The following is a 117,690-nucleotide window of genomic DNA, read 5'->3' as shown; positions in this document are numbered from 1 at the left end:
GATGACCGTTTGTCTAATGTGTTACATCAAGTCACTATGAATCAGAAGCATTGAGAGAAGTGAATAGTAGCAATGATCTGAACAAATAGTGATCAGTCCTTTTCAAAGAGCATAGCGTGATGAATGACACGAAGGAGGGGGTAAAGCGAGAGAGAGATGCTGCTTTCCTGACACAGTAGATCTATGTGTCAGAATGTTTGTGAGGAAGTGAAAGAGTCACTGAAGTTATTCTGTAATCAAAACCTATATGCTTTATTTTTCACAATTGTAGGGGCCCGTGGAAAACCGTTGAACAGATAAAAGAAGGTTGGGTAAAGTACGAAAGAAAAGCGAGATAAATGCAGGGTAGAGATTTAAATATGAGCACAGCATAGCAGAAGTGCACAGAGCCAGAGGTATGACAGAGGAGAGGTGCTTTGTGTGTTTGTGTGTGTGTATGTGGGGGTGCAGTGTGTGGGTGGAAGAGAATGGAGAGCGTTCAGTGACACCACTTACTAACACACATACACACACACACAGTGTACACAATACACAACACCGGGAACATACAGTGCTAACACCAAACGTAGAGACTGCAACACATGCAGACAGTATGCTGGCTCATGAAATGCACTTTTTACAGGTATAAAAAATGCGTATAGTCCTCCGAAAGAGTGAGTATACAAAATCTGTCGTCGCAGATCAACAAGTTAATGCCATAAGAGACAACAAAACAGCACGTCTTTGATGTAATGAGGCACAGATACCGCTAAGGAAAACTGCACAGAGAGGAGCCACACAAAAACCTGCAGGAAATACAGCGTTGGTCAGGAAAATAATACTTGTGTCTCTGCTGCAGGCTGCGCTCTCATCTGAGGCATAGCGGCTATACATCACGTCTACAGTGGCGTCGTGGCATCAAGCTGGTTCTGTACATCAGCTAAAGTAGTGAACTATGGAATATTGACTGATTTTAGAAATGAAAAAATATATACTTTTAAATACTTAGGGTTAGAAATACAATGAAAACACCGTTTACAAAAATACAAAATAATTTAAATGCTAAATAAACATAAAAATATGGGCTATTTATTCTTTAAAATATTCTGAAAGTCATGACCATAATAAGAAAACCATAAATGTGTGTACAGTGTTAAGACGACACACTGTAAAAAAAAAAAAAAAGATATTTTAAGTTGTAAATAAAGCATTTGAGTATGTTTTACAAGAATATACTAGGAATGCAGGTATAATTTCAAAATACATAGGCACAGGAATACACAGAAAATACTGGTAGGCTCAAATTAACAAAAGTATGAAAAAGAAAAACTATTAAATTGTTATATGTAATATAAAAATATTAGCTAAATGTTCTCTGAAATATTTTTAAAGTAATGCACATAATATTAACATCATAAATCTAGGAGCAAGCACTGCTTGTTTTAAAGTTCAAGCAAATAATGTATAAAATATATTATATTGTATTATTATATTATATTATATACACTATAAATGTTTTTTGAAGTTGTAAATAACAATGATTGAGTATGTTTTCAAAGAAAATACTATTAATATTATATATTGATTCAGTAATGTAAACAATTATATATTTTTCTACTTCAAAATTTCACATTTAATTCAATGTGTTACTTGCCATTTCTTTGAAATTGTTTATTAAATTTACAGGCAGTTTCTGAGAGAAAACAGTTTTTCAGTATTATATTATATTTATTAAGATGTAATAAAGATGTGGCAAATGTTTAAAATTGCCATGACTGAATTTGATTATATATTCCACAATAAAAGTAATGATATTATACAACATTTCAGTATATTACTAAATAATTATTTGAATGGTCAGGCTATGTTCACTTATGTAATGCTGGGAACTTGATGAATACTGCAAAACGACTTCAACACTGCTGCTAATAATGCTTTTATAATTAGCAGAACATAACCTGGTTGTGGTTTTGCCCCCATTTTGTGCAAAATTAATATGGAAGCATTAAATAGCCAAAGTGCTTTTAGAAAGGACTCTGCATTGCCAGATGCAATTACGGACACAGCACAACAAGCAACCTACGTGGGAAGAATGTTTTTCCTTTTTTCACCATTGTATTTTGCGCACACCTGTGAGAAGTTCGGCTGCTAGCACTAAGCAGCCTAGAGAAGACATTTTAGTCATGGAACGCCGATCTGAACAGGTGTGTCTGAGTGATTCATGTGGGCCAATTACAGTTTTCACAGGAGAAAACCTAAGAACAGCCCATAACATTAAAAACAGTAACCTCCCATTTGCACATCTATAATAAAGCATAGGCCATTTCGACACCTTCTCGTCTATGTGATACAGTATGCACCTCTACAAACTGGATTAGCTTTTCCTGAACACGGCACCCAATCAGCAAGGCACTGTGGGCGACTTCTAAGAGATGTGACACTGAAGATGTGGCGCATTCACAAACAGTTTCTAGAACGTGAGTTCACAAAGGAATCACGGCCGATTCATCCGCTTTTAATCTGATTTTAGGAAATCGTGCTATTCTCCTTCTATTTCATTGTATTTCTGTTGCAAAACATGTCTGTTTTGGATGTTTTCTTGACTTTTCTTTATCTCCCTCCCTCCATTTCCCTCTCTCTCTTTCGCTCTGTGAAATTCAGTGCGTGGGTTGAGGCAGCTCACTCTCTCTCAGAATAGCACTGCAGTAGTTCAGACTTGTATAGAAGGAGAGAAGGAGAAAGAGAATGATAGGATGAATAGACCTTCTCGCCTCTAAAACTGCTGTTCTCGTGAAAGACAAATAGTTTGCCCTTTTCCTTCTTATAACCCCCTTCCCCCCCGTGACACTCCAGGCTATTCGTGGACTTGACTATAGCAGTCCATCACGTCCTAAAGCCTATGCATCTATAACATACACTCACATTAAAAATGCATATTTATAAATGCATTGTCTTGCTCTGGAAAGGGCTGGTCTGTCAAATGAATGCAATGAGAAGTGAACGCCAAAAAGCGTCATTATATCGAAAGGAAAGAGATGAGTAATTTTCACATAGGCCAGAATGAGAGAGACTAAGGCTTCTGTCATATGTGCAGCCCCCAAAAAATCATTACAATGTGTTGCAAAGCAGCAAAATGTGCCATTTGGCAAGAACAGATTCTGCTTGGTGCCTCTTGCCAGGGAATTTTACTTGCAAAAAAAACAGCTTTATTCATGAGCTGGGATAATGAAACCAGTTCAAATAAATCAACAAATGAACATACAGTCATTTAAATGATCAACATTGGATCTCAGGACTTCTTTACTTTTTACGTTTCACCTGATTACTGATCTCTATTTGGCAGGGCCTTGGCCTTTTTGTTTTCTTTTAAACTAAACAAACCAGAAGGTGTTGTTTATAAAATAATTCACAAGCATAAACCTTAGATTTGTCATAATTTCCTATAGTGATGCCATCTTTGCTTTTCACCTGCAGTTATCAAGTACAAAAAATAAAAAAAATAAAAAAAAATAAAAAAAATCACCCACAATTATATTTTAGAAGTTGGTACTAATGTGTAGGCACCAAAAAAAAAAAAAAGCCACAAGGGTGTGTTCTGTTAATTCTGTCAACTTATCAGAACATAAGATAACATAAAAAAATATTTAAAAAAAATCACCGAACGTCATACCTGTAGAGAGACACCATGAAAAGTCCTCTGCGCAACCCACCTAACAAATACTTTTGTTGCTCTCGCTACAGTCATATTCCCCAATAATAACAGGGTTTGATACATTTGTTATAGCTGAAGGTGAAACTATCGTATTGTCTCTTGCGGATTGTGGACCTGTAATTCGCACGCGGGTGAGTAGGTGGACATGACAAGCAGCGCGAGAGCAATGAATGGCCGTCTGCGTGGGCGTGAATGCATGTTTTGCACGAAGGATGATGTGGAGACACCTTACGCTTACATATGTGTGAACATCTTCCTCCGGTCGCGTGCAATTGACTAAAAACATAATGTGTGACATGAGCATATCTAACTAACTTACTCTAACATTCGTTTTTTTTTTTTTTGTTGCGCAAATCACTAAACTTAGAGAATCAATCATAGACATCTGATCAGTCAATTAGATGACTTGCAGAAATCTAGTTCAACTTGAGAGACTTACCTGTGCTGATTGTGCCGCTCCTCACGCCAGCGCCAGTCTCACATCTTATTCAACCCTGAGCGACGATGATGGCTGGGAAATTATCTTATTTCCACAAACTGTTGCAGCACTTCCCTACTGCTGGTAGTCTCGTCTTTTGGTAACAAAACACGAGTTATAATCACTAATTGCTTTCCAGGATTTCCTCTCACCTACCCCAGTTGTTTCCATGTTCGTACTACAGATAAAGCATCGATTTTTAGATCGTGCACAACTTATTTGCGTGTTAATGTTATGTACTGTGAAAGTATTCCAGGTGAGATCACCTTTTCCTAAGTCCCTCCTATGTGTTTAATAATGCTCAGAATAACGGACTGCACCGAAGCCATGCGTTTTTTCTCTCGGTGTTGCTCCTTAACGATGCCGTTAATCGACGCCGCCTGCAAAGTGTGCACAGAAGAACATTCCGACCCCGTCACGAAACACCGGTGGAATGAGGCGGGTGTTCTCACAGAGGTCCGCTGCGCTGAATAGTGCGTTTATTGGTTTCGCGAGACGGTGTTGATGAGGGTTTGATGCGCTGATTCCCGACCGCTTCAAGTGTTTCGTTTCTCAAACTACTTCTCATCCTTGCCACGATTATGGCTTGCTAAGCAATATGGTGTGTGTGTGTGTGCTGAAGGGAGACACACTGATCGGTTGCCATGGCAACGATGTCATTTTGGTTGTGACTCTAATAATCTTGAACAAGAATGGGTTGCAGAAAAACAGCAAGGCATCGAAATAAAGACGTATAGGGGTTGCTAAATGTGGCAGCGAGGGGTTTAGCAAACAAAAGAATGCAAAACAACAACAACCCTGCATGACACAGCCATTGCCTATTATACACATAAAAGACTTACATTCACATAAGTACTTAAAAATAAACACGTGTAATGAATTAGGTACTGCATGATGTACATTTACGTAGAGATTTTCATTGATTTAATCTGCATAAAATACTCTTCTTTGCAATAAATACAACTTGCATTACAAGAAGTCCTTGGTTTTCTAAGATTAATCATCTAGGCAATTGCATGCTTGATTAAATTGGTGATAAACATTTTGTTTAATTAATCTGCACCTAACATAATACCAAACAAATGAGCTCGGGTTAATAATCACATATCCTCTGCGACGATAGAGACACATGCAGCTGAACGAAGAGCCTCTGGTTATTCGACAGCTGTCAATCACCATTTCAGTACCATGGAGAGCGATGCAATCAGCACATAATCCACCGCGGGCATGAAATATTAACCACTCTGTGCTAGTAGAGCAATTCATTTGTTTTTCGTGATACTGTGAACTGGCGGGCCGTTTTTGCCGACTAGTTTAGGCCTATTGTGCAACCTAATGAAATTTGAAACCTCATTGTTTGAAATAAACGCAGATTTTTTTTTTTTTTGATTATTGTATATGTACTTCAGGCTCATATCTTCCCCCTCATCGGCTTTCCTTCCTACAGACAGCAATTAGCCGGTGTGCACTTAGCTATTCCTATACAGGTGGGTGGGCCGCTGTTTAGGCCGCTCAGGAAACCTGAGACGAGACCCGATCATCCGTTCATAACCCGCACAAATTACAGCCCGCAATGTGATCTCTGAACATGGGGGAAAACCGAATATGACATAAAATGTTTCAAGGGGCGAAATACACTGAACAGCTTGTTTTTAACCATCTGCACGTCTCCATTATACAATGTTACAAAAACAAATATTGCTGAGTGAAAGCAGCGTGAACGGTGACCAATGAAACACTGGGCAGATGTAAATACAGACCTGGAGAATACTTTATGGAATAGCTTACCCATACATGAAAATTTGCTGAAAATGTAGGCTACTTACCTTCAGGCCATCCTAGATTTTATTTAAATCGGAACAGATTTGGAGGAATGTAGCATTTTAGCATCTTTTGCTCCCTAATGGATCATCTGCAGTGAATACGTGCCATCAGAATGAGTCAAAACAGCTGATAAAAGCATCACAATCCGCACAACTCCAGTCTAACAATTAACATCTTGTGAAGCAATGAAACAAATCTATCATTGGGGTTTTGTTTTGTTTACCTTTAAACCATCACTTCTGGCCATAATCTATATTTAAAAACCCTACCAAAAACCACCAGCATACTTGTTTACAACCATTTTCACTTGTAAACAGAGCTTGATCAGTGCATATTTCTCTCCTGATACAGACAAGACAACTTTAACTGGAGAAAGCCATGTTATGGATAAAGAACACATTTTAGCAAGAAACAATGATTTTAAAGGGTTACTCCACCCCAAAAGGAAAATTGTGTCATTACTCACCCTCATGTTGCTCCAACCCCATAAAACCTCATCTTCGGAACACGAATTAAGATATTTTTGATGCATTCTGAAAGCTCTGACACAATCAACATCTAGAAACGTAGCAAGGAGACCGGTAAAATAATCCATTTGACATCCTGTGTTCAACCGTAATTTTATGAACCTACGAGAATACATTTTTTATGCAAAAAAAAAAACAACAACTTTATTCTACAATTAGTCTCCTTCGCGTCACTGTAGTGACATTTTGGAGAGTATCCACTGAACACAAACTGCGTATGCTGTTCTGTATCAGCCACACCACACGGATACGTTTTCTACGTTAATTTACGCTTTGATTTGAATTAAACCGTGTATCCGTGTGGTGCGACTGACACAGAACACCGTACGCAGTATGCGTTCAGTGGATACTCTCCAAAATGGCGCTACAGTGACTAATTGTAGAATAAAATCGTTATTTTTGTTTTCTTTGCATACAAAAAGTATTCTCGTAGCTTCGTAAAATTATGGTTGAACCCCGGGTGTCACATGGATTATTTTACCGATCTCCTCACTACATTTCTGGACGTTGATCGTGTTAGTTACATTGCTATCTATGGGGGGATCAGAGAGCTCTCAGAATGCATCAAAAATATCTTGATTAGTGTTCTGAAGATGAACGGAGGTCTTACGGGTTTGAAACGACATGAGTAATTTATGACAATTACCATTTTGGGGTGGAGTAACCCTTTAAGTTAAAATCTTTTTCTTTTTTTAACCACAAACACAGCTTTTCATCGTTTTGGAATAATTTAGTTTTGTCTTTATTACTATTTGGAATCTCCTTCTGATGGCACACATTCACTCCACTGGAATCATTGGTGAACAAGTGATGTAAAATTCCCAAAATCTGTTCTGAAGAAATAAAATAATCTATATCTGGGATGACCTGAGGCTGAGTAAGTTTTCATTTCTGTGCAAACTACTCTCTTAACTGGCAAGTTAATTTAAAAAGAAAAACCCAACACAAGTCAAAGATAAACTAATTTCCTTCCCCAATTTCAATTGTCCAACACAAACAGACAAGAATAGAACAAATATAGACTAACACAGCTTTTCTTTAATAAATAAAAAGGAAGAATCAAATTGCTCCCTAAAATTCCTTTATTTCTTATTAATTTAAATAACTTAAATAATGGCCACAAAATGCCCTATTGTTTATCCACAAACTTTTAAATATGGGCAAACTGTTTCTGCAAACACATCTTGTCCAAAGTTCATATCACTTTGTTAGAGAGGATCTTTGGGAACTGAAGGCCCCATATAAATGTAACAACGGGCAACAACAGACTACCCGAGGAAATTCCTTAACAGCCTTTTGATTGAGAGACCAGTAGAGCCAGAGAAAATTGCAGCTGTAGTCATATAAAAAGGGATTAATGTTCTTATTGAAAAATATAACCAAACTACTTAATTTAAAAGATGAGACTGAACACTGCTTCTGGCTCATATTTCACAATTAACTATTAGCCCCATTGCTCTACCCTGACTGGCCTAAAGGCTTTAAGGACTCAACCTCAAGCATCAGTGTCAGGAAATATAGCTGTTCACTTAAAAATGGAAAAAAGGCCTTTTGAAAAGTGAACTACAAAATAGAAACGAACAGACAAATTTAGTAAAAACTGGAAACAATTAAAATAATACCACACATATAAAAATTAAACGTAATATTCTAATGACTAATATTCAGACCACATTTTAACTCCCTCTCTGTTATTCCCAATCCTGCATCTCTTTCACCACAAACAACGGTCATATTCTGTGCAATGTATTATACTTCATTAAACCCCTGAAAAAAAGAAAGAAAAAAAAACACTTAATGGGTTCAGTCCAACTACAACAGGACACAATTACAGTAAGTGTCCCATCACACCTGCAATCTAAATATATTATAAATTCTGTGCTGACAGTACACACCAAAATCCTGCTTATGGTCATGATAACTCTAGAGGCCACAAATGAACTTCATCAAAACTTTTACTAGTGTTTTCACACTCTAAACAATTGTAAAACTTCTGAAACAGACAAAAACCCCTTTTGTGAACAAAAAGAGAGAATTGTCAAAGACAGTTCAAGTCCTGAGAGCAAGTTGAAAGAGACAAGGGAACAAAAACGAAAGGAGTGATCTGGTAGGAGCAAGACAAAATGAATGTGTTATCCTAAAAATGGTAAGACAGATTAAGGAGGAGAAAACGTGGTCTGCACACTTCAATATTTATATGTACACAAAAAGCACAGATTAATTCTCTCTTATAGCCGCCTCAGAGCTCGTTTTTTATCCGTTTTCTTCTTTGCAACTATATTAGTATTGTTACTGCTCATGCCGCTGGAGCTGCTGTTACTTAAATTGTTGGCGGCAAAACCATTTGTTACCAGACCAGCCCCAGCTACACGTTTGTTTGGGTCTCCTGCATGCTTTTTGGGTTGGGGTCCATCAGCAGGCTCTTGAGGGATCCCTGACGTGCCTCCCATAGCATGGATCTCTGTTAGAAGGTGAGCACGGGATGCATACTCCTTATAGTCCTCCAAAAGTAACCTCCCAGCCTCTTCGTTCAAGGCCGACTCTGGGTTAGGATGGATCAGAAGACACTTGATAGTCTGTCAAAGAAAGAATTAGAAGGACGTGGATGATAAATATGAGTTACATTCAGAAAAAGGTACCATTTTGGAATTTTTTAACAAAATATCTGATGGCCGCACCACACGGATACGCTTTCTACGTTTCTTTACGCTTTGATTTGATCAAAAATGCTGTTTTCGATCAAAGCGTAAACAAATGTAGAAAGCGTATCCGGTGGTGTGCGTGTATGTGTGTGTGTGTATATATATATATATATAGTTAAGTTTTGTGTGTCTGTTTGTTAGTGCAAACTAGAAATTTGTGGCTACAATGTTTTCAGATTTTCTGAGAAAAAAATTGGTTTTAAAATAAATTTTACATAGAAATTTACTTATATACACACACACACACACACACATATACATACATATATATATATATATATATACACACACACACAGGGGGGGGGGGGGGGGGGGGGGAAGGAAGTAGACCCTTTGGGTGAGATGCTCCATCAGAATTGGCACAGAACACAATTTTTATTTTTGTTGTCTTGTTGCATATTGTTACTATTATTTTTTTTTTATTATTTAAACCCTTATTGTAATTCATGGGATTATCATTCAGTAATTTCATCAATTAAATGCACAGTTCAGATACTGTTGCCTGTTTAAAACCTATAGACTAACGGAGTGAAATCAGTGTTACCTTATAAAAAAAACTAAAATAAGGGCAATTAAATATGATATGACAGGCATATTTGCATACATAATAGAATAACTTTGCCTTTCAGATGATTATCTTTTACTAAATTTTAAACAAAATGGGTAATTTAGTGTTTTACAGTAATGACAAAAAAAGAAACGTGTACATATATGGCACTTTTTCCAGCATTTAAATCTAGGTTTACCAGGTCAGTAAAAAGAGTTAAAATGCTACTTACTAGCAATACATGTCTCAGGCCCAGCTCTGCCTTCCAGTCTCTTTTCAGCACATTAACACAGATTTCACCCTTGTGCCCGACATTAGGATGGAAAATCTTTGTGAGGAAATAGCCTCTGGGAGGTGCGGCAGGAAAATCCTTCCCAAGGACCAAACGCATCCGGAACACCCCTCCCGCATATGGAGTTCCTTCTGTTGTGAAACAGGGGAAAAGGTAAATTGTTAAGTTATGCTATGGTCCTTAAAAAGGAAAACTAACAAAACACACTACTAACCTGGGCCCTCAATGGCAGTATGCAGCTCTGTAATATCCTCTTCACTGGGGTAGATTTTGATCCCCTCTGGAGGGTCTGCTGCCAAGGCAGAAACCTCTTTATAGACGAGTCTCAACACTTGAGGCGGCAAGTTCTCCACGTTTGAATTCTACCAAAAAAGAAAAAAGTGTCACAAGCATGTACAGCGACAAATAGACATTTGCTGGTAAATCTGCGCACGTTCATGACAAAAAAAGACTACTAAAATCAATATATCTGTCTAGTTTTATGGCAGGTTTAGGAACGCAACAATCCTGAAAATACACTTATTTTCAGCAACAAAGTTAATAAATGATCTGATACCAAGTAGCGTTACTTCAACGAATGGCACATGACATTTAGTTCAACATCAGAAGCATAATCTGGTCTATTAGCTCAAGACAGTGAAAAGGTACAAATCAAAGTGAAAACTGGACGAAAAAATGAAATCAACTATGTGAATATGATAAAGTTTTTGTCGTAAATTAATAAGTTACTGCTTGTACCTTCTGAAGATATACGACCTAAACTGCTAAAAAGTAATGAGAAAAAAACTATTTTCCTATATTAATCTAACAGTTTGAAGCACCATTCATCGATTTTGAAATTAAACGTACCATTTCCAGCTTTGTGGGGTTTTATAATAGCCAGCAAATTTGTCTCGAATGAGAAAACTTCTACCCGACCGGCCGACGAGACTGATCCGGTGATCCACAACGACACCGACGGAAACCACCGATAACGAACCTCAATCAAGACTGCAAAATATACTAAGGCGTTTAAAGAAATTACAAGTTATCAAAACCAGTTTCTCACTATAATGTCGGTAGGCTTGCTAGTGTTGATACCAAACCAGGCTAAGCTAACGATGGGCTTGCTGAGTAATGAAGATAACTAGCAATTCTCCAGAGCTTTCCTTTGTGAAACTGCTATCCGATATTGTCCTCGGATGAAATGTGCCGTCTAAAACTTTTAAAGTCCAATGTGTTGTCAATTTCGTCTGATAGAGTTGGTTTGCTCGGCGGCTACCGTAGCCTGTTATCGGCTAGCAGTCTTTTTTGACACAGGAACAAAAATACAATTCGTCTAAGAAGCAGTTCGAAAGAGGTTTAACCAATCAGAGTCTGAGAAGCATTGCACGTGCGCAACAATTAAATCCCTCTAGCCAATCAGAAGCTTGGGTTGCGCTGACGTTGTAGACCTGGGAACCCTCACGGACCAGAGAAAGTTCAGAATGCGAAAAATGCTCTTTGGTAATAGGTGCGTTTGAATAACTCATGCCCTCCCAAAGGCAGGGACAAATGTTGTTTCAATTCATGATCCAATGAAAGACTTAGAAATAACATCAACAAGGGGATTTAATCTTTGTGGAAGCACAGAAATTGAAACAACAACAGCAGCAGCAATAATAATAATAATAATAATAATTATTATTATTATTATTATATAATAATAATAATAATAATGCTGTTGTTGTTTCAATTTCCGTTTTATGACAATTTTACATTTATATTGCCAAAGCCTTTGCGGTGTTGCTGTGTAGAAAACAAATGAAAATAGTGCAAAGCAACATAAAAACAGCCGTGCTTTATTGTTTTACTGACAATTTTATTTATCATTAAATATTTATTATTATTAATGATAATAATAATTCAAATATTTTCATAAAACACATTGTCAAGAAAATAGGTAATTTATCATATAAAATATTAAAAGTCATACATGCTTGATACTGATCATTTACATTATCAGTTAGATATAGGCCTATGGACCCCCCCAAACTCACTATAAATGAGTTAAAACTAGTTGTTTTATCCGTCATTTAGGTCGTCATTACAATTGATTTAATTAAGGCAAGCCCTCTAAATGAAGGTCAATGAAAATAAACTATTTTCTGACATTGAACCCACAAATAAATCTGATAATAAAAGTGTTTGTGCCTCTAGAGGGCACTCCAACCCTAAAGATACGCTTCGTTTAGTACTACTTATTTTGGCAGTATATATTTTAGTTTTTATATTTTTTCAGTAGTAAAAAAGCTTGCAGATTGTGTTCAGAATATATAATGTTCAATATTTGAAAGTAACCTGGTTAAATTATAAGACACAAGAGAACATGTAAAGTAATGCAAGTGTAATAATAATAAAACAAGTGTCTGTTTTAACAACAAACCACCAACAACAACAATAATAATAAAACATGTTAAATAATCTTTTACATATTATTACATATTTAATATTATTACAATACTGTTTACAGCCAGGAATCAAATTTTGGTCTCTACAGAACTACCTAAAATTATAAAATTTTGAATAATATATGAATTTCCTTGTCCCTGGAAAGGCTGCTGAAATGATTAGACTTTTCCACAAGAGGGTTTTGATGATTAGCGCCCCCTGTGGAGCTCACGTGTACTGCTAGATAACCGCGAGGGGCGTTTCCTCAACCCAACAACAGCACAACTTCCGGGCAGATCCTTACAGACGAGAAGCAGGTAGCCTTCTCCTTTCACAGATCCTTGTAGGTTTAGTTGTTAACAGTGTGGCGGAACAATAAAGATTAGTGTCACGGTACGTCTCAGCAGCGGTTGTTTCTTACTGTGGATAAATCATTGCTCCGCGGATTCTGTCTTCCAGAAGGTATGGTGATGATTTTGATGGTGTATCAGTCATGTGCTGGCATTATGTGTTCTTGGGCGTAACATTACTTGAATGTTAATCGACGAGCTGAATGTACTTGTGATGGCAGGGTGAGTATGAGCGAGGGAGAGGTGTTTCATGAGAAACAGAGACTGGAGCTGTGCGCTATCCATGCCTTGAACAACGTGCTTCAAGAGAGAGTTTTTACCAAGGAGACCGCAGATGACATCTGCAAGCGGTGCGTGACACACACACACACACATATATATATATATATATATATATACATATATACACTGCCGCACAAAAGTTTGGGATCAGTAAGGTTTTTAATGTTTTTAAGGGAGTATCTTCTGCTCATCAAGGCTGTATTTATTCGATCAAAAATATAGAAAAAACTGTAATATTGTGAAATCTTATTGCAATTTCTAATATTGGTTTTCTATTTTAATATACTTTAAAATATAATTTATTTCTGTGATGCAGCACTGAATTTTCAGCATCATTGCTCCAGTCTTCAGTGTCACATGATCCTTCAGAAATCATTCTAATATGCTGATTTGTTATGAGTGTTGAAACTGTTGTGATACTTTTTTCTTTGATTCTTTTATTAATACAAAGAAGAGCATTTGTTCAAAATAGAAATCTTTTCTAACAATACAAGTCTTTACTATGACATTTATTCATTTAACGCATCCCTTCCTGAATAAGTTTTAATTTCTTAAGAAAAAAAAAATAGAAAGAAAAAATACTGACCCCGATTGTGTATATTGTAACACAAAATTTCTTTTTTTAATAAATGCTGTTCTTTTGAACTTTTTATTAATCAAAGAATCCTAAAAAATATATCACAGGTCCCCAAAACAATATGAACCAGCAAAACGGTTTCCAACATCGATTATAAATCAGCATATTAGAATGATTTCTGAAGGATCATGTGACACTGAAGACTGTGGTAATGATGCTGAAAATTCAGCTTTGATCACAGAAATAAATCATATTTGAAAGTATATCAAAATAGAAAACTGTTATTTTAAATTGAAATAATATTTCACAAAATATTTGTTTTTTCTGTATTTTTGATCAAATAGATACAGCTTAATAAGCAGAAGAAATGCCCTTAAAAAACATTAAAAATCTTACTGATCCCAAACTTTTGAGCGACAGTGCATGCATACAGGCCACAATTTAATTCCCCTTTGTCTTGTTCTGTATTCTCAAATCCAAAATTGTATTTTGTGTTTCTTTGCAGACTTGCCCCACAGTGTGTGATGAATCCACACCGCTCAGTGTTGGGCACGGGAAACTATGATGTCAATGTCATCATGGCAGCTTTGCAGAGTCGGGGGCTCGCTGCTGTTTGGTGGGACAAACGCAGGTGAGTGTGACAACGACTCAGTGTCACTTTATAAATCATGTGATGATCATAAAAGGTGAGTTCATTTTTCTCCACATCTCTCGTATGCTGTAGGTCAGTTCAGAATTTGTGCCTGGACAAAATTCAGGGCTTCATTTTGAATGTCCCATCAAGGGTGTCACTGGGAATTGTGTCTCTCCCGCTGAGACGCCGACACTGGCTGGCGGTACGGGACGTCAAAGGACAGTTTTATAACCTAGACTCGAAATTAAAAGGGCCTGCCTGTATCGGTGGAGAAACACAACTCAGGTGAGACTTACTATGAATTACTTATACATATTTTTAAAAATTACTTTAAATGTGCAAGCTTATACATTGAAAACTTTGGTGCAGATGTTTTACATTTTCCAGGTGTGTACACAGTAAAATGAATAAATGAGACCCACATATATCCAAATGTCACTGATAATCAGTGCAATGTTGCCCAGACACAATTATAATGGTGCAGAACAGGTAATTCAGTCAGAAAAAGAGCAGGACTATAATGGCAGATGGTTGGTAATATCACAGGAAACAACAGTCAAGATGGATCGTTTGATCTCCTGGACCTCATTTGCATTTGTATTTATTGTAACGTGATCATATCATATAAGACAGGGCCTATCAACACACATCTCCCAATTCAATACCAATTCATTTTAATTGGATTCATTTACACACTCTGTTTTTAGTATGGGAAAGAAATTATATAAAGAGAGCCTTTTAACCTTCAATGAAACTCACGAAAAGAAAGCTTTAGTAGGTTTTAAAGTGACCTTTTTTTGTTGTTGTATTGTTGTTATTCTTAACTAAACCTGAACTGAAATAAAGATAAAATCAAATATAAAAATTAGATAAGTTAAACGGAATAAAATTAGTAAAATAAGTTCAAACAATTAAATTACTAACTGAAATAAAATTTAATTATTAAAAAATTAATATGAGTGACAAAAGTACATAAAATTATTAAAAAGCTTTACTAACGTAAGCTAAAATGATTTTAACATGAGAAATTCAATAACTGGTTTTGAGAACTTGTTTGCAATTATTAGTGAATGAAACCCAATAAATCATGATCTTTGTTTTTATTGATTCTTCATTCTTCCTCCTCCCAGGTCGTTTCTCACTGAGCAGCTTTCTCAGGATGTTGCAGAAATGCTCCTTGTCGTCCAAAAGGAAGTAGACGACGATGGGACGTGGCTGAAAGCAGACGACACCAGGAAGTGAAACTGAACATTCTCTCTCTCTTTCTCTCTCAATGTGGAGTAATGGCAGAGAAAAAGAGAAACACTGGAGCGCCGAGAAGCTTTATGGAGAGCAGCACTACAGGAAGATGCTCACTTTCATCCACACGAAGGGAAGTCCGAGAGAATGATCTAGTGTTGCCTCATATGAAGGAGCCGTTTATCTGAAGTCACACTGGCTGTGCTTGTGGGAGACACTACTATAGCTGTGCCAGCCGTCGCTCTCCACTTTTCTCTCTTTCTCTCCTCTCAGGAACTACCATCTCTCACTTTATCTCTATTTATGCACTCCACTGCTGAAGTAGATCAAAGATTTGTGTGTCTTTGTTACAACTATGCACAGAAATGGTACTTTAGAGTTCAAGTATGTATGGTTCATTGCCTTTTTGACGTCAGTGTATATCTTACTATGCATAAACAAAGGAGATAAGAGATTGTAGCTCTGTCTCATGCTCACGTCCTTTACTCTTTCAAGCCCTCTTGCAAACTGCCTCATTTACATTGATTCAGTGAAAACCATCAAATGGAGGGAAACTGAATAAATTTGATTTGTTATTTATTTAAATTTCTACTTGGACTGTTTTTGCTCACGATGCTTGTGGAAGAGCTGTTTGAAATTGTCATTATGACTACAAACGGTGTTTTGTTTTTGTCTGATTACTAATGTTTGTTGATTAATGTTCTGTTGTCAGAGCTGGATTTTAATATCATATAAATTATATTTAATCAAGTCATTTGAATTTGCAAAAAGGATCCTGTTAAATGCAGAGCAGGGTCTGAAATTAACCATGACTTTGGGCAAGTATGCTACAAAAAGTGCCCAAAATTAATAAAATAAATATAAATAAATGTGGGATTTAATTAAATTCTTTTAATTCAGTTTTCCCCCCTAGGTGCCCCTGAAGGCACTATACTGCACTATAGCTGTCAGATATCTGTTGTTAAATTTGTGGGAAAATTAAGTGTTTAGTGGGGAATATATATATATATATATATATTTTTTTTAGTGCTGTCAAACGATTAATCGTGATTAATCGCATCCAAAATAAGTTTTTGTTTACATACAAATGTTATGTTTATATATTAAATATATTTTTAATATAAATTCTATGAATATAAATATTTTCAAAATATATACTGTATGTGTGTGTATTTATATATACATAATATATACACACACACACATATATATATAAACACACTATATGACACACACTAGCGGTGTCAAAATTAGCGCGTTAACGCAGGCGATTATTTTTTTCAGTTTAACATTAAAAATATTTAACGCAGGGGCGGAGCAAGGGTTAGCCACCCCACTCATAACTGCTGTTTCTGTCACTTTTTCTCTTGACAAGAAGTGCATTTATTCAGTCGCAGAACGTGTTTACGAGCACATCAAACGGGAGACATTTCAGACGCGCTCCACTTCACTTCAGCAGCAGGCGCGAGTCAAACGAGCGTGGAAACTGTACTGTGCTCGCAATGCGTGCTCAATTTCACGCATAAAGGTGCCGGCGCGCGCTGTAGCCTGTATCAGTTCATATCAGAGCACGAAATAAACTACGTGCATGCAATGTCGTGGTCAGTTAAGTCATGATGTTACCAAAAAGGCGATTAAAGCTGCCATAAAACTGCGTGCATGTATTTTATATGAGTAACATTTAAGAACATGTCTCTGAAATGGTTTTCAAAACTGTCCTGGAGCATCCTAGCACTGTCTCCCTCATCTAACACACCGATTCAACTCGTCAGCTCGTTTGAAGAGACTTTATGACCTGAAGGGTGTGTGTCAGATATGGCAAAAAGAGTTGAGAGAAAATATGATGAGTGTCAGATCCGCGTCACGTTCAGCAGGTCATTTCTTAAAGAAATAACAGCCAAAATAACCTAATAACTCGTTTTAAGTTCACTTAAATTAGAAGTTATTTTTTAAAAGTTATTGGGGGGGGGGGGGGGGGTATAGAGAAATCAGTATTGTATCAGTGATACTGTCCTATAGTCATTAAAAAAGATGCCATTAAACAACTATTAAAGAATATATTGTCTTTATGTTGTTTGTACATTAATTTGAAGATTGAATGTGAAATTATTGCAATATAAAAGTATATTTAAAAACTTTAATGTTAGGTGGGATTCATTTCAGAAAAATATGCGATTTTTATATTCAGATTTCAGTTTGGGTTTTAGTAATTATTTCAATATTATTTAATCTTTCTATATAGATTTATTTTTCGTTTTTTTATCTTTTAGTTTTAATAATTTTAGAACTTAAACATTTTTTCTTTCAGTTGCCAAGTCAACATTTCGTAATATTTATTTTTTTTGTCAGATTTATGCCGATTAATAACAGTTTTACTTAACAATAACAACACTCTTTATAGGTAAAAGCTGTAATTGTGAAAATTAATTTTGCATTTATTGATTCGGTACTGGGCATAAATAGAATAACATGCTGTGCTTAATATGGTTAGACAGGTCAAATAGTTTAAATAATATTTAATGTATAACTTAATATCATTTAATATAATAAGTAATAAAAACAACATTTTATATGAGAAATCATTCTCACCTATTGCAGGTAATAGCCAAGTATATGTTTATTTAGCAGGATGCTTGTATGCTTTGCATCAGCAGCTGTAAAGACATAAAAACTTTTTCAGACATTCTGCTTTTGTTACTGTATTTTTATTTCATTTATATTAGACTCTGTAGTGAAAAAGGATGCCATTCAAAAGGAGCATTAAACCATAGAAACTCATTTTTAAGGATTAACAACAGGTTGATAGCCAAGAGAAGGGACCAATGCAATTTCAAATGTATATATATCTATATACGGTATATACTGAACATGTCACCTCTGACACACACAGACACAGATGGTGTTTGCAAGATATCCTGATGATTATTGCTGCTTTCATTGTGGCCATTGCATTGCAAATGGCAAAACGCATTTGTATTGCTCAGAGCCAGCAGAGGAAACGGACACTAGCCCTCAACAATATTTTACAGATTTTTTTTTTTCTTTGATCATCAAAATGCATTAACAATCAAACGTTTATACAGTGAATATATATATTCATATATTTATATTATATAAATAAATAATTAGATAGTATCAGAGGGTATACAAGGTAATACAGAATTGTCACTTATAAAATAGGGTCCTGTCAAATATTAAAAAAAAAAGAAAGAAAGGTGAAGAAAAAAACTGCATAATCATACAAAGAAATTGTGCCATCGCCACTATGTATCTGTGACTACATGTAACAATATAAAAACTCCAAAATAAAGTGGTTATACATTTAAAAATAGACCACTACTGTAACGTCAATACCATCTTGTTTCCACGAGCTATGTACAGCATGACACTAGAGGGAGAGGAAGTGATAGGATCAGACGACTGAATGAAGCACACGGCTTTTTCTGTCCGTCACACCCAAATGACTCAATGGTACTGACGTTACACACAGATATTTAACATCTAGAGTTTTAAATTAGTCTCTCGTCTCATAAAGTGTCCATCCATATGAAAACTAAACCTTGCTCTATATCTTTCTTTTCTACTATACAGAAAAATAATTAGTGTGAGTACAGGTTTCTTGAATGGGATGGGTTGGAGTGTGATTGACTGCTGCCGTAGCCAGTCAGCATGCTGGGAGAGTACTGTACTTTCAGAAAACCGCACGGAAGAGGAGTCCGAAGAGGAGCCGGATCCGCGAGTGGAAGAGAGAATAAAGGGAAAAAAAGTATATATTCATTTAAAAATTCAATCATAAGTGCATACATTTAAGAAAACAAACTTATTTATCCTACCGTTGTTTTCTCACAATTTAAACCCTTCACTAAGCTCCACCCCCTTAGTTACTGTCGCTAACCCAAGCAAGCTTTTCAGAATGTCCCATTGGAATGAACTGGAGACTTTTTTTAGGTAAAATGTGTTAAAGTGATTAAAATGAAATATGACAATGCTAATTTTTTTGTAAATTTTTTTTTATAAAATATAAAAAGATATTATGTCCTAACATATACTATTGTTGAAAAGTTTAGGGTCAATACTCTTTTTTTTTTTTTAAATAATACTTTTATATGAAGGATGCATTAAATTTATTAAAAAATGACAGTAGACATATGAAAAATATATGTTATTAAATAATAAATATTTAAAATAAATGAAGTTCTCTTGAAGTTTTTTAGCCATCAAAGAATCCTGAAAAGATGTATTATGATTTTGACAAAGTAGCACATCTGTTTTTAACATAGTTAATAATAAGAAATGTCATCATATTAGAATGATTTCTGAAGGATCATGTGACACCGAAGACTGGAGTAATGATGCTGAAAATTCAGCTTTGCATCACAGGAATACATTTCATTTTAAATTATATTAAAATTGATAATTGTAATAATATTTCAACATATTACAGTTTTACTGTATTTTTAGATTAAACAAATGTAGCCTTGGTGAGACTTCTTAAAAAAAATAAGAAAAATAAAAAAATTGAACCAACCCAAAACTTTTGAACCGTAGTGAACGCATTCCACTAAACATCATCTAAACAAATAGGACTTCTATAGGATTAAATTGAAAAACAGCAAAAGTTTGTCTGATAACATGGTGGATTGCGATTGGTCAGTAACGTTTTAAGGCGGGGCTTAGCGAATGGTCATTTAGTCTGATCCGTGTGTCAGTCTGTGTGAATCTTAACACAATGAATCATGAGAATGCCACAGATCGCAGTGATGTGACAAAGACAAGGGAACTCACAGAGGGGGGTGGGGACTGCCTGTCACTCAAAGGCAGGTTCTCATAACCAGGGTTGCCATTGGAGGAAACGTTTGGAGTCCTGCATAGAGAGAGAGAGAGAGAGAGACGCAGAGAGGAACCAGGAGAAGGGGACAATGGAGAGATAGAAGAATTACATGCCACACCAAAGGGACACAGGGAAGGATAAGAGCCAGGATCCGGGGTGGAAACAGGAAGAGAAAAGGTGGAAGAGAGTTAGAGAGATGTGACATTTTGACTTTCACAATCTTTAGATCTTTTTTCGAAAAAGGACACAAAAAGATATTTAAATTGAGGAACGAATTCCAGGAATTTGTAATATATATAAATTTAAAATATAGAATTTATTTTTAAAGACATTCATTCTAAAGAACATGGAAATGTGAATGAAGTGAGAAGAAGTGTTGATGTCTAATTTTAGGAAAACAGAAAATATGTTCTTTCAAAACAGAATAATTGAAAGAGAGAGAAACAGTGAATGTTAAAAAGCAGGGAGAAAGAAAAAAGATTTGAAAGAGTGATGTAGTTTGGACAGTATGAATTTTGACAGCGGACAGAAATATCGGAGGGGGCGGGACTTTACCTATATCGTGCATCGTCTCTGATTGGAGGGTCTATGTCTGTCTTGCAATGACGGACAGACCGATAGACAGACACACAGACAGACAGACCTCTGGACTCATGTCTGTTTTTTGACTAGACTGTGCTTGACATGTAGACCTGTCTGTGTGTCTGTCTGTGTGTGCATGTGTTTGTGTTTGTCTGTCTGTCTGTCTGTGTGTGACTGGAGCTTTATGTGTTTGCCTGCTTACGCATGACACTTGCTTCTGTATTTTTATGTATATGAGTCTATAAATGTGTTTTATAGTCAAAGGTCATTCATAGCGCAACCTTGATGCAGAGCTGCTCAAGAGAAGAACAAGAATCTGTGAATTTTAACTTATATGGAAGACTTATATGGCACTTTATATGGCACTTAAAATGTTTTTTTACAAAACTGACAAATAAACACCTATTTTATATTATTGTTTATTTAATGTTTTAAAATGTACACTACTGTTCGAAAATGACTTTAGTCATAAAAATGACAATGTAAATGTAAAAATGTTTTTGAAAGAAGATGCTGCATTTATTTGACCAAACATACAGTAAAAACAGTAATATTGTGAATTATTACACTTTTTCTATTTTAAAATATATTTGAAAATGTGATTTATTACAAGGCTGAATATTCAGCATCCTTACTCCAGTCTTCAGTGTCACATGATCTTTCAGAAATAATTATAATATGCTGATATGCTGCTCAGGAAACATTTCTTATTATGATCAATGTTGAACAGTTGTACTGGTTCATATTTTTGTGGAAAGCATGATATATATTTGTTTCAGGATTCTTTAATGAATAGAACAAAACAAAAGAAACACATTTAACTGAAATAGAAATCTTTTGTAACATTATAAATGTCTTTGCTTTTACTTTTGATCACTTTAAATCCTTGCTGAATAGACATATTAATTAAAAAACAAAAAGTACTGACCGAAAATTCTGAACCATATTGTAGTAACAAATAATAAATAGATAAATAATTTTTAAGAGTTTAAATGTATTTTTTAACCCAGCTGAGGAGCACTTGTAAAATTTAATTGGAAAAATAATACAATTTATTTTTTAATTGTATTATTATTTTATTGTTACTTCTAACTATTAATCAAATAAATTAAATAAACAGTTCCGAATGTGTATGTATTTGTCAGTTTAAAAACATTAATAACATTTTAATTTTCAATTAATAAACTGATATATGATTCCTTCATTTGATTTTAAAGTGGCACTCCTGGTACACCAGACTATTAATAAATAATTCAGGCAAGAAAAATTGAGGTTCTGCTGTTCATCTCTGTGTGGGTGATCTACACAAGCTCATGGTGGTGAATGGGTAGGGTCATTCTGTCTGTCTGTCTGTGTGTCTGTGTATGTGTTACTCACGGTAGCGGAGGCGCGCTAGAAAAGGGGGGAGTCCAGCCGGCTCCCTGGTAACTATAGAAGGGGGGCAAGGCCCCTCGCTGGGAGCCCGTGGCCGTCTGTCTACGTGCCTGATGAGAAGTGAAGGGATCCTCGCTTTCACTGTCGGAGTCCTCGTATTCCTCTGAATCGCTATGCCGTCCAATGAGAATTATGCAACAAAGAAAGTGAAAAATACGTCATGAAATAAGTATACGTTTTATCTGCTATATGTTATGTGCAAAACAAAGGCTTTAAAAGACATTCATTGAAAAATCTCTCTTAACTATATACATGTAGATATTGTCATGAAGTCAAATAATCCCAGTCTGTCCCATCAAGTAATCCTTCAATCTGCCTCCCTCCTCTTTGCCATTTCAGTAATCTATGCATCTGCCATCTAAATGGAGTTTGTGCTCTGAACACAATTTTACTACAATTAAACATTGCAGCCACCTCTGATACTTAAAAAAAATTGGATTTGCCAACATCAGGCACTTGGAGGGAGTGTACCAAGTCGGGCTGAATCAATAGTAAGTGACTGAGCTTTCTGAACTAATGGTTATAGTGAGATTAATACCATATCCAGATAAAAGGAGTGAAGTGCATTTAAGCACTAATGCCCTAAAGTTGAGATCATATTTCTCTCATGCATTGCTGATGAGTACAGTTGTCAGTGTTTACTCTGTTACCACAGGCCCATTTATGACAAACTATAGTGGAGTTGAGTCGACCCAGACCGAGCAGCCCACCTCCATTAACATCCGGCTGCTTTTGTTGTTTGAGGATGGAATTATGTAACTTCTTTTGCATTAAAAATCAGAAATGTTCAGGTTCCCAGTGAGCATCTTATTATTCATGTTACAGATACATCCTAGATAGGAATTTGACACATTAAGATGATATTCCTCTGTCTTGGGTATTTCCCTGTGTATAAAAAAATAAGCATTTAAAGCAATATGCACCTTTTTCCTTCATAAATGCAGTGGCATGCAAAAGTCTGAGACCACATTAAAAATGAGCTCTTAAAAAAAATGTATTTATTTGTTTACCTGCATGTCATGTGACCAATAACTGACATCGGAGAACCGGGTACATGTAAATGTGTGTAAAATATTAATTTAAAATCTCATCCCAAGTAATCCCTGCATTAAGGAAAAAAGTTGGAAATACCAAATACTGAGAATTTGCTTCTGAAAAATAATTTTTACACCACTGTAAATGATGTAAATATAGTTTTCTTTCATTTTTATATTTCTATATATATTTTTAATAATACATAAATACATAATTACCACATTATATAAAAATTATATAATATGATATAATAATATTTAAATAAAAATAAACTACTTTTTATGCACCTCATCCATCTTAACAAATCAGAATAATTGACAGCGTGAATATTATGCCATTTCTGAAAACAACATCAGATGGGATGTTGGACGTGGTGGAGGGATGAAGTTCACCTCACCTGTGGAAACTCCTCCAGGCTCCAGGGAGGGAGCAAAGAATAGCTGTGAATGCTAAAGCCGAGAGAAACGAGTACAGCGAAAGATAGAGCAACCCCTCCATCCCGTCATAGCACAGGCCTTTCAGAGAGTCCACATAATCCTGAGAGAGTGATGTGAAAACAGTAGTAGATTGAGACACTTTGCTCATCAAGCTCAACTGCAGAGTATTAATCTCACTTGCAGTCAGGCTGAGCTTGAAAAACGGTTGCTATGGTTACCTTGTTCAGCCCTCGACAGTTGAGAAGTGCGACCAGCTGGTGGAAGTTGCCCTCAGTGGTGTTGAGGATCTGCTGCACCTCCCTGAGTGATTTCTAAAAGGGAAAATAACACAGTAGCTAAGCAGCATGTTGCATCCACTGTACTGTACGGCTGCTATTGATCTTTCCTGTCAGTGACGGACATACTGTGGTATTGATGGCAATGGAAGCAGTGTTAACATACCTCTCCCTTTGGAAAGCGTGGGAGGGCGTCTCTCTCCAGACTGGAAAGGTGAGAGTGGATGCTGGAAAGCGCTCTCTGGGACTGGGTCAGTATCTTATGCCAGTTCAACAAACAGAATTTTGCTGATTTAACTGAATTTCACAAGCTAAAATCTGTAATTGCATTTTTTAATTCCCCTCAAGACCTGTTTCCCTCCAAGGGTATTATTGTTCACTAAAACTATAAAAAAAACATTACTTCATTACTTTCGTTACTTGATTATTTGAAATACAATAAATGTTAATTATACTACTAATATATATATATATATATATATATATATATATATATATATATATATATATATATATATATATATATATATATATTTCATTTCAGCTAACTGGCAAGGCAACATTTTCTATTTTCATTTAGTTTCACTTTACGTACTAAAATATCTAACAAATGAGAAATTAATCAAAATGACATATTTCATAGACTCATAGAAAAAAATGAAAACGGCAAAAGTATTTTAAAATAATAATATTAAAATATTAATAATATATAAAATCATATAAAAATATTAAATAATAATATAAAAATCGAATTCAAAATATTAACCACAGTATATAAATGATACTAAAATAACATTGTTTCACACCTCATGCATTTAAGCACTGATCTTATTTTTTTAAGAAGAAAATAGAGTGAAATTGAGATTGCTTTTATGAAGCAATATAATAACTCTCAATGGCTCAATAAAAGTATTATTTATGGGCGTTATTAAAGGAAATATTCAATACACTTTCTTTTCTCTATAGAGCAGCAGTTCTATTATGCATCAGAAATGCTGTCAGTGTGAAACTCACAGTTTGAAACAGGCCTGTCTTATTTCACTGTCCTTATAAAATTCCATTCTTCATTCATCAGCTCCCCTTGTAAAATCTTAATTTTAATGTCATAATCCTCTTTATTCTGTTCATCCCCATCGTGACATAAATGGCATTGCTTTTTAATCTTAATCTGTGCTTTGTGACATTATTATAATTCCTTAAATTTGGGGAATTCTGCCTTGTGATATCATTAACACTCTATTTTTTACTCCTTTAGTAATCTCTATGACATCACTGTCTGCAGCGTCATGTAAAAAGATAGCGCACCTGCTGAAAAGGGCTGCTCATTTTCCTGCTGCAGGTTAGGTAATAATCCAGGATTTCTATTTAGAGAGAAGAGAGAGAAAGCGAGAATAAAATAAGATTGAAGACGTGGGTAAGACTGCGTATGCATCAGAGATGAAGGCAGATGGACAGTTCCAAAACTTAGTGAGCCTACATAGACAGCTGCCTTCCGAGGGCCATTCATACAGAACACGGTTTTGTATTCCACTGTTCTACTTCTCAATTTTTTCAAGGTAAACCATGTTTTGTGCATGACAGTGTTTTTAAAAAATGTGGCACTCAAGTTTTTTACATTCCATTTCCCTGTGTGTTGCGCTTGCAAAAATGCGCTGTGTGAACGACCCCTAACTGTCAGGGAACCTATTAAGGTATTTAAATGTCACTATTTTCAAATAAAACAAAACGAAAAAAGCTTTAAATGCGTTTGGCCATTTATTTAAACGACAATGGCGTTTTTGGGTCTGAAAATGCAAATTTTTGAAAAGGATTTCAAAGTGTACATTTTTCAAAATGATACCATTATTGTCTTTTCGTAAATTTGTGAAAACGGTGATATCATGGATATGCGTGAAATTGCCAACTGCTGGCCTGGCATGCGTAATGCAGCATTTTTGTAGATTTTTGTAAATGGGGATCATTTGTCGTCTGTATGCAAAACTTTTCAAAAACGCGAAGAAAAAGCTTTCCCAGTTTTATTACATTGTTGTCATGTAAACGTACCCAAAGTGACTGATTTGGAACAATGCATATGAGAAACACAAATTATGTTTCCCATAGGAGACTCAATTTGCCAATGCAACTTAAGCATTGTTGCTAAGCTAACATTGCTACATTATGCATAAGAATAGCACAAAAACTGGGCAAATTAACCCATTTTATTTATATGAAACTACTTTATTGGTCATTTTTAAATTAGCAACATTTATTTCACCTCGTCCGCCATCTTTAATTTGTTCTTTAATGGAACTTGATACAATGCATTCTGGGAATGCCTTCCCCACAAAGAATGCTGTGATGTTGCATTATAATTTGTCTAAAAATAGGTATGTACCGCACTTAATTAACCTGCCTTTTTGTACAGCCTTCACATTGGGAGTATAACTGATGCCTTAAAATGCTGACTACGTAGGCAGCTCAATAGGTTTTGAAACAGAGCAATTGTGTATGAAAGAGCTCTACTGCACCTGTACTTGTCCTAGAGTTGAAGTGAGTGGAGTTAAGCACAAAAGTGTTCGGGTCAAAGCAAAAATCACTCAGGGCCTGAAAGAGAAAAAGAGCATGAAAAGGAATTGAGCAAAAGCAGATACAGAAGAGAGATGTTAACAGTGTGACACAGTGACCAAGTGACATACTTCCCTCAGTCTCTCTGTCCCACGGCTCTGACTGCTATTGATCTACAGTATTCACTCACACACATGCAAACTGCCCCTATAATCTCATCAATCAACCAGTTTTCCACCTTTCCTCTTGTCCACTCTGCACGGTCTGTCTCTTTAACACACACTTGCTTTCCTTTATGGAATGTGGGTGATTAATCAAAGTGAATAGGACTCAATATTACCAAGAGCTTCACAAGAGGACTAAAGAGGGTCAGGAGAAAGAGAGTGACAAAAGAGGATAGAAAATGTGAGTATGTGTGTGTGTATGTATTATAAAGAGGGAGCACAAGGCAATTGTTACTGCTGGCTAGATTTGGACAATGAAACACTTGTTTTGAGGGCCAGCAACTGCCATCTCTTCCTGTCACTTTCTTTCTTTCCCATTAAGATTTTGGGTTGGGTTTATATTGGTGATGCTTAACATTTATCCTTCATATATACACTAACATTCAAAAGTAAGGACTCACCAAGGTTGCATTTATTTGACCAAAAATACAGTAATGTTCTGAAATATTATTACAATTTAAAATATATCTTTTCTATTTTAATATATTTTGAAATGTATTCCTATGATGGCAAAGTTGAATTTTCAGTAGCCATTACTCCAGCCTTCAGAAATCATTTTAATTCTTCAGAAAGCACTAATTTGCATATTTGGTGCACAAGAAACATTTCTTATAACCAAGGCTTAATATTTTTGCATAAATAGAAATATAAATGTCTTTACTGCCACTTTTGATCATTTTAATGCATCTCTGCTGAATAAAATAATTAATTTCTTTAAAAAAAATTCCTGACTCTATTGAACGGTTGTTTATTTGCAAATGTAATTTTACACTTGTATATTTTTTCTTTCCTGTTTAAGTCCATTACTGCTGTATTCCTCTCTGAAACACTCAGCATCACTCTCTCACTCTCTTCTTTTCTTTTTGTGTTGCTTCTAAGACCTCTTATGCTCATCTTCAATGCAGAATCCATTTTCTCTTTTTTACAAAGAAACACACACACACACACACACATTGAATCTTTAATCTCTGCCCTATTTTCCTGCCTTTTTGGGATTGTGCCATGACTGCTGAGTTCCCAGAGTGGAAAACCTTTTTCAATATAACATACACAAACACACTCTATTCCTCTCTCCCTCTTTCATGAGCACACAATAAGTGACTGCATCTTGGCGGGTGTGACCTTTTAAAACATAAAAAGTCACATTCACAGAGTTTTGGCTGGATTTTTCATTGAACACAAATGTCTCCACAAAGCGTGCTGACACACTGTCACACACACTCATTCGCACACATATGGCGTTATTCTGTGCTGGATGTCCGCTTGTGGAGAGCTGTTGTTTTTCTGTCGGGATAGACGTTGCCTGAATACTCACCACCACTGTGGCCGTCTCCAGGCCGAGAGAACCCCAACTCAGAAACAGAGCCAACCAGGCCAGCACTGTCATCCTGCAAATGAGTGTGCACACACACACACACAGACACACACACACAGACACACACACACAGACACACACACACACAGACACACAGACACACACACACACACACAGTTTTACCATCTGCCTCTCTGTGCTAGAGTGGGTGTCAGTAAGCAAAAATAAAACCCATTTTCTGCAAGCATTTTCTATCTTGGGGATTTCACATACATAATATACACTACTGTGAACGTTTATGTTTGATTTACATTACGCAAGAATACTGTGTACATGTCAAAACTACTAAACACTTAAAGCAGGTCAGCAGTGGTTGTTACTCACAGAATAAGTAGCCAGCGGGCCCGTTTGGCTAAACCCAGAAGAATAAAGAAACACACCACCAGATCCAGTAAAAGCAGCAGCACGTACGACAGCCACCTAAACAACAAACAGACATCTCAAAACCTACACCCAGAGTCCAAAATACATTTTCGTCACACCTGCAAAAGGCAGATAGATTGAGAAAATGTACTACTGCAGAACCCCAATTAATTTTGCATTATTTTCTTATTTTTCCCTCTCATTCATCAATTATTCATATTTTCATTTGCATAATGCAAGGAATGTGCTGCCACATTAAGTTGTTTTTTACAATCTCAGAAAAAAAAGTGTAAAATTTGTACTTTGTCACTGGGACAGTACCCTCAAAGTGACACGTTTGTACTTTTACCCTGAAAGGGTTCATAATAGTACATATTACTACCTTAAAATACATATTAATACTCCAAGGTATTAATATGACAGCTTTATGAGTAAAGGTGTCCCTTTGAAGGTACTGCCCCAGTGACAAGCTGTTGTACCCCTCAAGTTAAATTTTTTGCACATTTCTTTTTCTGAGAGTGTATACCGAAGAGAGTTTTCACAAAAATATTAGGCAGCACAACTGTTTTCAACATTGATAATAAGAGGAAATGTTGCTTGTGCCAGTCTGGCTTTGCCATCATAGGAATAAATTACATTTTATCATTAAGGGATGGTTCACCCAAAAATGAAAATTCTGTCACTAATTACTCACCCTCATGTAGTTCCAAACATGTAAGACCTTTTCTGAACTCAAATCAAGATATTTCTGTTGAAATCCAAGAGCTTTCTGACCCTCCATAGTAAGGACATCGTTAAAATAGTCCATGTGACATCCGGGGGTTCAACCGTTTTTGCTACGAGAATACATTTTGTGTGCAAAGAAAACCCGGATGCACTACACCTTGTTTGCAAACAGAGGAATGCACACACATGCGTTGTGGTACTGTCATTAATGCACGTTGAAGACTGACACGGAAGAGAAGAAATTGTTGAATAAAGTCGCTATTTTTGTTTCTTTGCACACAAAAAGTATTCAAAACTTTATGGTAGCTTCATAACAATACGGATGAACCACTGATGTCACATGGACTATTTTAATGATGTCCTTACTACCTTTCTGGGCCTTCGACATTTCAGTTGCATTGCTGTCTATGCAGGGTTAGAAAGCTCTCAGATTTCATCAAAAATATCTTAATTTGTGTTCTGAAGATGAACGAAGGTTTGGAACGACATGAGAGTGAGTGATTAATGACAGAATTTATGACCATCTAAATATATATTTAAACATAAAAACTAAGCTTCAAAAATCTTGAATAAAAAATCATATTAAGGCATAGAATATGGCCCTTTAAGCATATTGTGATATATATTTTTTTATCAGTTGAATATCAACATTTATAAGCACTGAACTCACAAATCTGGATATTTTACTTCCCAAATGTTCTGTTTTTAAATTAGCACTCATGTCTTTGACGTCTCCTCACCTGTAGTCTTCATTCACCATGAGTGTGTTTGCTGCCCAGCCGGGGGAAAAGGGAGCAGGAATGCTGTTGGCAGATGGACTGAGAGTTGGGGCTACAGAAGGAGGTGCTGGGGTGAGCGCTCCCACTATGCTTTCGCTTCCATTTGCCCTGTAAAATCCATCTGCAATGGGGATCAGACCTCTTCCCAGTGTCAGGTTGGAGAGGAGAGACACGACCCGCTCTGACAGACGCCTGCAGGAGCGTGTGGGCACAAGTGCTGGCTTATGCCCACCGAACACTTCCTCCATGGAGGTCAAGGGCCCTGAGACTGACTGCTGCAGCCCGACTACGGTGTCTGAAATCTGGGTATGCAAGAGGAGAAGATCCTTTGCTTTGAATGAACCCAATGCATTTGTACCCAGAACTGACATATAAACAGACTAGCTTGGAATACAAAAGAAAAGAGTAGTGGAAAAGATCTGTGGGAGATAAAGGACAATGGAATTGAATGGAAAAGGTAGGAATGGAGGGAGAGGGTATTATAAGAGTACAGTAGAAGTAGGCCATTAATCAGATTGACATGCATTCATTGATTGACCATATGAGCAACCAAATCAATACCCAGAGAGGATTTTATCTCACTCGTTCACACACAAACGCATTCAAACACTCTCTTACTCGGAATTCCCCCGATCGCTTACTTGCAATCACAGTGCAATAAAACCATTTAGTGTGTTTTCTGAACATCCTGCATTTCTTTTGGTCCCCTGGTGCTTAAGGAGATTGATGGAATAAACTTTTGTGTATGTATGAGCGTGTGTGTGTGCATTTATTTTCTCACCAGAAGATCGATGGAAGCCAGTGTGTAATTGGCAGTTAGCAAGGATGAGGTCAACTGATACATCCCATCATTCGCCTCACTGTTGCCGTAGAAACCAATGCCTATGGCAACACTACAAAAAGCAGAAATATTAACAAGGAAACAAGGAGAGAAGACAAAGAAAGAGAAAGTGAGAGGGAGGAAAGAGAACATAAACAGGGAATCAAAAAAGGGAGAGAGGAAAGCAAAATGACATATTTAAGATAGTTAATGTACTTTTACACTTATTAAAGTTTGGGGTCGGTGAGATCTTTTTTGGAAGAAGTCTCTTATGCTCAACAAGGCTGCATTTATTTGATCAAAAATACAGTAAAAACTGTAATACTGAGAAATTATACTTTAAAGAAACTGTGTTCTATTTTAATATATTTTAAAATGTAACTTATTTCCATCTTGGCAAAGCTGAATTTTCAGCAATCATTTCTCCAGTCTTCAGTATCACATGATCCTTCAGGAATCATTCTAATATGCTGATTTGGTCCTCATTTTTTTATTAAAAATGTTGATAAAAGTTGTGCTGCTCAATATTTATGTGAAACATTTTCTTTCTGATTCTTTGTTAGATAGAAATTTCAAAACAACAGCATTTCCTCAAAATATACATTTTTTAACAATATTTAAATATCTTTAACTGTCACATTTGATCAATGTAATGCATCCTTGCTGAATAAAAGTATACGCTTCTTAAAAAAGAAAATCTGATACCAAAATTTTAAATGGTAGTATCAAAATTAAATGGTTTCAACGCAAACACACTAAAGAGCACTGGAATCCAAATCAACAACACTGAAAATCCACTCATTTGCATATCTATTTCACATTCAAATATTCAGATTAATGCTTGGGCCAGATGCTTGTCCAATCCTTTCCAACCTGCTAAAAATAGCAAATCTCAGTCTCTTGCTAACTGTTTGACCCAGATTAAGCCAAAGAAAGAATTTCGAAATTATAATCGCAATGTAAGCAGTAAAGGTGTGCATATTTGCAGTCATCTGTAAATCAGCTTCTAGCCTTTGAATCCTTCAGAAAAAGAGGTCAACGTGGATGGGAAGGGGGTGAAGTCATGAGGGTGGAACACGTGCCGCATTAGAACGTTTGCATCATGCACAGAGCAAACCAAACCAGTTCTCACAGAAACAATGCTAATTTACACAAACAATTTATGTGTGACTTCAATAACATTAATACATCATGCTGATGGTTCAGATCAATGAGGCATGAAAAAGCATTGGGTTTCATATTCATAGCCCTGAATATATTAAATGGGTTGGTGTTCTGCCAATATATGTGCACTGAGAAAACCTAATTGAAGGAAACCATCCTTTGCAAATGTGCAAATAGAACAAAGCATGATATCTTGATAACGTATACAGATACGGGCAGTAAGTTTAAGGTTGTTGCTAATAAGAGAAGCCCTGAATAGTTTTCTTATTCTGCACTCTGATGTGTGAAAGCACAATATGGCGCGAGTTAAATACAGTAGGGAACATTTCAAATATTTTATTTTATTCACTAAACTTTTCTCTGGTATTCTGCTCTGTAATTCACATGTCTAAATGGAACTGAATCGAGCACAAAGTCTATTGTGACCACACCTTTACACAAAAAATATAGAATATAATTTTTGCCTCGTATGACTATCGTGCCAGAAGGGAGAGCCATAAAAGCATTACAAATCTTAAAGATGTGTTTTGCAGTACTGCTTGTTCATGAGCTTCTATTATATTTTGAATTAAAAATGTCTGCTCAACAGAGAATAATCACTGGCATCTGAAAATGACTGTCATTAACAGGCATTACCAACACAGTGTGACGGCTGCAACCGATACCCATGTGACACAGCAGATGCCCCGCCCCTTTCTGCCGCTGTATCCATGGCCACCGCTGGCATCATCATCTTCCTCTTCTTCCTCTGCATCCTGGGCCCCTTCACCACGATGGCAGCAGCAGTAGTGGATGAGGAAGGAGAGAACTACAAGTAACGAGAGGACGAGAGCAATGGCAGAGAAGCTGGAGAGGACCAGGAGAGTCTGTGGAAAGAGAGGATGGAAAAGGAGTAAGAAGAAAAGACAACCAAGGACTCAAGACTTTATTATTATTACATATACATTTTTACTGAGTATTAGCCGGTCTAGCACATGACATTAACTTTTAGATGGCGTCATTGGTCTAAAAAAACAATGAGCAATGGATATGAAATCAAGTATTGAATCTGATCATCGTCGTTAAACTCATTAAATATGAATTACTTTTTTAATTTTAGATAAATAATAAATATTTTTCAAAGTTGTAAATTATACAAAAATTATTGGAGTTTGTAATTATTTGTGAAATTTAACAGCAACCCAAACAGAAATACGATACATATGATATTGGAGCTCGGTCTCATTAAAATGTATATAAATAGTACGTCAAATAAAAACCCAAACTTGTGGTATTGATTCGCAAAAATGGACTTTGGCGTGCATATGATACGCACATGTTTGCCATGCATATAATACGCAGTTTTCATGTACATGTAATATACATCTACCCCACAACCCTAATCCTACCCATTGTGTAGCATATACACGCCAAAGTCAATTTTTGCGAATCATATCACAAGTTTTTGTTTTTATTTGGCATACTATTTATACGCACTTTCATGAGATCCGGCTGGATATTCCCATAAGTATTACCTATAAGGGAATATATAAAATACACACATTCTCTGGGTAGATGGAGATATAATATATATAAAATCCCGACAGTAAAATTTGTATATGTCCATATGGTAATAATATCTATATGATGATTTTTATATTGTATTTTATTCTATGTAGCAACTATATGTCAACATTATTTATCCTACATCTTTAAAACAACACATGTACAAAAAAATCTTTTTGTAATTTTTTAAATATATGTATATCTTTTATAGTTACCTAAATAATATCAACATGTATTGTCAGTTTTCACATACATAAACATACATTGTATGGGCTAGATATATATGTTAATAAATAGGTTTTATATGTGTGACAGCATATTTCATATATGGAAAAATAATATATGTACATACACTCACCTAAAGGATTATTAGGAACACCATACTAATACTGTGTTTGACCCCCTTTCGCCTTCAGAACTGCCTTAATTCTACGTGGCATTGATTCAACAAGGTGCTGAAAGCATTCTTTAGAACTGTTGGCCCATATTGATAGGATAGCATCTTGCAGTTGATGGAGATTTGTGGGATGCACATCCAGGGCACGAAGCTCCCGTTACACCACATCCCAAAGATGCTCTATTGGGTTGAGATCTGGTGACTGTGGGGGCCATTTTAGTACAGTGAACTCATTGTCATGTTCAAGAAACCAATTTGAAATGATTCGAGCTTTGTGACATGGTGCATTATCCTGCTGGAAGTAGCCATCAGAGGATGGGTACATGGTGGTCATAAAGGGATGGGCATGGTCAGAAACAATGCTCAGGTAGGCCGTGGCATTTAAACGATGCCCAATTGGCACTAAGGGGCCTAAAGTGTGCCAAGAAAACATCCCCCACACCATTACACCACCACCACCAGCCTGCACAGTGGTAACAAGGCATGATGGATCCATGTTCTCATTCTGTTTACGCCAAATTCTGACTCTACCATCTGAATGTCTCAACAGAAATCGAGACTCATCAGACCAGGCAACATTTTTCCAGTCTTCAACCGTCCAATTTTGGTGAGCTCGTGCAAATTGTAGCCTCTTTTTCCTATTTGTAGTGGAGATGAGTGGTACCCGGTGGGGTCTTCTGCTGTTGTAGCCCATCCGCCTCAAGGTTGTGCGTGTTGTGGCTTCACAAATGCTTTGCTGCATACCTCGGTTGTAACGAGTGGTTATTTCAGTCAAAGTTGCTCTTCTATCAGCTTGAATCAGTCGGCCCATTCTCCTCTGACCTCTAGCATCAACAAGGCATTTTCGCCCACAGGACTGCCGCATACTGGATGTTTTTCCCTTTTCACACCATTCTTTGTAAACCCTAGAAATGGTTGTGCGTGAAAATCCCAGTAACTGAGCAGATTGTGAAATACTCAGACCGGCCCGTCTGGCACCAACAACCATGCCACGCTCAAAATTGCTTAAATCACCTTTCTTTCCCATTCTGACATTCAGTTTGGAGTTCAGGAGATTGTCTTGACCAGGACCACACCCCTAAATGCATTGAAGCAACTGCCATGTGATTGGTTGATTAGATAATTGCATTAATGAGAAATTGAACAGGTGTTCCTAATAATCCTTTAGGTGAGTGTATATTACATTTGCATATGGGAATGTCTGAGTGAAAATGAGAAAATCCAATAACAAATTGTTTTCATTGTAAAAAGAGAGCACAGAATAAACATACTGCATAGCTGCATACCATTCAAGCACATGCATGTATTGTATAGAAAGCAGTGTGACATCAAATGGAGGATGTCTCTTTAATCTTATTGGCTAATACAGCATGGATGCTCCACTCAAAGAGAGAGAAAGTCGAGGTGTAATTAAAGCTTTCCGTTGGATTCAAACACATATTGTGTATTCATGTTTCATATACTATTCATCTTTAGTCTGTTCCCAATCCATCTTCCTCAGTTTCTCTCTCTATCGCTCTCTCCCCACTCTCTCTTTTCCCCGTGGTTTCTCTCCATGCTTTCTCTTCTGCTCACTCATCCCTCACTGTTCTCCCCCTTTCTTTCTTTTTATCCACGCCACTGGATCTCTATTAATAATCTGTGACCTACTTAAACACATTCACTGCTTTTCCCTCTGATTCTCTCTTGTTTTTCATCTCTTGCTCCCTCTCCTCTTCGTTGATTTTCCCTCTCTTCCCAATTCCCACTAATATTACGCTCTCTCGTTTCTCCTCTCTTCCATCTCTTCCTCTCTCACAGTCTGTTATTTCCCAGCACATCTTTCTCTTATTATCTGTGTTTTATCTTGTAAACCCATTCAGGCATCCAGCATAATCTGGCTTTGTCTGTTCCAACTTTATCAATTTGTGGTAAAGCTATTTCTTTCTCGAAGAGTAACCTCACAATGGCTGTTTAATTTCTGTTTGCTAGCATTATCAAATGGAATTGAACAAAATAGAGTGCAACAGCTGGATTCCAGAAGTAAAAATCCCATTCGTTTTCTCCATAGAGGCATTCGTTTCTACATACTATTATATTAAAATATTCTAAATCAATAACCTAAATCAATAATCTTTGCCATGTGGAATTCCTTCATTAAAGATATTAAGTCTTGTAACTTTTTTGCTTCAAATGCTTCACACATCTCTGAGGTCAATCACAGCATTACAAATGCAAACTTTTATTTTAATGGCCTATAACTCTTTAACAGACTTTTTTTTCTATGGGTAGAAGAATGGGAAGTATACTTCTGGAATCAAAGCCACTGAAAATGACAGGTTTGTTCCTCATTGGTCAGACAAACATATAGCAGACATATGCATTATAATAGTTGATGTTGTACTGTCAGGCTGGTTGTGATGTTTTGATACATATACATTGTTTGCATCTTTTTTATATAGAAAATAACGCTTACGCTTTCTTGTAGCTCAAAACATACGCTTTCCTGTAGCTCAAATAGTAGAGCATGGCGCTAGCAACACCAAGGTCATGGGTTCGATTCCCAGGGAAAGCAAGAGCTGATAAAATGTAAAAACTGTAACTTGAATGCAATGTAAGTTGCTTTGGATAAAAGCGTCTGCCAAATGCATGAATGTAAATGTAAGAAAATTGATCTGCAATTTAGGTGAGGCGTACTTTTCATTGTCTTTGCAAGTCTGCAAACTTAGGTTGGGATAGGAGAAAGTACTTGATTAAAGGGGCATGTAGTTACTGTTACTACATGTAGTTACATGTAGCCACAGTCACTGCATCATAGTTCCTGTCCTAATGTGCTGGACATTTATACTCATATCTTTTATCAATATCTTACTGATGTGGAAACATACACTTATGTAAGTAAATGTGTCTCTGTCATAACGGAGTTATCATTTTTACATCAGTCCATCAAGCTTTTAGTCTCTGATATTGCTATAGTTCTTTAGCCACTACTAAACATTAGAGAATGTGAGATACAAACTCAATTTTTAAGACAATATATCTTTAAACTGCAGACAGAAAAGTGCCTTTAATGGTTTTGACTATAAAATTTCAGCTTAGTCTCTCTAAGAGTCTGTGTTAGAGTATAACAGTGCTGTTAGTGAGGGTACATTGTGCGAGTCAACGTAAAAATACTCCTGACAGCAAGAAAAAAGACATTTCTGAGTGTTCATACACTATATTGCATATATGTGATATAATTTAGACAAAATGAGAGGGTGTACACAAAGGAGAGAAAATAGAGGGAGAGACAGAAATAAATGCGTCGCTCCAAATGATGAGCGCACCCACCACCAGCTGTCAGGTGTGAAAATTGTTTCTGAGAGTGAGAAACAAGGAGAGGGCAGGGGAGAAGTGAGCGGGAATGAGAGAGAGGGTTACCTGCTGATACTCCCAACTGTCTGGAGTGAACATGCTGTCTCGGGTCTGCAGGGTCAAGTCCAGGCGAGGAATGGCATGGCATAATCGTACCCATATTGATGGGGTGTAGTTAGGGACAGTTGCTATGGCTGCCATGACTGCTGTAAACCACCTCTGTCTTTCTCAAGTATCTGAAATGATTGAGAAACATGTAATTATAAAGAGAACAGACCAAGATTGGACTGAGCCAGCTATATAATATTCAATACATCACTTATATTTTTTATAATATAGATATTTTATTTCATTATTGTTGTTTGTTCATTTATATACATATATACATACATACATACAGCTGTGTATATATATATATATATATATATATATATATATATATATATATATATATATATATAGCCATGGTAAAACCATCTCGTAAAAGAGTTGTACTTTTATGTACAGATTACCTTTAAAGCCATTTCAATATTTATTGTCTGAAACAAATTTAAATTAATTACATGTGACCCTGGACCACAAAACCTTAAGTAGCATGGGTATATTTGTAGCAATAGCCAAAAATACATTGTATGGGTCAAAATTATAGATTTTTCTTTTATACCAAAAAGCATTTGGAAATTAAGTAAAGGTCATGTTCCATGAAGATATTTTGTAAATTTCTTACTGTAAATATATCAAAACTTATTTTTTGATTAGTAATATGCATTGCTAAGAACTTCATTTGGACAACTTTAAAGTCAAGTCACCTTTATTTATATAGCGCTTTTAACAATACAGATTGTGTCAAAGCACGTAACAGTATTAAATTGGAGGATAGAGTGTCAGTAATGTATAATAATAAGATTAAACACTCAATTTTCAGTTAAAGGCATTTCATTATTGAATTCAGAGATGTCATTCTAGCTCAGTTTAGTTTAAATAGTATCTGCGAAATCAAATTGACGATAATCACTAGACATCGTTAAAGGCGATTTTCTCAGTTTTTTTATTAATTAATTAATTTTTTGCACCCTCAGATTCCAGATTTTCAAATAGTTGTATCTATCATAACAAATCATACATCAATGGAAAGCTTACTTATTCAGCTTTCAGATGATATATAAATCTCAATTTCAAAAAATTGACCTTTATGACTGGTTTTGTGGTCCAGGGTCACATATTATATTATATTATACCGATTAATTTTATGGTACATTTGAATGTTTTTAATGTGTGTATATTATGTATATTCTTTATTCTGTACAATATGTTATTTGTGTATCTGTAGCGTGTGGGCTACACTTTTTTCACTTATCATTACATTAAAATAAGGTTGAATAAAATGGTTTGAATCTATTTGATTATCATCACACATCAACATGTATGAAATCTTTTGATGTGAAAAAAGGAGGAAAAAATGTCACCCCCAAAGAATCCAAACAAACAAGAGCAAGAAAGAGGAGAATGTAGAAACAAGGAATAGGTTTAAAGTAGGTTAAGTAGAGACACACACACAAACATTTTCATTACCAGGACTGAGGTCCACTGGGAACACAACATGGATTAAGTGATTAGATCATCAATGTTAAGAGAAGAGGTTTCTAAGATAGCCAGACACTGAGCAACCATTAGATCTCATAAGAACTCAATACATTTAAAAAATCATTATGGGGTTTTGAGGGACTATGCACTCTAAAATTATACAAGGGTGGCATGCACCTTCTAATATCATTATTTTTTCATGAAACATACTTCACAAAATAATTATGACCTCATTGGGGGATATACATTCTGAAATCATCATGATGGGACACATTATGACATCATCAGGCCATACATTCTATTTTAATTATGAGCTCATGATCCTATATCAAATATATCAGTATTAACTCATCATGGACCCAGTGTTCCTTAATTACTTCATGGGATCTATATGATCCATTTAATTAACTTTATAACCTGATTTGGATTTATAATCAGATGCAATACACACTATTAAACTTCTGTAAACTTATATACTGCACATTCCAAAGTTATTATGACCTGATTAGGGTTTTACAGATTTCAACATCGCTATAAATAAAGATGGGCCTATTGAAATGTATTAACTACCATACTCTTTGTGCAATTTCTGCACCACTATCTGCATAAAACAGAAAAAATATATAAAAATAACTATTGTTCCAAATCAGGTCTACCAAAAAAAAAACTAAACAAAAAACACACTCACTGTCTTGCACTGTTTGGACAAACAGGTAATCCTTCCCTGCCTCAAACTCCCCTCATTGCCAGAAGTTAGTAGATCATTTGATTAACAGAAACCTTGCAAAAAGAGAATGGTGTAAGCACTGGCTCAAGTTTTATCCCTAAGGTCTGGATATGTCATCTGTCATCCACTTCATCCTCCCAAAACAGTTAACATCTCACATCACTAAATTAACAAGAAACTGCAGGCTCCATCACAAATAACCCTTAAACTAGTGTCTGATGTGTTTTGTTCATAATGATGTCTGAAGGCTATTCATTTGCTGTTTGAGAATATTACCAGCATGCAGTGGGTCAAGACAATAAGCTGGTGAATTGTGGTGTAGTTGGTGCAGCATTACTATTAGTGTCCTCTTTTCAAATGCAAATGGGAATAAAAGCCAAATTAATGTAAAGCAGTGTTATGGAATAGTTAAACATGCAGACCGTGACTCAGACTGGAACACTACAGCACATCTGAACATGATGCATTCTGTCAGCTTGTTATAAGGATGGCTCGCATTGCATAACGGAAAGGCAATAATGCAAGTTTGGAAATGGAGCAAGGAAGGAAAATGTTGTGCAGAACAATAGAGAGACAAAACATTTTCCTTTTTTTCTTTCTTTTCTGTTCAGGACTGAATAATGCTTAGCATCATCTATCCAATTCCTTAGCTTCACTATAATTATCTGCAACAGAAGTATGCAAAATAAAATAAAAAATGGTTTCCAGGATTACTAATGATGGCATCAAGAGGGTTTGTCATCCAAATTAAGCCATTTTAAGCAACAACAAAAAAAATTGGGGGAATTGCCACTTTATGATACTATGAGGAAACATTAATCTGTGGCTAAACTCATTTCATGTGCAATAAACTACAACAAATGAAATTTTCACAGTGCCATGAGTATAATAATGATATATTATTATGTGTATCTTAAAATGGTGCCATTTCCTTGTAACATATTTTACTATAATTTTAAAAAACATCTGAAGAGGGTTTCCAAATTCAGAATATATGGACTTCTCTGCATCAGTGTTGTTAATTCACCAGATAATATAATAAAGAAAATGAACTGATCATTGGTTACTAGGACTGGACCATGCAAAAATAAATAATTAATTACTGCAATAAATAAATAAAAAATCTCAAAATATAATGACTAATAACCTCTAAGAATATTCAAAGCCTGAAATGCCTCTTGAAAGTAATAAAGCTGAAATCATTGTCCAATAAATGACCAAAGTTGAGGGTTAGTCATACAGCATTAACAATTAAAAGGGCTATTATAAATTATAATAATCTGACTAAATAAATAAACTGACTGTTCCCAAACAACTGACTAAAACTTGCTCTTGTGTTTTATACATATATGAGAATTACATAATACAACATGTAGGCTACACCAAACTGTCATTGTCAAAATCACACCATCGATAGAGTCATATATACATGTATGCTTGAGTGAGGGCATTTTTCAGTGCTGCTGTTGTTCTGAACAGATAGATGGTCCAAACAAGTTCATAAAGGTCACTGGGGGGCATTGTTTGCATTTGCATTTAGTTGTGTGTAGTGTCAGTGACTAAAGGAGCTCATTATGAAGGTATTTATAAATATACAATCATCCACACAACAGGACTGGTGTTAATGTAATAGATATCGATGAAACCTTCAGAATGACTAGAAACAAAATAGGACAGAATTGGTTGCTGTTTGCACTTGTGTGAGTTGACCCGGCGCGAGACCAATCGATCTCATTCTCTCTGGCTGACTTACATACTTGTTTATGGCAATCATATCCAGTCATACTCACAGCTCTTTGTCTTGGCGTTAGGATGCACACTGTGAGAATCTCGCGTAATAAATGAACTGTCATATGTTTAGCACACAGACCAATTGACACGGTAAATGAAGCGCAAAATAGGCTATCAAATTTTTTATGGCACATTTTAAAACGGTTGCCCACCTTAATTTGCAGCAGCCTAATGTGGGTGCTTCCACTTCTGTCACGCTCGTGTGAATTAGTTTGCGATTAGATGCGTTTATTATTATCCTGAGTGCTGAGATCTGTTGTATAGGGCTTCAGGGGAAAGCTACACTATTTCCAGTTCCAGTACGCGCCCGGTCTTTGTGCTCGCTGATGGATGATGGGAAACCGGTCTTCGGAGAGAGGCGAGAATCCTTGAGGGATGTTTTAAGAGAGGAACGACGCCTATCCGTCAGTTTCACTCTTGATTTGAAATCCGTGGAGAACTTGAATCATCGTCCACAGTCGCGCGAAAGGACGCCTAGAGTCATCGAAATGAAAAACTTCCGAAATGAATTGTTCTCAGTCAGAATTCGTGTAAAAAAATCCACAACTATGTCGTCGATGTTCAGTCTGCTGAAATTGCAAATCCATAACATCCAGGGGTTCCTTCCAAAGCTTCCAGTGAAGGGTATTTGTTTCAAATACTAACAACTATGGCTAATAAAAAAGCTATTTATATTGTAGGGATTAAAATGGTATTTTAATTGCACCATATTCAAACACATTTGAGTCTAATTTAAGTGAGTGAATGGCAGATTTAAATTGGTGTGGTCCTGAGGGTCCCAATGATCAGGAATGAAGTTGGCTCTTTCTCCCTCTCTCTCTCTCCCCCCCTCTCTCTCTCACTCTGGGTGTTTGTGTGCAAGAGACAAAAAGGGATGGAGGGATTTACACATGTACTGTATTTAGACAGAATGCATGACAACACATAATAACAGAGATTGAAAGAAAGGTGATTAATTGTCAGAAAACCACGTACAAGAGGCTATTTTGTCAAATTAAAGAATAAAAGACAATAACGACACGTCACAAGGTTTTCCAAATGTAATCCGTGTAGTTTGGCGTAAATTCTCAGGGAATTCCCATAAATGTTTATTTGATGCACTCTTTAACCACAAATGAAGCAGGTGATGGGTGGCGAGAGAAAGGGATGCTAGACTCTCGGTGGCCCGGGAGGTTTAACGGAGATAGGGGGATTAATAAAAAAATACAATGAAAACAGCAGAACGAGCGAGGGATGGAGAGATGGGTATTTGTGTGCCAAGGGAGTATGGGGTGGGGGGTATGAATGCATGAGAGAGGGAGGGTGGTGTTGGTTTTTCTGTGTCACTGAAAGAGAAAGCGAGTGAGGATGGGGGAGGGGTGCTGGATGGAGAAGCACAGGAGGGAGGGATGGAGAGAAAGAGACTGCACAAGCATTCATATATGTGTAGTGTGCATGAGGAAAGAGAAAATGATGTTATGTATGCAAGACTTCCTTGCTCACATCTCAGACAGAGCTGCTACTGTAACACGCGTGCCAGAAAAATAAAATCATAAAACATGTCATTTAGTTTGATTTACTTTGATAGTCTCAAGACATTCCTGGGGCTAAATGTACAGCTGTTCAGAGTTGCTTGTTTGATGTTGAATAATTGAGAGCTTGTGCTATTAAACAAAGTTGAAATACATGGTAAATTACTTATTTATATCCAGTCCACTTTCAATAAAAAATTACACTCACCCTCACATTCAATTCGATAAGTGATCCAAAAATACTGCCTTGCACTGAGTCACTTGGCAACATCTTACAATGAATGACTGAACAGGAAGTGAAGAAATTACCAGGTACATTTAAGGTGAACGGGTGAACGTTGTGTGTCTGTACCTAAGAGAGGGTAAGCAAATACACAAACCTAAAGTAAGAGAAGGCCTTGTTATATTTATTAAAATAAATTAAAATTAACCTGAAAATATATGAAACCAAAATAAAATATAACTAAAATAAATTTAAATAATATCAAATAAAGCTGTTCAGTTATTTGGACATTCATTTTAATTTTGCTTTCGCACTGAAATATGACTACTGTACATTTAAGATGACTAAACATAAAGAACTTTCATTTAAGCAAATCCTTTTGTTATCCAAAATTTGAGTTTGTGAAGAGAGAATATAAAGATATAAATTAGAAAAGTGTTTTTCACTGCAAAAGAGATGATATAGAAATGATTGCAAACATTTTTGAAATGCTTAAATTCCTTGCTTTTGCAACTATTACATTTCAAATAAGCAGTCATTCACTGGGAAACCTGTGTGTCTAAACATCTGGGATTGGAAAGGAGTAATTTTAGGAGTACATGATTAAAATTGTTTATTTAAATATATATAAAGTATTCAACGTAGTAATTAACCAACAACCCTGAGTTCAGATGATACATAACCAGGCACTTTTACACATTGGGCAGCTGCACAACACATACTACCTGATAGAAACCATTCTCTGTGTTTGAATGACCGTTCACACAAAGATAGAGTTTATTTACTTCTAGCTTGCCGAAGTTGATATCTTTGGTGAGTTTAACAGTCCCTATCCCTTCAAACATTTTCTCTGTCCTGGGCTCCTGCGATTTGGCCAGGGTAAGATGGTACGTTGGGCATCGGGAATGGCGGTGTAGCCAACCCTTCTCCTTGAAGACTTCTTGGAGAGGGGAATTCAGATTCTGGATATCTGAAAGGAGTTTTGGGGCCACATGGAGAACAGTCCCATTAAAGTGCTTTAGTTTGGTATTGAAAGACACAGAAATAGGGGGTTTGTGGGAGCTTCTGATTGTGGTACGCAGGAGCTCAGCAGCAGCACTGACTTCCTCTGGGCCCTTCAAGACGAGTAAGGAAAGAGTGACGTGTAAAGTTGCAGGGTCCACCCACAGCGGCTCTGACTGAGGAAGCTGGGAGAGAACCTTTTTCTGAATGCGCTGGAAGGCCTGGAGAGCAGCGGGAGAGTCCACGCGGAAGCAGATGAAGTGGGTGGCTTTGCGTGGAGGAGGACGGTTGGACCGACGTTCTTGTGGTAAGGATGATACTGGCTCTGCTTCTGTACCCCTCTCTCCGTCCCAGCTGTCCTTCCATTCTTCCACTATTTCAGTCTCCTCTTTCAACTGATTCAAATCTTCAGTAGCTGATGTGTTTTGGTCTTTGTGTGCAGATTCTTTTTGCAAAAGTAAAATATCGTCTTCAGCATTTTCGGTAAATGAGTGATCTACAACATCTCCCAGCTCTTGTTTGTTTGTTGTAACTGTAGATGCATCATCTTCAGAAAATTCAGTCGCATGCTCTTGGTCATCTGTTGTGTTGGTGGTCTCTTCGTGTTGTTCAGTGTCAGCTAAATTGTCTGAGAATTGAATTAATTCCAATATATTAAATTATTACTGTAAAATTATTATATAAAATAATGTTATGTAATATAAAATAAATAATATAATATTAAATTAAAGATACAACTCATTAACTCTAAAACATCTTTTCTATCATGAGCGTGTTATTTAATTTAATTTAAATTAAATTAATTTCATTTAAAAAAATGTAATTAAATTTTAATTTAAAATTCATTAGGATATATACTTTTGGGACATAAAGTCTTAATATAATATTGAAGAAAAGGCTTCATTAAAATAATGAAATTCTTAAAAAAAACTGATTAATTACTTCATTATAATCTTTTATTATTTTACTCAAGTATTTTATTTGTCATATGGTGAGAGCAAAAAAAAATCCACACTGTTCAACCAACATACCCCCCCCTAGTTTTTTTAGTTCAAATATTTGTCCTTTTCTTTATTGTGGGCACTCTTTTATGGCATTGCCGCAATAACCAATTTCCAATAAACAACCTGTTTCCCAGCCAAAATAATACCCAAATAATACAAATAATAAAAACAAATAATACTCACCTTGTTGCTGATTCGCACCACCAAAAGGGGGCAAAATAGTCTGCCCTGTAGAACCGAACACCCTGTCAGTGCGACTGTCTCTATCCCACACCCGCTGGCCTTTGTAGCTGAAGTACAGGATCCTATGACGAGGGAGAGCCAGTTCCTCAGAGAAGTCACAGTCACATACCTAATGAAGAACAGTGTTATAGCTTTTGACCATATAAGATAAGGTAATGAACCATATTAGTGCTGAAGTAACATACCTGAGTGTCCCAAGAGAAGTCAGAGAATGGGCGTTCCAGCACCCCAAGGAAACGGTCCAGGTGACCGACTATAAAATCAGCTGGGTCCACTGAGGAGTCCCATATAATTCTGGAGATGACATCATCGGCTGTACGCATGCGTGGCTTCTTCTTACACCCTGAGACAGAAAGGCATCTATTTGTAAACCTGAAGTATGAATTTGGAAGGTAAAGTACCTCTGCACTTATTTCTATAAACACACCTTCCTTCTCATTCCTTATATGCTGCTTTTCTGCGTTGATGTTTTTTCTGTTTTTCTTGCTCTGCTTTTCTGTGACGGCTGTATCATCTTCCTCTGAGTGTGTGGTTTGAGGGACGTCAAGCACACTGTGAAGTCAGGAAAGAGCTATACATTATTTATCCACTAAGCTTCAATGAACATTCCCAAGATCTAACAAATTTCACATCTTTTACGGCAACTACAAGACACTGTGCCAACTGCTGTTGAAATGAAAATATCCAGATAATAAATCATGTCTAGCATGAGGTTAGTTCGCCTGTTGAGTTTCTACCATCCAGAGTGATTGACAGACCTGTGAGACAGTCGACATCGGTCTCCAAAATGACATCTGCCCAAGAGGAAGTGCTGGCAAATGCTTTGGGTAGTTTCTTGTTTCATCTCATCTGGTACGAAGGGAAAGGGAGGAAAAAGTTATATAAATACATTCATGCACTGACTGATAACACAAGACAAAGTTAATCTATAACTACTGGGACAATACAAATGAAGCTCTCCCAGATTAGTTAAGGTAGACGAGATGTAGCATAGTGTGAAGATGTAAATGGTGGTATTCAAGTTTACGATGGACAAAATATAAGTCTGAGGCAAATTTCTGTTTCAGTGCAGCATGTTTCAACAAATGTCTTCAACTCCACCCACCACCCACACATTTACACACCTGTTGTGGCATAATAAACAAACCTATGCTAACATTCAAAAGTTTGGGGTAGACGGGATAAAAAAAAAAAAGAAATTAATACTTTTATAAAGCAAAAACACATTATAACTTTTACACACTTTTATAATGTTACAAAGGATTTCAATATTGAATAAATACTGATCTTTTGAAATAAGAAAGAACTAAGAACTGAAAATAAGAAATGTTTCCTGAGCAGCAAATCAGCAAACTAGAATGATTTCTGAAGGACACTGAAGACTGGAGTAATGATGCTTAAAATTTGGCTTTGCCATCACAGAAATAAATGACATTTTAAAATATATTAAAAATAGAAAGTAGCCTACATGTAATCTGCACAAAGGGATACCTTCCTTGAAAGGTAGGCACATACTATATCCTAAATCTCCCCATGTAACAACAAATGACAATTTGGGGGCTTCAACACAGCACAAATGTCCCTTTAGAAAGCTTTTGGACCAGGAGGTTTTAACTGAAAATAGCACTATAATGGCTTGTAAGTGCTCTTACTAGGACTAGTGGTGTGGAAGCAGACCTCTCTTTGTGAATTTTATATTCTCTACCCTGCACTTACAGTAAGCCTACAGCAATTTTGTACAAAACGAACCTATACTTGGCTAGAAATTATAGATAATTATATGAAAAGGCTTTTCACTGCCAGCTTCAAGTCATTTGCATTATAGCCTCCACCTCTACGGTATTTGTTAAAGGCGGTGACCAAAAAGTTATCAAATTAGATAACACTACATTTCAGCTCATTTGTTTTACTTAAAATGACTAAATGGCGTAAAAGACCAATGATTTACTAGCACTACAACTCATAAGCTGTGAAGAATTTACAACCTTTAAAATTAAAATACAGCTTTTTGTATTTAAACCTTAATTGATCGATGACAATGTAACTCATTTAAGTGTAAATAAATGTCATATATGTCTTACCTATGTGGATTTGTCTGTCCGAATCCTCTGTCAGGTTTTCCTCAGTTCTCGTTTCCTCACATGCCATATTTGACAGCTTCAACAGAGCTAACAAACAAGTTACATTTAGTGTCATTTAGAAGGCAACCTAAGCATAATCGTAAAGTTGACTGCTTAGTGTTAATATTAACATATACAAGATGACATCGTCTGGTTCAAATGACTAATTTTTAGCCTACAAGCTGCGCGAAAGACTCATAAACATAAATACATAACACACACACACACACTAATGAAACGATGTAAGTCAACAAAGTACATACTGTTTATATTGGATGTAACATTTACTGTATATATTATAATATAGGTGTTTATTATTGTCAAACATACTTGCTGTGTTGCTAGAGCAATGTTCACAAAGGCCACTTCCGGTGTTTAGTCCGGAGGTTCTATTGGCCAAAGCATTATAAATATCCGAGTCATTTCGTTTGAACAGTTCGGTTCAATATCTTCATGTGGTTCTTTGTCACGCTCTATTTTCCCAGTGAAGACATGTAAGCGCAAACTGCTGTGTATTACTAGATTTAAGATTTTTTATTTGTCACATACACAATTATACAGAGTATAACCAGCAGTGAAATTTATTACTGTGAGATGTTTCATTAATCATGCATTTTATTGTGATTTAATATGTAAATCATATTAAAAAACATTTTACATTCATAAAACATTAAGTGCCATTTGCGTTTACAATGAACTAAAATTCATTTCAATATTTCGCCTGAGAAATGCTTTTTTTGCATATCTTGGAGTGAGCTGTTCATTTGAGAACCGCTCGGACCAATTCATTATATTTTGTGAGCGATTCAGACCGATTCGCTTGAATCATCGAAATGATTCAATTCTACAGAAGATTCATTCATGGATCAGGGAGCGCTGTAAAGCATTCAGCGGATTACGGAAGAGCCTAAATAATTTACATTACACGAAATAGCAAATATATACGTGGTGCCACCATGTAATTACAACAGAAAAACATATTAATGGATTATTTGGACTGTACCGTTGAGAGACGAGAGCAGCTGTGTGAGTCACGCACAAGTTGTTGTGATCTAAGCGCGTGACTTCCCCATCACGTGACGCATTAGAAAGGATGGTCTTAACAATGTAAACTAAATAAAAATAACAATTACAGTTACCATCGTATTTCAGCGACGATTTTAGTAAACCACATCGGTGAGGATAATGTACCATTTATGCTGACTAGAAATAAATTACATTGTCAACCACGCAGAACCTGTAGAGAGTTGATATTGTCGATAATGTCTCGTTCTTGTTAGTTTACTGGTAAGTTACCAGTCGGCGCTATAGCTGTACCCAGCTGATAAAGGTAAGGCTATTGTATTTCCCTATGTCTAATTTCTTTTGCATTTAAATTTTAGGCAAGACGCCACTTGTGAACAGAGTAACAATTTATATCACCATACTTCCCCAGTTAATTAATCGCAGTACATTGTGTCTACATGTTGTATTACTTTAAACGTTATGTTCAAATGCGCAGATGTATTATGTAGTATGCTCATATTTGTATACATTTCTAGAAGAGAAATCTGAACATACGATAAAGCCAGTTTCTAAAATAGTTTCATTTTGTAGACGCACTAGAGTTTAAAGATTTTACTGAGGGGATTTTGGATATTTCCTCTTTTTAGTATTTATATTTATATGAGATTTTTTTTTTTTTTACTCCATAAATTACAGAATACTGTAAGCCTTTAGGAAAAAAACTATCTGAATTTGTAGGAATACAATTTTATCTAACGCATATTCTCATATGACCTTTTAATTCCCTCCAGATGAACGCTTTAGTTGCTCTTTGCCACTTCTGTGAACTCCATGGCCCGCGCACGCTATTCTGTACAGAGGCCGTCCACCCTCCATCCCCGTCCCCTCCGCAGCCTGGTCCAGCCATTCCTGGGGACAGGGACCGAGAGGCGGACAGAGAGGGCGAAGGGCTCACCATGAGAGCCAACAGCTCTGCCACACAGAGAGCTGACATGTGTGAAGTAAGTGAGAAAGTAACATTGTCATATCCCAAATTTATTTTTAACCCCAAAATCAGAAAAAAGTTTTTCCATAATGTCTCATCTAATATCTGTCTTTCTCTCTTCAGGGTTGTCGCTCCCTACCTGCCTCTCACCCAGGTTTTGTGAGTGTGGACAGTGAGACGGGAATCCGCTATCTGAGCCACCAACATCCACGCCAGCCACAGCTCTTCAGTGTCGTGCGACAAGCATGTGTGCGCAGCCTGAGCTGCGAGGTATGTATACATTTATGTTTGCATCAATGAATTAATCTAAACTTGATTAAAAAAATATGCATCTATGTGATAATTGTATATTATCTGCTCTTGCAGGTTTGTCCTGGTCGAGAGGGGCCCATCTTCTTTGGAGATGAACAGCACGGATTCGTTTTCTCTCATACGTTTTTCATCAAAGACAACCTGGCACGGGGCTTCCAGCGCTGGTACAGCATTGTCGTGGTAGCCATGGACAGGATCTACCTCATCAACTCCTGGCCATTCCTGTTGCGCCACCTGCGGCTAACCATTCAGAGTCTACAGAACACAGCACTCAAGGTACTGCAGCACCACTTTAGGACCAAGATTGACTGAGTACCTCTTGGAGTGATGAGCTCCTTGTAGTGTTGAAAATACAATGGTTTGCCCTGTTTGTCACCTTGCAGGTGTTTGACAGTGAGCAGTGTGTGTGTCCTCAGAGGGCTGTGCGTATGAACAGCGCCTTCTCTCCAGCAGTGTTCCCTCACCAGCGCAGCGGCAATGCAGCCCGCTCACTCACATCCCTAACCCAGCACCCCAACCTGTGGGCTAGTCTGCACTCCTCATTCAGCTGGTATGTAAAACACAGTAAAAAATTTTGACTTTAAAACCCATATTGTGACTTTATCCCCTGGTTTCACAGCTAGTCCCAGACTAAAATGCATGTTTGAGCTGTCTCAACTGAAAATATCTTCCTCTGACATATCTTAAAATATGTCAGTGTCATTGCTCTGTGCCAGGATGCACACCTTAATGTTTTCTTCTAAGGCATTTTTGTAAAAGTTGCTTAAATATCTTAATTTAACTAAGTTAAATTAAATCCTGGCTTAAGCTAAGCACTGTTTGTGAAACCGGGCCTATATCTCACAGTGGGACTTTATTTCTTATAACTGTGACTTATCTCACAGTTGTGACTTTTTGTTTGTCATAATTGTGACTTTATATCTCAAAATTACAACTTAATTTCTCCTAAATGTGACTTTATAATGTATATTATAATTTTATAACTTATTCTGTGTCTTTATCTCACAATTGCAACTTTATATCCCACAATGGAGGCTTATTTCTCACAGTGGTGACTTTATTTCACATAATTTCAACTTTGTCTCAGATGCAACTTCATATCTCACAAATGCGACCTTGTGCATTGTGACTTTGAGACAATTGTTCCTTTATTTCTCATAATTGCATCTCTGTTTCTCATTAATATAATTGTATAACTCCTAATACTTTGTAACTTATATTCTCGCAATATATATCACAGTTGTGACTTTATATCTCACAGCTGCAACTTTATTTACTAAATTGTGACTATTTCTTATAATTGAGATTTATATCTTACAATTACAAACTGTGTATCTCACAATTGCAAACATTATATTTCATAATTGTGACTCATTGGAGCAAAAGTAATAGCGAGACTTTTCTTGGCAAACACTAGCGCAAACACACATGCAGTATATCTGCTTTTTTTTTTTAAATCACCATACTTCCAATTACTTTGTTAATTATCTTTATTTTAGGTTGCTGAAAGCTTGTGGCAGTCGGTTGACAGAGAAGCTTTTAGAGGGGGCACCCACAGAAGACACACTCGTTCTCATTGAAAGACAAACTGGTAAAATGATTGCATTGAGTATATTATGTCTGCTAACAAATTGATTTTTCAAATGTTAAACCGGTTATCTGACCCACATTTTCCTTTCCCAGCATTCTGCTTCTGACACTGACAAACAAACAGCTCTCCAGTGATTTTTCAGCTTTGTTCATCATTTATAATCAGAATTATAAAAGTTAAAGTTAATTAAAAGGACTAGCCATAATTTGAGGTTATACTGTAACGTTAAACTGTATATTTCAGCATTAAAAATTTGAACAGCAACATTATGTATAATTCTTTCTCAGATCAAGAGGAAGAGATGAGTGGCTGGGATGGGGCTGAAGGGGGCGGGTCTAACCCACAGCCCAGCCAATCAGAGAGTGTGCAGGCCAAAGATTTTCAATTTGATGATGGAGGACAAGAGGACCTTTTTGGGCCAAAGTTTAAATCACTGAGACATTTAAGACAGGTAAATAAATGTTTACTCTGTGACAAACATCAGATTTTATTTAAAGATACATAAATTTAAATGGATAGTACATAAATAGATGTCACGTGTTCTACAGTGAATGCCCCCCCCCCCCCTTATTTATTTTTTATTTATTTAATTTTTCCCCCCTCCATATATGTGAAGTATTTACTTAATGGAAATGCACTGAATGGACTGAACTTTAAGGACTTAAAATGACTGAAACTTACGGACTTCAATTAACCTTTGTTTTTTAAGTATTATTATACCTGTTTCCTTTGTGTGTGTATGGGGGGGGGGGGTATTATTGGGAAAGTAGCCCCTATTATAAAAATAGCTGTATAAAGGCCTTTCCATACTGAGCGACCGAGCGCGAAACGAATGTTAAATAGCTTGTTTCTTCATCAGAAACACAAAATATGCATAATGCTTACAAGAATACATCTGAAATAACTAGAGGTACAATCATCATCGAGTGCTTGTAATAACTTCCCATTGTGATCTAAAATGGATTTTGATTCTATAATAGGCAGACATGCACTCTTTGCACATTTTATAATGGACGTTCACAGAATGATTCGTGTATATGCTCTGGAACAGAGTAATATCGCGTCCACATAGCAGGCTTTGCGATTAGCAAATCACAACGTCTCAAATCGTGATTGCGATTCGATTTCGATTAATCGCACAGCTCTACCAGGTAGTTCTCTCTTCAAAAAGTTATCAGGCAGAGGGGGACATCACAGGGTTATCCGTTGTGCCAGTTGAATGGCAATCTGCTTGCCGCACGAGGCAGCATCACGTGTTGCTTGCAGACGCGCCTGTATATTAATCGGCCTAATTTGCAGCACAATCGGTCGATGCCGATTAATAAAAAAATTGGTCGATCAATCGGTCGACCTCTAGTGAGAATAATAATCTGTTCTTAAATGCCAACAAGAACTCGGCATTCACTCTTCTCTCTTGCGGAAAAAGTCCTCTACTTCTGTGTTTTTTTACACTCGTGCTCTATATAGAGAATGAGAATGTGATGTAACTCCTCATTCTCTATACAGTACTCTGAGCTTTTAGCGACACCGTGTCGACCTTTTGAGTAACAGCATCTTTTTGGACGGCCCGTGTTTTCGCTTTGCGAAACTCAAAAGATTCGTTGGACTGGACGAAAAAAAAAACATTCGCTTTTTCGGAGCGTGAATGTTCGCGGTCTGTGTGGAAAGGCCTTTAAGAAGGATGTAAGAACTATATATAATGCCTCTGGTGACCTGTATGTTCAATTATTATATTTATTTTGTTTTCTTTTCCCCTTTTTTCTGTGTGTTCTGTATTTCCGAGTTATATAAGAAATAAAACAAATAAAAAAGAAGAGAGAATCATAAATTTGACAATGCTATATCTGATTAATGACAGGTCCTGGGTGCCAGTGATTTCCGACAGCTGTCATGGCACGTTCTCATGGGAAATCAAGTCATATGGAGAGGTGCAGACCCTGGTCTTATCCAGTCAGCTTTCAATGTGCTGAAGGTCAGCTAAATACCTATGCCCATTGCCTACAATATTTTCATCATGCTTATCAAGTGATGCAACATCTATGTTAGATGTTATAAACTGCTAGTCAAAAGTTTAGACAAACTCAGAAGATGCACAAAAGAGGATTTGCAGTGAAATAAAAGATACCTGAAGAGCTAACATGGGCTGATTCTTCAAAATCAGAAGAATTTTCATAGCCTGTACTTAAATGCTTGGGCAAAAAAATGTTTTGTGGACAAAGTATTCATTAAAAAGTTGTGTATATTTATTTATATAATTCAAATTTTGAAAATATATTTCAAAAATCTTTTAATGAATTTGTTTTGTATTAAAATGTACTTTTATTTATGTTTAAGAAAATGCTACACACGTGTGCTTTTTTAATAATAAATATAATATAATATAATAGTACATAATACATTTTTAATGGTTAAGCTGGACCAGGATCCATCTTGAGTGCAGAGGTGCATTTTAGAAGAAAACAAAATTAGGTTATTTCAATTTATTTTTGATGATGCTTTTATTTCAAAATGTGAAAAATAGTAGTAATAAAGAATGATTATGTGTCTGATCTTATGACTGGTAGTGTATGTTTTCAGTAGATGCTGAAAGTCTTGCTATTTCAGTTGTGACACTCATTTCTGTCTGTTTCACAGGCTTTGCTTCCAGTTGGCTGTGTCCGAGCAGTTCCGTATAGTCCTCACTATGAGGAAGCATATCGATGTAACTTCCTTGGCCTTAGCCCAGATGTACCAATCCCAGCCCATGTTAGCTCTTCAGGTATCTTTTTTTCACTGCAAATCCACTTTTGTGCATTTTTGCTTGACAGAGCTAGTTAATTTAACTTTCAGAAAAGATATGTCTACACCACATTAAAGAGGAATTTCTAAGATCCAAGCCCTGAGAGATTTAAACCCATAACCTACTGTATTCTGATCTCATCCTTGTGGTGCTGCTGTAGCTGAAATTGCTTCGGGTCAAACATATACTAACATTTAACACTCAATCAGTCACACTTAGAAATGACAGCAATGCTCTCGTGATCAGTATTCAGCAATTCAAGTGAACATATTGTTTTTATAACATGATGAAACCAACATAGCTTTAACAGAGGCCTCAAAGTGTTTTGGGGTGTTCTTTGTCAGAATGTGATTTACATCTTATTTCACAACTTCTGTGTGACTGTTTTCTTTCTAAACAGTGAAATTGTTTCATAACTCATCTCAAAGTTCAACACTCATTGTGTATATACATAGTCTAACTCCTTTCCCTCTTTGTCTCTCTTTCTCAATCTATCTTCCAGAGTTTTCCTTGCTGGTGGATGTACTTAATGTTGAGCGTGGTTGTGTAAATCCCATTTCGGATGATGACATTCTCTCACTTTACCAGTTCAACATTAGCAGTGCAAACACACAACCAACAGATAAAGGTAACGCATGGAAACAAAACTCTGTAGTATAGACTTTAAAGATTTATAACACTATTCAAACACACACTATTTATTACATTTTGCATTTGTACATAGTGAACTCTTCTTTAATGTGCCTTTCTCATGGTTTGTCTTTCTCTCAGGTCCAACTCTGTTGAATAAGATGGAAGTGGCTCTTTGTAATGAGAATTTGTCGGTGGAAGTGGTCTCTCTCTGCTTACTCTGTCTGAAAGAAGAGTGGATGAAGTAAATTTGCATTTTGTCTTTAGACTAGAAAATCTTAAATAGAACTCTTGTAGCATTATGTATGTCTTTACTGTCACTTTTGATCAATTTAACACATCTTTGCTGAAAAGTATTCATTTATTTTTAAAAAATATTTTTGAATGGTAATTAAATGAAAATGGGTGCAAAATAGGACCCAAAACTCTTAAACATCAAGTAATTTTAATTCGAAGCAATTTGAAAGTAATTACAATGTTGCTTTTTAGCCTTCAGTTTAAACAAAATATTATATTAACTGTTTTATTTTCTATTCCTATTTATTGTACATGAGGTTAGCCATTTTTGCAACACTGTTACAAATTCATTACACTAGGAACACTGATAAATAATACATTTTAAACAGTTTGTACTACAAAGAGTAGAATATAACTGTAAAAGTTTGTCAAAATGATGTCATTTTATTAGCTTTTAAAGATATCTTAGGACGCACAGAAAGTGCCATTATATTTATTTCACAGTTTAAGTCATGTAGCAGACATATTTTGCCTGTTTCCCGTAATTCTTCTTTTTCCTCTTTCTTAATAACTTACTCGCTTCTCCCCAATTTCCTCTTCGACCTGTTTTCCTCTTGTCTGTTTATTGTTTCTGTGCTTCCTCTCACCACATGGTCTTCTTGTTCTGTCTGTTACAGCAAAGTAAAAGTGTTGTTTAAGTTCTCCAAGGTGGATGGCAGAGGTAAAGACGACACTCAAAAGGTTTTAGCTCTGCTGGGGGCCACGGGGCCCGGGGAAGAGGACAATGTGCGTCTTCTTAAGTTTTGGATGACAGGACTCAGCAAGCTCTACAAGAGCCATCTAATGACAGCAGTCAGAGGTGGAGAGAGAACTCTGAGCCAGTGAGAGAGAGAGAAAGGGGACAATGGACTCATTGCTAGAGTTAGATGAAAGGAATGTGTGGGTGGGTTCGTGTGTGTGTCTGTCTGTGTGTCAATTACGGGAAAAGGGGGCCAGGCCTGAGTGTTTTTTTCTGCATGGTACAAAGAAAAAAGAAGCTATCATTCTGATTGGAGCCACAAAAACTTTTACTTACACCATGTGCATTTAAATGGAATGTTGTTTTACCGTCATGCATAGACATGTCCATTTTCTATCTTTTTCGCTATGTGTCTAATAGAGCACTTGGTCCACTGACTTCATGGGAACTAGGCAGAGTATCAGTTGACATGATACTGTTTGAAGCTTGCCTATTGCAATTCATCATCAGTTTTTTCCATCTGACTTGTCTGAGAGAGAATTTGTATTTTATGAGCAATTTTATTTATCTTTATTTGATAAATTATTTTAAATAAATTTACTTTAATCTGACACATGCTAAATAAAGACTATGTGCTGCTTGTAAATCAAAGTGTTACCTTTTTTTATTATTATTAAGTACTGCAATTTATTACAGCAATGTGGTTATACCAGCTACTGATCAGGATCATCTGGTAGGGAAGAAATAGTTTTTTGACAATATTTTTGAGTGAACTATGCCTGTAATTGCTGCCGAGAGAGTTTCTGGATTATGTAGAAATCCCCTTAAACCCATTATAGTTTTTACAGCTTGTTTCAATGTACTACAAGACTTAAAGTCATGCAATAAACACTGTGCAAACATGCAAGTCCACCCTAAGCAGCTCTTATGTAAGGACGTTCTTGTGTTTCAAAGTGGTATAGGTGCTACCCGAAAGGATCAGGTTATAGTAGGGTAATTCCTCTTATGTAAATGTAGCTATCATGAGACCTATCATTTTTAGACCATATCATGCATATCAACTTTTTTTTGCATTTAAAATGTGTAACTAGTTAGCAGTGCAGGTTGTGGTGAGTGGGTGTGAACGTGCAGAAGAATCAATATTACCCTGAGGACTGCAAGATATTCTTTTCGGTCTACAAAGGTTGATTGATGGCAATTGCTGGATCGTTGCCAGAATAACTTTTATTCATACAGATAATAATCCATTTATTTATTCCTGGTGGCACATTAAGCTTTGTGTTGGCATAAAAGTTCTCTATTTTGCATTTGTGCTGAAACATGAAGGTTTGTTTTTATTAATTCATCATATTGCTACTCCTAATTAGTTTACTCAGCTTTTTCAATGCAATTTCAATGCATTGCATTATGCACTAAGAACAATGTATCTTTGATGCATTCTCTCATGTGACTCTATTTGAACCAACTACCACAAACTGACTGCTTTGTCTATCTAAAATTACAGCATGGTTGATTATTCTCATTTTATAGGCATCACATGCTTGACAATGACTAATCTGGAACAGTGTGAATTACATCTCTCTGATGAAATATAACTTCCTTTCATTACAGTCATGAAAACTCACAAGCTTAGTCATCATTCAGCTGATAAACTAGGATTGAGGGAGCAACAGACATGGAGACTTGAGTGAGGAGGAGGGAAATTAAAAACAGACTGCTAGAATGCATGACTAAGCCGGGAAAGGCCGTGCATTGAGTACTGATAAAGAGAGGAGAAGAGGGGGAGTGCATGCTGTCTAATGAGGTAAAGGGGTGGGGAGCTTTAAAGAGAGCGGGGTTGAGAGGTTGAACCTCCAGGACTTTCACTTTCAGTGAGCAAACTGCCTCCACACTGTTTGCTCCTTCAGAAGTAGCCTACAACAGATCAAATGTCTTGCTCACTTGCATGCCAGCTGGAAATTAAAGCTTCAAAACAAACTTACTGAAAAGGAAGAAGGAAAGTTAGAACAAAATAAACAGGAATCTAAAATCTCACAGGAAATAGAGGAATATCTTCTTGTCCATCAGAAGACTGGGAATTTCCAAGTGCCTGACTGGGATTGAGCCAGAGGGTCAGAATGGAGAGCAGTTGTAGGATCCAGGAGAAAGTGCAGCAGTGAGAGGAAGAGGAGACCTTGAAGGCAGCTGGGAAACCCACTGAGACCGAGATTCTTCCATAAACTTTCTGCAGCAATCTGTCGTGCAAAACGACTTGGTTAAGAAGAACATGGGGAATATGGCCCACATTGGCCGGTAGAAGCATGTCACCAACAGGTAACGTGATAGGCGTGCAGCACTGACGAAATTAATGCGCGTATTAAATGGTTGTATCAGTACGTTTGGGGTTTGCGACGAGAACAAAACGCGTGGGTGTTTTGAGAATGTTAGGGCTTTTAATGCTCTGAACCCACATTGTTTACCTTTGCCTTTCAGTGCTGTTACTTCTATCAATATTGACTGTTCAAGGAAGTGGGTGTGATGATTTTATGAAGACGACGATCAGAAATCTTCAAGACTCTATACACATCGAAAAAACGTCCGGATTCGTGAGTTTCGATGTTTAAGAACTCTTTGTTTACTAGAAAGATCGCATTTATCTGCCCCGTGTCATGTTTGCACTGACCTTGTTGTTGATTTGTGGTTTTGGTAACGTGTGAGAATTCCGTGCATATTAAATAAATAGTTCGTCTTTATTAAAGGCTTTAAAATTTTACATTGTAATATATATCTATTGCAGTCACAAGTGTTTCCAAAGAACTACGTCGTGTCTCACTATTTCAACGACAGCGCACTGTGCAATGAGCCGGTAAGAGTTCAACCGATGCTCTTTTTTTATGATTCAATTAAGTTATTCAAAAATACATCTAGCCTAGGCCTATGTGAAGGTGTTTTGGGTTTCTGGATTAAATGGGATTTTGATATTTTATGGGCCTACTATCAGAAGTCAATAAATAAATAAATAAATGCAATTCTCGAAGAAAGAAATGTGTAGGCTATATATGTAACATTGAATTATCTTTTCTTAAAATAATAATAATAATAAAAATATATATTGTTTTAAATCGTTTGTAATATTGGAAGAACATTTGTCTGCAAAATAAAAGTCAGCCTGTAACCAACATACAGATTTTGGACCCCTTCAGATAATTTTTATTTTTTAAATAAAACAACTTTAACTGTAAGAAAGCTTGATAATCATGACTCTAATATTTGACAAACTGTTTGACAGTAATGATTTTATTATATACACTCTTTTGAGTCATGGTGCTAAGAAAGTTTTTTTTACTATTCTATGGTTGGAATGGATGGTTATACCAAATTATATTTTTTATCATTTTCAGTCATGATATATTGAATATGATATGGCAAAAACATTTTTCCCAGATGAAAGCAACAAGAATAAGTAGATTACATTTCTTAGAGCTTGTAATTACGTATAATTGAACGTATTATTACGTATAATTGAACATGTAATTAACCTAGATTTTCTTCTGTTTTATCATCTCAGCCATCCTTATTAGTCACTGACCGAAATATAAAATGTTTAGCAGATAATTTTGCTCCGAGTAGCTAAACTGAGAACTACACCTGTCTCTCTCTCTCTCTCTCTCTCTCTCTCTCTCTCTCTCTCTCTCTCTCTCTCTCTCTCTCTCTCTCTTTAGTGCTGTGTGTTCAGTGCTGCTGCGTTCCTGTCTAATTCCTGGATTCAGCTCATCCAGCATCTCAGTCGAGTTCACCTCAAATACAGGTTCATCAGCGAGCTAATTCTCACACTGGACAACATAGCAAAAGAGGTATATTGTCATACACTCTCAGGAAAAAAGCTGTGTTGGTGGTAGCCTTTCAAAAGTTACACTGAAAGGTACATATCAGTACCTAAATGGTACTTTTTTTGTTCCTTTTGAAAAAATACAACCCCAGTGACAGCTTTTGTATCTTTTTTTCTAAGAGTGTTTAAAATATTTGTTTTATACACACTTTTAAACTCACATTGTTCATACCATACTTCTTGCCACTGTACTTTTTTCCCAGACGTCTTTCATTCTTGATTGTAAGTGGGATAGATTGTAGATCTCTTGTGGTTGATGTTTTTTCGATCTTTTTGTAAACAGAAAATTCCAGATCGTCCAGATATCTCTGCTTTTCCATCTGTTCAGTCATCGCCTGAAGGTCTTCTCTCCTTCACTTCCTCCCTCTTCACACGATGGCTCAATCTGGATTGTGCTTTTAAAGAGCATCACTGCATCTTCCCCACACCTAGTGAAGAGGATCAAGAAAATTCGCCATCAGCGGAGGAAGAGAATGTGGAGAACCATGAACCTGTGGATGAGCAGCAGCCTGTGATAGAAGGAGAGAAAGGTAAAAGGCAATTCGACCAGGATCCGACTAATGGCTATAGTGAGTCACTTTTCCCAGGTTTCTCTCACTGGACTTTTTCTTTTCTATGGATAACATCAAGCCTGATCTGGTGAAAGTTGAGAAATCTGTTTTAAATATGCCACAAAACTTAGCCAAAATGAGGCTTCGCTTAGAAAGGACAGCTGCTGTAATTCACTGTTGTTTTATACTGATCAGCATTTGTATGAGATTTCAGAAAAGTTGCTCTCTGGATATAGCTCATAATTTCTAGATGCATGTTGGAGAAAAGGGATGTTTTGGAAACAGACACAAGGCCAATGTGACGTTCTCTTTCATTTTTCTGCATCATATCTTTGCACTGATTGTTTCTATCACTTATCCAGTTTTCTGTCATCTTATACAGTGGATTATGTGTCATCCATGATAATACAGGTTAAACCTGTTGACTGAATGTTTTAACATTGAATGTAGTGAAAAAGTAAAGAATACATGAAGCCAAAAGTCTCCGCTTATCGCTCTGTGTTCAAGAGGGAAAAAAAACTACACTCATGTACTACAGTAAATCCAAGCCATATTAAATAATACTGTGGCATAGGAACCAGCTTAAGCAAGCTACTTTCTGAAAAGGACATTTGCAAAAGGTTACATAAGTCATGTTTACAAGTATTGTTGTCTTGCCTTAGAGAAGGTTACTACAAGCAATGTTTTACTCAAATAAATTGAACAATATGTCTGTTTTTGGTATACATGTGTTGTCTGTTTTTAAGTGTAGATTTTTATATATAAATAAAATCTTGAAATCAATTCAGTGTTTGCATTAATTGACTACTCTTGTTTGTCAGAGTGTGTTGTAGAATATCAGAGACTGAATCAGACAAATTTAAGATGCATCAGAACATTGAAACCTGAGAAGCTGAGATTCCAGAAAGAGGGGCCTCAAAGCTGTAACAGGACAACGTCATAAATCTGTCCAAATCCTAGCGCCAACTAGTAAGCAAGCAAATTAACCAGCAAGCCTCTGTCACAGAACAGCTTACAACCTTGAGACAAAAGAACACTTATTGATAATTCCAATTCAGGAAGGAGACCGTCAAATTTGTTGCAAGTATTCAAGACTGATGGTCACATGTAAACCTGTGATAGAAAATTACGAGCTACAGACTCTCTTGGGCAGGTCTTCCCCCACACATAGAAGACAAAGAACCCGACTGAAATTCCTTGGTTCACAAAGACTGTCTGCTTCCATATGCACCTAAATCATCTTAAAATACTTTCATTTTCAATTTTTAATGAAATTAATAATTTCTATGCATAACTGCATATTATGTATGTAACCCACACATTTGACTATTCTTGTTTTAATCACTCATTGTGTATGTCTTGCTTTTAATAAGTATTGAATAGCTTAAGCCTTAAAGGGTAATATTCATGTTTGGTATGTATGAGTTTGAAAATTCATGCTTTAAATGCTTCTTCCAATCAATTCTTTGTCAAATGCATCATAGTCTTGTTATAGAAATCATGTTCAAAAGTATACTTTGCAAGAGCCTGTAAAGTTCGGACCTCTGACTGAACAGATAACATGTTGATTTATTAGTGGGGTGGAGAAACAAAGCAATACCCCGAGCAAGGACAGTATCTAATTGGTCAAGACATCCAGATGGCACGGTCTGAAAGCCGAGTCTAAAAACTCAGGACACCATCAGACGCTCTCTTCTTAAAAATGCTCTCTTGGTCACCCTTCTCCTTTTTCTTCTCTTTTGCCACAGCGTTTTGACGCTGCTCTTGGCCCACATGCCAGCTGCTACCATAATGAGAAGAAAACCACCTAGTCTCGTTACATCCTTTTATTCTTTTACTTTAGTTTATTTTCTTCCGTGGAGTTTCGTGTTCTAATGTAAGTTTGCTGCAAAGTCCAGCTCCGACTGCACTCGCTTCAAACTTCGACCAGACCAACTCCGCATCCTCAGCCAACGCCCAAGACCTCACTTCAAAGACTACTGATCTCTCAACCAATCAGACACTTCGGGGAACCCCCTTTCCTGCAAGGATGATGACAAAAGTTATTCCTTTAGCAAAGCAAGCAAGTAACACCTCCAGGTTCTAACTGAATCAGGTGCAGTTAATATAAATTTTAGCCTCATTGAGAAACTCAAAGCGAGGGTTAAATAAGTGATTGATGGTTGTTCAGGTCTATGCAATTGAACATATTGCTGTAAACTTGGGATTTCACATTTTCATTCTCTTAAACTCATCCTTTCCTTACTTTCTCTCTTTCTGCAACATGTGAATATGTGAATGCTTGTGTTCATGTGTTAGATTAGTTTATGTCTTAGGTTTATATAAATAAAATCTTATTTATATTGAAAAGAGAAGTATCTTGTGTTTTGTGCTCACAAGTTAATGTCTTAATCTGCCGATCTTGTTACTGTGCTATTAAGTAGTGTTTTCACTATATTTTGGATTTTAATATCCAGTGCAGAGTTGATGTTATATGGCTTGGTCAATGAATCGCTGCCGCCTCAGTGATCAGCTGTAAAACAGTAAGTCTGTTCAAATTGCTTATAAAATCATAAATTATTCCCTTTGAGCTAAATTAAACTATTTCTTTAAATTACATATTAATATTATGTTTTTTATTACGTTACAGTGTGTATGAGGACTTTCTCTAGTATCCAGCTGGATGGAGAGACTTGCAGATGATGGCACTAATAACAGTCCACCACAGAGACCTTTTGTTCACACAATTTTGCTGCTCTACCGTAATATAGCCTACTGCTGGTGGCTGGCACATCTCGAAAACACACATAGCACAATTACCCAGCGATCATGCAACATACATTTTAGCTACATATTGTTGATGGGTATTGTTAATAATGATGTAAGATTTCACCCTGTTAAATGCCAGAAATGGGTTTGTTTGGATTAGCACAACTGAGCCAAACCACATGCAAACTAGCACAGGCCAACTTTGTTGAAAAGAAAATCAGCTTAAACCGGCCTAAACTGGTTCCATTTGTCTCGTTTTTGAGGGGGTTTGGCCAGTTTTCAGTTGGTCAGACTGGTAGGCCTAAGCTAAACCAGCTGCAAACCTTGGCCTGGTTGGAAAACCTTCCTAAACCAAGATGGTTGGCTATTAGTATCACTTCACAGTAAGGTCCCGCTAGGTAATGTTGCATTAACTAACAACGAGCAAATGAGCGTCTGTTACAGTATTTATTAATCTTTATTAAAGTTAATTAATAAGAACAACAACTGTTGTTAATTCTGCTGTTACAGTATTTATTAATCTTTATTAAAGTTAATTAAGAACAACAACTGTTGTTAATTCGTTAGCTCAGGTCCATTAAATATTAACAGATACAGCTTTGATTTTAATATTAGTAAATGCTGCAATTTAACATGAATTAAGATTAATAAATGCTTTAGAAGTATTGTTAGTTCATGTTAACTACGTGTCAAGACCGTCAAGTTTATATCTCAGCAAAAAATCATGCCCAGATTTTTACAGTCTGTGGGAAGGGGGGGTGGGGGAACACATAAAAAGTGAAAAGGATTTCAGGAAAACATGTCGCTATCCCAGTAACTTGAGTGCTGTCCAACTCTACAGGGCTCAGCTTGCGCTTTAAACCACGTGACCTGGAGCGGAAATCCTCCGCTCTCTCAAAATGTCCGCGGCCGGTGAAGACACGTTGCCTCAGGAGGACGATGAGTTTGAGGACATGGAGGCAAATGGAAGCGACGAGGGTGATATGGAGGGCGAAGGACAGAACGGGGATGGAGAGGGGAAAGTCTATGTGCCCGGTCTGCAGCCGCTCCAGCCGGGAGAAGAGCTGGAGATGGACCGCTCCGCTTACCGCATGTATCACGAGTGCCAGACCGGTCAGTGTGCTCAGCATCATGCCCGACCACTAAACATAAACATGCACGGTCGATATACGCTTAGCTGTGGTTTGCTTATGTTTGCAAGGGGTAGCATAGGTCGACCAACAAAATAAAGGGACATGTCAATAACATGTTTTTTGGATATGTGTAATGTTAGTATAATCATGGTGTTTGTATCTGTATACAAGTAAATAACGTTATACTGTTAAGTACTTTTTTTATATACATATTTGTTCAGAAATGTATGGTTCTGTCACCCAAAATATATTTCTGGTGTGTATTATCACCGAAAATTAAAATGTCAGGATAGGTTGAGAAATGATAAATCGTTGTCCGGGATATAATGTCACAATATCTTATAGTGATCATCAATGTAGGCTGCATATTTGCAGTGCAATAATAAAACAAAAATAATAAAAAAAGACAATAATATTATTATTAATATTATGTGTTGTTGCATTTTTTAAGGACAGTTTTACAGTTCTCTTTACAGTAATTTTGACATTTTACTTTTTCGGTCATTTTAATGCTGATTCTCATTGCTGTAATACAGTTGTACAATACAAATGTTGTAAAGTAAAATAACAGTAATGATAAGCAATGAACATAAAAGGCAGTAAACCAAACACTGTTGTCACGAATAGTATTTTCTTTTTCACAAAATAATGAGTATGAATTGTTGTGCTCAATAAAAATGTAACAATAAATACATACATAGATACATACTAAAATAAAATTTGTCCGAAACTAAGATTAAGAAGTTTTTCATCCAGCGCATTATTCTTTGCGCACGGTTTTCTTTTTTTTTTAATTCAGTTTTTATTTCTTTTTTATATTAGTGCAATATGGCCAGGATGTTTTTTAAAGGTTTGTTTTTGGCATTTTTGCCTTTATTATGACAGGACAGGTCAGAAGTGGGAGAGAGATAGGGGGGTGTGACCGGGAAAGTTCCTTGAGGCGGTATTCGAACTCGGGACACCCATAGCGCAGCGGTGCTGTATGTCGGCGCTGCCCACAAGGCTATCGGTGCCAATGGCCAGGATGTATTTTTAACAGGAAAATGTCATGAAATGCCTTTAATTTTAATCATAACAGAAAAACTTGAATGTCAATAACCAGATGTTTCTGTTCCGATACCTGCTGTCTTCTGAAATTGATTTATAATAAGCAAATTTGTCTTTCCCCTGCAGGTGCCCCATGTCTGAGTTTTGATGTGGTGCGGGATGGTGAAGGAGAAGGGCAGGAGCAGTTTCCTCTCTCTATGATTCTGTGTGCTGGTACACAGGCGGACACCGCCTTAAGCAACAGGTAAAGTGATATGAATGCTGTCAGAGCTTGCTACTTTTATTGTTCTGCAACAAACACCTAATACTTTTATTATGCTTGGCTTCCAAAAATAATGACATTTTCATCTCTATCCAGGCTTATTGTCATGCGCATGCACAATCTTCATGAAACTGACAAAGATAAAAATGAAAATGAAAGCAGTGATGAAGAAAGTGATGAAGATGAGGAGGATGAGGACAAGAAGCCACAGTTGGAGCTGGCCATGATGCCACATTATGGTGGGATCAACAGAGTCCGAGTAAGCCTAGTTACTTTCATATTTACTCTTATTAATGTTTTCATAATTCTGGAGTGAATTAAAGTGTTACAGCTTTTCCAGTACAACCAGTTTAATTTTCTCACTCATCATCTAAAGTTATGATCTTTTTACTTTAATAGGTGACCCAGCAAGGGGAACAGACATTTGCTGCGCTCTGGTCAGAGAAAGGACAGGTGGAGATTTTTGACCTCCGACCTCAGCTTGAGGCGGTGCACAGTTCGGCAGCAATGTCGGCCTTCATCAAGCAGCAGAAGGAAGCCAAGCCTCTTTTCAGTTTTTCTGGTCACATGTCAGAAGGATTTGCCATTGATTGGTCACCCAAGGTACCAGGTGTGTAATTTGGATTGTAATATTATATCCATCTTATTTTTCAAAGTGAAAGTAAGCTAGTTTCTGTGAATGTGTGAAAGTTCATAAAAGGGATAGTTCACCCTAAAATGAAAATTCTGTCATTTACTCACCCTCAAGTAGTTCCAAACCTGTATGAATTTCTTTGTTCTGCCGAATACAAAGGAAGATATTTTGAAGAAAGTTTGTAACCAGGCTGTTTTGGGGCACAATTGACTTCCATAGTAGGAAAAAAAAAATACTATGGAAGTCAATGGTGCTCCAGAACTGCTGCTGTTTCCCACATTCTTCAGAATATCTTCCTTTGTGTTCAGCAGAACAATATGTTCATGATTATGACAAATTAAAATATAACAAATGTGCGGTATCAAGCAATATGCAGACTGTTTTTGTACAGCTAAAATAACTACAAGCAGATGAAACAGGAAGCCTTGCATATTTAAGTTACGAACGGCCTCATCCATTCTTATGTTTAAAAAAAAAAACAAGGTGACTGTAACAGAGAAAACGGGGTCTTACCTCCATGCAAACAAATGTCTAGATTAATGGGACTACTGGCTAAGACGCGAGTCATTTCTTGTTTACTTACCTCAGGACGCTTGGTAAGCGGCGACTGCAAGAAGAACATTCACGTCTGGGAGCCACAGGAGGGCGGGACTTGGAGGGTTGACCAACGGCCTTTCAGCTCACACAGCAAGTCTGTTGAGGACTTGCAGTGGTCACCTACTGAAGCCACAGTATGTCTGTCAAAAGAGAATGATTGTAGTAAAATATTTATAATAAAAGTGGATGTAATGGTTAAATTAATGCTTCTCTCTCATCTCCAGGTTTTTGCATCCTGCTCAGTGGATCAGTCCATTCGCATTTGGGACATAAGGGCACCACCTAATTCCATGCTCTCAGCCAATGAGGCTCATTCTTCAGACATCAATGTTATCAGCTGGAACCGGACTGAACCTTTTATTTTGTCTGGAGGAGATGATGGCCTCCTGAAAGTCTGGGATTTAAGGCAGTTCCAGGTATGCAAGAGGAAACAAAAATTAATGTTTTATTTTTCAGCTAAAGCATTACCAACTAAATCATTAAATGAAACAAGTCAGTCTGGAATCACATGGAGAGACAGAAGCATTTCAGGCCATATTTATTTCGTGCCTGTTTGTCAGGTATATGGTGTTTAAGAGTGTTTAAAGAAACTTATTTGCAAATTATTACTGTGAAATTGTGCTGTAAAGTGAGGATGTTTTCAAAAATAGAGTAATTTTTTTTATTTATGAATTAATTTTAGAATAAATGTACATGACCATTCAAAATTTGGACTTTTTTGTTTTTAAAAAAAGTTTCTTGTGCTCACCAAGGCTGCATTTATTTGATCAGTAATACAGTAAAAACAGTAATATTGTGAAACGGTAATATTCAAAGCTGAATTTTCAACAGCCATTTTTCCAGATTTCAGTGTCACATGATCTTTCAGAAATCATTCTGATATGCTGCTTTGCTGCTTAAGAGACTTTTTTTCTTATCAATGTTAAAAACAGTTGTGTTGCTTAATATTTTTCTGTAAACTATATTTTTCTGTGATTCCTTGAATAGAAAGTTAAAAAGAACAGTATTGGTGAAATAGATAGGGATAGGTTTTATAACGATCTAAAACATTTTTGCTGTCACTTTTAATTGTCTATGTGTGTGTGTGTGTGTGTGTATGTATATATATGTGTATATAATCTGACCCCAAATTTTTTATGTGTATATATCTGTATGTTATATATTTTGGGTTTATTAACTTATCATTAACTGCTTAACTTTATTAACTGATCTCATTCATGTTAATTTTTTTCAGTCTGGACATCCAGTGGCCAGTTTTAAGCAGCACAGTGCTCCTGTGACGTCAGTGGAGTGGAACCCTGTTGACTCCAGTGTGTTTGCCGCCTCTGGAGCTGATGATGTTGTCAGCCAATGGGATCTGTCAGTGGAGTCATGTGACGTGGGAGAACAGGCAGAGGGCTTAAAACAACTACCACCACAGCTACTGTTCCTTCACCAGGGCCAGAAAGAAGTGAAGGAGCTCCACTGGCACCCACAGATTCCTGGAGTTCTCATTTCCACCGCGCTGTCGGGATTCAACATCTTCAGAACTATTTCTGTTTAACTTTGTGTGTGTGTGTCTGTGTCTGTGTGAGTGAGTTAGCGAGAAGAGAGACAGAGAGAGAGAGAGTGGACAGTTTCAGGCAGAAAGAATGTGCATATGTATAATTTTAAATGTACATAGATGGATGAATGGAACATCTAGGTATGCGTGACTCATGCATTTCTGTCTTTTTCTACCCCTTCTGGAACCAATTTTTCAACTTCTTGAGGCAGAAGTAATGTAATTGTGTGATTAAAATTACTCATTTGTAACTTGTTAAAACTCCATTCTGAATCATCCACAAGTCTGTTGTTTGTGTATAAACTTTATTTATTAGTTATAACACCAACATATTTACAGAATGTTTAATTTTCAGGCCTCTTTTCTCTTAACTTAATGGACAAAACAGAGAAAGATATTTTAGTTTTTCAGTCTAAAGCTGTTAAAGGCAGACTGTGGGTTTTAATTAAAGCAGACTGCTGGTTTTATTGTTCAAAACCATAGTAGCCTTCACACATATTATAATGAACAGAAAAATGTTTTTTAGTCCATATTTCTTCATTAAAAATGATTGACAACTCAATTCCTTCTACATTTTGCCTTTGACAAACTGTTTTCAGTTAACAACTTTAAATTGTCCTAAAGGAAATTTGCTAAGCCTAGATAATATGCAGAAGATAGATAAAATAAGTTTATTTTTAAAAAAGAAAATTGCATAATTTGGGTTTTTATGCACTCAATGAGTGCTCTGAATTTTCCTTCAAGACCGAGATGAGTTCAGTGACCCTTACTGGAAAGAGGAAATGGTTTTAATATGGAAGGATGCCCTCCAGTGTAAGTATGAAGAAAGGACTTGTTTACATTTTCGGTCAATTTTTGTAAATACTCAACTCCACTTCCAGCAGCTGTTACCTTTTTGACTTTGATCTTTAGCCGGTTCTGTAAGACAAATAACTCTGGACTTGTGGCATTTGTAGATGGTCAACAGCATATACAGAAATTCCCTAACCTATAGCATTTGGAATTATTTTGAAAGGTCTTGAACTAAACTATCCTATTTTTATTTATTTATCATTCCATCCATCCAACCTTCTTGAAACTATTTTAAGGCAAGAAGATCCCACGCTGATGCAATTAAAATAAAATGGGAGGGAGTTAAAGATAGTATTAATTTATTTACTTGACTTTAAAATAAAAAAATATATCAATAAAAATAGCATGCTTATACAGAAATGCATTTGCCTCCCTTCAGCACATTCAAAGAATGCAAAATGCCACAAAAAGTTGAATAAAACTTTAATTACACATTTTGGTCTAGCCCAATCTACATTATTTCAATTGGCAGAGTGTTTTTGAGTGTAAAATAATCACTGATTGTCTGTTATATGTTCTTTAGCATTCAAATCAAACGACTGTGAAAGCAAGACAAAAGCAACTGCTTTAAAAATGAACCCACGCTATATAAGCTTTTCATGCATCTAGTCGAGAGCCACAGTCAAATAATCAACCAGAATGTTTTCATTCACAGTTTAAAAGCTGTGCAGTTTGCAGCTGTTTAGCTTTAAGACTATTTTGTAGTGTGTAACTATTCTTGAATGAGTACATCTCCAAAAACAATACACAACCTGATTGCTTTTTGCATTTTAAGATATGTATGCATATGTAATAAAGAAAACTCCCAGGAGAAAATTCCAGCATTTGTGAATGCGTTCAGCAACCTTGCATCTTCCCACAAAAAGAAAAGCTTCATCATTGGCTTTTCAGTGAAACTAAGCAGGACAAAGATGGAAAACATTGTCATGTAAGGCACTATAGATAATCATAATATAAACAATAATTTATAACTTTGTGTGTTGTATTTGGCTTTAAAAGGTCAGCTGTCATTCTAAGCATCGCCTTTTTGTTCTATTCTGTTTGAACTGCAGGTATTCACTCTCCATTGAGATTCAAGCTGTTTCCAGTTAACCGAAGAAGGTAAAGTGCCCTATAACTGGAGTTATGAACTGGAAAAACTGAACATTTACTGCTCAATATTATATAGCTGAGACCATGGGAAATGTATGAATAGATTTGTTCATAGGCTATTCTTTGTAAGACATCACACGGTCCATGGGAGACTTTCAAAATTTGTAGTTATAAAAATCCAATAAAAAACAAAACCGCAACATTACCGCAAGTCTTACTTACATAAAATAGTTGCAAAATGAGCAAACACCATTGTAAACTTGGAAAGGAAAGTTCCAAGTTGTCCAGTTACTGCCTCAAGAAGATATTTTCATTAACTCTTCCTGTATGGATGTTTTTTTAATAAGAATAATTCTGTTCATATGTCATGATCCATATACCAATGACTTATTTTTGGTCCTCAAATCGCTCGCGATGTCCTCTTATAGGCCAATCTCATCATCAAATTCATCCTCAAACGTGTACCCTTGTTGTCCGTTGGCACCTTCCTCCTCTGAATCTGTTTCTGAAAGATGCTGGTCTTCTCTCCTCCGGTCCAGCGGTGAGACTCCCTCATATTCTGAGCTCACTGAGGAAGAGAGACTTGGAGAGCTGTCCTCCCTCCGATTAACCACCTCTGTTTGTCTTGGGTCTTTGTCGTAAACCGTTCTCCCACTAATCTCTTGTATTCCTTTATTTGGTCTCAAGCCCATTTCTTCTTCAACTTCCACATCTAGCCCTTCGATTACTTCCTGTCGACCGATGATCTCATCGCGTTTGTCGCTGAATCGCACTTTGGGCCTGAGCCCTTTTGATTTCAAGCCATTCACCTCATTCAGCTGCTCATCTCGATGGCTCACCTCTTTGGTCATACTTTCCATCCTCATCCTCTCACTCAACTCATTGGCAGCATTCCTTGGTGACATCATCACATCTCTCATGCTCCTGCTGGGACTAAACACGTCCTCGTTGTCTTTTTGAGAACCCATCATCAGTCCGTCCATCACTCCCAGGACATCTCCTAAAATTGAAGGCCCTAAGTCCAAGTCGAGGTCAAAGGAAGAAACTGATTCGGAGTGCCGGAGCTCATTTGGACCGGTATCTTCTACGTATTCAATTTCATTGTTATGGTTCATCTTATTGTCTGTGGTCTCTACAGTGGCTGCCATGACTGGTTGTTGCACAGACGTGGGATTAGGACCAGAGGGGCCATGGCTGGACAGGAAGGAGGTGTCACCAAAAGCGTCTCCACCTCGACCAATGTGCATGGTGTGACGGAAATCACCCAGTGGAGCGGAGATCATGGTGGGGTCCAGACGTGGGGTTCGAGAAGATGATTTGTGGAGAGGCATGGTAGCAACTGAGGAACGGAATTGCAAAGTCAGATGAAGGAAAAGGTGGAATAAACATGTAAAGTGCAATAAAATGGTTTATAATTAACCATTATATTATGCTGTATTATATTATAATTTGTTAATTATTGTTTAATATTGGTTGTTGTTTTTTTGTTTGGTCCTTGCAAGTAAAAATTTGTTTCTAAATGTGTAATAATGAGATTGATTGTTAGTTACATTCCTAAATCTCCTATATTCTAAATTAATAATATAATATAAGAAGTCTTCACATTTTATTAGGCCTATATTTAATGTTTATTTTATGTTATTAAAATTTTGTAATATCTTCCCTTATCCAAGTTTTTATTTAGTGGGACTCAATTTTAAGGGAGCTATGAGATAAAAGGCACGTGATTATAATACTCGGTAAATTTCCATATTTCATTCACAGTCAGGTATGAAATCATTACGTCGCAAAGAAGAGATTGCGTAAAGGCTGTGAAAAAGAGGAGCTGACAGACGCCAAAGCCGAGCTCGGACTTGTAGGTGAAGCGCGTGCTTAAATCATTCTTCCCTCGAGCTTTCTCGCGAGGTCTCAGAGAAACATTATGAACGTGCCCACAGTTACATCATTTTAACACGTAATTTGATTAAATAATTGCTATTTAGATTCATGAACAGACCCCTCTTCTTTAAGCTCAGGGATAGTTTCTTATACTTTAATTTTTTCGACAAAACATTTTATAATTGGTGCGTTTCTCTTTTTATTGTTGTTAAAAATCCGTTTTAGGATCATTTGAGAATCGTATTTAACTTATACGAATAAATAATGCGTAATATCGCCATTTATGTGACCTGAACTACTCATAAACAACTGCAACAGCTGGAAAGAGAATCAGTTCTAGACGCCTTTAACAGATCTATTCACTACGTGCATAAAATCAGATATTCTGAAGCTAGTTTAACTGATGAATACTATAAAACCACTTTTATGTACATTTAATGCACATTGAATGATAACGAAATAGTTTAATTGCAGCTTAGTAACTCTTACCAGTGGTCTGATAATTTTAAGCAGAAGACCTGCCTTTTGTCCAGGAATGCGTCCCCCTGTCCAGTGAAGCTGTAATAAAGCAAAAATTCATTTGTTATTAAATAGTCTAGTTTAATGCAATGGAGGTCTCCTAAAGTGGGAGTAACTGCAAAAGTTATCGAATCGGTTTCCTTCAAAAGGACGGAATTAAACTTACTTTGATCACCGTGAGCTTATCAGTGAGGTTGTGCCTATTTGTTCTTCGTATAACCAAATGTTTCTGTAAATATCTTTCGCTTTCCTTCTTTTACTGACTTTTCTGGCGTCGCTCTTCTCTCCGATATTTCTTTTTTTCCTTTAGGGATGGGCAAGGAAGTGACGTGAGTTTAGTGTGGGAGCTGCATCTGTGATAGTTAGTGAAACTGACTGACGCAGCCTAGGTATATGTTCCTGTCAGAACAAAATTATTTCGTCTTAATGTGTGCATATGGTCCAACCTCACTCAAGTGTATCAGGAGTAAAAGGGTTGAAGATGAACAAACCATATAGGGCTTTAGATAGGACTATTTGTACATTGTGTGTTTAGTTTATTGCGTGAATGAAACACAATGAAACACGTTTTGGAATCCCGTCTGTCAACATTTCAAGCAGAGCTCGTCAAAGCAGAACCTGTTCTAAACCACTGTTTGTACTTTGCTTTTGTATCTCTCGTGTAGCCTATATCACTTTCACCATCAATATTATAATAGAAGTGCAAAGGTCGAGATGAAAAAGCTAAAGATTTCTTTAAGTTAAAACTTGACCCTGTAAAGCACAACATGTGAAATAATAGTGAGAAAAAAAATCTAGTTTAGACTATTTAAATGAAGAAGATGAACCTTTAGATGAAATAGAAAAGATTCTATATATATATATATATATAAATATTATAAATATCACTTGTCACTCTTTATCTTTGTATCACTGCTTAATCAAATTTTTTTATAATCAAAGCTCTAGATTTTTATTGTATATTTAAATATAATACATTTTACATGATTTGTCCACACACACACACACACACGCACACGTTTTGAAAAGTGGGGACATGGGTCAGTGTCCTGAAAAGTCACCTTCACCTTGTAATACCTGTTTCATACCTGTGTCATTATACAAATTTATGTCCTCATTTGTCACAAAAACACGCACGCGCACACACACACACACTCTCTCTCTCTCTCTAAAGGCCTGCTATGCGAAAATATACAAAAACTTTAATTATCAGTCAGAGAAAGCACGTAGGAGATAAAAACAGATGTAAAACAGATTTTTCAGAATTTCTTTTTATAGACCTTAAAAATTCATGTATCAAATATGATGCAGTTTTCATATGGTTAAAATTAATTATAGACTAAAGGCTACAAATGACAATTTTCTTCTTTGGTGGCCAAGGTTTCCTGCCTGGGAAGAGAATTCAAGGATGCTGCAGCTGAGCCATGAATCACATCACATCACTTCCTCTTTCTTAGCACAGCTTAAGCCACACTAAAATACTCTATTACTAGGGTTACTAATACAATGATGAATGCCTGGAAGTATTGCCAGTGTGTGAGATCACACATAATACCCTGCATTACTGAAGGAGGGGTTTACTGGATCAGAGAATCCATTTACAAGAATGAACAGAAAATCAATCTATTTTTACCTTTACAATGCCAAAATAATAAAATAAACATGGATTCGTATCTGCTCTCCTGTAAATTCCCAAGATTTCAAAAGAAATACTTAAAGGTGCTGTATGTAAGTTTTTGACTCTACTAAAGCATAAAAATACCATAATATGTTTGAATGTTTAGGGATAAAACATTGTGGAGCCAAGAGGTGTATCAAAGTAAACAGTGTACTTACATTTGAAGTGCAATAAATGCAACACAGTAGATCTCTTTAATACCAGAACACATAAATATCTATTGAACACTTGTCAGACCAACACACAACAAGCTTTCCAGAACAAGTTTTAATCTTATAACATTCTGATGAAAATGTTGCCACCCAGAGGTGTAGTGTATCCTTACAATCTTTTGGTCCTATATTAAAACGATTTTAACTCACTTAACTTAAAACTATACAAACTTAATAAATAATAAATAAATCTATATATTTTTTTCTTTTCATGATATGTTAACAAAATAGAATGTGAGACTTTTAATTTGAAAAATCAGGCTAATTATTACTAAATTGAGTTCAAATTAATATAGGCTATTGTAAAAAACAAAAACAAAACAACAACAACAACAACCTATAAATGAATCTATAATATATCTCACTTTTTTAGTTTTATGATTGTCTTTTAAATGTAGACTTTTACTTTGAAAGGTCGTCTCAGTGGCAGTACGCCTCTGCTCTGTCTGTCGTGTGTGTTTGTTGGAGGATGTCTGACTCCGCAGAATCTCCTACAGAAAATCAAAAAGATGATCCTTCGATACAACACACTGCTACTGAACACACTGGAGCGTCGGATGAGAAGAAAAAGAGTATGGTTTTAGAATTATATACATGACCGGAGCAGCGATTATACATTCGTTTCTAAACGCTGCTGCTGTTTTTATTTCGCGTAGTTTATTAGCGAGCTACTTCCGGGATTTCGCGAAGATTGACTGCTCTGCCAGCCAATGAAGTTGCCGTTTGTTTACAGGCAGCCAATGGCTGGCCAAGCAGGCACGTGCTCTTTTTACTTTCACAGGGATTACAAGAGTTGTAGTTTTTAAATAAAGTTAATGCTAAACGCTAATTAACTTTATGGCCTAAACCATTCTTCTAGTGGAACCATTCTTATATATTATCACCTATTCAACAATAGGTAATAAGATACTACCGAGTATTATTTAACATTTAATTGCGTTGGTATGAACGCCTTTGTGTAACTCAGGGCAATATTAATTTATTTATGTAGTGCAATATCATTATTATTGATGTACAGAGTCACATTTTTAGCAGACCCTTGTGAAAAAGTGTACTTGTTCTGGATGTGCACTTGCAGTGTACTTCAAATTTTAAACTTACAGATAACGTTACTATAACATTTAATGAAATAAAGGTTTCAAACCTTTGTGAGTTTCTTTCGTCTGCTGAACACAAAAGAAGATATTTTAAAGAATGTCAGTAACCGAACACTTGACGGTAGCCAGTGACTTGTATAGTACAGTAGAAAGAAACTCATACAGGTTTGGAACGAGGGTGAGTAAATGATGACATAAGTATTATATTTGGATGAACTATCCCTTTAATAAATATGGTCCACACATTGTCCAGATATGCATTTTTATTTTATATTTCAGTTGACGTGCTGTTGAAAGCAGTAGGAGATACGCCTATCATGAAGTCCAAAAAATGGTCCGTGGAAAGAGGGAGGACAGTACAGTCACTCGCTCAGTTTATCTCACGCTTTCTCAAACTGGAGCCTAGTGAACAACTGGTATGTGATTCACCCTCACCATGGCACCTCATTACATTCAAGAGCAGTGTATATGAATATATATAAATATGGTTAAAAGATGAGACATCCATTTTGGTGTCTGCATCAAATTCAATTCACAAAAGTGATTTTATATACATAGAATACATATTAAATGCAAGTTTATACTTTGATGTTTCAAATAGCTTTTGTGGCGAATAACTGCGCAACACATATATTGATGTAAAAAGGAAACAACATACTTATTCTGACCTGTACTTATTAAAATATATAAAAGAAAAGGTGATCATTCTGTATTTCATTATATTTTAATAAAAAAAAAAACTTTGCTGACAAATGGGTAAAACGTAGTGGTTTGAAGGATGGTGGCAAAGATAAATATTTTAAACTACAATTAGATTTTCACTGTTGTTAAAAGATAGAGTCTTTTAATGTCATCTAACGATTCTTGATCTAAATATGCCTGACAAGATTTTTTTGGTATATAAAATATTGCTGCACTGAATGACATTTTAGTGGGTGTCTTCTATAAATCATGGTAAAAATAGTATGTATGCAATAGTGATGTAAGATCAAATTAAACAGGACACACACTAATGTATGGGGAAAAAAATAACTTTTTTGTCTTTGACCCATATATTTTAAATAATTGTTACATAAAATAAAATATTTTCATATTTCAATAAATATAATATATACACAAATATATCATGTATGTCATGTTTTCATAAAAATGTGTATTTATGAACCCAGTCAAGGTAAAATTACTCACAAAATCAAACAGAAAAAAATAATAATTATAAGAGTTTTATTTCTTCTTATTGCTCTTCTGTGCTGAATACTTTGTCTTTCTGCTGTTCCACCAGTTCATTTATGTCAATCAGTCATTTTCTCCATCACCAGACCAAGAAGTGGGTGTGCTTTTCGAGGTATGTTTTTTTTTTGTTTTTTTGCCAAATGCTACTCTGACCCATCTGGCTTAGTAAGAACATTTGATGTAGACTGAAATGATGTCAGATTGCCATATTCACAGTAGTAAATGCTGCTTAGCAAGTCTTACAGTGTTTAAGGATCTGCTTATTTTCTGACTTTTTAGGTAAAATCGAAGCTCCAAAAATATCCAGCACAATTTTCTGTTCTAACTTTACCAGTATAATTTATAATGTGTATAATAGGTTATGCCAGAAAAATGCCATTTTAGATTCCTTAACTTTTATGAAGAAAAAGTGTGTTTTGCTGATTGACTTGGTAAACCTTGTTGTTCTGCTCTGTTTTGCAGTGTTTTGGAAGTGATGGTAAACTAGTTCTCCATTACTGCAAGTCCCAGGCCTGGGGATGATCGTGCAACTTTTTTTTTTTTCTCCCCCTTTCTCCCTTTCGTTTATACACCTGTACACTTACAGTATCAAAAACATCACTCACACATCATGATTGTTTTTATAACTTATTGATTTTTCATGTGTTATTTTTTGTAAATAATAAAATGTAAATAATGTTGTAAAACAATGCAATATCTCATGGGACTTTTTAAGGTGTAAATCAAAAGAACACCAAATACTTTTAGCAGCAAATTTTGATGCATGTTTTTCATATTTAAGCTCATGCTGAAGTGATTTACAAGGACAAGGACAATATGCGATTCTCAGTAGTACAGAGTGATTACTTTTCACAGGAGGGGTGGGTAATGTCCCAGGACAGAACAGGTCACATGTAAGGGGTGGTAGATACATACAGGGGTGTGAAGAATAGGTGGGACAGAGGGATGTTTATAAAGCCACGGTGGAGCAATGTAAATGAAGACAAGATAGAAAGATGGAGACGGTGCTAACAGATGGACTGAAGAGGGATTATGGATGCTCTTGGTAGAGTGTGACACCAATTTTCAAGGAAAGGCAGGAAAAGGAGGAGATTTGGGCAGGATTGTACCAAAAAAGGGGAAAAGCAGAAATAATCGCAAAAGGATAAGGAGGGAAACTGCATGCTGAACCAAAGAGATGAGAACCTTCTGTGTTTAACAGCTGCACAGAAGGTGGAAAAAGATACAAATTAATGGATCGAAATAGGGAGTTATCATTACGATGGACATGATGTAAGAAGATTAATATGCTCAGGTAAAAAATCAGCTTTTTTAATGCAGAATAATTGTTGAATTTCTTGTAAAATGAGAATGTAAATGTCATTCTCAGTTCTGCATATGTAATAATGTAATGCATAAAAGGTATTGCCATTTAAAGGAAAATTGATTTAAGCATTTGTTATGATTAGCAGACATTTTGTCTTTCATAACGCTTACAAACACATTCAACTGATTTTAAATTTAGGCTCTATATTCCAATAAACTGTAAAAAGTGGAAATGTGCGGTTGTTGCCTTAAAAAGCTATTTCCAGTTGAGCTAACCCTTGAAAATGAATTTTGTTGATGTAACCTACAGTAATGTATTCAGGTTTATTCAGATATTAAACTATATATATATTTTAAATTTCTTTTACAATCAAATGTTTATAAAACCCCATATTTTATGTAAAAAATAAATATATATGTATTTTTAAAAGAGTAAAAAAAGAAACATGCACACCTACAAAGCCCAAACAGATTAAAACAGATTATTAGAGGATTACAAGTAAAGTTAGACTTAATGCAAGAGCTTAACTAATAATTTCATCACGTAACTTCAAACGTAATCCTTCGAATTCCCGCTTTTTCCTTTTCTCATTTTTAATCCCATTCAGGGCTGCACTGAAAATAAATAATAGTTTCACATCATTTATTCAGCATTACGTAAACATGTTTTATCTATGGATTACACAGTTTTGCTCATAAATTTACATACCCTTTGCAGAATATGTAAGATATTAATAATTTTAACAAAATAAGGGATCATAAATAAAAAAAAGTTATTTGTATTTTATTTTAGGACTGTCCTGAATAAGCAGTTTAACGTAGCAGATGTTTGTCCTGAGCAGTTCAGAAAGATTCTCCAAATCCTGCACATTCTTTGGTTTTCTAGCATCTTCTGCATATCTGAACTCGTTCCAACAGTGACTGTATGATGTGTAAATGTGGCTGTCAACTTTTTTTGTATTCTGGGAAACATGTAAATGTAATTTTATGTAGCTTTTAGTTGGCAGTACCAAACATGTACTAAATACTACATATAGTGCTGAAAATGTATGATCTTTAAACAAGAAAAAATAATTAAAACTGTTCAAAAGTTCACATCTCCAGCTCTTAATGCATTGTGTGTCCTAGAGCATCAGTGTTTGTTTTCACCTTTTGTAGTTGTTGTATAGAATTTCCTCATCTGTTCCTAACTTCCTAGTGTGAAAAGATGGATCTCAAAATCACACAGTCACTTTTGGAAACGGCTATAATTTGCAGAAGATGCTAGAAAACCAAATACTTATTATGTGCAGGACTACATAATAAATCACAAATATAAAGTAATCAGATAATACACTCTTATAAATAAAGGTGCTTCATCATGCATAGAAGAATCTTTTTGTCTAAATGGTTCCATTAAGAACCTTTAACATCTGCAGAACCTTTCTGTTTCACAAAAGGTTCTTTGTGGCGAAAGAAGGTTCTTCAAATTATAAAAAGGTAAGAAAGAAATGGTTCTTTAAAGAACCTTTGACTGAATGGTTCTTTAAAGAACCAAAAATGGTTCTTCTATGGCATCGCTGTCAAGAACCTTTTAAGCACCTTTTTTTTTAAAAAGAGTGTATCTAATAAAACAATTTAATGAGACTAAGTGATGGTTTCTGTCACAGCATAAGTAAGTGACATATTAAAATATCTAAATCAAAACAATCAAATATTTAAATAATAATTAATATAATGATATACTAGTGCCAGGAATTATTAACACAAAAGGTCCAGTGCTAGGATGACATCTTTGTGGTTAATGTAATATTAATATTATTAATAATAATAATACATCTGCCCAGAACAAAGTGTAAGCCTGTGACATATGTTGTTCTTTCCTCTCTTACTAAGGTTCTTCCCTGGTCTGACCCTCTCCTTTAATAAATCCACATCTTCATTTATCCTACCATCTGTCACGGGGATCTCTTACTCATTTCTGCTTTATGTAATTTTCTCAATTTCATTCTCATCCCAAAAGATTTCTTGTTCTTGGTTACTGATCCCTGTTTGCCCTTTATAAACCACCTCTGCCTTCACTTTGGGTAGCATGTTGGACCACATGTCCAGGCGTTCTCGCTCCCTGCTCTCTCTTTTCCTGACCTCCCTTGCCCTCGCATTATCTGTGCTGGCTTTCTGTACATCGTACTGGTGTGAAGGAACGCACAAGGTGGTCAAACCTCTCTGCTTGTCACCTGTCAAGATGAAGAACTGTGGCCAGAACAACAGTGAACCTTACACTACAGGTATGATGTAGTCTTCTGGTTTGATATTACCTGCGTGATAAATCCCATTCATACTGATATTCAGACCAACATCACAATTTAAGTATGACATTAAAGGGATAGTTCACCCAATAATTAAAATTTGCTGAAAATGTACTCACCCTTGAAGCCATCCAAGATGTAGATGAGTTTGGTTGTTCATTAGAACAGATTTGGAGAAATTATGTATTGCATTACTTGCTCACCAATAGATCCTCTGCAGTGAATGGGTGCCGTCAGAATGAGAGTCCAAACAGCTGATAAAAACATCACAATAATCCACAAATAATCCACACATCTCCAATGAAGCAAAAAGCTATGTGTAATAAACAAAAGTATCTTTATGCCGCTTTTAACTTAAAACCACAATATTTCTTTCTCCAGTGAAAAAGAATCATGAGAGAAATGTACACAAGATCCAGCACTGTTTACAAGTAAAAACAGTCCTAAAGAAATACTGGATGTTGGAGGAAATGTTATTATAGATTATGGACATGTGTTTTTGCTAGAAACAACAGTTTAAAGTTAGAAGATCTTAATAATGGATTTGTTTCTTATAAACATGCATATTTTTACTTCATAATACATTAATTGATGGACTAGAGTTGTGTGGATTACTTGTGAATTATTGTGATGTTTTCATCAGCTGTTTGGACTTTCATTCTGACGGCACCCATTCACTGCAGATGACCCATTGGTGAGCAAGTGATGTAAAGCTAAATTTCTCCAAATCTGTTCTAATGAAGAAACTCAGCTACATCTTGGATGGCCTGAGGGTGAGTACGCTTTTAGCAAATTTTCATTTTTGGGTGAATGATCTCTTTAAGAATTGAGTATCTTATAATTTATAATGTTTTCTTAAAGAAAGCACAGTTAACTTTTGCACATCTCTAAACAGCAATGGTGTTGTTTCGTTTTTTTAATTATTAGTCCATGTTTTGACCACATTGGTTGAGTGAATGGCTCATTCATAAAGATGGCTGCCACCTACTGGCGTAATAATGGAGCCTGCAGAAAGACTCCATGAAACATCCTTACTACTAATGATACAAACACTGACCATACCATCCACTCATTCAGGTTACTGTCAGGCTAATTGGTTGTCCTCTTATCTCTTCAGAAAGCCCCACTGCAGATCCACGGAACCTGCTACCAACATTATCACCAAAGCGAAGGGAGGAACTAGCCAGGATTCGACAAAGACAATTGGCCAATGCAGTGCACTACATTTGGGAGACGGGAGAAGACAAGTATACCTTCAGATATTTCCATACAGGATTTTGGGAGTCCTGTGAAAAACATGCGGATGGTAAGAAAACCTCCCATCAAGAGACATCAAAGTAATAGTTCACCCAAAAATTAAAAGTCTGTCACGCTGAGGTATCCACTCACCTCATGTCGTTTCCAACCTATCATGTTCTTTTTATGCAAGGACCACAAAAGGAGATGTTAGGATGGATTTTCATGCTGCTCTTTCCCATATAATGAAGCTGAAAGTTGTCCATTTTCATTCCATCATATTCATTGTCAAATTTGGTGAATTGGTCACACTAAACTCAGCAGCCATATCACCCTGCAGCCCAAGACTGGTTGCCCACTGAAGCTAAGCAGGGTTGAGCCTGGTCAGTACCTGGATGGGAGACCTCCTGGGAAAACTAGGTTGCTGCTGGAAGAGGTGTTAGTGAGGCCAGCAGGGGGTGCTCACCCTGGGGTCTGTGTGGGTCCTAACGCCCCGGTATAGTGACTGGGGCACTATACTGTCAAAAAGCACCATCCTTCGGATGAGACGTTAAACCGAGGTCCTGACTCTCTGTGGTCATTAAAAATACTAGGATGTCTTTCAAAAAGAGTAGAGGTGTGACCTCGACATCCTGGCCAAATTTTCCCATTGGTCTCTGACCATCATGGCCTCCTAATCATCCCCTTGAATGATAGCAAAGGTATTGGTTTACACTGATTGGCTTCATCACTCTGTCTCCTCTCCACCAGTAAGCTGGTATGTGGTGGGCATTCTGGCGCACTATGGCTGCCGTCGCATCATCCAGGTGGATGCTGCACACTGGTGGTGGACGAGGAGACCCCCCCCCCCCCCCCCCCCCCTCACAATGTAGAGTGCTTAGAAAAGCAGAAAAGCTCTATATAAATGTAATGAATTATTATTATTATTATAAACCAGGGGTTCTGAGTGCTGTCCCTTGAAGGTCACGATCCAGTTTTAGCTCTAACCTTGATCAAACTCACCTGCCTGTATCTTTATACAGTAATCCTGAAGACTCTGATTAGCTTTTTCAGTTGTGTTTGATTAGAGCTGGAGCTAAACTCTGAAGGAACACTGAAAAAATGATTCATTGAATTTACTAAAAATTTGAAGGTAAGCGGTTGCCATCAATTTATTTTAGCTACATTTAAATAAACAAATTTAGTTGACTATCGTTCAACATTTTTTATTTAAATTTAGATAAAATAAATGGTTTGCAACCACTTACCTTAAAAAACTAATTAATATAATTTTTTTCTGTGAATGTGGACCTTCAAGGCCAGAGTTGAGAACCCCTGCAATAAACAATAACTTTGGTGATGATTGATGTCAGAACCATATATTGATATGCTCTATTTAAATGTGTGCAAATATGCACAAGATTTCAGAGGTGCAGCAGATAATTTTAAAACAATTTAATATTTAGTCTTTTCCCTTCATAAATTTATCAAATGTAGTCTTCAGAGGACTTGGTATATAGTGCACAAATTGTATGAATCACATTTATGGTGCTTTTGTTATTTTAATTGACAGTCCCTACTCACCGTTCACTGTTATTTCATGGAAAGAGCTGCAAGATCATTCTGTCACATTTCTCCTTTTGTATTTCATGGAGGAAAGAAGGTCATAAGAGTTTGAACCATGATGATAAAGGACACAAATTTTATATTTGAGAAAACTGTTCCTGTCATTTTCATTAAATTACAGTTTTATAACCATTTTGGCACTAATTTTAGAAACTTGAAAAACAAACAAACGAACAAACAAAAAAATCATTACTTGTAACACAGACTGTCCAGTGTTCAAAACAAAGCATTGCACAGTCATATCTTTAAAGAAACCTTGCACTTGCAGAATGATTGGTTTAAACAACTTATAATGAAATACAGGAACATTCATTTAGATCACTGTGCATAGGGACCATAAACAGAGTCTAAAACAGAATGCTTATGAAGTATTACATCCATAGACAATAGTACATTTGGTGACGATGACAGTAATTGGTGTCACTAGATCTGAAATATCCTGAGATGTTCCTGATCATCACATGGAATATTGTTTAAGCTATACATTAAAGGTATAGTTCACACAAAAATGAAAATTATTTTATCATTTACTCACCTTCCACTTGTTCTAAACCTGTTCCTTTCTTCTGTGTCAACCATCAAAATATCTTATTTTGTGGTGAAGAACCGAAGAAAGAAACTCATACAGGTTAAGACCAAGTGAAGGATGCTAATAATGTCAGAATTTTACTTTTTGAGTGAACTATCCCTTTAAGAGTAATACAATATACTTATCATTTTGAGCAGTTTTTTGAATTGACATTTAGATCATTGTAATGACATGAATAGACATCCATCTCAGATGCAATGTGTGATTTGATTATTGAAATAGTAATACTTTGATATTTTGTGTCATTTTGAATAGGTGATTATAATAAAACGAACAAATGAATTTAGGTTTATGTGTATTATGTTTACTCAATTGGAGAAGGTGTTAGAGTTTTGAAAATATGCATTTTGATTACTGGCTGTAAGTCTTGTGTCTAGAATTTTTAAAATTGACATCAAAGTACTGATATTAGTGCCAAAGTGATTGTAAATATAAAAACGTAATTAAAAAAAATGCACCATTGATTTATCAAATAATCATATTGTTTAGTGTGTCAGACATTGGATTTCATTGGTATTCTTGTTCATTTTGCTACATTACAGGAGAACGATGTCGCCGGTTCTTGGATCTTACTCCTGGAGAGACTCATGGTAAGATTGCAGTTTGTGTGTGTGTGTGTGTGTGTGTGTGTGTGCATGAAATGATCTCTGCAGAATGATATAACCAATGATGTGTGTAGGTGTATCTGTGCCTGCAAGGCTTTCTGTATTTGTACAGTAAGTGCTCATGTACGTGAACTGTGTGCATTTGCTGCAGGTGTTCTGTGGTTGTCAATGATTGCTGAGTTCATGTACATCAGTTTGTTGGGCATGGGCTTTCTACTCATGTGGGTGGAAGTGTTGTGTGCTCATAAAGAAATGCATGCACTCAAAATCAACGCTTTCGCAGCCATATGTACAGTGCTCTCAGGTAAGATAGTAGTCCTTGGTTCCCTCCTGTGGTCAATTTTAGTATTGCATTATTGTTAATGCATATAATTTTGATTTCCCCCTACGTTTTTCTTTCAGGATTGTTAGGGATGGTGGCTCATATGATGTACACCACCGTATTTCAGCTAACTGTGATTGTGGGTCCCAAAGACTGGAGACCGCAGACATGGGACTATGGCTGGTCATTTGCGTGAGTACACTTACAAAATTTTACAAATAGATTATATAAAGAAAAGTTTGGCTTGATTATGATTTGATTAAAGTGGATTTAATTCTTTGTATGAACTTTATAGATGTTTACGAATTTTCCTCTTTCTTTTGCACGGTCCTTTCACTCACTTCTTGACTCCAAGTCTTGCATGGGTGTCTTTCAGCTGCTGCATGGGTGCTGCAGTTATGACCCTTAATTCTTACACAAAAACAGTCATTGAGTTACGTCACCGCCAGAGGCTTCGATTAGAGGAGGCCCGTGCTACAAGCCACGCTCCTTCCTATGATGAGGTGGTCCCAGGTGGAGGGCTGTACTCTGTCAGCGGCCTATTACAGTGCCCAAATGGGATGATCAGCTCTATGTGGGCATCCAGTGGGAGCATGGGACTGGAGCAAGAGAGGGATGTGCCCACCCTGGTACTGGTTGGAGGATGTGGACAAGATTCGTGTGAGGACTGTGAAAGAGAGATGGATGAGATGAAGGAGGCCATGAATGGAATAGATTCTCCTTGTTAATCGTGGATGATGTTTTTGTTATTTTTTAGTCCCCATCGTTTAATTTCAAACCTATATGGCTTTCTTTCGTCTGTGGAACACAAAAGAAAATAACTTGAACAATGGTAGTAATCAAAATGATTTGTTTACCACTAACGGCCAGTGGATGGAGAATTTTGTTTCTTTTTAAAAGTGGCAGGAACTGCCTTTTTATTATTTTGTACTGTTCTCTGAGTTCCCCTTATTATGTTATCAAAATTTTCATAAACATCATAATTTAGAAGTAATAGGCTATTATTTGTCCTGTGTTTGACCCCCGTCTTTAGAACGCTGTTTGAATTGACGTGCCGGATTTTAGACTCTGAAGTAAACACCCACAGCAATGATTAGCTAACGCTTGTGTATGTTTGACAGGCTACATCCTTGACAGATGGACACTGCTCTGATTTAGGTTTAAAACGCATAAATACTCAGTACATATCAAACGATCTGTTTAACAGACAAAGCAATATTGACCACATAATAAAAACAGTTACTCACACTCACACGTGTTACTGTCGGATCCAATATAGTCGGCACAGCATCATCTTTTAGTTTCAATCTTTCAGAAAATCCCAGATCAAATTGTGCTTTGTTTGTAAACGAATCTACGGTAAAAGGAAGTGAACAAAGGACCAAGTTCTTATTGATGCGGTCTGGAACTTAAAACATTAAAAATAAAGTTCATCCACTCTTTCCTAACATTGGGATCAGAAGGAAGGAAAAGCAAAGACTGCTTTTCCACAACTTGGCACTGCATCTTGTTGTCTTCAGAGCCATTTTTATCATTTGGTTTCTGTATAGACCTGCGCGTTCACTTCTCTCATAAACACTATATGCGTGAATCGGTGGGCGGGGCTAAACAGGCAGTGATGTAGAAGCAGGTATTGATCATCTTCTCCGGCAGACGGGCTTCAACTGTTCAGCTGTTTTTAGAATAACTAGAAAGTTTTGAGCTCTGAAACAGATGTTTTCATAGTACAATGACCACTTATATGTCAAAAGATCAACCCCTTAATATCTTCTTTTATGTTCCACAGAAGAAAGTAAGTCATACCGGTTTGGAATGACCTGAGAGTGGGTTAATGATGACAGAATTTTCATTTTGGGTGGTATATCCCTGTAATTAGTTTTTATAACAATGGCCTTGTATGTTTTGTTTGCCTGATTAACTGACTGACTAGCAAAAACTGTCTATGCAAAATGTCTTTATAGATGATTTCTTCAGGTATGTCTGTGGCTGAAATTCAGTCAGTATGTGATATTGTGCAATATGAAGAAGGTGTGAGGAAAATGTCACTCTCTGTATGTGAGTGGATTTCCAAATGTGAGGATTCAGGAAAATTTCATTTATATATTGGAAGGTATAAGACTTTTGAGTGGATTACACTGGGATTTTGTCAGATCACAAAGCCTGTATTATTTTCATGTTATATTGTAACCAAAAACATTTTCTGTAATATCTCCTTCTGTATTGTATGGTTTCTTTTATTTGGTTTAGAATTGACACCCAAACCACAACGAATAAATAAACAAACAAATAAATAAATAATAAATTAATAAATAAAATAATAATGTAAATGTTAATATAAAAATTCTAAAGTATTGCTTGAAATATCTACTAAATGTGGAATTGTTGCAACCATCAGATGGTGTGGTTTTCTCTCACATCTGAGAGCAGTACTGTATGATATTGTAAGAATTATGCAAGTTTTGCATAACATGCATTATATAGGTCTTTAACCACTGTATACTTGCCCCAGGAGTGTACATATTGTGTTCATGTTGAATAGCAAAACAGATTGGCTGCTATTGATTTGGGATATGGTTAAGGGGCAGGTTTGGTGGTATAGGTTAAAGGGTGGGTTAAGGTGTAGAGGTAGGGTCAACACTACTTATACGTGTAAAAACAGAAATTAATTACAGATGTAATAACAGGAAGATATTAACTACAATATTAAAACATGCATGTACATATTAAGTGCATTGTATCAAATTTAAAGTTCAATCATAGTAGTTAAAGACACTTCATATAAAGTAGGGCCTTTATATTTACTGTCGTCCATGTGATATTATAGTGTCCCTTGTATTTGCATCAGTTGTCTTAAATTTAATTATGACAAATATGGCAAAACAAAGAAAAGATAATATATTAAAGAAATCCAAAATGAGAAATGGAGAGAGGGAGATTTTGAAAAGTCTTCTTTGCAATGTCGGACAGGCGATTATGTCAGTAATCACAACTTGGACTAAGGCAGTGAGGGAATTGACGGTTAGTAAGCAATGTTATAAATATCTTTTAGAAATTGTAAGAGACTCTCTTCAACAAAATATTGCAAACCTGCTCATATACAGACTCACATTTACCTGTGTGCCAAAGTATATATCTGGCCCAACTTTGCCATGCATTGAAACACACAAAGATAATCCAGGATTACGGTTAAATATTGCGACGGCATGTTAAACCTCTCGGCCGCTAGCAGAGCGTTAGAGATTATTGTGCTGCCCATTCCAGCGGTTCACTTGAACTCTTCACCTCACCTAATCATTTACACACAAATTCACACATACAGACACAGAACAGTCAAACTGTTCACTGAACAGTGAAACACTAACAGTTTCAGTTTTATTCCACAGCAGTTGACATCAAAAAACAGGTTTGCACAATAACATGGCAAAGGTTATTATATTATCATGCTGGATGGTAAGTCTGGATAAATTATGTTATGTTGATTTTCCGCACAGTTTAGTGGCTTTATTGGCTTTATTTATATATCTGTATTTTACTTAATTTACAAGAAAAACATGAATGATCTTGTTCTCACTTTGATTCATAAAGAATAAATAATATTGGCTTTCAGTTTCATCATTTCATCTGCCAGCAACTCTTCTTCAGTCTACATGCAGAATTTCACACATTTCGTTCCCAGATGTGACACTTTACTGTCACTTTAATCTATCATAACTCACTCGAACCATATTGAAGTTAATGGGCTTTCAAATATTTACAAAATGAGTCACGTTGAACTAATACAAGAAGCAGGGCAGATGTGCCCAGATTATAGTTAAAAACAAACAAAATGGGAAAATTTCATTGGGGGGAAGCACTTGGCCTAAGGAAATTATATAACAGGAAAAATACAGTTATTGTTTTTGTTTTATTATTACTTTTTGGGCTCATATTGAATAAGGTGGATTGCGTCTTCATTGTCAAGAACGCCTTGAATAAACTCCCCCTCGGCCAATCGCTCTGAAAAGAAAAACAGAAAGAGCGACAACACTGAATGTTAGACAAACTCACATATTCAGTCTTTGACATTCTTTTACTATGGCATCATCTTTTCTTTGTAATAAAGGTAGGAAATGGAAACAAATATTCAAAAAGCACATTTGAATTATCATGTGCCCATGGATGACAGATAGGTATTAGAAAATATATAAAATATATATGAACAGTAAAGGGTTATATAAAAACTATACATTAACATACATTAACATAAAAACACAATATTACCATTATCTTTTTTATTGAAGAAGGACCACAGTTTGTCTGCTCTCTTCTCGGGAGTGTTCTCGTCTGCTGGAAGATTTGCCTGCTCTTCTTTGGGGATCAGCTTAAAGATAGACTGAGGATCAACAAGATGGAAGAAAAGTGGAGGTGAGGAGGGAAGAAAGAAATAACACTAATTCTAAGACTTATGATATGTGCAATAATTTCTAAAACCTCTCTCTCTGTCATTTACATTCTGGGCTTATGAAGCATATCATAATGACAACTTTAATTACATTAATTATATTTTAATAAAATAAAATATACTGCTTAAATGTAATATATAATCATATATTATAATATAATTATATAATATTCAATTAAATGCTGTAAATTATTTTCTTGCTATTTACCATTTAATCTGTTATGTGTTTGTGTGTGTACTTGGTATTCCCTGCATTATGGGGACCAGATGTCCCCACAAGAATAGTAATACCAGTCATTTTTGACCCCCATGAGCTTATAAATCAGTGATCTTTTTGAAAATCTAAAATAGCAGAAAGTTTTGTGTGAGGGGTAGGGATAAAATAAGGAATAAAATACACCAGTGCACCAAAGGAATGAAAACCAGTGTGTGTGTGTGTGTAATTATTTTATAATAATAATATAGTCTAGCAACCATTTCCAATTCTTACAGCATTTTTCCCCAAACTCTCCAAAACTAAACACCTCATCTCAATACAGGCAACCTAAGTCAAGTCAAAATGTATTTCTATAGCACATTTAAAAGCAACAGAGTTGCACCAAAGTGCTGTACAACAACAACAACAACAACAAATAACCTAATTCCTATATTTACCCAAACATTATTAATTTTCAGACAAAATGTAGTTGACAGTGAAAATCCCTGTGACAGCCACATCCATTGGAGTTAATTGGAGTGTCAAATGAATGACCATCTGCTCTTCTGATGATGCCTGCCTGGAGGTAATCATCATAGATTAGGACCACTAATACCAAAGGTCTTCTACATAGACTTTAGTTTTTCCTGACCACAGCTGACCTGGATCTGAGTGGTCCAGTGAGCCGAGGAGATGTTTATCTCAGACACATAAGACATGTTAGAAAAATACAGATTAGAGGCAGTGCCAAAGCTCCTGCCAAAACCACACGCTGCATGGCCTCAGCACAGCTCAGTCTTTAATTCTCTTTTGCATTCAGTCACTGGCACGATGCGAGTAACATTTATACTTAAAAACCACCAAACTAGTGATCACAAAGCCTGAGTATAAGGTCAAATGCTGATCTGACCTCATTGTGTGTAGCTGTGTTAGGATAACTGTTTTGATACATCCACAAATGCCTAACAAGCAATGCACTTAAAATAGAACTGTATTCCCTGATTCTATACTGTATCTTAAGTTTTTCTCCTGATGTATGACTTTTTTCCTGCTTAATAAAAAACATAGAAGAAACTTTTTTTCTTGTGTTTGTCTTTTTGGATATATACTGTGTAATTTAAGTCACATGTTCCCACGGTTTACTGTGACTTCTGCAACCCACTTATCCAGCATCTTTCTAAAAAAAGCATCTTACATTGTAATCCCCCTACCCACCTGTCTCTGTGCTAATGGCTGTCTGCGTTTGAAAAAGCCTCTGTGTACGTTTATTTTTCAAGCTAAACCATTTATCGGATGAATTATTCTGGGATACGACCGATTGCATTAGCCATGCTCCAAGGCAACGGCTTGTTAAGTCAAAGCTCATAAGACATTGGCTTCTTTCTTTTTACTGATGCCTTGTGTTCTGTGATTGTTTAGTATTGCTGACTGGACAAAACTTACAGAGAGAATAGAGAAAAAATTGAGTTATATATTCTGTGATTATATATGTGATGCATCATCAAGAGAAAGATTAGAATGCATTAGCATGAGTACTATATAAGGGAGACTGGGGCAAGTTGTCACTAGGGCTAAATTTCAGTAACTGTAAGGATTTGAATCAAATGTCAAGTTACACAAATATGTTTTTCAAGTTGGTATCAAACATCTTCAAAACTGTCTTAAATCAAACTCATTTCCTTTACAAAAAATGTATACTTTAAGTTCATTTTATTAAGTATACTTAAGTGAAGTTCAACTATAATTTACGTGTAGTAAGTATACTAATATGGATGTACTAGTAGTATACTTGTAAGTGTACTATTTCTATACTATTTGGGACTACATTGGCCCACTTTGTAGTTTATAAAATTATACATTTATTATAACATTTCCCAGACCCCGTGTTTTCTTTCACACACCGAGTCCTACATTTAACAGTAGACTCATACTAAACTGAACACTAAAGTATACTAATATACTTTTAATCACAGTATTAAACTTTGAGTACACAACTAGTGTACAACAACAAAGTACATAAAAAGTAGACTGAAAGTAAACTTACCTCATGTATTTTAATATAATATAATACATTATATTATATAATAATATAATAGCACACTTGAATAAACTTCTTTTTTGCAAGGGTTTATGAATTTTGTTTCAAAAACATTCATTTGTAACAGCTTTAAAAAGAAAATACAATAAAACCACACTTGGGATGCATTTAGGAAATAGTCATCTAAGGCAGTTTTTAACCAAAAATGATGAACTGTGATTTCAGGACAAGAGTATTTATCTTGAACATCTGGTCAGGGCAAGCTGTCACATTTTTGTCTGAGCATTTTGTCACATTTTTGTTATTCTTACATTTCACTGTTATTGACTGTTCAATCAATGACAGGTTCCATTGTGACTACTTGCCCCTGTGTGACAACATTATACTGTGACAACATATCCTGCATATAGGGGTTGAAAAAGATCAACATGCATTCAATAATGTTTTTTCTTGCTCTTAAAAAAACCCTGCAAAACTGTCAACTAGCCCCAGTCTCCCTACATACATAGCAAGCTCACTCATTTATGTTATGGTTTTGAAACCATACTTGTGAATGAAGATGTTCACCAACATTTGACCTACCTGACAGATTTCTGCCACTTCTGACTTGGTGATGTAGCCGTTCTTGTCGACATCAAAAAGTGAAAAGGCCCACTCCAGCTTTCGCTCCGTCTTTCCAGTTGATGTCATGTGCAGAGCAATAATGTATTCCTTGAAATCCAACGTTCCATCATCATTTGTGTCAAAGGAGCGGAAGACGTGCTGGGCGTATGTTGCGGCATCACTGTCTGGGAAAAAGCGTTCGTAGATCTTTTTAAACTCATCTGGTGCGATACGGCCAGACGGACACTGCTTCTGGAAGTTCTCGTACCACTGTGACAGTTCATCCTCTGAGAATTTGGTATTTAGTTTGAGATCCTCCAGGATCTCCTTGGACATAGCGCTGCTTTTGGCATTCCCCATTTTTGGCTGCTGGTGGAGAGCACAGGCAGGGGTTCAGGAAGCGTTGGTTGTCAGGTCCTCCTTTTTGACCAGAGATACACTATATTACGTAACTGCTCTTGCTGAGAATTGGTGGGTGTCTGTAATTAATGTCCCATTAAAAACTTGGTGCTCAGTTCTCCTTTCAAGAAATGATAGACAGATGGATTGATAGATGTCACACCCAAGTTAACAGAGGAAGAACAGTGTCTGTTGTAATGAAGCTCTCAAATGTAAAGGGCAGAATGAGTGCTGATCGATGGCGCTGGCTGCTGATGGCTGGGTGAGTGAGTGGGGGTGGAGCAGGTGAACTTAGGCTGTTACCTTTGAATGCAGGTTTAAGTCGTTAAAGAGGGATTTGACATGGCTGAGCCTCTGAGCCCTTAAATCAACAGCTTGGGACTGTCCCCTTCCATAAATGATTAGAATAATAACCCAGAACACAGAACAGAACATCTTAAAAATGAATCGCACAATCTAGCTTTACTAGGTAAATGCCCAGGTGTCACTACACCTTAAGCTTGTTGATCATATACATCTTACGCCTTGTGAGCTTAAACATTTAGTTTGGGTGACATATAAAGCATTATTTAGAATTTTGCTAACTTAAATATGTCATAATTGCACCATTACTGTATCTAGCTAAGTATTTTTCAAAAAAATATATTTGAGGTTTTGTTGAAATGCAAATGGACTTGAGATGGTCAAGAAAGCATTGCACAAATCAGTATGGTTTTGCAATGCATATCATTGTTTTTCCAGCAAAAAGTGTGTTTAAGAATTTATATATTGCATGAAGTTACATAGTAGTGTAATTTCCAGGTATTGTTACAAATAGCATTTTTTTTTTTTTTTTAATTATCAATTTATTTATCATATAAATATGTGATAGTGGTGTTTTCCCCAATTAATTAATTCATTACCTTTTAACTGATCTCCAGATTTCCTCTGTTTGAGACAACTTTCCCTAATTCTTTGCTTGGCTCACACAGCTGATTTATTTCACCAGTTATTATAAGGGATTATAAGCATGTTTAAATGAAAAGTGCTTAACATACAGTCATGTCCTCAACTGACAGTCTTAGTCCTCTTAATGTGACATCAGAGCATTTTGGCTCAGACAGCGGCATCCAGACAACTAAACTGACCTTTTCGGATGTTTAAGCAAGGCCTTGTTGTAAAGACGTACTTATTTTTCCTCAGCTTGACGCGTTGTTTCTTACTAATGGTAACATCAGTTAGATTGTATGAATGGCTTAAAAAACAGTTTTATCTTCTGTTGAATTCATCTCACAAACTGTCAACACTTTCACTGAGAAGTGTGAATTAAGCGACAGCAGCTTTTGCTGATGTCTGTATCAAGTTTATTGAGGTTAATTCAGGACACCGGTTTTTGTTTGATTTTATTTTAATTGCATGTTGTAATCAGGGGATGATTAAGCCTGGACCTGACATCTGCCGTACCCTCTTTTCCAGGAAGCTTCACTCTTTTAATCTTATTCCTGTACTTCTCACCTCTCTACAACTTTTCATGCCACCTGTCTTTTCTTATAGGTCTGCATGTTTTCTAATTTACTGTATTATGCTTATCTTTTTCAGTTCAGTGTCAAACTTAAGCAACATGATTTTATCCTGTTCACTGACTTTGGACGTTGCCCATAGTGGGTTGGCATAATGCCTGGGGTTTAAGTCACAGTTTGATGCCAACCCAGTCTCTTACTACTGCGTATCTATACAACGAGTTTGCATTTTCATTCGGCGTAGTATTTACACGCCAAAGTCACATTTTTCGTTCACACTGCACGCAAAGCCCTCCCGTTACGCTTCCATTGCTGGAAAACGCGTAAGCATTGTACGCAGTGAATGTATTATTGTCAACGTCATCACCATCGTCCCGCCCCTTCAATCATAGTCAAGATTTATGTTTTTGTTTGTGATTGTATTTGGAATAGTACAAGTATTAACTAGTAATAATGATGATGATGATGATGATGAATATATAAAGTGGTTTTTAGCTCTTCGCTGATTCAGGACCCACCCACTCCAGCTCGGAACCAATCAAATCGTTTAGCGTCTCATCATTATCCGGCGAGTATTCTCCAGTTCATCACGTCATCACCATCGTCCCGCCCCTTCAATCATAGTCAAGATTTATGTTTTTGTTTGTGATTGTATTTGGAATAGTACAAGTATTAACTAGTAATAATGATGATGATGATGATGAATATATAAAGTGGTTTTTAGCTCTTCGCTGATTCAGGACCCACCCACTCCAGCTCGGAACCAATCAAATCGTTTAGCGTCTCATCATTATCCCGCGAGTATTCTCCAGTTCATCTCGTGCGACCTCGTGCATCGTCGAAGCTGTCAATCAGCACAACACAAGCAGGTATTTAGACAAAAATATGAACAAATAAATAAATATTGTAAATGCAAGTGCTAATAGGATTTCTAATGCGTGTCAATGCTGTCAGCATCAAACGTTATTATTCTCTTAAGTGAGCGTGCACTTGTAGGCCCACAGTGTTGCCACGCGGTGTCTGTTTAAAATCATTTTCATTAAATGTATTAGAATAAAATTAGTGTAAGGGTCATCTGTGCGCAAAGATTACGTTTTATTGATTCATCATATGTATTTGGTTACATTATGATGAGATCACATTACTTGTGCATGCCAGGCATTACGTGTCGATCACAGATATGTAGATTTTACAGGTCTGCACAGTCATCAAGTTTTGTTACAGCGTTTATTTTGGCCAACTCTTGATGATAATGAAGATAAATTAGTCTTTAATAAGTATGTAGTTTTTGAGAGGTACCCACCTCTGAAAAACTATACTTATTAATTATTAATTTATCTTTAATTTGCCTAAACCTTTACATGTGATGTCTGTCTTGCCTAATTCATTCATTTTGTGTTGTTTTTGTATAGTCAAAATGCCAGGTTCAACTGTTCGCCAATGCCCCCACTGCCAGAACAAGATGAATTGCCGAAACCGGTGCTGTGTTAAGGTGATTGTGATTGTGTGTAACTAACACTGGTTCTTTATATGGTATTGCATTTATTTTAATACTCAATGTATTTCTGTTTCTCTTTTTGTAGTGTGGAAAATTGCTTGATTTTAAACATAGACAATCAGTACGATTGGCAAAGTTTCGTGCCCAAGCCCAACAGTGGGCAAAAACAACTATTAAGTCTCGGAATCAATCAAAAGTTCTTGACAATTTAAATGTCATGGTAAGCAAAATCCAGCATCCTAATCCCTCACACTTTGTTCTTTACAATAATTAAATTAATTAAATAAGAGGCAATACAATATAAAGATGTTTTACATGTAAATACATAAACATAATGCATTACTTAAACATGCGAAAATTGTAATTCTTGTAAACTGACCGTTCAAATAAAAAGTAAATTGATGTGCCAGATTTAAATGGGCAGAACTCTTCTAAATAAAAGAGCTATTTAGCATTTGGTAAAGTGACACATAACTGCAAAAAAACAAAAACATGTTGGTTTGGAGTGACATGAGGTTAAACAGATTTTTTTAACAGTTTGTTTTCAGAATTATTACAAACCATTTAAAAAATCTGTAATGTTTGTCATTCTTATATTTTAGATGGAAAAGCTTAAAGCTCTTGGATATGTCCCTCTTCTTTTCCTGGGGAAATGTTCTAAGGCCCAAAAGTGGACAGCAGAGGTCCAATGCCCCCTTGAGTTCCCACCTGAGGGACATGGTGTGATGGAAAAAATGCTCATAATTTTTGAGCATATTTTACAGGGTAAGACATATTGGCAAGCACCAATAATTAAATGTGTGAAAATATTTTAATGTGTAAAATAAGTTATGTAGCTATAAAGTTGCTATATTAAACTGCGCTTTCTTTTAGAGTTTTTTATTTAATGTATTTTAACATGACTTTTTTTAAGGTTTAAGTCCAGAAAAAGAACAAGAGGTCACAGAAGGTAATGAGGCAGAAAGTCAGGACATGACAGAAACTGTTGAAGAAGAAGAGTACATTATCTCAGAGAACAATGTAGAAGTGGAAAGACTGGAGGATGAAGAGCAGATAAAAGAACAACAGATAGAAAGTAGAAAGGAAGAACCAGAGAGACCTGTTCAGGAAGAGAGAGACAAAAGTCCAGAAAAAGAACAAGAGTTCATCAAAAGTGATGAGAAAGTAAGTCAGGACTTGAAAGAGACTGTAGAAGATGAAGAGAACATTGTAGTGGAGGACAATATAGAAGTGAGAAGACTGGAAAATGAAGAGCAGATCGAAGAACAACAAATAGAAAGTAGGGAGGAAGAACCAGAGAGGCCTGTTGAGGAAGAGAGAGACAAAGTGACAAAAAAGACTGAACAGGCAAAGAGGGTGAAGAAACGGGCAGAGAAAAGAAAGTTTAATGCACTTGAGATGGAGGAAATGGAAGAGAGAAGAGAGATGGAGGGAGTCGTATTAAAGGCAGATTGGTGAGTAGAAGAAATTGAGGTGAAGCAAAGACTCTAGATATAGGAAAATGCTGCACTCCTATTACTTATGAATGGGAGAAAGTGTAACGCTCAATATGGAGAATTAACCCCAGCTGCCATTAGAAGCTCCGTTTCTATAGAAATAGACAGTATTCTGAGACGTGCATGTATGACTGTGCATGCACATTGGCTGGTTTAGTCTGAAAAGTAAGCTTTTTTTAAACTCTATTTGAACGTTATAAGACAGATGTAAGAGATGTCATTGGTGATTTCAAACATGAAATTTAATCGTAAGCTTAGTGAACAGTTTCCCCATTCAAAGAGATAGGATCTGCACTTACTGGAGACGCCCAAGAGGTGTATCAAAGATGACTGCTGAGTGAAATGACTTGTCTTAAAGGGAATTTGGGTAAAGCCAGTGCAATGAACAAGGAACAATGTGAAATCAGGCTCAATGAAAACTGTTCTTTGACATGCACTTGAACTAATGCTAATTTTTTTTTTTCTTCACAGCAAATCACCTGTCAACATGGCAGCAAAAAGAAAGCGTCAAAAAAAGATAGACACAGGCATAGAAGGTTATACAATACAGTTTTGCTCTGTGGTCTCAAACTCAGTTGCTGGAGGTCCACAGCCCTGCACAGTTTAGCTCCAACCAACTCCAGCTAACTCCTGCTTGGAAGCTTCTAGGGGTGCTTCTCATAATACTCAAATTCATGCTTCCTCATTTCCTTGCTTTCCTGTCCTCAATCCTGTGACCCGGAAACCGATCAAACTCAGCCACCTTGAAGGACATCTGAATTCTCTACTAATTCAGGGGTCACCATACTTGGTCCTGGAGGGCTGGTGTCCTGCAGAGTTTAGCTCCAATCCTAAGTAAACACACCTGAAGCAGCTAATCAAGGTCTTGCTAAGTATACTTGAAAATTCCAGGCAGGTGTGTTGAGGCAAGTTGAGTTAAACTCTGCAGGACACCGCCCCTCCAGGATCAAGTTTGTTGACCCCTGCTCTAATTGCACCTGAGGAGGCAAGGAACGAGGAATGAGGAAGCTTCCAGAGGAGCTATGAGCAAGAAAACAGGTGTATCCTATACGGAAGTTCTCCTCGACAAACCTGACGGACATATAATTTCTCCTCCACCTTCACATCTGTCATAATAATTTATATTTTACCTTTGCAGTTTTAATAAATCATACATGTCATATATTTTAATGGGGCATCTTGTTTTTATTGATATTTAATATGAATGTCTTAAACTTTAACAACATAAGGGCAGATCCCTTTGAAGTGATGCTTGAGTGATCAAGAATATTCCAAACTACAAATATTCTTTCATCCTCATTTTCTTTCTACACATCCTTACCTCATATTCTGGGGGGAGTGAGCTAAGACACAAGGAAAGGAAACAAGGATGCGCAAATAGGAAATGCGCCCTAATAATCTTGAAGACGTTGATTAGCTGGATCAGGTGTGTTTAAGTAGGACTGGAGCAAAACTAGAACTGTGGCCCTCCAAGAACTGAGTTTGAGACCAGTTTAGCTCTTTAGCATTGTTAAACTATTACAGGTTATCTATTTGGAAAGTTTTCACAATATTGATATTTATATTTGTTGTTTCAGTGCTGTTTAGATTTTGAAATGTTTCATATTTGTTTTGCATTTAAACTTTTATACGTTCTCCGTTCAAGTTAAGTAATTAATTCACTTCTAACCAAATTTTACATTTATACAGAATGTCCTTTCCATGCATCTCTGGACACATTTCCTGTGGAATTTGTTTCTAGGTGGCGTCTCAGAAAGGTTGGCATTAATCTGTATCTACAGTCTGTTAATGTTATGTTTAATAATACCGGTGACCTTTTCCTCTACAATAAATTAATGTAATACATTTATCAATGTAAATAATTGTTTTTTGCTCCAAAACGGATGGATGAGTATCCAAAAATTTGTCTCTGTTGTAATTTTAAAAACCCCACATTAAATATGGTATTTTTTTGGCAAATGTACATCTGGAATTCTTAGTCGCTTATTGAACCTCTTGCATGCAAGATATTGGACTCATTTCAGTACGAGTAAAGGCAGTGCAAAAGAGCATAAGGTAGAAGAGAAGCACACACAGTACACAATCAATAAATAAACAACATGAAGAATTGTAAATGTATGTTACTGTAAAGATTAGGAGTAAAACAATTTTTACAGTAGTGTACTATGAATATAACAAATAATCTATATAACATTTAAAGTACAGGTGTATATTTCCATTGCTTATGAATATGGTAACAGCAGTTCTTCAGTGGTAAGAATCCTGTCGCTACCCTGTCTCTATTTTTGAGCTGTGATGTGGCTGTACCACAGTAACGTAACGTAATGATGGAAATGTAATGATGATTTTTGTAATTGGCTGTTTTTCTCACCTAATTCATAGGGACGTAAAGAGGTCTTGGTGCATTGGTTGCCATGTCCATCCTGGTAAGAATAAGTAAACCTACATGCCAACTTAATTAACTACTGTAATGTTCTCACAAATTGGTTGTTGTTTTTACTTCTTTTTTTTCAGTGAGAAGACATGGCCACCCACCTGGGAGCCTGAGGATAATGTTCAAATTACCCTCAGTCAGTGTTAATTACATTACCGGTACATAATGACAGTTTGTTTGTCCATTTGAGTTCAAAGTTTCTGTTGTAGTGGACAAATAAAGGTTTGTGTTTTCACTATGTGCAACTTGGTCTTCTATTTATATCTTTTGAAACTTCAAAAACACATTTTTTTAATATCTGAAATATCCAGGATCCCAGCTACAGGCCAAAGGTAGAGAATCACCCCGAACAGATGACCGGTCTTTTACAAAGATGACACCCACAATATAGCCAATAGTTCCTGATTAACCATAGCTGCCTATTCTTGAAGTGTGGAAAACACTGGTGCACACAGAGGGACCCCCCAGCAACACTAGGAAAACAATCAAGAAGGGCTCAAGGAAATAAAAAAAGTGATTTGTTGTATTACATTGTCATTTTTTAATACTATAAGCCTATTGTGTATGTGTACAGTCTAATATACACAATGAAATAATAACTAACCTTAGTCCTTGTCAGTTTAGTAAATATATAGATATGAACAACCATATTCTCACTAGAGTAGATGCACAAGGTATGTTGTCTTTTTCCCCAAGGGATGATAATGCTCTAATTAAAATCATGCACTGCATTTGCATCTCTTTTGCTGCTTTCTTTTTTATTTGCTTTAGAACAAGAGAACAGGACAAAGTAGGACATACAGAGAAACAGCACAACATAGGAGAAAACAGTGCTGTAAATAGAAAGAAAATTTGACAAACAAGCTAAGCCAAAACAAGAGCGCAAACAATTAAATTAAATTTACATGTAACTATGTGCAGTGTTGGTGTGAGATTATGAATATGAGTTGTACACCTCTCTATATATAGTTTTTTTCCTCCTTTCATTAAGGACAGAGGGACGAGGGAAAATAATTCAAATAATAGTATAATTCAGTAAATAATTAGATTATAAAGCAGAAGAGAGGAAAGAAAGAAATAAATTTGGTGGTTGAGTGTGCTAAAGTTGAGGTGGTACAGACTGGTCCGTCCACTGTTCCCGAGGCATCAGAGTGGAGCAGTGAGGCATAGCAAGGTATTAAGGTATGTTGTATAAGAACATAGACAATGATTGCTCCAAATGGGCCCAGTGAATTGAATCTAGAAAAAGTGACATACAACTAACTGTATTTACAGTCATTTACAACATAATTGTATAATATATTTAGGACAGTAAATTCCATATTAAAAATGCAAAATATTTACCCTGTATAGTCAAACAATGCTTTTAATAATACAAAACATAAACAATCAACTAATAGTGCCTGCACATTGCCTCTGAACAAATCAAATGGGGTGAGAAAAAGTTCTAAGGAGGAAATAACTGTTAGTCAATTTTATGGTAATATAATGAAAGCAGATGATAATGAAAAATAAGGTTTTGATGACAGAACTTACACTACACAAGACCTTGCAATGCAGATGGGTGAAGAAGTAGGGTTTGTGGTGGGAGCATCAGAGGTAGTGGGCAACAAAATGAGTGTCTCAGTGTTTGAAGGCAACTGAAGTTCAAAAGATAATTTTGTATTAGGAAGATCATAACATTTAAGAAAAATGAAGGGAACTCAAAAACAATGTTACTGTAATGATTTATTTGTTTACCAGTCTAAAACGACGAGTCTTCAGTCTCAGTTTATATCAAAGACACTCTAGATCCTTCAGAGTATCATGAAAACCATTCCAAAGTTTGTAGGAAAATCTAAGGAGAAGACTCTAAGACTCAAAAGTCAAATTTATTAATAATTTCTAGAGGATTCAAGATAACTCTGCAATGGAAGAGAATGGCTTTGATAAAAGAGGAGCCTCATCATCTTTATCCAGTGTGGGGCCCTGCTTGTCCTCAAATGTTTTCTCATTCTTCAGGTCAAAAGGAACAAGTGTCATTGTATTTTATAATTTAATAATCACCACAATATAAATAAGTAATGATTCAAATAAACACAACTGGTCTTTACAGGCTGATTTTGTACTAATTTAGTAATAATTTTAATGAAGCATTGATTGAGTAATTTATAGCATACAACATTATTTGCTTACTGATATGCTTACTTGAACTGATTAGGTTTATGTATTTATAAACATTGATGAAATAGGCCACTTTCCGGGTACATTTTGACATTTTCCTGGTTACTTACGTTAGGACAGCTCTAACCCTAACCCTAACCCAAGACATTTAATGAAATGCTAATTCAAGATTCTTGATTGTGGCACAAGATGTATATGTAAACTATATATGTAGAGATTTGTACTATTACCTAAAATGCAATTGTTGTACATATTTTTTATGGATTATGTAATCAGATTTCCAGAAATTATGCAGGCCTACTTGTAATTAGATTATATTACATTTTAAAATTACTTTTTAAAAGCATAGTTTTTAAATTATCCATACTTTTTGTATTTTAAATATATATATATATATATATATATATAATTTATTTATTTTTCTGAAAAAGCCTACATTCTGATTGTTCTATTTACATTCTGAGGCCTACTCTTTGTGGAATAGCACTCACAGACTAGCCACTAGTCATGTGTCTATCACTGAAAACTAAGCAAAACACAGTATTTGATCACTGAATTTACAGAAAACATTTTACTTTTAACAAGTGTTTTCTCAACATTGCATATCTAATTAACTCCTGATAGAAACATTATTATATGAATATCATTCAGTGGGTTATTTAACCATGTATAACTCTCTTTGGAAAGCTTTTTGTCTTTTAAACACATTAAAATGTACAAATTCATGTGATTTAATATTTACATGTAATGCAGGGATTCTCTAAAATGTTTGACAGTTGAAGCTCTTTAACCTAACAAATTTGCTTGAAGCTCTAAGATTTTTAGTTAATAAATTATATCAATGATAAAAATAAGTCAATAAGTTTTATACTCTAATGTCTATCAAATGGTCACATGACAAAGATAAACAAATCATATTTTTGAAATACTTTTTAATGTCGTCTTTTAAATCATTTAATTTTAATTTAATTTATAGCTTTTTAACACCATCTGGGAAAACCTGACATAATGTAACATTTAATGCACTTAATGTTGTTAAAGAATGGAATACATTTTCTTATATACTGCAGAATTATCATGCAAGACCTGCCTGAACAGAGATTAAATCAAGGAGATAAAAAGACAAGACTGTTTTTGTAGATCACTATACAAGCATTTTATTTTTCTTACAGTAGGGAAAAACATGTATTATGTAGAAACTTTATCAACAGTATATGTAAACGCATCCTCCATCAATGTAAGATGTAGGTACACACTGCAAAACATTATCCCCTCCCCCTCCACCATCATATACACTACTACACACTGCATGGTCCCATGAGAGCTAAGAAAGACTGAAATAACAGAAAAGAGATAATAGGGACCGAGGTTGTATGATTGTTCTTCAGTAGTCTACATGGTCAGGTTTAGTCTTCATCACTTTGGGTTTCATCAGAACTATAGTTTGCATCCTCAGTTTCTTCATCGGACATGTTTTCAAATAGAATGCTGTCTGATGCCTGTCCCAGAACACATTGTCTGTATAACATCCTAGCGTTATTTTGTAGAAACTGAAGATCTTCCAATTTTCTCTTGAGAAGGCACAGTAGTCCGTTGGAGCTCCCCTCTGATAGCTCGAAGTCACTGTCTACATAAAAAAGAAATGAAAACATAAATAAAATTATTCCTAAATTTTAATTCCATCAGTGCATTGGTTATTGAATTTTGTTATGGCTACTCACTGTTATTTTGTATTTTAACAGAGAGATCCCTCAGGGAACATTCAGCTTCCTTCAGTGATTGCCAGTGTTGCTTGACCTCCATCACAATGATCTGCTCCTCCTCCTTCAGTCGGGAAAGCAACATGAACCGGTCAAAGAAAATCTTCTTAGTTGAGAGGCTGCTGTTACCTGCAATTAATTAAGGTTTAAAATGACCACCTTTAAGCCTTTAACTGTCACTCCCATTTTTGAACAGACGTGGAAGTGCACTATCCAAACTTACATTTTTATCAAATTAATGAATGAAAACATTTTGTAATATGATTTTAATGCACCAGTTCCATGGTATTACGATGTCTGATTTGAAAAGGAGGAATTTTGAGATTTTAAGCTTTCAATTGATATGTAATTTATGATGATTTCTAAAGCATGACAGGGAAAAAGGCAACAAAGAAAGACTTTTTGTGACAAAGGTCAGAACTCCTGTTATTATGTAGATATTTAAGGTCCACTCTAGCCATAAAATACTTTTCCTACATAATTTGTAACGTGTAAAACATTTATTAAGGAGTCTTAGACCTTTCCAATGATATATAGTTAGTCATGATTAGATTAGGATTTATTTGCATTATAGTGAAGTAAACTTCACTATAACTTCACTGAGGGGACGGGTGACAGTTAAGAGGTTAACACTGAGAACTGTATTAACATCAAACAATGTTTATCAAATACACTGTGTATTTTCTAGGTTAATTACTAGTGTCCGGGCATTCCCATGGCCATTGGAAATGATCCGCTGCGAGGAGTTCGTCCACAGAAGGAAGCTGGTGGACTGACTGTTCATTAAATTCTTTAATGGCAGCTGCCAAGGTTGACTTATCTTCATGAATTCTTCTTCTTATTCGGTGCCTTCTTTTGTTGCTATCTAATAAATCAACAACATACATTATTATTACAGCACTCAAGTTCATTCCTTAGCTATGTGAATTACATTTTTATCATCATAATAACTGACCTGTCCGATGGTACAGATTGCTTTTTCTCAGCTTTATGCTGATATAAAGGCCTCGAATTCTGCCCTCAAGTCCAGCGTCATCCTTCGCTCTTGATACTACATGTCAAACATGTAGTCGAAATTAGACTTTGCAAATTAGATATCTTGTGCAAAACATTTATAATGGAAAATAAATTACGTTAAAAATTCAAACAGGCCCTTCAACATGTGTTACCTGCGGCCCACTGCTGGACATCACTGACCCACTGCTGAATGTTTTCGTCGCTGACATTAAGCTCAGCCTGCAGACTTGCAAATCTGTCTCTTTCCACTTTCAGCCTTTCGGTTGTCTAAATACATATCAAAACACTATAAATTAAGTTGATAAATGTTTATAGCATAACAAGTATGCAATAGTAATAATTGCTAAATAATTGTAAATATACTTTTTATATAATAAAAAAAAAAAAAAAAAAAAATCACATTTGCATCAGTAAAATACCTTAACGTATCTTTGCGACAAACTTTTAGCCAGATTTTCAGATTTGCGTTTGTTCCATGCAGAAGCAAGAACTGTGAGCATGTCTGAGCGTGCTATTATTAGACAAGTGGTCAAAGTAAAAATATTGTTAGTCATGATTAAATTATACTTAGAAATAACATGTTAAAAGTAGTATAAGTAGTAAAGAAAGATCTTCACCAGCTTTGGACATATATTTAGTGCAGACTGCTGCTCTCGACAAGAAGGAGTTGACCTGCTCCACCTCTTCTCCAATTGTAAGACCAGCTCCCTCTTGATTTCTTCCGGACCATTTTATCTACCAAAAAAAATAAAAGCTGTTGAAATAAAAGCGAATGTCCATACCCCAAAAATATGTAATAACAGAATCTTACCTCGCAACTCCACTCATGTGCTTTGGCATGCATAACTGATAATAGTGGGCGCATATTTAATAAAGGGCTTAGCTCCGGACAGTGTCCCACCACTCTCTTTAAGTATGGCCAGTACTTGCAGGCAACATCTGAACAGAAAAATGCCACATTTTCCTTCGAGAGGGTGTTTTGAAGGAACAAGGGATAAGCAAAAATTTCCCCTCTAAACATATTTAGGGCTTTTAACAGTCCTCCATGTCGGCAAACAGCCACCTCAAGGCCTTCCTCATCAATCTTTGAGGCTGACTTTTTCGCTGACTCCTTTGCTGCTGTCCATTGAGAGGAGCCACAAACCCCTTTACCTGTGCCCTATGATATTACATTAAAATTAGTATTAATATTTCAATAATGGCAGGTGGACTTGAATATGCAATATTATAAAATATAAATAAAAACATAAAATTATAAAATAAGTTAAGGGTTATTACATGCTTGGTCTTTTCATGAACATATTCCACAAAGGAGGAAACATCATCAGCTTTCATTATAAATATGCCATCAAAGTAGCCCTTCTCTGTCCTTGATTTTATAGAGAAAGAAAAACATGATATAGGCAGTTAAGAAGTATAAATAAAATAAAACACAATAAAATTTACAAAAAAATAAAAAATACATACCCATGTGCATTATGGAACCTGTATAGCTTCCTGTTACCATCCACTGAGACTGCATGCATGGATGGACTGCAAGCAGGACATTTAAATGGTTGGGCACCACAAAGCCTCTCAACCTCATGCTGGGCAAAGGTCCATTCCAGAAAGGCTTTCTGGAATGTGTCTCCACATATTTTACCATTCTGTTGAAATAACCAAACCAATCAATCACTTTAAGGAATAAATTGCATGTAAACAGTACATTGAATAAGAATATTTACCCTGCCATTGTACTCTGTTCTTCGGTCAAGCATTCCAAGAAATGCTTGACGTGAAAGACCTGGAGCAAATAGTTTTAAGTCCAGAAAAGACCTAAAAAGTTCAACCTCATATACAGTCTCAAAATGTATAGAGGCTGGCCAGTACCCAGACTTGAGGAGATTACGGAGTTCCACTGTCCATGTTTTCCCACAGCATGAGCACTCCAGAGATGGAAGAGTGAGATTGTACCGTCCTAATAAAAAATGATGTATCACAACAGCTTTCAACTTCTTAATAACAGATATTACATGCAAGCATCGAGTTTTCTTGTATTACTTCAAGTGTTCTTTTCATGAAGAGAAAGAAAACACATCTTACCATTAAAATTAATTAGAATAATGGGCTTGCCACTGGTCACTCTGCATGAACTTTCTGAACAGGCACAGATTTTATCTGGCAAAAGTAGTGGAAGATATCGGACTAAAAAAGTAAAAGCAAAACAATGATAAACAACTCCTCAGCAAAGAATTCATAAAAAAAGTCAAATGTAATATAATTTCACATATTATTAAAAAATACTTTATTATTTTTTTTCACTAATGAACAGCCATTTAAAATGTTCAGACGAATGATGGGACACATGGAAAGCATACCTTGTTCAGAGAACTCAAATGAATCAGAATGTCTCTTCACTGCAGTGGTTGGACACAATGGCTTAAAGAACCCATGGACCATAGACTCCCTGTTATGAAGAGGTAGGTGCTGATGGACATCTCCATCACACAGGGTGCATAGATACTGCCTGGGTAGACAGTCCCTGCACCGTACGATCGCCTCAGCAGTTAGACAGTGTTGGCAGATGCATTCCTGAACATATTCAGCCTCCAAAAGATTCATAACCAAGGACTGCCTTGCAATGTGCCATTTTTCATGGCTAAGGGATTGCCGCTTCTGCCAGGCTGTGGCCAAAGACACCTCTTCAGGCTGAACACAGTCGTCATTAAGGATATGCTCCAATTCTTCAATGAGTGTGACTTCATTGAAAGGGAAACAGTGTTATAGTCACAATACAATCCATTTTTATGGAGATATTGTACAATGATCATGCAATTATTTATGTTACAGCTGGCAGAATAAACTATTTTAAAACAGTTACCAGTTCCTGCTCGATAAACAAATTCCTCTTGGATAGGTTCACTGGTAGGAGCTTTAAACAAAATAAAATGTGAATACATAAATAATGCTTTAAGGTTCTTTATATCTAGTTCTGTAAGTAAATAAGTGCACTTGAAGATTAAAACAGACTGCACATAGCTAAACATTTTTTCAAATAGGGAGAAAAGACAAAATCACAACTGAAAATAACAATACATTTAAATGATAACTGTAAATTCACAACTGTCTCACCATGATTAGGGGCCGCTCTTTTCAGATTTGGTTTCATTGCAGTTTTTCTTCTGAGTGGCCTTACCACATTCCCATTTTTGTCCCTTTTCCTCCACTTTACAGTCGTGTGATGTGGCTTAGACCTTTTGGCTTGATTATTTTCCTCTTTCTAAATTGCAAATATATTTTACAGGTTTTTAAAGTAGTTTACACTTACATGAATAATATATTAGCCTATATAATTAATCATCTGTAGCTTTCTTTAAATTATTTGACAGAGAAAAATAAGTCAAAGTAAATTATTATTTAAGATACAATTTCTAAAATTACCGGCATATGATCAAGAAACACATCTCCAAGAAGATGTGCTGCTTCCAAAGAGCCTCTGGACATTCTGCTTGAACATGTAAAATAGGGAGGAAAAAAAAATAAATAATAATAATTAAAAAACAAGTTGTTCTAAGCCAGGGTTACAATGAGATTAATCTACATATCTGTGATCGACACGTAATGCCTGGCATGCACAAGTAATGTGATCTCATCATAATGTAACCAAATACATATGATGAATCAATAAAAAGTAATCTTTGCGCACAGATGACCCTTACACTAATTTTATTCTAATACATTTAATGAAAATGATTTTAAACAGACACCGCGTGGCAACACTGTGGGCCTACAAGTGCACGCTCACTTAAGAGAATAATAACGTTTGATGCTGACAGCATTGACACGCATTAGAAATCCTATTAGCACTTGCATTTACAATATTTATTTATTTGTTCATATTTTTGTCTAAATACCTGCTTGTGTTGTGCTGATTGACAGCTTCGACGATGCACGAGGTCGCACGAGATGAACTGGAGAATACTCGCGGGATAATGATGAGACGCTAAACGATTTGATTGGTTCCGAGCTGGAGTGGGTGGGTCCTGAATCAGCGAAGAGCTAAAAACCACTTTATATATTCATCATCATCATCATTATTACTAGTTAATACTTGTACTATTCCAAATACAATCACAAACAAAAACATAAATCTTGACTATGATTGAAGGGGCGGGACGATGGTGATGACGTGATGAACTGGAGAATACTCGCCGGATAATGATGAGACGCTAAACGATTTGATTGGTTCCGTGCTGGAGTGGGTGGGTCCTGAATCAGCGAAGAGCTAAAAACCACTTTATATATTCATCATCATCATCATCATTATTACTAGTTAATACTTGTACTATTCCAAATACAATCACAAACAAAAACATAAATCTTGACTATGATTGAAGGGGCGGGACGATGGTGATGACGTGATGAACTGGAGAATACTCGCCGGATAATGATGAGACGCTAAACGATTTGATTGGTTCCGAGCTGGAGTGGGTGGGTCCTGAATCAGCGAAGAGCTAAAAACCACTTTATATATTCATCATCATCATCATCATCATTATTACTAGTTAATACTTGTACTATTCCAAATACAATCACAAACAAAAACATAAATCTTGACTATGATTGAAGGGGCGGGACGATGGTGATGACGTTGACAATAATACATTCACTGCGTACAATGCTTACGCGTTTTCCAGCAATGGAAGCGTAACGGGAGGGCTTTGCGTGCAGTGTGAACGAAAAATGTGACTTTGGCGTGTAAATACTACGCCGAATGAAAATGCAAACTCGTTGTATAGATACGCAGTAGTAAGAGACTGGGTTGTTGATGCTTACACATAACCTGTTGTGGGTACTCTAATAAATTCATTAGGTCATGTTTGGTTCAGTGACTAATGGCGGTTACGAGTAGCAATTGAGTTTAGGTTCATTTGTAAATATCATTGGATTATGGTCATGGGATATACAGAGTACTTATGTCGGGTCTCCTTCTGTATTTCCATGCAAACCATTTAACATTACCTGCCAATTGCTTTTTCCGCTGTTACAGTGCATTTACACTGGCAGCTACATATCAACTAATTCTCATTTGAATATTCATAGGCTGTTAGGCTTTTTAAAGTTGAAGTTAATCATAATTAGTGCAGTTGAATGTCTGATGGGGGAACATCAAAATTAAGTCTTAGCAGATATTAAGCAGTCTGTTATAATACTTTAATGACTGCTAGTTGACATGGAGTTGCAAAGTTATATATCATAATAAAGTGTTAACTCTGTGTTCTTTTCAGTACACTGCCTATGCAGTTATATATATTGGAAAGATGGAAAGATGCAAGCTTTGTTTCTGAATGGCCAAATTAAAGATCCTGTGTGTGTTAACGTTTGTAAACAAACGTCACCACCTGCACCTCACAATGATTGTTTGCCATCTGCCATTTCTCAATTTATGAGAAATAACATTATGTTGTTTAGTTGCAATGCATTTAATCTTTTAAAATATCTTGTAATGTGCATTTGTACTTATTAACTAGGCCTACTGTGTGCTGTCAGACCACATTCAAGAGTGCCAAAACTTTTAGCCTACCATTTGAATTTATGTTAATAAAATGAACCACACAACAGTCAAAATTCAAGTTTAATATCTGGAACACGTATGAGTTTGTAACATTATAATGTTGACAGGACTCATCATCTATTTAATAGAAAAAAATAGGTAAACTTTTTCACATTTTGTCTGGACTTTTCCCTGTCCCTATAAATTTCTTCTCATTAGGTCACACATTTAGATCCTAAGCTGCATTTGAAACTTTCCAAAACATTCACTTGATACAGGTCTGCCCTACCTTTAGTCACCCTGGATTTATTTAACTCCCTTGGAAACACCAGACATACCTCACCCTTCCCTCTTTTAGCACAGGGATTTTCTCTGTGCTATTCCAGGAATTCCAAGAGCACATTTATTGGATTACCTGTCAGAGCTAATTACAATGTGGCCACCTTGAGAGCAAATTGTGACATGTGGTGTACAAGGATTGCTGGGACTAGCGTGGAGATTTAGCCTAGTTGTTGTGGTTTTATGTCAGTGGAGTAAATCTGGAAAAATTGCAAATGACAACTTAATACACAATTTGTCAAAACTACTTTATTCCCTCTTCTATAGATGGATAATACCAAACAGGTTGACTCGTCACTCATTTGACACAACAATTGTGTCACAAGGTTTGGAAGGAAACACCCTCTTATGCAAGTCTCTACTGACGTCACGGTGTTTTCAAATGAGTAATGGACATCTTATGCCGTTCAAGGTTGAACAGATCAACTTGTGCTTTGAATGGGTAGATTTTTGCGAATACCTAAACAATAGCAGATCTCGCTAATAAAGAAATTAGCAGTGATTCAACAAAATTAACAATTTCTCGCTTGGAAAAACAAGGCACGTAGACAGGATAGCGACTGAAAAGTCTAAAGGGCCAGGGAGACCAAAGAGGAAATTTCTTTCAAAAGAAAAACCAAACTTTCTGCTTAGAAAACAATACCTCTTTTAAAAATCCAGCCGATTCTTAAGCAAAGGCAACAGTGAGGGTGGGAGCAGAGGAAGGGTGGGAGTCTTAGATAAATACAAGTTAATGGGTCATAATGATGTCTAATGACAGACATCGCTTTCCTTTGGGACACAAAGGCTGATGGAAACAAACAAATGATAAGGAAAATAAAAACAACAGTCCACCGGCTCTGTGGTGGGTAGGGTACAGGATGGTCTGCATGCAGTGAAACACTATGTAAATGGTTGTTGAGCACTGCACTGGCATTCAGCATGCTCTTGCCTGAGAGAAAACAGATCTTTGGTGAACATTTTTATGCTGATGAGTTTTAGGAAAAAGACTAACAATATGTTAGAATAAACAGTTTGGAAAAAAGGTATTTTTTCTTCATGTTTTGGAATGAAAACTTATTGGTCTGATTCTTTACAAGCAGGAAAAAAAAGGTGAGATCATTGTTTTGTATGTTTTATATGTTTGTATGTGATTTACACATCTATCCATAACACACTTTAATTCAGATGTAATTTTGATGGCGATTAAAGGGATTGTTTTCCCCCCAAAATTCTGTCATTATTTACTCACCCTCATGTCTTTCCAAAACTGTATTTTGAAGAATGCTGCTAATCAGTTTTGATTACCATTGAAAGTAAACATTTCCACAAAAAAATTCACACAGGTTTGGAATGACATGAGGGTGAGTAAATTATGACAGTACTTTCATTTTTTCGATGAACTATCCCATAAATTATTAAACTATTTAAAGTACTGGTAGATAATATTAATTTGGACGATTAACAGTATAAAAAAAACAACAACATGATCATTAGTTTTATTGTTATATAATATCTTTAAAAATGTATATTTATTTTTAAATTGATATCGATTGACTAAACTGTAGTCTTTTTTATCATTTATAACACAATTTTTATCATCACAGTGGCATTTTCTATAATGTACTGATTTATATTCATTGCTTTTGTATAATTGATAGAAGTACAGAAATGACACAGCTGTGAGAAGAGATAAGAAGGACAACTACAGAGGAACCACAACCTAGAGGGACAACTGTTTTCTAACATCTTAAATTTTTTTAATCATCAATATTCGAGAAGTTTCTAAAAATCACACATCAACAGGAGAGACAGGCAACTTTGGAAAGGTCTTTCGTGAAGCTCATTAATGATGGCAACACCCGAGGACCTTTCAGCCGTTTCGAACCCAACTCAAATCGTGAAATATGATCCAAAGTCTGAAACTGTGACTTTACCAAATGGGCTAGTTTCTTTGGCAGGTGTCACGGTGGTGACAGGAGGAGCAGAACTGTCCTGTGGCTCCTGTATGTTGGCTTTTGGTTTTTGGGGCACTCTGGTTGGTTTGAGTGTTGTGTCGGTGGGTTTGTGGGATCATTTGGAGTACAAGAACAACGGTCTGTCACATCTTCTGGCTCTTGGATTGGTACTGCTGCTTAGCAGTTTGAGTCTGGTAGCCATGATCTTCATCCTACGTTTCTTAATGAAAAAGAGAAGAATGATGGCCAGAAGAGAGAGGGCAGAAGCTAATCTAGTGTTGGTTAATGAGTACGCAGAAGTTGTTTTAAAAAGAGTCACAGTGTAAAAGAAAATAAAATATGAATATGTCAGGCGCCCTGTTGCTCCATTTTTGTTTTTCTTCATCACTCTTTGTTTAATCATGGAGGAAGATCACATGAAATTCATTGCTACAGGAAACACTTTGCTATTTCCTTTGTGATTTCAGAACACACAAGAGACTTATTTACTTCAACATTCATGTCTTTTTTTAAAACAGTTGATTTAAGGAATACACTGTTGACTTATATTGTGAATCTAAGTTTAAATGAATATCATTTCAGAGCTTTCAAAATTGATGCATCGACTTGAATACTTGCAACTCTATTTTTGATATATATATTCTCTCTACGTATTTTGATATATTAATACATCACATAAATAATATTTTCTCCATTGTCATATACTATCATTAAGGGAGAAAATCACAGCTGCATAGTTTCTGTAAAACATAGGCATTTGTATAAAAAATTATATAAAAATGTTAAAGCTCGTGTGCTTAAGAAAACCCACTGCAGTTCTAAATATACATGTGCATTAATTTCTTTGTTACTCAATGTGTTATCAGTTGATATATGATGGTATACAAGGAAAATACCTGAAAAATTGACTAAAAACTCATTTTAAATGTTTTGGATTTTTGGACTTTATGAAAAATGAGACTTTACATTTATAACTTAATTGATTGAGTACTTTATGTAATATGTATAAATACAAATACATATATATGTAACTAATTACAAGTGTCTGCTATTAAATGGTGTAGCGGTTATCTTTGCAGCATTAACAGAAAATTCATGGTTTTGTTTCAAACACGAGGAGTGAAATGTTACAATTCACCCCCATAGTCCAGGTTAGTTATAACATACCCTGTGGTGAGATGGAACATTGTGATATCCACCGGGGTGAGATGGAACATTATGATATATATAACATTATGTAATAAGGATTATGAAAAAAAAAAAAAGGATTTTGAAAGCTTTTTATTCAACACTGACTTTTCAACATAATTGGTGTGTTTTTGTGTGTGTGTTACATTAGCATCATGATAATAAAACTGAATAATGTGCATGTGTGTGTGTGTGTTTGTTAATGTTAGACATAGTAGCCTAATTGGCCATAATAACATTGAATGTGAGCACTTGAACATTTAGAGACACCCCTCGGTTTGTCTTTCTCTACCAAAACCTAGGCATATTGAAATTCAAAGAAAACATTTAAAAATAAAACAAAACAATTAGCTTGAAGTAAGTTATAACATGTTTCATCAATGTTACGAATAACCCAGAGTCTTGTAGCCATGAACTAGCTCACCTCACTGCTAACAGCCAAAACATTAGCACAACAACTTGCATGAAAATATCTACACAGACACACAATGAACATAATTTAACTTTGATGAGTTTAACTACAAATCAGGGACTGCCATCACAAAAAAAAAAAAGTTACTTTCTTACCACCAAATTAGTTTTTCTCCTCTAAAATCTGCTGTGTATGCCACAGGGTTCTACTTCCTCACATGTGTGAAGTGAATTAAGTGATTTGTAACTTGTTCAATATTTCAGAAATTGGAAGTGTCTTACCATCCCCGTATGGAAGCATATGTGCAGCTAAATTCAATTTGAAATGTAATATGCAAAATGGCAATGCAATATGTAATATGGCAATGTATTTGTGTTTTTAAATTTACATTTTCCCATTATGTGCAACATTTAGTGCAAAATGATAATGAAAATTCAATTATGTCATTTAATTTAGCCATTTTCTACACTAGTTTTAATAAGCAAATTAAAAACATATTTTAAAGCTTTATAAGTAGCAAAATGAAAATGAAAATATATTACCTAAATTGATTAGATATGTTTAACATGTCCAAGCAAAAGCTGTAGCAAAATTATAATTTAAATGCTGTTTTTCCTAAATACATTTAGACTTAGGGGTAGGGCACTTGGGATTTCATCGTGAGACCACGTGATAATTTTAGCAAAATGCAATAAGAGTTTCAAAATGCATTCTGAGCCAAAGGTGCAGCAAAAGGTATAAAAAGGGTAGCAAAATGGTGATTTAAATGTATTTAATTTTTCTTAAATGCATTGACACTTAGATATATGACGTTTCAATTGCCTTTTCATTAAATAGCTACCCCACCATGAATATAGTTTAAATCAGGGGTCGCGTGACTACAGTGGCACGAAGAGGGATAATCGCTGGCACGCGAGCAATGGGGAAAACTGTATCCTGACATACATTTTGATGTAATAACTTCTCATAGTCACACAGCCTGTTGAGCTATAATTACTAATAAAATGTGAGAATTAACTTCTACGGATGCGCGCGCGACCGTTGCACATACTAGGCGCTTCAGATCAGCGGTCTAACAGCGCTCGTCAAAATGACTGAGATGGCCAATCAAATCAAAGTTTAGCAGAAGCAGAAGCAGAGCGCGAAGCGTCAGTCTAACGTTCAAAGAGAGCGAGGTAAGATGAAACTGCAAATCATTTCATATTAGTCAACTGTTTTACCAAAGAAATGTTAAATGACGACAGCTATATCCAGTGATGCAAACTTTATTTATTTTTTCTCAAATATGGCCATTTTGAGAGAGAGAGAGAGAGAGAGAGTGAGAGAGAGAGAGAGAGAGAGAGATGTGTGAATTGTCTGCGTCCAGGCCCGGATTAACACAAGTACACCCGGCTGCAGCCTGCAGATCGAGGCGGGGCTGCACCTGGGGCGGGGCTGCACGTGTCGCCCCGCCCCCAATGCTTCTCATTGGTTAGTGGCAAAGTAATGACGTCGACGCCGCGGTAAACAGGAAATGCGGTTGAAACATAATTGGTAGCAATACATAATTATATAAAACAAACCTGTGAACCCGTTAATTACTTATACCTGGTAAATTTATATAGTATTAAACAATACATTGTAAATTTGTTAATCTTTGGAAAACATTTCATTTTATGTACATTTCCAAGCAAGAATCCAATTACTGCTTTTGACTTCATTGCAGTCGCAATGTCAACAAATATAGTTTATTTACAACTTAAGTTTAAGTTATTTCTATTCATGTGTATTGGTCATTTACCACTTACAAGTTATTTATGGTCGTTTTTTATTTTAATTTCAGTATATGCTTTACTGTTACATGTATTATTACCATTTAAATAAAAGTTAAATATTCTCAGCAAGTGTCATGCCTTAAGATGTTATTAAAATTAATGGTAACACTTTACAATAAGATTCATTAAACAGTAATGTATTAACTAACATGAACTATAACCATGAGCAATACAATTGTTATTGTATTTACTAATCTTCGTTTACATTAGTTATTGAAAATACAGTAGTTTATTGTTTGTTTATGTTAGTTAACTGTATAAGTGCAGTTCATTATTAGTTCATGTTAACTAATGAACCATATTGTTACCAAATTAATAATTTATGGATTTACTTGATAATGAAAATCTTATGGTAAAAATATCAGCATTGTTTGTATATGAATAACATGCCAAGACAATTATTTATTTAGGTATGAAACGGTTTAATTCTGATAAAGAAAGGTGAAATTTGTACATTTGTATATAACACATCTTTTTGTACATATAAATGTCTGGTTAAACATGAACATCCTTTACACACTTTCTTCCTTTATTACTTAATCTCCTTTAATCATTAAACCTTCCTTCTTTATACACTTTACTGGCACATGAAACAGCAGTCTGGGTCCTCTATGCTGTCGAAGAACACGCTTAACCACGCTTCCCATTACCTTTAAAACCTGAGCAGGATTTGAACAAGGTTTTACATGTGTTACACTCTTTATTTTCAAAAGGCACCCGCAATTCAGCCTTTGATGTTTCACTCCATTTTCCCCAGTTCACAACACCTGTATCCAAAAACACACACAAAACAGAACTCTTTCATATGCACATCTAAGATTATGTTAGCCATGCCAGTGCTTTAGAAAAAGCAAGAAGCAAGATTACTTAAAGTCAACCTTATACTCATGAGGCCTTATGGACCGAGGAAGACTGGGGCTGCGTCTGCTGGACCGAGGAAGACTGGGGCTGCGTCTGCTGGACCGAGGAAGACTGGGGCTGCGTCTGCTGGACCGAGGAAGACTGGGACTGCGTCTGCTGGACCGAGGAGGACTGAGGCTGCGTCTGCTGGACCGAGGAGGACTGAGGCGGCCTCTGCTGGACCGAGGAGGACTGAGGCGGCCTCTGCTGGACCGAGGAGGACTGAGGCGGCCTCTGCTGGACCAAGGAGGACTGAGGCTGCGTCTGCTGGACCGAGGAGGACTGAGGCAGCCTCTGCTGGACCAAGGAGGACTGAGGCTGCGTCTGCTGGACCAAGGAGGACTGAGGCTGCGTCTGCTGGACCGAGGAGGACTGAGGCTGCGTCTGCGGCATCTGCTGGACCGAGGAGGACTGAGGCTGCATCTGCTGGACCGAGGAAGACTGGGGCTGCGTCTGCGGCATCTGCTGGACCGAGGAGGACTGAGGCGGCGTCTGCTGGGCCGAGGAAGACCAAGGCTGGGTTGGTGGTGAAGCATGGGTGGCAATGTGCTTCAGCAAATTTGCCCGAGTTATTACAGTCGCTGAACAATAGCAGCAGTGAAAGTGAGACTTTGCCCGACATTTTAAAATGGTGAAATCTGAAAGGGCAAACAAAAGAAAATAAGTTTGTTGAAAATTGCCTAAATTTAACCTTCACTTGTTTGCATTTTGCTCTGGACAGTGGACAGTCGCAAGACAGAATTTTCATCAGCACCATCCATGTGCAAGCACATTTTTTTGTGATTTCAGCAACAAAGACCCATGGTCAATGCGCGCAATGCAGAAAATTAAATTTACCTGAACCTTAAAATTAAATATTCTTCTACAAATTCACAAGCAATTAAATCCGAAGCATGCACAGTGCATTGCTGGCTGGTTCAGCACCATATTATACTTTAACTAAAGTGAGATAAGCAAAAGACAGTTAAACTCACCATGATGTTGAACTGCCCACTGAAAGTGATTTTTGATGTGATAATACATCAGTTCTGGCATACTGGAGTAACTGCAGAATGGGCACTCACTAGTGGAGCTTTTTAAATACTGCTCACATTCCCCCTTGCTTAACACCGTTTTGTGCATTTTTGCAAGGGGTAATGGCTCTTAAAAGAGCCTTTGGGTTATAAATTGAGGAACAACAAAAAAAGAGGAGAGATGGAGGGGTGGGTACGACAATGACAAGGATCTGCA

The 117,690-nt window shown here is 36.2% G+C and overlaps 13 protein-coding genes across 21 annotated transcripts; 8 read left to right on the top strand and 5 right to left on the bottom strand.

The window, feature by feature from the left end:
• Positions 1 to 7,215: 7,215 nt before the first annotated feature.
• LOC306887055 (ubiquitin-conjugating enzyme E2 S-like) lies at positions 7,216 to 11,586 on the bottom strand. Its single transcript, XM_079444526.1, has 4 exons — positions 10,911 to 11,586; positions 10,276 to 10,423; positions 10,002 to 10,192; positions 7,216 to 9,096 (listed from the first exon to the last, which is right to left on the bottom strand). The coding sequence occupies exons 1-4, from the start codon at positions 10,911 to 10,913 to the stop codon at positions 8,749 to 8,751; spliced, it is 690 nt and encodes a 229-aa protein (XP_079300652.1). The 5' UTR covers positions 10,914 to 11,586; the 3' UTR covers positions 7,216 to 8,748.
• A 1,144-nt stretch (positions 11,587 to 12,730) lies between these two features.
• On the top strand, positions 12,731 to 16,435 carry LOC306887401 (josephin-2-like). The gene is made up of 5 exons (XM_079445096.1): positions 12,731 to 12,932; positions 13,042 to 13,170; positions 14,185 to 14,310; positions 14,404 to 14,598; positions 15,444 to 16,435. Exons 2-5 carry the CDS (start codon positions 13,049 to 13,051, stop codon positions 15,553 to 15,555), a joined length of 555 nt encoding a protein of 184 aa, XP_079301222.1. The 5' UTR covers positions 12,731 to 12,932; positions 13,042 to 13,048; the 3' UTR covers positions 15,556 to 16,435.
• A 2,337-nt stretch (positions 16,436 to 18,772) lies between these two features.
• On the bottom strand, positions 18,773 to 48,815 carry LOC306886963 (protein tweety homolog 1-like; the record flags this gene model as incomplete). Of its 5 annotated transcripts, XM_079444361.1 has the most annotated exons (15): positions 18,773 to 19,235; positions 20,338 to 20,416; positions 22,343 to 22,510; positions 23,832 to 23,971; positions 24,090 to 24,182; positions 24,313 to 24,405; positions 25,452 to 25,507; positions 26,654 to 26,729; positions 28,230 to 28,302; positions 28,614 to 28,709; positions 30,119 to 30,459; positions 30,939 to 31,050; positions 32,778 to 33,007; positions 37,483 to 37,652; positions 45,442 to 45,572. In XM_079444361.1, the coding sequence occupies 14 exons, from the start codon at positions 37,615 to 37,617 to the stop codon at positions 19,152 to 19,154; spliced, it is 1,776 nt and encodes a 591-aa protein (XP_079300487.1). In that variant the 3' UTR covers positions 18,773 to 19,151. The 5 variants fall into 5 exon arrangements, with proteins under 5 accessions (XP_079300487.1, XP_079300488.1, XP_079300486.1 ...); XM_079444362.1 differs by lacking the exons at positions 18,773 to 19,235; positions 20,338 to 20,416; positions 22,343 to 22,510; ... (9 more) ...; positions 32,778 to 33,007; positions 37,483 to 37,652 and adding exons at positions 43,107 to 43,381; positions 44,038 to 44,882; positions 45,687 to 45,844; ... (2 more) ...; positions 47,583 to 47,669; positions 48,625 to 48,690 and having other exon boundaries at positions 45,442 to 45,610; XM_079444360.1 differs by lacking the exons at positions 18,773 to 19,235; positions 20,338 to 20,416; positions 22,343 to 22,510; ... (9 more) ...; positions 32,778 to 33,007; positions 37,483 to 37,652 and adding exons at positions 43,418 to 44,882; positions 45,687 to 45,844; positions 45,929 to 46,053; ... (2 more) ...; positions 47,952 to 48,010; positions 48,625 to 48,815 and having other exon boundaries at positions 45,442 to 45,610.
• On the top strand, positions 48,444 to 61,099 carry LOC306886964 (folliculin-like). Of its 4 annotated transcripts, XR_013785655.1 has the most exons (14): positions 48,684 to 48,951; positions 49,418 to 49,627; positions 49,735 to 49,881; positions 49,978 to 50,199; positions 50,307 to 50,473; positions 51,423 to 51,514; positions 51,802 to 51,965; positions 53,373 to 53,486; positions 54,149 to 54,272; positions 54,796 to 54,921; positions 55,065 to 55,167; positions 58,372 to 58,484; positions 59,601 to 59,732; positions 60,051 to 61,099. XR_013785655.1 is itself a non-coding variant. In XM_079444365.1 (13 exons), exons 3-13 carry the CDS (start codon positions 49,418 to 49,420, stop codon positions 56,043 to 56,045), a joined length of 1,677 nt encoding a protein of 558 aa, XP_079300491.1. In that variant the 5' UTR covers positions 48,444 to 48,797; positions 48,902 to 48,951; the 3' UTR covers positions 56,046 to 56,545. The 4 variants fall into 4 exon arrangements, 3 of the variants coding, with proteins under 3 accessions (XP_079300491.1, XP_079300492.1, XP_079300493.1); XM_079444365.1 differs by lacking the exons at positions 58,372 to 58,484; positions 59,601 to 59,732; positions 60,051 to 61,099 and adding an exon at positions 55,838 to 56,545 and having other exon boundaries at positions 48,444 to 48,797; positions 48,902 to 48,951; XM_079444366.1 differs by lacking the exons at positions 58,372 to 58,484; positions 59,601 to 59,732; positions 60,051 to 61,099 and adding an exon at positions 55,838 to 56,545 and having other exon boundaries at positions 50,325 to 50,473.
• On the top strand, positions 57,764 to 61,099 carry LOC306886966 (uncharacterized protein). The gene is made up of 5 exons (XM_079444372.1): positions 57,764 to 58,212; positions 58,372 to 58,484; positions 58,676 to 58,744; positions 59,601 to 59,732; positions 60,051 to 61,099. The coding sequence occupies exons 1-5, from the start codon at positions 58,200 to 58,202 to the stop codon at positions 60,408 to 60,410; spliced, it is 687 nt and encodes a 228-aa protein (XP_079300498.1). The 5' UTR covers positions 57,764 to 58,199; the 3' UTR covers positions 60,411 to 61,099.
• Positions 61,100 to 63,935: 2,836 nt separating this feature from the next.
• On the top strand, positions 63,936 to 68,960 carry LOC306887693 (glutamate-rich WD repeat-containing protein 1-like). The gene is made up of 7 exons (XM_079445649.1): positions 63,936 to 64,179; positions 65,373 to 65,490; positions 65,605 to 65,767; positions 65,908 to 66,118; positions 66,731 to 66,873; positions 66,964 to 67,155; positions 67,974 to 68,960. Exons 1-7 carry the CDS (start codon positions 63,966 to 63,968, stop codon positions 68,280 to 68,282), a joined length of 1,350 nt encoding a protein of 449 aa, XP_079301775.1. The 5' UTR covers positions 63,936 to 63,965; the 3' UTR covers positions 68,283 to 68,960.
• Positions 68,577 to 72,937, bottom strand: LOC306887695 (uncharacterized protein). The gene is made up of 3 exons (XM_079445654.1): positions 72,790 to 72,937; positions 72,594 to 72,662; positions 68,577 to 71,565 (listed from the first exon to the last, which is right to left on the bottom strand). Exon 3 carries the CDS (start codon positions 71,555 to 71,557, stop codon positions 70,649 to 70,651), a length of 909 nt encoding a protein of 302 aa, XP_079301780.1. The 5' UTR covers positions 71,558 to 71,565; positions 72,594 to 72,662; positions 72,790 to 72,937; the 3' UTR covers positions 68,577 to 70,648.
• Positions 72,938 to 74,944: 2,007 nt separating this feature from the next.
• On the top strand, positions 74,945 to 79,242 carry LOC306887158 (ubiquitin-like protein ATG12). Its single transcript, XM_079444700.1, has 4 exons — positions 74,945 to 75,085; positions 75,890 to 76,026; positions 76,893 to 76,955; positions 77,306 to 79,242. The coding sequence occupies exons 1-4, from the start codon at positions 74,983 to 74,985 to the stop codon at positions 77,363 to 77,365; spliced, it is 363 nt and encodes a 120-aa protein (XP_079300826.1). The 5' UTR covers positions 74,945 to 74,982; the 3' UTR covers positions 77,366 to 79,242.
• Positions 77,783 to 87,062, top strand: LOC306887157 (germ cell-specific gene 1-like protein). Its single transcript, XM_079444699.1, has 7 exons — positions 77,783 to 78,137; positions 80,024 to 80,415; positions 81,554 to 81,742; positions 84,409 to 84,456; positions 84,623 to 84,775; positions 84,874 to 84,985; positions 85,149 to 87,062. Exons 2-7 carry the CDS (start codon positions 80,220 to 80,222, stop codon positions 85,519 to 85,521), a joined length of 1,071 nt encoding a protein of 356 aa, XP_079300825.1. The 5' UTR covers positions 77,783 to 78,137; positions 80,024 to 80,219; the 3' UTR covers positions 85,522 to 87,062.
• Positions 87,063 to 88,118: 1,056 nt separating this feature from the next.
• Positions 88,119 to 92,783, bottom strand: LOC306887555 (visinin-like). The gene is made up of 3 exons (XM_079445385.1): positions 92,051 to 92,783; positions 89,054 to 89,165; positions 88,119 to 88,789 (listed from the first exon to the last, which is right to left on the bottom strand). Exons 1-3 carry the CDS (start codon positions 92,429 to 92,431, stop codon positions 88,704 to 88,706), a joined length of 579 nt encoding a protein of 192 aa, XP_079301511.1. The 5' UTR covers positions 92,432 to 92,783; the 3' UTR covers positions 88,119 to 88,703.
• A 1,991-nt stretch (positions 92,784 to 94,774) lies between these two features.
• Positions 94,775 to 99,640, top strand: LOC306887000 (uncharacterized protein). Its single transcript, XM_079444447.1, has 9 exons — positions 94,775 to 94,834; positions 95,382 to 95,461; positions 95,553 to 95,687; positions 96,070 to 96,232; positions 96,381 to 96,921; positions 97,435 to 97,499; positions 98,653 to 98,720; positions 99,346 to 99,389; positions 99,478 to 99,640. Exons 2-9 carry the CDS (start codon positions 95,387 to 95,389, stop codon positions 99,542 to 99,544), a joined length of 1,158 nt encoding a protein of 385 aa, XP_079300573.1. The 5' UTR covers positions 94,775 to 94,834; positions 95,382 to 95,386; the 3' UTR covers positions 99,545 to 99,640.
• A 3,055-nt stretch (positions 99,641 to 102,695) lies between these two features.
• LOC306886995 (uncharacterized protein) lies at positions 102,696 to 108,486 on the bottom strand. Of its 2 annotated transcripts, none has more exons than XM_079444440.1 (17): positions 108,231 to 108,486; positions 107,758 to 107,821; positions 107,449 to 107,596; positions 107,198 to 107,248; positions 106,695 to 107,075; positions 106,420 to 106,521; positions 106,062 to 106,294; positions 105,805 to 105,983; positions 105,616 to 105,706; positions 105,149 to 105,496; positions 104,955 to 105,072; positions 104,757 to 104,848; positions 104,490 to 104,604; positions 104,276 to 104,371; positions 104,018 to 104,185; positions 103,282 to 103,449; positions 102,696 to 103,187 (listed from the first exon to the last, which is right to left on the bottom strand). In XM_079444440.1, the coding sequence occupies exons 2-17, from the start codon at positions 107,818 to 107,820 to the stop codon at positions 102,967 to 102,969; spliced, it is 2,574 nt and encodes an 857-aa protein (XP_079300566.1). In that variant the 5' UTR covers position 107,821; positions 108,231 to 108,486; the 3' UTR covers positions 102,696 to 102,966. The 2 variants fall into 2 exon arrangements, with proteins under 2 accessions (XP_079300566.1, XP_079300567.1); XM_079444441.1 differs by having other exon boundaries at positions 108,235 to 108,445.
• Positions 108,487 to 112,040: 3,554 nt separating this feature from the next.
• LOC306887794 (transmembrane protein 100-like) lies at positions 112,041 to 113,508 on the top strand (the record flags this gene model as incomplete). Its single annotated transcript, XM_079445807.1, has 1 exon — positions 112,041 to 113,508. One exon carries the CDS (start codon positions 112,041 to 112,043, stop codon positions 112,470 to 112,472), a length of 432 nt encoding a protein of 143 aa, XP_079301933.1. The 3' UTR covers positions 112,473 to 113,508.
• Positions 113,509 to 117,690: the final 4,182 nt, after the last annotated feature.

The sequence above is a fragment of the Barbus barbus genome, assembly GCF_936440315.1.
Source record: "Barbus barbus genome assembly, chromosome: 21".
Lineage (NCBI taxonomy): Eukaryota > Metazoa > Chordata > Actinopteri > Cypriniformes > Cyprinidae > Barbus > Barbus barbus.
The sequence above is the reverse complement of the archived record's forward strand: the minus strand, read 5'-3'. Positions and strand labels throughout refer to the sequence as shown.

Bases quoted from the DNA above. Each gene is read 5' to 3' on its own strand.
- LOC306887055 (XM_079444526.1), bottom strand. The intron at 10,193-10,275 runs GTTAGTAGTGTG...GTTTCACAACAG, and splicing joins TACTGCCATTGAGGGCCCAG to AAGGAACTCCATATGCGGGA. The intron at 9,097-10,001 runs GTAAGTAGCATT...TTTCTTTGACAG, and splicing joins GCCTGAGACATGTATTGCTA to ACTATCAAGTGTCTTCTGAT.
- LOC306887401 (XM_079445096.1), top strand. From the start codon at position 13,049: ATGAGCGAGGGAGAGGTGTTTCATGAGAAACAGAGACTGGAGCTGTGC. The intron at 13,171-14,184 runs GTGCGTGACACA...GTTTCTTTGCAG, and splicing joins GCAGATGACATCTGCAAGCG to ACTTGCCCCACAGTGTGTGA. The intron at 14,311-14,403 runs GTGAGTGTGACA...CGTATGCTGTAG, and splicing joins GTTTGGTGGGACAAACGCAG to GTCAGTTCAGAATTTGTGCC.
- LOC306886964 (XM_079444365.1), top strand. From the start codon at position 49,418: ATGAACGCTTTAGTTGCTCTTTGCCACTTCTGTGAACTCCATGGCCCG. The intron at 49,628-49,734 runs GTAAGTGAGAAA...TTCTCTCTTCAG, and splicing joins AGAGAGCTGACATGTGTGAA to GGTTGTCGCTCCCTACCTGC. The intron at 50,474-51,422 runs GTATGTAAAACA...TCTTTATTTTAG, and splicing joins CTGCACTCCTCATTCAGCTG to GTTGCTGAAAGCTTGTGGCA.
- LOC306886966 (XM_079444372.1), top strand. The intron at 58,485-58,675 runs GTGAGTTTCGAT...TATCTATTGCAG, and splicing joins TCGAAAAAACGTCCGGATTC to TCACAAGTGTTTCCAAAGAA. The intron at 58,745-59,600 runs GTAAGAGTTCAA...CTCTCTCTTTAG, and splicing joins GCGCACTGTGCAATGAGCCG to TGCTGTGTGTTCAGTGCTGC.
- LOC306887693 (XM_079445649.1), top strand. From the start codon at position 63,966: ATGTCCGCGGCCGGTGAAGACACGTTGCCTCAGGAGGACGATGAGTTT. The intron at 64,180-65,372 runs GTCAGTGTGCTC...TTTCCCCTGCAG, and splicing joins GTATCACGAGTGCCAGACCG to GTGCCCCATGTCTGAGTTTT. The intron at 66,874-66,963 runs GTATGTCTGTCA...TCTCATCTCCAG, and splicing joins GGTCACCTACTGAAGCCACA to GTTTTTGCATCCTGCTCAGT.
- LOC306887695 (XM_079445654.1), bottom strand. From the start codon at position 71,557: ATGCCTCTCCACAAATCATCTTCTCGAACCCCACGTCTGGACCCCACC.
- LOC306887158 (XM_079444700.1), top strand. From the start codon at position 74,983: ATGTCTGACTCCGCAGAATCTCCTACAGAAAATCAAAAAGATGATCCT. The intron at 75,086-75,889 runs GTATGGTTTTAG...TTTATATTTCAG, and splicing joins GTCGGATGAGAAGAAAAAGA to TTGACGTGCTGTTGAAAGCA. The intron at 76,956-77,305 runs GTATGTTTTTTT...TCTGTTTTGCAG, and splicing joins AAGTGGGTGTGCTTTTCGAG to TGTTTTGGAAGTGATGGTAA.
- LOC306887157 (XM_079444699.1), top strand. From the start codon at position 80,220: ATGTTGGACCACATGTCCAGGCGTTCTCGCTCCCTGCTCTCTCTTTTC. The intron at 80,416-81,553 runs GTATGATGTAGT...TTATCTCTTCAG, and splicing joins CAGTGAACCTTACACTACAG to AAAGCCCCACTGCAGATCCA. The intron at 84,457-84,622 runs GTAAGATTGCAG...CATTTGCTGCAG, and splicing joins TACTCCTGGAGAGACTCATG to GTGTTCTGTGGTTGTCAATG.
- LOC306887555 (XM_079445385.1), bottom strand. From the start codon at position 92,431: ATGGGGAATGCCAAAAGCAGCGCTATGTCCAAGGAGATCCTGGAGGAT. The intron at 89,166-92,050 runs GTAGGTCAAATG...GTTGATCCTCAG, and splicing joins AAGTGGCAGAAATCTGTCAG to TCTATCTTTAAGCTGATCCC. The intron at 88,790-89,053 runs GTAATATTGTGT...TTTTCTTTTCAG, and splicing joins CTTCAATAAAAAAGATAATG to AGCGATTGGCCGAGGGGGAG.
- LOC306887000 (XM_079444447.1), top strand. From the start codon at position 95,387: ATGCCAGGTTCAACTGTTCGCCAATGCCCCCACTGCCAGAACAAGATG. The intron at 98,721-99,345 runs GTTGGCATTAAT...CCTAATTCATAG, and splicing joins CTAGGTGGCGTCTCAGAAAG to GGACGTAAAGAGGTCTTGGT. The intron at 99,390-99,477 runs GTAAGAATAAGT...CTTTTTTTTCAG, and splicing joins TGGTTGCCATGTCCATCCTG to TGAGAAGACATGGCCACCCA.
- LOC306886995 (XM_079444440.1), bottom strand. From the start codon at position 107,820: ATGTCCAGAGGCTCTTTGGAAGCAGCACATCTTCTTGGAGATGTGTTT. The intron at 106,522-106,694 runs GTATGCTTTCCA...TTACTTTTTTAG, and splicing joins ATTTGAGTTCTCTGAACAAG to TCCGATATCTTCCACTACTT. The intron at 103,450-104,017 runs GTAATTAACCTA...AATTAATTGCAG, and splicing joins ATGGGAATGCCCGGACACTA to GTAACAGCAGCCTCTCAACT.